The 116,027-nt window shown below is 45.0% G+C and overlaps 2 protein-coding genes across 2 annotated transcripts; both read right to left on the bottom strand.

Moving 5' to 3' along the window:
* Positions 1-15,566: 15,566 nt before the first annotated feature.
* Positions 15,567-77,580, bottom strand: LOC135898888 (DNA damage-binding protein 1-like). The gene is made up of 22 exons (XM_065428082.2): positions 77,422-77,580; positions 76,637-76,785; positions 74,669-74,785; positions 73,744-73,889; positions 72,296-72,611; positions 70,239-70,478; positions 63,384-63,697; positions 59,588-59,696; positions 58,770-58,948; positions 54,633-54,796; positions 52,256-52,386; positions 51,282-51,466; positions 49,825-49,920; positions 44,528-44,656; positions 43,283-43,395; positions 42,499-42,663; positions 36,864-37,129; positions 35,505-35,614; positions 29,401-29,570; positions 28,316-28,418; positions 22,802-22,925; positions 15,567-18,698 (listed from the first exon to the last, which is right to left on the bottom strand). Exons 1-22 carry the CDS (start codon positions 77,480-77,482, stop codon positions 18,615-18,617), a joined length of 3,471 nt encoding a protein of 1,156 aa, XP_065284154.1. The 5' UTR covers positions 77,483-77,580; the 3' UTR covers positions 15,567-18,614.
* Positions 77,581-88,871: 11,291 nt separating this feature from the next.
* On the bottom strand, positions 88,872-113,883 carry LOC139057713 (uncharacterized). Its single transcript, XM_070536460.1, has 4 exons — positions 113,606-113,883; positions 112,538-113,482; positions 96,950-97,193; positions 88,872-89,065 (listed from the first exon to the last, which is right to left on the bottom strand). Exons 1-4 carry the CDS (start codon positions 113,837-113,839, stop codon positions 88,872-88,874), a joined length of 1,617 nt encoding a protein of 538 aa, XP_070392561.1. The 5' UTR covers positions 113,840-113,883.
* Between the last annotated feature and the right edge of the window lie 2,144 nt (positions 113,884-116,027).

Genomic DNA, 116,027 nt, shown 5'->3' with positions numbered 1-116,027 from the left:
ACAAGCCACTTCGCCATGTGGCGTCGAAACGCAGTTGCACAAAGCCGCGCAAAGGCGGGCTGGAGGTCACTTCGGTTCGCAAAGTGTCGAGCGACACAGAACTGTGAGCTCCATTGTGTAGAAGGCAGTGCGAGCGCCGTTGTGTGCGCTGCATCTGCGCCATAAAAGGACAGTGCAGGCGTCCATTGCGTGCCGCGAAGATTACGACAGCCAACAGAATCTAACATTGTGGGAACGAGATGAGAAGATTGCTCTTTGGCGGACGCCTTTTTCATTTTTCTCAAGAAAGGAGCTACACTTTTTTTGCGATGACTGACGAAGAAAAACTGCATATAATATATACACACGTATGCTGCTGATGCCATTTAATATACCTATATATTATTTGGCTATTAACAAATAATTGCGCAGTAATTTTCTTCGCTTTCATTTTCTAATTTAAGACGTTACCGGCAGCAATGAACGAAACAGTGACAGACGGCTACATCTATCGGTCATTACAGGCCATCAAACTTCCCGTTTAGTTCCGCATTTCATGTTTAATTAATTCTGCGCTTATATCCCAGCGCCGATACGTCAGTCTGACGTCACAAATTGCGAGTGAATCTTTTTTCTCATTTGGCTACTTGTGGTTCCGCAAAAGTTCCTGATTCACGTTTAGTCTTCGGCTCTTTCAGAAATACAACGCAGTCGCCTTTTACCGATTAAGAAGATAACTAGGCCTGAGCAGACGCCATCGAAATCTATGACGTCACCGCAAGCAGGTGCGAGAACATTAGGGCGGCGCCGCCACCGGCGTCCATAATTTATTTGTTTCTTTTCTGGCTTACCATGCCTCCTCTTGCGGTAAAATTGACTTCACCTGTATAGTAGAAGATATATTTGCCACTTGTAATCAATTACATCTTCTGGATTTTTTGTAATTTAACGATTACTTTGTTTATTCGTTAACGCTCGCTGTAATTCAATTACCGTGTTTCCCTATCTATTTGCACGTAACCGGTTACCATAGTGACGAGACAGGCTTTAACAAGCGCTTTGAGAACCTGAATTTTATGAAAACTAGAGTAAAACGCCCGCAAGCATGCCATGCAGCAACCTCGTGAATGCGCATGTTCAGACAGGCAAACCCGGGGATTCAGTACGCTCCACCAGATGTTGGCCGATGAATTGAACAAGTGCCGGTACGGCTCGACAACGATGGCTGCTTAGGACGACAATGCCAGGAAAGCAGATACGGACGATCTTTTTCAGGTTTTCATTGGCCCTACCGGAAGCGTCAGCTCCAAGCCCAAGTAACAATGAAGCGCTGCGTTTCACAGAGGACCCAGTGCTGTGTAACCACAATAATGTGCGCAAGAACAGTATACGTTACAACGCCACCCAACCACTCGGCACGTACATCGACTTGCCCTCTCTTTTTCCTCCTCCAGCAAGTTTTCAGTGTCGCTGCTGACGTCTTCACAACAAAAACGATGGACGATGACCAACTAATTTTCTTTTTAAGCGGTTGTTGGTGCAGATGAGTAAGGTATGAAGGCCTGCAGAGAACGCACTAAAAGGGCCAGACCAGCTCGTTCTGTTTACTGTATCTTCACAAAAGTTCGGAGGGAACTAACGTAGAAGTAATCGATTGTTACTCAGTAATTATTCAGTTATTTTGATGGGTCAGTAACGGTAATCTATCACATCGATCAATTACATTTTTAATGAAGTAGTTGCAATTGTAATCGGTTACTTTTTTGTAACATATACAAGTCTCATTTAAATGTAAGTACACGAGTGTCTCTGCATCTCGTTGCCACCAACCGCTGCTGCGAATCGAACCCACGACCTTGTGCACAACAGTAGAACGTCGAGCCAATCGAGCCACCAGCGCCCTTCAAAGCTGCTTTCACCACTATAACATTCCTTGTAGGGAGAAGCCCACTTCTGTAATATAGTTGATGCGTGCGTGCGTGTGTGTGTGTTACCGCGGCAACTGTAAAAGTGGTAACACAGTACAAATAACTGTAGGGCGCATAACATGTTATCGAAGCTGGGATCTCTCGAACGAAGAAGCCCACGAATACACGCAAAGTGCCTCGAGGGGCCAGTCGCGCAACAATTTTGCGTGTATTCGTCACCTTCTCTCGTGCTTCGAAAAACATTTTTATGTAGCACGTACTGAGCAATACAAACTGTATCGGGAATTATTCATGTTGCTCTACGATTTTCCCATTAACAATTTTCATCTCATTATAATATTTGAGAAGTTAATTCAATAATTAAAACTAATTACGTAATTAGCCTCTATACAAAATTAATATAAGCACCTCCAAGCCACAGGAAACAACATTGCCCTTGTTTTGTCCAGCTACGTGGCATTTGCTCATTCTTAATGTTTGGCTCAAGCTACGTGGGACACCCTATATAATATATGTGTGAATCACTCAGAAAACAAAATAAAGCAACAACAAAAATCGAGAATAAGGCGGTAAGAGATGCAAAAGCGTGCATCGAAATCTCGGTGGTGACAACCGTCTATTGCCGAGTGCAATCACGGCACGATACTGCCCCGCTAACTAATCTTCGCATAGGATGAAGTCGGTAACATCTTCGAAAGAGACGACATGCCGCTATACGTGACAGAAGTTATCAGTAACGAATTCGGCAATAGCGAAAACGTAGTTCAGGAACAGACAGATTCAAGCAAAAGAGAGGCCGAATAATAAAACATTTAACGCAGAAAACTTCAAATGAAAAAAAGAGCACAAGAGAATGCCCCTAATAACACGGCATATGGAATTAATGAAATTCCAGTACAGCTGATAGAACGAACAGCTGGGTCCAAAGAGCAAGGTATAGCTGACTAGTGCCATCGAGCAAGTGATCGACTACAACAAATAGGATTCTAATTGAACGGCATGAAAACAGGAAGTATCTAATCTATAAAGGCAACAGCGACAAGCACAATACAAGCCTGTAGACGCCAGTTACAGTAACGTACGTTGGTTATATGTAGAACGGCAGTGCAAGGTATAAAATTAGGGCTATCAAAGGGGGTGGAGAGAAATGATGTATTGGTGAACTACACAATGGATTCAGGCCAGGCAGACGCTTAGAGAATATCTTTGTACTAGCTCAGTGCAGAGAAATTTCAATGGTTCCGAGTAGACCATTATGGATAGCGGTTCTAAATATTAAGAGTATACTTACGACAACGTGGGACAAGGAGTTGCTACGGGATATTCTCAAGCACGAAAACACCTCGATGCTGTCTGAGCAGACTTACCACGCCGAGTGATTTGTTTGTTTCACAACGTAGTCCCTTTTTATGTGTGAATTTTGTACTCAACTGAATTCTTTCTTATTATGTTTACGCCGCAGAGGACAAAACCCGGCCTTGCCAACTGCGCTCATCTAGTTTGACTGGCGCTGCTCTGCCTTTAAATATATCATGCGACATTGCTCTCTAGTTACATTTCAAAAAAGTACTGAAAAGTTGGTCAGACTTTAGCTTTGCACGTTTCCATGCAGTTCTCTTGAGGAATTTAAAATGGTAAAAATTGCAGCGGGAACGGCAGTTTATTGGCGTATATGCAGCAGAATTGCATCGACGGTACAGCGCCAACACGCGCTTTTATTAACCCGTGCGTTTGGCGACTTCATTTAGTGTACGCGTTTCCATCAATAAATTCGCAATTACTCTTCTTCAGGCGACTTTCACTGCACTTTTTCGGCGATGTGACATGTATTCATCGGCAGAAAGATCACAGCGGCATGTGCATACATCGCACCGTGCGAATTTGTTTGAGATATAAGTCTGCACTAACGACGGGTGCTTATTATTGAGGTACAGAAGCAGCATTACGTCAAGGGTAGAATTTAAAAAAACGACCGAGACATTGCATTACTCAACAAAATTTAGCGGCTAGTTAGCATGAGCTCCATTTCATTTAAATTGGGTTCACAAGTGGCATGCCGAATGGATCTACAAGGCAACATAACACAAGTCGCCCTTAAAATCATGGACGACGCATTGAAAGAAGATTATGTAATTTTATGTCCTGACCACGAGGGTATCTTGGAAAACGAACAGGCACAATCTCTAACCAAGTTGGAGATACGCACAACGATGAAAGAGATCCCCTACTGGTCCACGATATATTGGAGCACCAGCGAAGAACCCGACAACAGTACGCCCCACCACACAAACTACTCAATGTGGGGAGGCGCAGAAATATAGAATACAGACGCATAACTACCCACATTTTGGTAGATGCCATAAACTAAACCAAAAACTCTTGCCCGTGGTGCGGGTCCTGGCCTTCATTGCCTCACTTAACATGGGAGTGCGCCAAAATGCCTACTATAAATTCACCTTTAGTACTCCCCTTACTAAGGGAGCCCTGGGAGGCCATTCTCGCTCTTGCTGACCTCGAGACCCAGAAGGGCCTCCTGGATCAAGCTGGGCGGGTAGCGGTGGCCGCTGGAGTCTTGGTACAGGGACCCACCCTGCGCCGCTCCCTTCCCCCATTTTTTTCCTCATCAATACGATGTTTATTCCTCCTGCTCCTCATGGTGTTTGTCTGCGGGACGCACCTGGCACGTATGTGGACCAGGTTGTCCCAAACACCGGTATCACCATGTTCATACTCGCTCCCAAAGAGGCCAGCGTCTTCCCTACAGCTGTCACCGCAGGAGCAGTAGTCTGGCTGCTGTTGTGCCCGTAAAACCAGCCCAGATTCCGAATCTACAAGATGCAGAAATTATCCTGCGAACGCCCTTTGGACAAACCCGGGGCTGCGCCGAAAGGCACAGCGCCCTAACGCTCCCTTGACAAGTCAAGATGCTGCGCCGCCAGGCAGCGGTGTCCTGTGGATGAGCATCGGCGATCGACATGCCAAACGTGCAACAAAGTGCTAGCCAGCCCGGCGCCGTATTTCCTTTCCCCTGGAGGTCAACGCGCGCGGCAAATTTGAAGCGGGTGGCCAGCACGGTCGCTGGTTGGACCTCTCGGACGACCGTCGAGTGCAGGCTTTGCATTGGGCCGTTTAAATGACAGTTGTTTCTCGGGGCTTTATAAGCCCCGACGCCGCCGCCTGGAGAACCGGATCCACCGAACCACCGTGAGCCGAGTGCCGCTCTCGATTGGAGTGAGATGTGTTACGCGTTGGAGTCTCGCCGGACGTCACCGTGCAGGAACAGTCGCGTTTGCTGTGAGGTCTCGGCCTCCACGCCGATCCGATCATGTCCTGTACAATGACCTGTATATAGTGTATAAAGTCCCTTTTGTTATTCTCACCGACGCCTGACTCGTAGGTCTTCGCTACCAACTAGAGAGTCGGCAACGCTCTGTCACGAAACGGGTGACGAACGCTACGGGACCACCTCAAACTCGCAACACGAGCTGGCAACGCTCTGTCACGAAACGGGTGACGGGCGCTACGGGCCCACCTCAAAGTCGCAATACTGCCTCTGTCATCCGAACAAAGGAGAAACCGCAGCCGCGAACTTCAGCCATCTTTCCTGCAAAGGGTTGTCGTCTGCTACTGCCCACGAGTGTACTGTTGGAAGCGCCTGCTAGGTGGCTATCAGTGGCTCCTCTGTAGGCGGCGCACTAGGCGAATATTTATATTCTGGCATCCCCATGTTGTATGCTACAATACCAGGTGTAGATCCCAAGCGTAGCAGTCAGAATGTCATGATTACGCTCTGCCACAGGCAAATTTATTTCGTATTTTCCCGCGCCAAGGGTGGTCATGCTTACAAGCATGTACGAACCGATGGTGCCAAATGTCAACACATGTTCAGAAACAATTATATGACAAGGCAGGTACTTTGCCCGATCAATGCCGCCGATTAAGTATAGTTGTCAAGAACCGTGTTTCCTACGTCTGTCAAGTACATGAAAAAATTGGAGGACGCTTAAGCTTCGCCTTTAAGAGCGGAACACGAGCATTCAAATATCCCTTACAGCTTCTCACGCTTCCCGGCAACTGCAGCGTACGTTACCGTAATGTTTACCGGGAAACACTGGCGGCGAACGCTATGCACGAAGGCGGGCTTTATGGTAGGAACGCGGCCTTTTGCGTGGGCCGCGATGCAGAGGAGGCGAGCGCCATCTGGAAGTCTTGCAAGGAAGCGGGCGCGCCGCTTCGTGGCGCGCGTGCAAATGGCGGACGCCGCGGCCGGTTTATGAACTCTGGAAAAACCGTTTCTTTGAGTTTTCATGCAACACCATTATGTTTTCTCGTATAGTCGAATTACAATCAGACGCTACCATGTCTAGATTGTGTGCAAGTCGTACTTTACGATTTTTCTACGTATTTTAGGTTGAGAAATTCAATTAATTCAGTAACATCTCTGCGCCACATGGAGGGCCTAGGCATGGGTGGTTCGAAAATTTTGGCGAAACGACGTCCGACGCCGGACTTTCTGCGACGCGGGGCACTTAACACCATCGCGTTAAAAATACGCCGTCAGTTACCGAGATCACTATCTATTGGATGCTCAGCGACAAAACTTTCTGCTGGTATGTACGTTTCTGTGGACTCTTGAGACATTTAAGCGCTAACCACCGATGCATTTATGAGTTGAACGCGACAGAGGAAACTTGTGTGTGCAGTGTTTCGCTGCAGCAAAACATGAAGTTCGAGTGCCGTGAGTGAAGTAGCACTCTGGTAAGGCAATAATTAAAGAGGCATAAAAGAAAACAAGAACTGCGAGACTCGTTGAGGTTCCAGTCGCAAAGAAAGTCGGAAGTGGTGCCCTACGTTCACATGGTTGTTCACAACCTGAAGAATGTGGCAGAAAAGTATGACGTGCCTACTGTGTTTTCTGCGCCATGAATACTTGCTGGGTAGTGCCCACGCATTTCGGGACCTCAGGAAACTTGCCTGTGGAAAGGAGCATACATGCCCTACGTCACATGCGCCGTTGGCGTTGTGTACGTTGTGTATATATTGCACAAACCGGCCGGTGCATCAATGATCGGGCACGGGAACATGAGCGCTCTGTAGCTAACAAAGCTTCTTTTCATTTGCCTAAGCATTTTAAGTCCTGTCCCTGTGAGACAATTCTTTCCGGTACTCGAATTCTAGGCAGGAGTGGCAATGCTTTGGCCAAAGAAATGGTAGAGGCATATCATATTAGAAAAAAACTGCCTCTATTAGCGATACGTCGGTTGTTTTGAATAGCAATGAAAAGCAGTTTTTAGAAATGCTGCTGTATTTTATACGCTTCTTGATATGATGCATTGATTGGATTGATGGGCAGTGCGCTTAAGTGATCCTGGTCTGCTGTGTACTTAAGTAGGCGAAGTCTGCAGAATAAAATTTACAGATTGTCTACCAAGTTGACATTTCCAAATTCCCTGAGTTTTCCAGGTTTCCCTGAGTGATGCAGAACTGTTTTATGTCAAGACGGGCTGAAGCCATATCGCCCAATGCTATCACTCTCTAGTAAGTATATGAAAAAAAAATTAAAGAAAAACGACTTAATCCAATCTGAATATTAAGGAGTAGTGTTTATGTAATTCAAAAAGAGAACAAAAGGGTGGGGTTAACAAAAATGCACGGCGAATAAAACGTCTTCGAAAAAAAATTGCAAATCAAGTCGGACATTCTCAAATACGAATAAAAAGGAGATGCATACAGAAGCAAATATTTTCGAATATGAGCTATTTTTATCAACTGATAGCAAGCTTAGTGGTATGAGGCCACTCATTCGCCCCACGGACCGTTTGAAGCATCTTCTTGTTCAATTGCACAGTCCACGTCTAATTTTTCGAACTCCCTAGGCCGCGAAAACGACCGAAAAATCGGCCAGTTGGAAAAAATAAATGCATGTCATTTACTGCCCACAAGGGCTCAAACCGCCGCAGGCACATTCAAAAACACTCTGAAGGCCTGTCGGTACACATATTAGGCATATCGGTGCTCGTACTGTGACAGGAGATACCGGATACCGGGTGTCTGTATAATTAAGGAATACATACTGTGTCGCGTGGCAATAGCCCCTTCGCACGCTTATGCTTCACTGCAATACTTTTGCGTATGCTTCACCAAGTAACATATCTGTACAGAGGCGAAGCTGACTTTCACGAACCGGCACTATGCAACGCATTGTGCTTTCCAAGCATGTTTCCAAGCATCTAAGCCAATCGCGAGGACGACAAAGGCGGAGTCGGGGCCATTTCTGACAGCAGCGAATTCTTTCAATGAAAAATTACCGACGATTACGTTACTTCCTAATGCGAAATTTGAGCGCAGCAAATAAGCTGTTTCACCTTTTCGATAGATTGAGGCAAAGAAATCGAGCAACACATGTATGCGCTATCACAGAATTTTTTTTTTATTTTACCAGAGCCGATCACACACTGAACACAAACTTCCAAACGGATTGTCTGTAAACTGTCGCCGGAAAGCATTTGTTGCACCCTGACTGTTTGCGAGCCTTTGTTTGCGTTTGGCCTCGGCCTCGGCCGCGCGAACGGTAGAGTCTTCTCTGCGACGGCGATGAGCTTCTGCTTCAGCCTCGCTTACTGCTGGTTGCTCTCGACGGCGGCGATGAGCCTCCGCTTCGGCGGTGCGAACGGCAGGGTCTTCTCGGCGGCGGCGATGAGCTTCTGCTTCAGCCTCGCTTACTGCTGGTTGCTCTCGACGGCGGCGATGAGCCTCCGCTTCGGCGGCGCGAACGGCAGGGTCTTCTCGGCGGCGGCGCTTAGCCTCTGCTTCGGCGACGCGTACTCCTGGATCATCTCGACGGCGGCGACGGTAAGCTTCTGCTTCGGCGGCACGCACCTCTGGATTCTGACGGCGACGGCGCTGGGCCTCTGCTCTGGCAGCTCGTTTAGCAGCAGCAGCAGCAGCAGCAGCAGCAGCAGCAGCAGCAGCAGCAGCAGCAGCAGACGGAGGACTTCCATCGGTCGTCTCGCTCATGGCTCAGAAAGAACTGGCAGATAATTTCGCAGTGGCGAACGGCAGCGGCAATTTCGGCTCGGTCGGTGCACATATACAGATCCGCCGCCACCGATCTGGCTCTCTGATTGCCACCGCACAGGGCGAACGGCAGCGGCAATTTCGGCTCGGGCGGTGCACATATACAGATCCGCCGCCACCGATCTGGCTCTCTGATTGCCACCGCACAGGGGTTGCATTGGAGGAGGAGCGAAGAAAGGAATTAAGTTCGAGCCGGCGCTTTGACAACCGGAGACTCGCAGGAAGAGGGGGGAGGGGGCGGCGTGTACACCCAGCGGCAAACGATGGGGGCAGAAGCGCGCGCAGCAAGCGGACAACACGATAAAGGGAGGAGGGAAGAGATAGCAGCGACTGACTGATGCCGCTGACGCCGATAGTGAGTCAACCCCAGCTGCGGAGTTGGTTTCAGGGACAACGCCGCCGATGCCGACACAAACAATATGATACCCTCGCTTCCGCAGCGCTAAGAACCAGGTCTAGCCGTGGGAAGGTGGTCACGTATTCGTCGACGTGCCGGGGCCTACGTGAAATAACCGGCGCGTCGGCAACTGAAGAGCACCCTATCCGCCACACAAGAACAGAGGGGGGGGACCCTTTCCTCCTCTTTCTGCATGGCGGCGACGGTGTTCTATGCAGTCACGTTATCTTGACTCTCTAGCGGCGTCAGCGGCATCCAGCGGTATCAGTCGGTCGCTGCTAGCGCTGGGGGGATGAAAGGGGGGCGGAGCTGGTTACGAGGCCGACGACAACGCCGACGACGACGCGAAACCCAGGAACGGACGCCAAAGAGCTGCGCTCTAAAACACGGCACCCAACGGCAAGAAGCTTAATAGCGAACGTCGAAGGAGCTTAGTCTAGCGTTGCCGTTGTGGTGGCTACGGCTGCCAGCGGATCTGTGTGCGAGAGAGCGCCGATTCGAGGCGGCGATGTAACCAAAACGGCAGCGGTGGTGTATCTGATTAATGCCGTTTCGAACCTGCGGTCACGGCAAACGGTCCGGAAAATCGGACGGCGAAGGGTTCTTGCGTCCGAAATTTCAGACTTTGATACATTGACTCTATGGTGTACGTGGTGGTGCCGCGAAGCCGTCTAAATGACCGGGCATGCGGAAGGTCGGTCATTGACTATACACTGGCAACTCCTCCAGCCGACGACAGGGCGTCAAAGACGACTCATTACGATTCCGGTCTGTTACTCGAGCCAGCATTACCTCAACTTTCGACCCTTTCAATAAAATTACAGCAAATTTTCCCTGATAGAGGCACAACTTCCCTGAGTTTTTCCAGACTACTCAAAATTCCCGAGAATTCCCGGTTTCCCCGGTTGGTAGACACCCAGAATTTAGTTGCATGTTAGCGCTTGCCCTGTGCTTCCATGTCTATCTTATGTGCCCTCTTAGAATTGCGCTTACCAGTATTACTCAGTAGTACTCATGTCGTTTATAGTCAAGCTTATGTAATACAACGGCAAATCGTTGCACGAGACCGTGTACAAAGTGCAGTCAAACGTGAAAACTACGAGGGCCGTTTTTTTTTCAACCTCCGATCGCTCCGTGCAGGCGCTACGCGGGCAGCAGAAAGCGGACATGCGCTGTAGGCAACTGCGCAGCTCTCGCACTACACACTCCGCCATTGTTGACATTCAGGCGTCAGTTAACATTGTGCTACAGCCACGTAAACATGGCTGCCATTATTGTTGCTCCCGCCAAGTGTGAATTGCGAAGTGTTATTCGTTTTCTACAGGCTGAAGGCCATGGTGCTGCAGAAATCCATCGGAGAATGAGTCGAGTGTATGGGGTAAACTTCATAAGTGATGGTGTTGTGCGTGAATGGTGTCGAAATTTTAAAGATGGACGTAATGATGTGCATGATGAATGGGGCCAAGGACGCAAATCTGTCGTTTCAGATGACCTGGTTCAACGAGTTGACAGAATAGTTAAAGAAAACCGCAGTTTCACCATTACTGCTTTAGCTACGGAATTTCCAGAAGTTTCAAGGTCTGTTTTGTACTCTATTGTTACTGAACGGTTACGCTACAAAAAAACTTTGTGCACGTTGGGTCCCAAAAATGTTGACGGACGGCCACAAAGCTCGAGGAATGGCGTCAGCTTTGGTGTTCCTTGAGCGTTATCAGGATGAAGGAGACAACCTTTTGAAATCAATCGTGAATGGGGATGAAACCTGGATTCAATACGACACACCGGAAACAAAACGACAATCACAACAATGGATGCATTAAAATTCACCAAACAAACCAAAGAAATTCAAAAAAACCTTCAACAACAGAAAGACCATGGCTACTGTGTTTTGGGATCAACAAGGTGTGTTGCTTGTGGAGTTTATGGAGCCCGGAACCACAATCACTGCAGCTGTTTATTGTGAAACTTTACGACGTTTGCGTCGAGCCATTCAGAACAAACGAAGAGGAAAGCTGACCACTGGAGTTGTTCTGATCCATGACAATGCCCGTCCACACACTGCTGGAGCAACTCAACGGCTTCTCGAACAATTTGGATGGGACATTTTCGATCATCCGCCATACAGTCCAGACTTAGCACCCTGTGACTTTCATCTTTTTCCTGGACTGAAGACGTGTCTTGGTGGGAAGCGCTTTCAAACCAATGGCGACCTTCAAACCAACGTCAAGGACTACTTGAATTCATTGGCGGCAACTTTTTTTGAAGAGGGTATTGCAAAGCTTGTCCACAGATATGATAAATGCCTCAATCTCTTCGGTGATTATGTCGAAAAGTAACCGTAACTGTACTAATCTTTTGGTAATAAAATTATTGTTTTAGATGAACTTGTCTTTTATTTATAGCCTATCGGAGGTTGAAAAAAAATGGCCCTCGTATTAACATGTGTTAATTTGGATGTCATGATATTTACAGAAACACATACGTATGTGTGATGCGCAATAAGTGCTTACACAGCACAATACACGTGCAAGAAACAAGCTGCCGACCGTGAAACAAAACTAGACCTGATTGAGGCATTATGACTTGAATGCAGTATGTACCTTCTGGAAATGGACCATTGTTGGAGTCTTTAAAGTTTATGCCCCTTGGGTTGCGTTTTGTCCCCACATAATAATACTGTCTTGCTTGCGTCTCTTTCCTTGGAAAGTTTGCACTTGCTACTTTCCTGTTACGAATGCTGCTTCACGCCCTTGGCCTGCTTGGGGTATAGAGCTTCATACAAATATTACTAAAGGGAACTGTGGTGCTAGTGTATAGGGGAGATGCACGCAGAGCTGTTCAAAGTTAAAAAAAAAAAATCCTCTCAACCACGCGATAGCGGTTGTAGACCGCTCGGGTAGGTGCCTCGCGAGCGCCACGGTGACCACGGGACACACGGAAGCGGCCGAAGAAGCCGCGATAGCCCTAGCGCTCGTCGCGGTGCCGAACGCTGCGATCGTGATCAGCGACTCGCAGGCGGCAATCCGCGGCTTCGCGCGCGGTCGTGTCTCGCGGGAAGCGGCGCGCATACTCCAAATTTCTGACGACGGCGACTCGTCATCGCCCTCGCAACCCCAAAATTCTACGGTCTTCCTCCTCTGGACCCCGGCACACACCGATGTTCCGCTAGCGGGAAACGAGGCGGCCCACGCCACGGCTCGAGGTCTCACACGCCGAGCCGCCGCTGATTATGTGGCCGCCTCCGCCCCCGAGAGCGGGGCATCGGATCTGCCGGATCGGGACACTACAACAGAAACACAGCAACAAGAAACACACTGGGCGTGGGGCGATCGCCTAACCACGTTCAGAGACCTCACCCAACACTACAGACTCGAAAGACGCAGATTCCCGCCACCACACGATAAACTTAACAGGAACGAGGCCGTGACGTTACGCTTGCTACAGACACACACCTACCCTAGCCCCGCTATCTTACACCACTGCTATCCGCGTTTGTACCCAACAGACGCGTGTAAAACATGCGGACGCAGAGCAACGCTGCGACACATGCTCTGGGAGTGTACCGGCAACAACGGTAATCAAAGCAGCTCCGTTGGCGACGCGTCCATAATCGCGGCTGTTGCCAGAGTAGAAGGCTCGAGCTCCGTTCTTCCCGACGCCGCCCCGGATGCGGGAGCCGCCGGGGACCTTCTCCGTAGGCGTCGCCGCCGCTGGGAGGCGGCTATCAGAAGTTCAGAGCTGGCAGACCAGCTCTGGGCCGTCCGGCAAGCCGAAGATGCCGCTCGAGTCCAAGAACTTCGAGCCGTCACCTGAGGCCACCACATCAAGAACTGCCGGACTATTCTTTACTAAAGTTTCTTCTTCTTCTTCTTCTCAACCTTCCTTGGTTCAGCCAGAATGTGAATTATGGCTAGAACATGGATTTGGATAAACTTCGTCTTCACTTTAAATTGTTTCACAACTTTTCGATCTGATTACTTACGAACATTAAAATTGTTTGATGGTGGGTACAGGTGTTTGTGCGCCTTACCTCAACTACAGTGTACTGTACCTCGACTCTGGCTGGGAGCGGTGCTTCCTTGAGAGGGAGTACGAGCAGCGTTTGGTTTTAAATTTCAGCTGTTTTCGCAGCACACAGCGCTGCAATACTTTGCAGACACGACTGTCAGCACATCAAGTATGCGCTGCGCTGGTCTGTTTAAAATGGCGAACCCTGGTGAGCGGCACTTTAAATAGGTGAGGGCAGTACGTGCAAGTGCCAGAAACTTCACTCAGATTATCCATCTTTGTTAGCATTCCGAGATGTTAATGCCTACCACCTTGAAAAATACAATAGACAATTTTCGTTGAGGTCGTCTTCCATGTTTTAAAAAAATGCTTAAGTGTATCTCTGCTATAGGGTCTTTGTCTGCAAGATGGTCTTTGTACTGCAATACAGCTCGACTCCCCTAATGAGAATTTATGCGCAGACCAACAGTTGCCATAATAAAACTGTATATATGTTCGTAATAAATGACAATTTTTGCACTTGCTCACCCATTGAACGTGCTCTTTTCACTCTAAGTGATCCTACTGCTCCCCAGGTCGAGTGATACACACCCAGATTATTTTGAACTGTTTTTGAATTTCAGGCACTATATCTCACCTAATAAAAATAAATATAAATATAAATATATAATAAAAATAAATATAAATAAATAAATATAAATAAAAATAAATATATATATATATATATATATATATATATATATATTTATTTTACCTTCTTTGCATTCTGCTTTGTTGTCATTTGAGCCTGCCCTATCTTAGGTGAGATATAGTTAGGTGATATATATAATATAGTTAATATAGTTACATATATATAGTTATATATATAGTGATATAGTTAGATGAGATATATAAGGCATCACATGCCTTAGTAGTATATATATATATATATATATATATATATATATATATATATATATATATATATATATATATATACACACACACACACAGATAGATTCAACGCAGAAGTTGGATGGAATCTACGTGGAGCGAAGCTTTCATGAAGCGGTTAATAAAATGCTATAAAATTGTCCATTTCGATCCTTCGTCTTTGGTATGAAAGGAAGCCGACGTGCACACATGCTCTCACTTATCCGCGCTGCTCTATGTGACAAATCTTATATTGGCTTATATTTCCATATTTCTTATTTTAAATATACTGGCCCCTTCTTGGCTGATCACTCGTTGCGGTTATGTGGCATAGTATAAAAATTATCACCATAATGAACACTTGGACACGTTCCTTGGCCGTTTCCCTGTTGTGGGTATGGGCCATAATATGGAAATCGTCATCATAACCAACATCCTGACATGTTTCTTGGCTGATCATTCATTGTGGTTATTTGTCTATCAGTACGAAAATCATAATCATCAACTTGCACCTATTGTCTCGAAGATAGTTGGCATTGTCACAATATGTACCGTCCACTTCTTGGCCAATTTCCTCTCTTTGGCATGGGGCATTGTACCACCTGCTACTTAGATATGCCCTATTGTCAGGCAATCAGCATCACGATTATTATTAACATGCATTCACACTTCTTGACTGATCCCTTGTTGTGGCCACATGCCTTAGTAAGAAATCCCAATCATCAACAAGCAGCGATCACCTCAAAGAGCTATTGGGTGGCAAGGTTCCGTACTGCCCACTTCTTCACCAATTGTCGTCGTTGGTATGTGCCCATGGTGTGAAAATTGTCATTATAATCAGCACGTGATGACCATTTGAAAGAGCTAGTTCGCATTGGCACGAGAGAAACACGTGCATTTGTGGCCTAAATAAGGAAAAAGTTTGCGGACTAATGTTTAGAACATTGAGCTGCTGCGCTGGCAGCCCAACGTTCGAATCACGATAATGGAAGTTTTGCTTTAAAATAAATGGATGAAAACTGCAACCACATCCAGCTACATAAATGCAATTGCTTTGAAGGCAGTTTTGGTCACCCTGACATACTAAAACAAAAATTCAAGGGCTGCCAAAACAAGAATGCAAGGAGGAACATCTAATGCTGCACCTCCAACTGAATTAACAGCACAGTAAAAAGGATGTGTCAAGACAGCTGCAAGCTACCGTCCTCCTGCAACATGCAAGGCTACATAGTTATAAGCAATGGTGATGGGGCAGCACTCCGATGTGAATTATTTCAACATATAAACCTTTATTCTTTAACTCTCCACAAGTCTGTGCAAGCTGAAAGAGAACACAACACAAGCAGAAAGAATAAAAAGCACAGTAGGAAAACAAATCTGTACAAATGCTCTTGTTTACAAAGTGGGAAAACTGCAGCTCTGTGCCAATCTGCACCTTCACAAATAGCATGTGTGCATTCCAAACAAATGCCTTGTAATTTATTTTGATAGGCCATTACTTTGACTGGTAAGTGGGGCTCACTTAAACATCATTAAAAGCCGAGACCTTAAGCAATGATGCAACACCACCGTGCATACATTTGCCAAAGTGAAGCCTAACATGCCATAAATTATACACTGCACAGCGCAGGTCGATGGAGTATAGGATGTTAAAGAGAAACAAACGAAGTGCATGCCAAAATATAAAAATAAATGAGTGCAACATTAAGAACAGAAACTGATGTTAAACATAACTTGCTCCAGCTGCCACAGAAATGTAGTTTACTCATTTAAAATAATAACAGCATGAGAGACAGGGACAAACAAGGAAAGAGAGACACAGCGCTGCCCATGCGTCTTTCTTCGATTGTCCGTCTCTTGCTCTGTTCTTATTTTAACGTGAGCCACCAGCATGTCCAAGTCTCTACCCTTCGTTACTCATATTTGTTCTCAATGTCAAAATCAAACTTGTATACATTATTTCGGCAGTGATGGAACTGAACTATGACAGTGATACAGTGCATAATGACAAAGAATTTTCTACAGCATAGTTATACGAAATACAGGAGCTCCATGCTGATTCCCAGTTGCACAAAATTTGCATCTCTTAGTGCTTGTACTGCCAACAGGTCTAGCACTGGTACAGAATGCTTTGCAAGGCCAGACTTGCATGATAGTTCAAGAACCAAGCACAATTCTTGCGCTATTAACCTTATGTTAACCTATGAAATAGACACTGCAGCAGCTGCTACTGAAGTCTTGGACTTGGTGGATGAATCTGCAGATTTTATTTGCTGTCAAAACTGAGTGGTATAGCAAATAGGGGCAAACTTTTACCACGAGTGTTTTTATTAAGTAAATAATTTTCCTAAATGGTAAGGGAAATAAACATGTATAATGTTTACTGAAGCCAACGGAAACCTTTTTCACTGACAAAGGGAAGCAAATTTGACACAAGTCCACTAAGCTTCTCTTTGTGCTCAGCCCAGCTCAGCAGGTTTTCGTTATTGGTTTTAGGAAGTTTAGAAATACAATAACAATGACAAAACATTTAAGCAGGCTGCAACCATAACAACAAGAATTTAAATATAGCACAGCCTAATTTTCAAGCAGTGAGCTATCTTTCTCCAATTTGGCATCACCCCAAGTTGGAGTATGATCTTTCCTATACAAACTCGCAGAACTCGCCTACACAAGTTTCAAGGCAAGACATGTTAATTTAGTGTAATCACCTTGCCATAGCTTTGAAATAAAATCTTGCACATCTTGGGTGCATAGTGTATTGCTTCATTAAAAAATAGGCACCTAAATATAACCCCACATCCTCGCACTAATCATGTGGTGAGAGAGGAAATGATGTTGACAAAATAGAAAGCAGGGAGCAAGCAATTTTCATAGAGTGGCACAGGCCCCAACTGTGTTGTGTAGAGCATTCGAGTGCCGCATTGCTCTTCAGCAAAAAATTTGATAGCCGACAGTGGCTGCCAGGCTCGAGAGGCAAGGCTCGTGTCACGTGTGGCTGCAGTAGCACATGAGGCCATGTATACGCAAGGGCAATAGTACTTCAAGGCCAGTTAGCCACTGCTTCATATCGATTGCTCTGCTCTGCTATTCTAGTGTCCTATGCAAGGTCTTCATGCACTGTACATCCACGTTGCAAGACAAGAAGGCACACAACTTGCCTTCTGCTGAATCACAAGTACAACATGATGGCTTCCAAGCACTTCATAAAAGAAGACGACAATCTTCAACGAAACCCAATCGCCCCGGGATTCACCTGTAAGTGGACACTATGCACTGCGACACCCCCGACAGGTGGGGAGATGCACAAGTAGCCACATATAACATGCTTGAGTGAAGCTTGAGAGGTGTGCACACAGAAGTCAAAAATTGCGTCAGACATATACTTGGAGCAGAAGCTTTTTAGAATTAAGCAAACCGGCATGATACCAGTGGACTACAAAACTGGCAGCTGCTGCAGCTTCTTCAGTCAAATGCCCATTAAAAAGAGTGGCAAACTGTGCCAGTTTCCTCAAAAACTCCTTTTGTAACTGCTTTGACACATACTTCAGAAATTGTCAGCTTGGTGGCATCGGCTCTTCATCTTCCTCCAGTTATGTAGCAATGGCTGTCAACACCCTCCTTTCTTCCACAAATATTTTTCCGTACAGATTTCCTTACTGCATTTGAAAACTATCAAGCTACATGACCAACGCAAAGGGCCATGCAGGGATTGCAGGTGATCTGTTTTCTAGCTGATGCATACCACAAAGTACAGGGTTGCCCACTATTAGAGGAAACACCTAGTCAATACATAGCCCAATATAGCTTAAAAGTTTTACTGACTTATGAAAGACTAAACAGAAATTACAACAAATTGAATATTAATAAAAATATATATAACAAGAATTTATATTAATTAAAAATATAACAAGAAATCCAGCAGACAGATGTCTGGTGGCTTTCTTGTTATACCTGACATGCTATCATTATTAGTGGAATACCAACAATGTGTTCCTTGTAAAAGTGGACGAGCCTGTATTTGCGGTTCAGCACATGCATCATCAGGTGAACAAACTGGACGCAAAATGCTCCTACAGCAAACTAGCACTCTTATGCACTGAGCTGCTTGGGAGGAGATGGACTTCAAAAGAAGAAAGGCATAAATTATGCCTTCAAGGGAGAGGAAACCGAAGTGTGATCTAATGGTCGCAGATGTGTTTTAAGAATGATGAATGGTGATGATAGAAGTACCATGGCAGCTAGTGACGGCAAATGACGCAGTTCGTGGGAAAGCCCCGAAAAACAACATACACACACACACACAAGCACTCTCAATGAATACGGCTCAGCTCTTCAATGATTTTGATGAGGTCGTCCACACCAGCATCCCTCTTCATGCCACTGCCATCGTCCATCTGTGAGCAAGAAGAAGCCATCACTGAAGTCTCAAAATAAAGCAGCACTTCAGTACCAAAAAGGCACTTCAGGGACAGTCAAACATTCAGAAACAAGTAAGCTACTGAAATACATTAAGACACTGTAGAAATAACTATGTATGTACAGTAGAACCTCATTGATACATTTGCGACTGAGAACACAACAAATAATCCAATACAGTTATGCCTTCTTTGCCAGTTAATACACCCCCGACAAACATGTTCTTTTGGCACCAACGTTCAGTATGTCAACAAACTGCAATCGTATCATACACTTTCAGGCCACTAGATCCCATGTAAACAATAACAAGTGCGAGGCGCGCACAATCAAGATTAGCAGGCCCCTGTTGGGTTGGCTTCCCTGCAGTGCTTGCCTACCCGTGTGACATGAAAATGCTACCATGCACTCGCCTTTTTAATCTGGTACCAGCCAATTTCCTCACGAGCCCTCGCAAGCTGCCATTCCCAGCTATCGCTGCCAACCAATCACGATATGCAACTTCGCCTATTTCTTTCATAGCACACGTGGCATAGTGTCATTGTAAGCATACTGCATGCTTTCAATAGGCGATAACGCAAACACACCGCTGTCTTCTGCTGCAGGTGCCGCAAAAGCAATGTCAAGTTTTGCGCTGGCAGCATCTTGGCATCGTATCATGGCATTGCCAACCAGCTCGATTTCATTTCGGTTTTCCATCACCGCCTTAAAACGACAACATGCGTCTTGAGTCACTCAGGGCCCATGAGCTCAACATGCATCAGCATCTCGTGCCACAACAATTCTCGCCGAGCAGCCACATGAAAACTTCCTGCTAAAATGCTCCACCCGAAGAAGGTGCTGACCCAGGCCAAATTCATTCAAGGAGCGTGAACGTTAGCTTGCTGAAGCTGCAAAAACAACATATATCTAGAGTTGTTCAGGTCCCACCAGAAGGGCGCGTCTCGGCGCCATGTGCTGCAACAATTCGCGTAATGTTTCGCATTATGTAGATGTGAACTCTAGTTAAGTCTGTCAAATATTTTAGTGACTTTGGAACATATGTTTTCCCGGTTAGTATGTTCTTTTCTTGCATTTTTTTCCAAGATGTACAAATGAGGTTCTACTGCGCTGAACAAATTAAAAGGGATTTCAAATATGAAGATAGGAAACAGCCACTTTTTATGCATTTAATAATGTTTTCGGTGACAAAATTTATTCCAAAGCATCCATGCACCAAACAGCCAAATAATGGGAAATTGGGGGAGGCTGGCTGTCATTTTGAAAACATGCATAACTGACAACTACCAGAGTTTGGTTTAGTAATTGTTTCCTCGTAATGCTGTAAGAACACGTGTATTTATGGCAGCTATCTACAAATTTTATGCAAGTGTGCAGAGAAAGCAGAAACAAGATGGTATCAGACAGCATAGAGCCCACATCATCCTTAGTGTTCAGAGTTGACCAGACCTCTCTATCATCTTTGACCAGATGTCTTCGTCAAGCGAGTACAGTAGCAATGCTACACATGCACTGAGACGCAAGCACCCACAGTCCCAAATAAGAGGTACACAAGGTAGAACTGCCACACACTAAAGCAGTAGCAGTGCCTTTTATAGCAGCTTTCATATGACTAAGACTTGCAGCAGCATTTTGGAATGAAAATATTCAAGGACATCACTTTCAGTGCCTACTGACTGTGAGGTAGTGAAGACAAATGTGACAACAAACCTGCCATACTTGTTACAATTTCAACATTATCTTGTGGTTCCTTTAGTTGGCTTACAATTCACTAGCACATTTTTGAAGGTATATGCATATCACTCTATATGTACAAGGCTGAAACCCACTACATCGAGTATTCCTCTCACACTGCATGCAGGGTCAAAATTGCAATCCCCTCATAATGCACTTGACCAACACCCATGCTTGCAACTCTGACCATGCATCAGTTCCATCACCCCTTCTATTGTTTCCAACCTTCATCACACTACAATATTTGGTTCTTCAGATACGTGCACATTGGATCTTAGATGTCTTTGTTTAAGTCTCTCATTTACACACGTCTAATATGTAGGCACGCTCGCACTGCCTGCAATTGTATACAGCCGAACTCATTTATGCGAACTAGATGGTTCTGTAAGAAGTGGTCATTATATCAGCAGTTCGTTACATACGGCCTTGCCCATGAGGAGGCTCAAAAGCTAGGTGCACTGAAGCTGCCGTCAGTATTTACAATGCCGCAGCACTTTGGTGCAAAAACCCTATTTTCAGTGTCATTTTCTGTTCTCGGTGTACCCCCACACCGAGCTACAAACTTCTGTCAAGAATGTCCATCTAAAGAACAAAATGCAACATCATATGCAACTTTCAAAACGGCACTTGGTTCCAATTAGGCCATTTCAAAACTGCAAATGCAGCTGCCATTTTTTTTATTCAAGAGCTTGTGAGATATTTTGCTACCGGTGGGTCATGACTGTATTCTGCACAAGACATCAAAGCGTTCTAGTTGGCCGAAAGCGTAAACTTTCACAACTACTGTGGCATGCTGCCGTTCTGCAAACGTCTCTGACATTGTGGTCTCGGCACGACGACTGCACATCAGCCACACAAGAGCCGCAAAATTACACTATCTCTGTTGTTTTGGGAGAAGGAACTGCGATGTTTGAAAGGTAAAAGGTCACTGCGAACCCTTGTCAGCAATCAGCAATGCGTAAAGGAAGCACAGCCAAACCGTGCTCTCCTGATAACGGCATAGTAATTGCCAATTATTTGCAACACTGTGGTGGCAGCATGTTGCGCAGGGTTCTCGCCAACTCAGGCCACATCGACAGGAACACTTGAGCTGCCATTGTTTCCATGTTGGAAGGACATACCGCACATACTTGTGTAATGGCTGCAAGTTTTTTCCTACATTTGGGGTGAAAAATCAGGGTTGTGGCTATTACACGCAGAAAAAGGCACATCTTTTTTTTTTACATATTTTCAACGGTACTTGTTTTTGTTGAACTACAGTACTTGTTTCTACTGGCTCTGTCTATTCTTGGCTATTCCCGTAGGTGTCACCTGCTGGCTGGAATAAATGGTGATGCCCCAGAGACCAGCCACAACAGTGTCTCGGGGGCAGCCACTAAATCTGGGAGGCTGTGCTATCGTAACCTGGAGGCGCCGAAAACTTGGCACAGCTGCCTTGTGTCACCGCCAATTAAAAAAAAAAAAAAAAAGACCCCCCCCCCCGACCCCCTCCCCCGGAATTCTCACACTACAAAACAGATAACACTGCCTGCCTTCTAAAAAATCAAGGGTGCAGCTTATACACGGGTAATTTCTAAATGCATTTCTGGGGAATCTTTTTTGCAAAGTTCTAGCTGCGGTTGTTGCATGGGTGCAGCCATTACACGAGTATATACGGCAGCTGGTCGTTCCAAGTCGTTGAAATAGAAGTCATCTACATGGTGCCGCATGAACAATTGCGTAAGAATGAGAGTGACGCCATTGTGGCATCTGATATCGCACAGGAACCAGTGCACGCCCCTCACCATGGTGTCTATGCTGTACGCCTCCTCCTTGGAGGCGTGCTTTGAGAGCGTGTGACCTTCGCAGCTTCTGAAATGCGCGCAAGGCTGTCACTTGCTCATGTCGAAGGCCGTATCATCGTCGTGGTTGGACTGTAGCAGGATGTGTGCTACAGTGCGCCAAGTTTGGTGGCACTTCCATGCTTTGGTATTTCAGATGTGCCCTCTTTTTATCGTGACCTGATTCAAAGTGTTCATTGTAATAGAACGCCGATAAATGCACTGAAATGTGGTCGTTATAGCCGATAGATTGTTATATCTGGGTTTTTTAGAAGTGGATTCAACTTATTTCGCTATAAATGGACCAGTCGATAAGGATGCTCAGGTTGTTCCATGGGCCGAAAAGAAGTGTTCTCAAATTGCCTTTGACTCTCTCTGGACTCAAAACTTATTGCATTCACTCAAATGCTGAATACAGTGTGGCAAGATCAATTTGGGACAGCTGATGTTAAGAGAGCTTCCAGAGGTGGGATTTCACATCACAGCAGCACAGTGAACGTCATCGGCCTCATTCCAACCTACAAGCTCACCTGAATTCCTTGAACAACCTCCTGCATCTTGTCCCGACTGAGGTCAAGAAAGCTCTCGATGAGGTCGCCATCTATAAAACCTACTGCCTGTTCAGTCTTCCTCTCCGTTGAAAGCGACCGCCAGGTGCACAGAAAACTGTCAAGGAAGCTTTTCCAATGATGACGCAAGCACAAAAACTTACCTACCTTGACACAGGGCAAACTCACTCACATGCATCAATTTTTTAAAAGTGAAGCTTTTCTTCGTGACCCTCCCCGGGTTTGGTGACCTTGGGCACTCTGACCTGGCTGTTTCCTTGCCAAATAGGCCAACCAATCACAGAGGAGTATGAGCGCCGCACGTGCCACTGGGTTCTTTGCACCATCACAAGATGGGGCTTGCCTCCGCACATCCGCGGCACTGGTTGTGCAGGGGGAAAAAATTAAAAAAAAGAAACAAAGATTGCCTTCGTGCATCTGCAGCTGCAGGGTAATGCTTCTTGCAGATAGAATAGATTCGAACTGCGCAACATACGTATACGTACGCTGCCACTGAAACCATGATGCGTTCAAGGCATCCATCGGACTTGCTAGTAGTCAGTAACTCTGCTTAACAAAAACCTCGGTATAATTTGCATGTGCCTGTGCGTGTGCATGCGTACGTGTACTTGTGTTTCAACTCTTTATGCAATCACACAAAGCTCCGCTGAATGTAGACTGTTTTATCAGCAAGGAGGAACGCAGCCTAGAACCAGAGCGCCGTGCCGCTCTCCCCCTTGCACTGGTATGTGCATATGCAGTTTTCTCCCTGTGGCAGCTTAGAAAGGTAGTGGTTCAATTGCGAATTAGTGTGATTCTAACATGTTCGGTCTGGCATTTCTGCAATGTTAGATGACAAGGTTGACGGACTACAACTCTGCTGTATTTGGCTGTAAAAATAACTTTCGGAAGCCAGCGTGAAGTGCATCTTCAGCTGCAGCAACTTCGTGGACATTGCCGCTGCGATAGCAGAGAAGCATCTGCTGTGTATTGCCAGCATAAACAGAAAGGACTTGATGCCATCGTGTGTCTGTTTGGAAGGTTTTGTTCCCAATGAGCGCATGGCGACAAACTCGGAACTCGGCGCATATGACCAAACTGGATTATGAAAGAAAGGCGCGTATTCGAGTCGGTCAACTATTGCGAATGGAAGAAGTTAACTATTTCCTTGGGCGCGCACATTAAACTTCTGTTCAAACATGTTCTAAGATTATCAAGCTTGGCAAGCAACATTCTGGAGGAAGTTGACCAAGGACGCATTATGAAAACAGTACATGACTAAGAAATGAAGGTGTGTTCTTTTCCATTCTGTAACCAAAGCCATGCCTACTGTGCGCTGGCTGGCCATAGCTCACATGGGCTCTCCCGTGCTTCCGAATCTCGCCAGCAAGTTGTTGATGCCGCTCATTGCGCCTGTATTACTGCACCAAAGAAATCTGCTGCTACAAAGAGTAGTTGTTTGTTTTTCAGCTTTCTTGAGTTGGCGAGGTGCTCTTGCATGTACAGGCACCATTTGAGACCTAAGAGTGCACATAATCTTTCAACATGTCGCGCGCGTCTGGTTGATCATGGCATATTCACGGCCACTGTCACCAGCTCATTTTATCCATGTTAACAGCCCTTTCAATAGAGTTATTTTACACTTCTTTATTTTGTAAAGCTTGATGCCCGGGTTCCAGATAAACAATGTTTAGAAAATCGTACCACAGAAATTTTAGGAGCACGAAAGCTAGCAAAATGCGTTTCCTTGGAGCTTCGCAGTAATCTGGTTTGGGATGCACGCTTGTGCAGCACACCGCATGACACATGGAGACACCCCTGATTGTTGATGCCTGAGTGATACCTAAATAGAATTCAAGGCTAGACATACAATAATAACATGTTACATGTACACGTTATATATCGACAACATTCAGACTTGACTTGCCTCCTATTTCGATCGTGGGCAGAGCTGCGAGAGCGCCTCTAGGCCCATTGCGACTCGATATTGTGGCTATATCGAAGCTAGAATCTATGTGATGACACACTAAGAAGTTTCCCAACCCAAGAAACTTGTTGACACCTCTGGGGGAAGCGCAAAAACTTGTCACTCATCGTCAACAGCACGCTCGCCGTGCACCCTCCAGTGCAATCCCACATACCAGCATGGCGCTGGATGATAGATGGTGCTGTGATAGCAAAATGGCAACACCCTCAATAACACGGTCTATAGATTTCAACTTGTTGAATCTACTGCAATTTTTTAAAAGATAAGAAGTCTGGTGATCTTCAGCTGGCAAAACAAAGCAACATAGTAACAGTCAAGTGCCTCTACAACGAAATGACCTGTATAACAAAGGAATAATTCTGTCACAGTTCTACTGTGAGCTGTGCGGTGCGTAACTTTTATAATGAAATGACCTGTATAGTAAATGATTTCAGAAGCCCCAAACACTCCCTTATAAAAGTGTTGAACAGTACGAAGGTTGGTGTGAATCATTCTACACGTTTGAAAAGCTTGTGCTGCAAGATTAATAACAAGATAGAATTCAGTTCCTGTGACTCCCACAACTATACACATCATGCGTGAATGAACAAAGCACATGGGTGTGAGCAAGTGCCATTAAGACCATGATATGGTTGTCCGACTATTCTCAGTTCATCATTGCAACTGACAGAGGGCCCAATATGGCTATACACACACACACAAAAAAAAAACCTCGGCTCTCGCGCACATTTTAACTCAAAATTTCAATATGAAATAGTTGCCTCTAATTCCCTCCTACCGACAGTGACTGTTTGACACTGTGTGACATCAGAAAATAGGGGGCCACTACTGTGTCGTCTGCACTGAAACAGTGCAAGACCACATCAAACGTCTTGCTCCACATGCTCTGGCATCCAATGGCGCAGCAGCAAACTACCAGATGCGCAGGCAAAAACAAAACGATACACTGTGGCCACGACATATTTCTAGATACTGCAATCACTTCCAGTGCTCGCAGTACACACGAATCATGGCCTTCGAGACCAGCTTTTGTTGCCCAAAAATGCCGTTTCTGGGTGTGTCAATTCATTTTGTCACCACTCAGCGTAGCCAAACTGCTGTACAGTTCAACTAAAATTTAAATGCAACTTTTCTATCACACCGAATGAGCTCAAATTTTGCCAGCCTGCTGTGGGATGCGTACAGTTTAACATGAAATGCACAATTCAAGCTCAAAAGTTTCACGTCATGGCCACTTTAAACAAGATGAAGCATAGACACATTTAGCTACCATAGTGATCTAGAGAAACAGTTCTAGTGGGCGCCACGAAGTTGCAGCACCTTTAAGGCACTGGTCCATCCTTCCAACAGGGTAGACTGTTTCAAGTTGGCAGTCTGACCATTTGGGACGTACCATATTTACTCAAATCTAACGTGCACTTTTTTACCGGTAAAACAGGTCCAAAAATTGTGTATGCGTTAGAATCACGACCCTAAATCTGTGTTACCATATCGGCTGTGGCATTTCAAAATGTCCACCTTGAATGCGCTTAGAGCCTAGCTGCCCTAGCTTCCTCCATGTACTGTAGTACGTGCGTTTAGGCCACGGTGAAAGAACAGGCGCTTCGACGGAAGCGCGCAGTGCATCTCACTAATGTTGAGTCACCACTAGGAGGCACTCATGACTAGGGAGTTGTAGGGGGCTGGTGCGCCCGGGTCCAGACATTCCCTGGCCACAATGGTGGGAGCATGCTTTGCAGCCTGTGTTTTTTAGAGTGCCTGCTACTGTATTTAGCGACAAACCTTAAGCCACTGTCTGTGTTACAAAATTGTAAAATGTGATTTATGATTTCTGAGGCGCTTTGCTACCTTTTCTATACAAAAGCGTGCAGTACTTCTCTCAGTCAGCAGTCACAGTTCATCTCTTGCTGAAGCCACTAGTAACCCAATTCACTTTTGTTACTTCTGCTTCAACAAACCGTCGCTACTATTATTCACAATAAGCAGCATTCCCACTTTCATTTCATATGAAGCAGCGCTCGGAGGAGTGCTGCGTATGATTAGTTTCTGAATAAATAGAAGCACCTCCACCTAATAAAGTAAGTTAATGTTCATATATTTCACTGTTTATAGTCAAATAAAAATTATGCATCGCACGTTTCACATACGATTCTATGCAGAAGTTTCAAATTCTAGAAGACATGAATTGAGAGACGGCTAATTCTTTATAAACCATGCTGCCCTGGAATCCATGGTATCAACGTGCATACTCTTGAATGAATTATTCTAAACATAGAAAAAAATTAATTTGGGGAACTTGGTTAGAACTTGGAACACTGATTAGGATGTACACCGTAGCGGATGACTCCGGTATTATTTATGCCCATGTGGGCTTTTTTGACGTGCAACTTAGCCACATTTCTCAAATTTGCTCTTCTGGATGTGCTGACAATAACAAACTTATTGTGCACTGCTTCATTACAGGGAAACAGCAAAAAAAAAAAAAAGAACCAGACAAGAAAGACAAACAGGAAAACGCCTGTCCGTCTTGTCTAAACTTTTTAACGCTGTTTCCCAGTAATGAAGCGTTACCAACAAGCTCAGGGTCAGACCCTTTTAAATTTGATTGTGCACTCCTGTCAACGAACTTGTGACGTACGTCGAGTTGAAGTGCGCGCCTTTTTTGTTGTTGTTGTTGACCATAACTATTATAAAGCCTACACATAATAAAGGCTACTTTGGTTGCAGCTTTTTTTTTTTTTGTCTTGGAAGTGCAGAAAGTGATGAACGGAGTGAAACGGACCATCTGCTTAAGAATGTTTGGCGCGTGCAGACCACTTGGTTTGTCTTGAAGAGTCGTTCGCATAGCATTCGACAGATGGTAAGCGCAATCATTATTAGCTAGACTTGGCACACGACATATCGCTGCGCCAAGTTCGGGGTGCAATCATTATGGAGTGTGATCATTATGCGAGTAAATATAGTAACTAATTTGCTATCGCAATAATCGATGCTTTGCTTTCCAGCGAAACTGCGCCTTTCTTTATTGCAACTTTAGTGTATTGGGAGTAAATCATTGTTTTTCCAAATGAGAGAAAGTTGTATTTCTGTATGAAATAATGAGGTGCGCGGCACTGTAAAGGACTTTTTTTTTTTTATGTCATGGCAAACGGGTGCACATTACAATCGAGGGCGATTGTTTTTTTTGCCTTGTTTTGGTCATAGAATATGGGTGCGCGTTACAGTCGAGGGCACATTAGAATTGAGTAAATACAGTATCCCTGTCACAGTACTTGTACAGCAGTTTCTCTCAAGAGATAAACTGAGTTGTTCAAGTGACAGTCAAATGTGATCCAGGCAAGTGAGTGCTGAAAGTGACATTAGCAGAGGACTGCAAGCACATTCTTCCTACCTTGTGCAGTTTTTCAAGAAAAACAACTCGCTTATTCGCCTAAATGCAGCATGATTGTAATTACAGTAACCTGTTCCCATCTACAACAGGGAATAAATTTAGACAGGCAAAAGGATATAAGGCATGGTCAATTTTTCCCACACTCTTGATCACTTTTGTAAGATTTTCTTGGACCTCAAGGAGGAAGGTGTAGAAGTCTGACGGCAGCTGGGCCACAAGACCTGATGACGAAAAATAAAAAGCAGCAGCAGTTATGCAGTTTAGAGACAGCACCAAACAGCAACCAGAAACCTAAGCTCAGAATGTCAAGTAGGTGCAAGCTGATAATCTGCTTTTTCTGAGGTAACACGTAAACAGCTCCAGCCAGCGTCAAACAGGAAAATCAGCAAGGTTGACCCAATCTCAACACATCCCGTCAACTCTGCAGCAAAGCAGAGGACACTCATTCACTAAGTACCAATAGCACATTGATTGAGTGATGGTGTTTTGCATCCCTAAGCCACTTCTGGCTATGAGGGATGCTGTAGTGGGTGCCTCTGAATTAATTTTAACCACCAGGGGTTCTTTAACATCCCCTAAAATATAAGTATATGAGTGTTGTCAGCATGATCTACACTATGTTATGAATAAATCTGTTTAAAAAAATGTGCTTACAATGAGTAGGAAGCTTTCCAGCTTTAAGCGGGAGCACTAGTTTGATAAACAGCCACTCAACAAGCATGCAGAAGCATATTTAATCACAGTTGCTGTACTGCGTGGGTAACTGAACTCCACATATGTTGGAAGCTGTAGTATTTTGGCAGAGGATCCACAGTTTCACAGTCTGCCATTTAGCATTCATCTATGTCCTTTTGTGTCTTCCATCAGAAGCCTTGCCAGGGGGAGGGACACTGAGCAGCACAGCGAGCAAAGGCTCAGGCAGTGCAAGGAATGACAGAAATGACATCTGTCAGGCTCAATTGTTGTATGCCAAGACACAAGGTCAAGCACAGATTTAAAGAGATTTTCGCAACTAGCAAGGTAACCAGTCTGTGTTCGCACCTACAATTCATTCTTCAAACTTGACCATCCTCGTGTAACTCCTCATCCTCATGTAACTGCAGGCTTTTACTTCTCATAGCAGAGCAGTGTGCCACAATATATCACATTACATGACAGGAACAGAAGCAAGTGGGCAGGCAGAAAAATGTGACGTAGACTCACCAATAGCTCCATGGACGGTGCCAAAAAGCACAGAGCCTTGTGTGGGCGAGGACGTCTCGCCAGGATGCTGCATAACCAGCGAACCATGCCGGAAGATGTTGACGAACTCCCCAAGATGGAACTGCCCCACTTCTTGCAGGTGCTGCCGCTCTTCATCAGTTGTGGCCGCACTGATGACATGCACAGCGGAGGTGGGCACACTCGGACATCAAACAGCAGACAAAACATCCACAATACAGGTGAACCTAGACATAGTAACACCTAACACAAGAATACCTTGGTTATATCCGATACCCATTATAAACATATATTAATTGCGTGCTGATATTGGTAAGAAACACTTTAGATTTACTTCACTACATCAAGGTTTGACTGTACGATCCCCACGGCGCGCAGAAACTGAGAAATAGTGGTGCGCCACTGTGACAGCACTACTCTAAAAGCATACTTGTTAGCAAGCAAAGAATGTGCCCATTGTGGACATAGTGTAGGTGGTCTACATGACATTTACCTTTAAGCCATTTCGAAAAGGAACAAAGTGGTTCGTGGCATAGATAGCATTCATTACTGGGCAGCTTTGGCTGCTCTGGTTCAGCAGAAACATTAAACAGTAAATACTTTGTTTAGCGCAATACAACGGCAACAAGAAAGGTGACAGGACAAGCATCTTGTCCTGTCGCCTTTCTGGTGTCCATTGTATTGCGCTAAACAAAGTATTTATGGATCCGCACCAACTAGCCCGTCAATGCATTGAACTAAACAGTAGCACTGATGCAAATTTGCATGCACAAACAGATGCCCACATATGGAGCAAGTGAGTTCTGCAAAAATCAACAAAGTGGAGGAACATTTGAGAAAGAAATTTGGCTGGATGACGATTTTTCCATTTCCACACAATGCTATTGTTTCATGAATATAATTCAAGCTTCTTTTGGGCAATTATCAGTTACAGAAAATACTCTAACCTGTATTTGGAACTGCACTTCATCCACAACCTAAGATTTTTCATTTCCATTTTCAGCACTCAAAATGTGGCATGCTCAACTGCTAAATACTAAACCTTTCAGGAAAGGCAGCCCTTCAATGTTCTTAGGAAAATACAGATAAAACAGATTTTCTACCAATGGTGCCGGCTTTGGCAAGGGTGCGGTGCGGATTAGTGTTGGAAATGCATGGAAGTATGGTCGCCTCAGCAAACAACATAGCCATCAACAGGCGCACCTGCTTGACCTGTTGATGCCCCCCCTCCCCCCCCACAACCCTATCACGCTAGCCATCTATACCTATCTGCTCAACGGTGTATGTAGTGTCATGCCATTGGAAAAGCATTCAACACGTATTTAATGCACAATGACCACATTTCGCCCAAGAAATATTTAGGAGGTGCCTATTTTGGGACTTTGAGCGAGGTACACAAGTGACTAAGCTTCTCTTTTCCTTCCCATTACAACCATTACGCCATATTATAGTTTGTGAATTCAAGTATTTTTCATTTTGAATGCTTTAATGAAACTAACCCGAGCCAGCAATGGATCCTACCATGATCACAAAACTTCATCAGGACAAAAAATGCACAGCTCACCGCTCGAAAAATGCGTGCGGAACAAGTGCCTGTGATTCAAATCTGGATCAGCCAATAGGAGTGCTTCCTGTGTCCGCATGGCAGCAGTAACAAATCCCGACACATTTCTTAAATTTCTCTTTTGCTTTTTTTGCTCTATTTCTGCACTGCAAAATACGGTGCCATGGCTGTTCGAAGGTCAGATCTCTCCTCTTGATGATGGTTCCAAAATGGCAGCATTATGTTGATGGAAAGTCATGCTTCAAGGTGCAATGACACCTCCCGATGACTGATTTCCTACCCGATTTTTGTCAGCAGCACACTAAAAAAGTGTGATTTTCTCAACTTCTAGGTCACTTTTCACAATTTCACAATTTACTTATTTATTAGTAAAAATACAGATAATTGCATGTGCGTAGTATACATAAGGAGGTCCCAAAGTCAAAGACTCTATCGGGACCTCCTGCTAAAGACACTTATGATGTTATGCAAAGTTTAAAGCAACAGTAGTATAGATGAGAACTAAGAGTAATATCGAAACATGTTTATAGCATATGAGTAATAAGAACACTTGTTAACAGCAGGACAATATAAAAAAAAAAACGGAATACAAAAAAAATGAGGAGAGTTTCAGTACGTATTTATTATGAATGATTTTAGTTCTTTTTTAAATTGGTATAAATTATTTGCATTTTTGATGATAGGGGGTAAAGTGTTCCAAAGCGATATAGCGGAAAATTCCGCAGTCTGTTTACCATAGTTAGTTCGCACTTTAGGTAGAAGAAAATTATTATTGAGTGCAAATCTAGTGTGACTACGAGCTATTAGGTCACAAGGTGAGAAGCAGATTGATGGTAGTTCCTTAGTCATATATTTGTAGAATAAAATTCCTAGATTATATTTGGTCAGTTCTGAAATGGTTAGGATGTTGTTTTCATGTAGTAAGGATTTTCCATTAGCAAAGCGTGAACTGCTTGTAATTATTCTTATGGACTGGTTCTGGATTACCTGGAGGGATGCCAAGTGAGTGTTATAAGTGTTACCCCAGCATAGTATGCCGTAGTTAATATGAAAGTGAATGAATGAGTAGTATAGCGAGATTAATGTATTATGTGTAAAGTAGGGACGAGTTTTAATTAGAACGTGAATACCGTATGCTATTTTCTTTTTGATGTGAGAAATGTGATCTTTATATTTCAAGCTGCAGTCAAGAGAAATCCCAAGAAAAGATGAGCATGGACTGGGAGAGATGGAGTGTGAGCCGAAAGTTAAAGAAGGGGAGAATGCCGAATGTTGTTGATGTGAGGAAAATACAACAAATTTAGTCTTAGTGGCATTAATGGATAATAGGTTGGCATTACACTAACTTAAAACATTTTGTAGATCAGTATTTAGCTTGTTAATAAGAAGTGACATGTGTTTATCAGAGGAAAATATGGTAGTATCATCAGCGTACAGAATGCACTTAGTAGAGGACAAACAGTTAGGTAGGTCATTGATATAAATCAAAAACAGTAGTGGTCCTAGGATGGATCCTTGAGGGACGCCAATGTTAGTGGTTTGTTCTCTGGAGTAGACGTTAGATACAGACACAATTTGAACCCTATTTGATAAGTAACTTTTTAATGAGAGCGCAGGACCACGAACACCGATAGCCTCAAGTTTAGTAAAAAGGATAATGTGGTTTAAGCAGTCGAATGCCTTTGTTAGATCAATGAAAACTGAGCCTGCAAAATAGACCATCGTCAATTATTTTTTTTAATTGGTCAGTTAGATGTATGAGTGCCAAATCTGTGGAGTATCCATTACGAAAGCCAAATTGGCATGAAGAGAGAATGTTAAATTTAGTGAGATATTTGGTTAGACGCATTGCGATTAATTTCTCCAAAACTTTGCTGAAAAAGGGTAAAATACATATAGAGCAGTAGTTATGTATTCATGTACTGTCACCTTTCTTTAGAACTGGAATGACTTTACCGCGTTTAAGCTCGTTAGGAAACATGCCAGTCTTGAATATCGAATTAGTAATATGAGACATGATATCAGAAATTAGGTGGGCAATCATTTTAATGGTAGCAGGTAGAACTTCATCTATTCCAGCACTGGTGGGTTTTAGGTGACATATAACGTTATATATTTCTTCTGGCGTTGTGGGGAAAAGAAAAAATGTGTGAGGGAGACGATTAAGTTGAGTGACTTGTGAAGGAGAGGGTGTGTCATTATCAAAAAAGTAGGAGTATTCCAAACATTTGCTCACGTGGTAGAAAAATGCCCGGGATTGCAAAAAAAAGTCACCAACGATTACGATACTCCCTAATGCAAATTTTGAGCACAGCTGCCTAGGTTTGGAGTTCACAATATATGGCATCAAAGAATCTGATTCTGAATGACAGGGTCCTCTTGGCAGCAGCGCTGAGCCTCAGGCAGCTCGTTTAGCAGCACCAGGAGACGAAACAGTTCCATCGGTTGCGTCACTCACTGTTCGGAGAGAAAGCATGGCTCGCGCGGAGCACATTCTTTAGTGACGGCATCGCAAGCAACATAGCCCATGCTCAGTGGCTTATAAGCCCACGCCAGTGGTGGAGGCGCTCACCGCATGCCTGCTCACGGCCGTGGATCATGTATTGTGCGGCACTCCACTTTCCTCCTCACCCATTCACCATACTCTTCTCCACTTTCCTCTCCATTCTTGTGCTGTGCCCTCCTCTGTTGTCCTCTCTGTGCTCTCTTTGCTCTCGCTGTCTTTCACCCTTGTCGCGCTCCGCGCTCACTCTTTCATCCTTTATTGCGCTCACTCACTCAGTTACACCGATGCTCAATGTAGGAACACGCACCCCAGAGTTGCTCTCTGAAAGAATTAGAAATCTTGACCAGTCAACTGGAGCACCCGATGCAGTCAGCAGCCAAACAGAGCAATGGGGAGAACTCTGGCAATGACCCATATACACCGCTGTTCTCTGCTACCTCTGAGCGGGACGAGTCCAAGTGTGTACCACTTGAAGAAAATAGACCAGCATGCAGTCACCGTGTATACTCAACAAGCTACGTGCCACACTAGTGCACAATGTATACAGCCAGGAGTGGTGCAGGCACAAGGACAGCGCACGCAAGCAGCCCAGCACGAGGATGGTGTGCGCATGGCTGTAAGCGCAATTGAGCGCATACGCAGCTGTGCACCCTGCTTTAGAGGCAATCTGCTGCGTGTGCAAACAGTGGGCATGCCGAGACGGCGTGGCATCATGCAAGCTGTCTTACGGCGCGTCTAGTATTTAGTATTTAGCAGTTCAGTAGTTGCGTAATCTTAAGTTTCGGTGACCCATTAGAGTGAGAGGAAGACGAAACATTTGCTCCCCGCTGCTGGCGCTTATGATAGCATCGTCTCAGTTCGGGTGTCGCTATCAGCCGCAAAAACGAGTGCACGCAAATGCGTGGCTGACTATGCTTAATTCGTACTGCCGATGTGAAAATACTGTCGACGTGGCGTAAAACCATATCATTTGTTGCCGACACCCAAATTCATCCAAATAAATTGTTTTTTCATTCAAATTTCCCTTTTTTGATTGCTAGATAAATCTGAAAACTCTGCGGCCTCCTTCTGAGTAAGAAAAATCGATCAGCGACTGTACTTATTTTTATTTGCATGGCAGGTTGAATTTCAATTAAATGAAATTTCGATATAACGAAGAAAATTGCTGATTTTACCTATTTTGTTATATCGAAGTCCAACTGTACCAACACACTGCACATAAATCGCACAGGAAGACCGGTCCTACAAGACAGCAAGTTTTGATAAGCAGTACCAATTCTCAAGCAGTAGATTGTTATACAGACACACACACTCAAATTGGGGAAAGCTTGACGAGTTGATACACTGTCTGGTCTGCCACTGCACTTTGCTGTCTTTCAAAGTTTTGAAATGCTATTTGGCACTGCCCATGCTCTGTTGCACAGTTGTGTGAAAGAGGCAGAATTGTTTTTCACTGCTTTGGAAAAAGAAATCTCTTATTGGATATATTAGGTGACAATTACTATGGTGTTGCAGATGGGCATTTGCCAGTTAGTGCATGCTACGGTTTAGTACGTACTTATGCCATGTTCCTGAGGTACATATTAACGAAGTTTCTCAGTAATAATTAGCACCTTTGCTTTGTAGCAAACAGAGCCGCCCCAAAAGTAATATGCAAATTCCACTTTAGCAAGCACAAATCACAAATAAGATCACTTCATTGCAATCTACGGTTTATATATATATATATATATATATATATATATATATATATATATAGTGTGTGTGTGTGTTTGTGTGCGTGTGTGTGTGTGTGTGTGTGTGTGTTTGTTAAGCTTCACTAAGTCAGAAGCAAAAGCAGCCAAACAGCTTATGAGGCAGAAGACATTTCCTTCATGTAAAGAGTAGTACGGCTTTCGATACACAGAAGGAGCGTGAAAAATAGCCGTAACTGTATATAGACAATGATGAAATGCTAGGTTGAGCTACTACGTATAGACGATAAACTGAACTCCATTTCACATTCATGTATCCTACCTGTCCTTCTGGCAAACAAACAAATTTGTCGTAGATTCTACCCCGAGGAAAGTGTCATCATCCAAGATCTCCACAGAGGTCATCCAGTTGGTCTGGTAGTCTCTTGCAATCTGGAATTTAGTTTAGCCCATTAAGACACATATTATTACAGCTTACCCTTGGCAAAGAATTTCATACCTCACATATTTCATGTATAAGGGGTGAAGATGCATTTAAACAAGACACAGACGACTAGGCTAAGCCACACTGCAGTTTCTATCGATTACTAAGCGCAACTAAATCCTAATCTTGTGTACACGACAATGCTCAGCCACTCAGCGTGGGAGCCTGAGGTCCTTATTGATGTCGAATGCACACTGCAGTAAACATGTTCAGAGTACAGAAGGAACACCAAACAGCCAAGTTATTGCAAAACAGGGCACACATATATTTTCCAACATGACACATGTTCATTTCAAAACGATCTTCTAATAAATCCCTTTGCATCTTCTAATATTAAAATGACATGGCACTAGCTTCCACTTTTACAAAGAAGAAGCAGATTATAAACTGAAAACCTTCTAAAATGTATGTCTACCAACATTGCTAAAAAGATGTGTCATTATGTAAGAAGTTGAAAGATCTGGGCTGTATCAAGCAAGGATTCTTTTATAATGGTTCTCTTTAGCTCTTGTCACTCATCGCAGTGAGTGGCCAATACTGGTGATAAGGAAGGCGTGATGTCATGTCAGCCAAAGAATCTAAAATAAAAATAATCATAACAGTCAGAATACAGCCCTGGATTACAATCACAGGATAGAGAAGTGGCTCAGTCATGTGACACGCATCCCTTATCATACGGACAGGCAGGATATGATTTTCTCTGAAATGCTCCTTATACACAGTGCTACAGACACTAATGCAGCAGAGAGGTTATCACAAGCAGAAATATTTAAAAAATCAGATGACCTTTGAAATGCATAGAAGCAAAGAAAGCCAGCAGTAGTCTTAAAGGCATATAAGTCTTATAAGCCTGTAAGCAAGGGCTGTGTGCAATAAGTATCGGCATTCAAATGTACCCACTCACCTTCTAAATTATAATTACAGTTATAAGGGATGCTTTAGTTGGGGGTTTCAGATTAACTTGACCACCTGGGGTTCTTTGACATGCACCTAAATCTAAGTACACAAGCATTCTTGCCTCCTTTCTTCATGAAAATGAAGCCAGGAATCGAACCTTTAACCCCATGCACGCATTCACTTTGTAAAAAATGAACTAACGATTTCACTCGCACGCAAAATGCCACACGAACTAGGGCCAGAAGAGCTCACAGTGCAAGCCATGGCACCACAGACACCACAACAAAGCAGCAGTCGTACCTCCTCGAAGCTTCCCTCCAGGGGCTTGTACGCCAGCAAGCACATGGATCGCATGAGATCGCCGACGAGCACAAAGTCCCCCTTGGCACGCAAGTAGAGTGCTAGGATGTTGTTGAAGTGGCTGCACTCGTTCCGCAGCTCCCTCTCCGCATTCCATTCAAACAGCCGCACTGTGCTGTTGATAGAGGCCAGAAGCTTGCCATTGAACTCTAGCATGGAGTAAGGCGCTCCTTTGATCTCCTGCTCCGCTACCTGTTCCAGCTTGCCTGCACATTTATACAGGTATGAGCATCGAGATTCCTGAAAGGTATGTACAAATGCATACAAAACAAGCAAAAGCAATATTCCATGAATACTTTTAGCTAGGGGTGTGCGAATATTAGAATATTCAATTTAAAATAAAATAGCGAACGCTCCAGTAATTTGATTCAGGAATAAAATATCTAGTATTCTATTTCTCGATTACCTATTTATTCGAATCTAATGCGCACTTTATTTTCGATAAAAGGGGTCCATCAATTGTGTGTGCGTTAGAATAGAGTACGACCCTAAATCTTGGTTGGTTAGACAGTGCGGCCACACTGTCAAGCCATTTAGGCCGAATTGGAGCAGCGTCGTTGAGTGTAGGCGACTACAGTTAAGATTTTACACCAAATCAACGCAGATATATTCACAGTGGTTGCAGAACTCTCTGAAAACCAACAAACTAGTTCTTTAACAAAAGCGAGCATATGGGATGACCATGTTCATGGCTGCCATCTTTGTGAAACACTGCTCAGTGACCCCTCATTCCGAATATTGTCCATAGACTTTAGAGACCATTGTTTGCCTTTCAATGACATTCGAAGGGTGCAAACCCTGTTTACATGGACGGCAGATGGATGTGGACGAAAAGAAAAAGGGTGTGGAGAGGATGTCCCACGAACTTGCTGTGAGCCTCCCGATTTAAAGATTCTACAGTCAGTGCCAACCGCGTTGGATGTATGGGGCACTGATGACCATGCAAAGTGGTGCTATGTGACGTGATGCGCATAGCCCATTTTTGTCTGTCACGCAGATGTGCCTTAACAAGCTGATGATAACCCACGGACACCTGTCATAAAGATAGGAAAAAATCTTTTTTCTGGAAGAAAAATGGAAAGCAGAACCTCCTAGGCAGTAGAAGATTTGCATTAAGCATAGTATGACCTACTATTAAACTGAAAACCCCATTGGTATTTAGGACAACTTTGCTAGTTCTTCAGATTAGGACAGAAAGCAGTACTTGATTCTGTTTGACAGACATCGTATTGATAAAAAATATTTTCCAGATCTTTGTATGTGAACCGAGTTGTTACCAGATCTAGCATACTAATTTGGTGTTACCTTTAATAAGAGTAGAGCATACTATACATCTAGATTCCTAAGCATCTAAGTTATTGATAGCTAGCAATATTCTTGTTATGTAGTGCAAGTAGCCCCCTGAGCATGTGCAGCCCCGTGTTTTGATGTGAAAGCATCAGATGGCTCATTAAGCGAAAAAGTTGCTGTGCAGCATCAGTAGCAGCCTAAATTCCCATTGGCTGCGATGCCACATATTGAGCATGCCTCGACGAAGTTCCCATTGGCTGCGATGCCAAAGCACGTGGGTGCCTCGACGGAGCAGAGTGGGCAAAAGGCAACTCCTGTTGGTGCACTAGTGCTAGGTGTTGTATTAGGGGAACGAGCATCGCTACAATGCCATGTCACCCTCACTCTTGCTCTCGGATGCCTGTGATATTCACGCATTCCTTTTCCACACAAGCTCTCACCTGTGTTCTTCAAAATGTGCCAAGCATCTCAACGCGTTCGCTTGCCCGCGAGTTCACAACTCAGGACATTAATGCTTTCGCATTCACAACTCATAATAGGTGCTTAGGTGCCCTCAGATATTTTCTGCGCAAAATTTGTAATCATAAAAGCTTGTGCTAACATTTCTGATATTCAATATTCGATTCAAAATCTAGTAGTTGATATTCGCACACAAGCAGTGTGCCGATTCCTGCCACCATTAGATTTAAAGACTGCAGACGTTGACAGTGTGGCTTCATCGCGTGCCAAACTGAATAATGAAATAATTGAGCAAGTTCTCCCACCGTCAAACAGCGACTCTGACTCAGATGATGATGTGCTGTGTGCTCTGGAGCCTTCCACATGCGGATCTGACTCAAGCCTTTGCAGTCCTTGCATCGGTGTACAGCAAAACTCCAAACTGGCAGAAATACAGGCAGACTTGGTTGCAGTTACTTATGTTCCCCGTGGAGCCCGAATTATCGGTCGCCGACTGTATAACAAAGTGTGTTTGCATACGATTTCAATATACAGTCGAATCTCAATAATTCAAACTCGATGGGGAACGAAAATTTGTTATAAAAAGTTTGAATTAAAAGAAGGACTTGTTCCTGAAGTACTTGTGCATCATACTATGATTCATGAATGGTGCAAGTTGTGAAATATCGCGGCGTGCAAGCACACAGCGAGCGAGGACCACGAAACTGCCTGTGCCAGCCAATGCTTGCCTCCCGATAACGGCAGAAAACGAAACTTCAGGAAGCGGGCTAAGCTGGCGCTGGGCCGGTGCGGAGGCAGGCACGTGCGGAGACCACTGAAGGTGAAGGAGCTACAAGGGAGTTGAGAGGCAAGGCGAGGGGAGTGCAGTTGCAAGGAGGGGCAGGAGGGAAGTGGATTTGCTTTCCTGCCAGCTTGATGGACGGCGCTAATCACCTCTGCCACCTAAGCCCCCTTACTGCCTCCTAGGACTGCCACGGCAGAGTTGCCGAGGCCCGACTGGGCCTCCACCACTACTTCCCTCTGCGTGCTCCCATGCTTTTTCCTTCGTCTGCTGACAGATCAGCGCTGCATTCACGTTCTTTGTCTTGCGTTCTTAACACATCATGTCTTTTGAAGATGAAGTTGTTGCCACTGATCATATTCATGTTGGCGCGCTCTCTTCTGTTGCGGCGCCGCCGCATGCAAAAGATAAGGAGAATAAGGTACTGGGTGTCACCTTCGCGAACTTGTATTAAGGGCCTTTCTTGTTGTACAAAATCGGATGTGGCGCACTGTCTCTGACAATCTTACCATTGGGACGTCTCAGTTTAGACTCGTCATTGTAAAAAAAAGCTGCAGCTTCGCTCAAAAGGCAAAGCACCGATTGCGATAGCCAGTTAGCGGGCAGCTTTACGAAGCAAGGATAGCACTTTTATCAGCCATATAAGCTTGCAAACATAGGCACACTAAGTAAATTGATAAGCATGGTGTCACACGTGCACAAGCAAACGTGAACATGTCTCATTCGATGACCGCAGAAACACGCTGTCAAAACACTTGTATGCACGGCAGCAGTAGCGAGCAAAGTGACATTCATGCTGTCTATCGCTTCAACGTAAGGCGAGTGCCGAGAACACACAGCACACACAATGCCACGAGCCACCAACGCACCCCCAAAGCAGATCGCTCTCAGGATACGGCTGCATGCGCACAGCCACGACATGTGCACTTGCAGCCGGAGTACAATGCCGCCCTGCCCTCAGTGCTTCGCAACGTTGGGTGCCTCGCACACAACGAAAGATGGTGTGCTTCCTCCCCGCTCCGTCTCTTTCACACGGGCGAGATTGAGCCGCCAATCGTCGGCTCCTCTCAGATGCTTTCACTTGAACATACAGTGTAGGGCATGCAGCAATGGTGTTATCGCGCTTGTACTTTATACGGAGCGTCGCGCACGACGTCGTGGGGTCTCTCCTAAGCTTTTCCTCTATGGCGGGGTCAGAACAATGCTGGTCGGGGGTGCAGGCACATGATTTGGCAAGCAGCTGAAAGCATTGCCGGAGTGCGGTATGTTTGAATTAACTGTCACAAATGCTTGTGCATTCGAATTACTAAGCGTTTTCGCCCATTGGTATACACATAACTGATGAAACGGTCAAATGAATGAGCTACAAGCCGCTGCTTGCAAACGCACCTATCAAATCGTGCTCCATGCAACAAGAGCACGAGCTGAAGTGGAGCTGCACCGTGTTCCGTATAAAGTCCAAGTGCAATAAGATCCTGTCGCACCTCACGCATTGTGTGCTTTAAGTGCAAGTGAAGGTGCGCAAGGATGAGACGAGAAAGATGGCGGCTTCATGAGTGCCGCCTTCTCACGCTAGCAAGGATGGGTGGGGGGAGAGAGAGAGAGAAGGAGATTCTTGATGGGAAGGAAAGGTTGGGGTAAAGTGCAGCGCAGTAACTGTCTCTCAGCAGAGGACACCTCAACCGCGCTGCACAAGGGGAAGGGAATGAAAGTAGGGGGAGAGAAAGAGCACCAGAAACAGCACGCCGCGGAAATGTGAGGGAGCTAAAGGCGGTCGGCGGGGAGCTCGCAGTAACTCAATCCAGCACGTGAGAGAGGGTGGGTGCCGGGGTGGAGTTGGGGGGCAAGTGGGCGCTTGTCTCGATTTCTGGCGCACATCTCGTCTGTGGCTGTGCCAGGCTGTAAGTGCGGCTGAGCGCATATGCAGCCACGCACCCTGCTTCAGAGGTACTAATCTGCCACCTGTGCAAAGAGTGGCCGTGCTGAGATGGTGTGGCACCATGTAAGCTGTTTTCCCATGCGTTCAGTATTGGAGAATGAGTAATCTCAAGTTTCGCTGACCCGTTGGAGAGAGAGGTCGACGAAGCATACCCTACCTGCTACCAGAGCTTTCATGATAGCGTGATTCCAGTGTGAGTGACGCAGTCAGCCACGGGGGCGGAGTGCATGCGAAAGCATGGCTGGCTTCACTTAATTCGTACTGCAGTGTGAAGATATCGCCATGTACGTGGAATGAAACCGTATCATTCGACACTGACACCCAAATTTATCAAAATAGTTTTCTCATTCAAATTTGTTTTTTTGATGGCTTGATACGTAATTCAGAAAATTGTGCAGTCCCTTTTCGTGTAAGAAAACTAGGTCGGCGACTGTACTTATTTGCATAAAATGTCGAATTTCAATACAATAAAATTTCTATATAACGACGCAAATTGCAGATTTTTACCGACTTCATTGTATCGAGGTTTAACTGTACTACCAGCAAAGATCAAACGGTAAAGCGCCACATGGAACACAGGTTTTGGTTATGGTTCTCTCCGGCAGTTGGCAATTATTTCTGCTTTTCTTAGTTCTATTTTTAGTACTATAACTAAGCCCCACTATTTATGTCGCCTAACGATAAAAACAGTCTTTTCAAGATGCCTTTTCTGGCTACAACTACTATTGTTGTCTTGAGAGTTGCACCATTTTCGTAAGAGACTTTGAATGAGTGTTCATAAATTTCATCACACTAAGTTTGACAATGCATTTACTAGAATGATCTGCTCAGCTATGCTGTACCTTAACTGCAGAAAAATACAGAAGCAGACGAATTGTGCTTGTCGATCAACAGACCACTAATAATAAGCACAAAAAGACATTATTCGAAGCTCAAGGTTATTAGTTTAGATGACTTTAAGGAAGGGCGATTACGATGAGAGGAACTTCAGACCAGTGCTGATAATAGGCATGTAAAAAAATCAAAAACGAAAAAGAAATCAAAGCATACACGCATGTGCACAAACAATACCTCTGGCAGAGCATCCATACACAAGAACGACTTACCATCCACCCAGTGGAAGACTATTATGCGACCCTGCTTGGGGTCCGACTCGTCAGGCAGCACATTTGCCGTTCCAACTATGTAGTAGGTGTTGGGATCATTCCCCAGTCGAGTCGACACGATGCTCATTGCATACTCAGTCTGCATGAACTGGTGGGCATGTAACACTGCAATAAAAGCACGAGTTACTTAAATTATAACCACATACTTAAATATTTACGCAAATTTTATAGCCCACTGTCAAATTTTACAGATATACATGCCTGGATAAGCACACATTGCAGTAAAGAGTTGCCTATCGTGCCATTAGTACTACACACTCACGGTGATGAGCACTGTGCAAAGCAGCCAGATCATTTAGCACTGGGCTGGCCGCATTAACGCAGACAAAGCTGCACTGTCATGCACTGAAATAGTGGTATGGGTTGTTTTGCTCTGCAGCTACATATACACATTGGTGCACCTCTGATTTCAAGCAGATCTTCCCATTTGGGAGCATTTGTAATCGAAACTGTGGAGGGATTGGCTTTCATCATCAGTCTCCTAGTGCTTTAGCTTGCCATGTGACAAGTATGAATTCAGGGAGAAATACTTTGTGAATTATAGCTGAAATATGATGTAAAAAAATAATGAGAGATGCCATTTCAAGCTGGTAAGTTCACACAAAATCCTGCATTCCATTCCTGCAAGTATGGTAACAGAAGGGCTGCTTCTTTCAATGTCAGCTTTTTCGAAGGTAGACAACAAAAGAAAAATGAAAAACCTTGTACACATGAAACCACGTACCTTCGAAGGTGTGCTGGTCAATGATGAGGAGATTGTGAACTTCAACTTCTTGGCCAAGCTGGTCATTAGCTGTGCTCACTGCTCCAGGCTTGAACACAGAGCTCATGTTGGAGCTGCACAAGTATGCAAGAAGTACAGTCAAACCTTGATATAACGAACACGCATATAACGAATTATTGAATATATCGAACTCTTCCGAAATATTTTTGTCAAACACATGTATTTTTAACTTCCTATAGCGAACGCGGTTTGGCATAAAACGGATATAACGAACTTCGCGACGCCAAGCCCTACCTCACTTTAATAGCAGGCGGCAGGCTTCGTTGCACTACAAGTGTGTTGTGCGGCGCAGCAAACGTTCAGGACTACCTCGCAGGCGCTGACAGCACCAGAGATGCCACGTCATCATCGAGAGTAGACAGCCAAAGAAATCGTCCGCATCTCACAACCGCTGACAGCGCCGCATCAGCAGCGGCGGCAGCCGCGTGATGGAATGTTGCTTTTGCGTTTTAGTGTTGAGGCCTGGAACGATGAGGCCTGGAACGATTTTTCGCGTTTTGTTGCTGACATGCCCGCAACAATGACTGTAGAAGACTTCGTAGGTGGCGACGACATCTCAGCGACCACGGCTGTACTGACGGACGCCGAAATCGCTGTGGAAGTCTCTGAACATCCCGCAGACGAAGCTCAGGCTGACCCTGTAGACGATGAGAACATTCCGACTTCGCAAGAAGCACTTGCTGCGTTGGATTTACTGCGCCCCCACTGCAGTGCTATTGAGGGCAGTGGGTTTGCCCTTGCTGAGTGTTTGCAAACTGTGGAACAGGGCGTGATATGGAATGCGATCAACACCAAGAAGCAGGCCGCGATAACGCAGTTCTTTGTGCGTAAATAAATGAACGTGACCCAAGTAAGCATCGTTCGAGTTGCTGTGCCTTCTCTGATTGAATTTTGCTCCTCTTGCATGTATTTTTTACTAAATCTTATATTACGAATTATGGATATAGCGAACTAATTTCCGACTTTTTAACTGTTCGTTATAACGAGGTTTCACTGTATGTGCTCTCTATTCATTTCAAGCTAGCAAAAAGTGTAAGAGGGAACAGCAAACAGGATTTGCAAAAGTGCACATACACGCACACACACACGTGAAAAAGAACTAACATAAAACTGGACACAGAAAAAGGACTGAATAAAACTTTTGCCAACCCAATCATAACCGACACCTTGAAAAGAGGAACAGACCTGTATGTAACATTCTGTGCCTGTGTGCTTGCACTGGGCCTCACAGGTGTTAGGCCACTACTGCCCAAGATGTCGTTGCGAATGGTGATAATCCCAAACGTCTGCGTTGCTTCCTGGTAAGCAATCCTCCTGCGCACAAAAGCATCAGTACCATCAGTGACACAGGAAGTGCTAACTAAACATAGTTTCAAGCAGGGTGTCGAACAGAAACAAATATTGGGTTAATTCAGGTTCAACGCACTCCAATTTCATTCCCATTCAGTTCCTGTTAGGAGAAATAACAATTTTTAACTGTTTGCAACACTGAACTGGTTCGTAAACTGGTTTGGTGCAGTCCATTTTAACCTGCCCCATGGGTATTGCCAGGTAGTACTATCAACTTGTCCTCATGGCGTATGTGCGTTCTAAAGTGAGAGTTAGCAAGAATCCCTGCATCAGTGTAAGGTCTGCTTTGCTTCAACAATCCTTATTTTGACAGCAGAAGGGTCTGTTAATTTTAGTGCCGCTTGAGGTTTTTACTACAGGACTACTTTTTACTACAGGACCACATTAATTCCTACTGCATTACATAAATTACAACTTCGAACTTCTAGTCTGTAGCAAATAAAGAAATGAGCATTGGGCATTTTACTCAGTTTGCTGCTTTTTTACAAGTACGTGAGGACATTGGTGCTTCTGAACAATAAAGACTGGTTTGTGTCGAACCATACTCGATATTTTTTGTGCATTTGGGCATGGCACGTAGTCTTGTGCTAGTTAAGGGTGGACAAAAAAGTCGAAAGCACGCGTATTGTGCCCCATGAATTATTTCTACCACAGGGAAATGTACTCTGCATGGCTAAGCACCAAACATGCATTGAACCATGGCATGTAACAAAGGAATATTTCATGTGTTGTTTACAGCCGTGGTTACCACTCACTGAGAAGGTGACAATATTCATTAGCAACGACAGCGTTAAGATCACAACAAGTCATCCAACAGAAATCGTTGATATCAAGGACATTGTCTCTTCCGCTCTACGTGTTTATCTAGCTTCAGTAACATGTTGGGCTAATGACCTAATTGGGAGAGTTATCAGAAATGTTGATTCAGTGGAGCCCCTGAGACAACTTTGTGGCGGTGGAGCACAAGTGGCACGGCTGCAGGGGTGCAAGCGCCATTGTTACCAGCACGCACCCATTTGTCTACCCCCATTGTTGCACACACCGTAACTCACGAGTCACAGCAATATGCCCGTATTGTGCACTGATCGAAAAAGCTGGTATTTGAAGAATCGTGCAACTATTGAGTACCCGTTGCCGCCTCATACGCTTGAATCGTTTCATGTCGAACCAATAACCATTATTATTTTGTTCAGTTCAACTTCGGTTCGGTTTGGGATAAGGCACGATTCAAAAATACCTGTTTAGGATGGGTTCTGCCCAAATCTGCGGTTTGGGTATGGTATTTGGTTACAGTTTAGTTCCACACCCTGGTTTCAAGGTTATCACTGACACCATACACAGGAGTGGTGGTCTAATGCCTGACCAATAACAATGGGACTGCCACTACCACATCAGCTGGCATGCAGCAAAAATGAAATTTAAGTAGGAATGTGCAAGTATAAAATTTTCAATTTCGAAGTGAACTCAAATAATAAAATCTAAGTGCGATTCACATCAAATATTTACCAAATACATTTTTCAATACAAATGTTACCATTTTATAAAAAATGCAATTTCTTTCACCAACTGCAGGTAAGAAAAAAAATTTTAAAATAAGGTTTACTGCACAGTAAATAAAGTACAGTCGAACCACACTATAATGAACCAACTTACCTCGAATTATTCTGTATATTGAACAAGTTCTGAACATGGTATAGTTACAATGAGTATATATAGCAAAAATTACACTTACATTAACCCTTTCAGACGCTGTCCACACAATTGTGTACGGCAAGATAATGCATCAACAGCAAACCGCTGCTAATGCAATTATATTTAAAATGTGGTGCATACATCTGGAAACACTTATTATTAGAACAGTGCTGCAATTTTGAGTAGCGTTCATAATTTTTTTTAGGGAAATGAATGGGAAGGTAGACGGTTCGGTGTTTTTACTCTGTGTCAGTATGTTCAATGTAGCGGGTTCACTTCTTTCATTGTTGGTCACAATGTCATGCACCAGGCATGGTTTTCAAGTGGCTGGATAAGTACTTTTCAAGCTTTGCAAAACACGAAATAGTTTGTCCTCATATTTGATGTTCTTGTAGCGAGTTTTCGCATGGAGTCGAAATTTTTTAAGCTTGACAAAATTCATGAAAGAATTGAAAAGTCTTATTCTCTGCAGCTGTACACATTCTATGATTCTGAAGATGCAAGAGATATGGTGAAAGCAAGTTTTCAATCAACTTGATAAAGCGGCGTCTGAAAGGGTTAAAGAAATATAGTAGCGACTCCCGATATATGGAACGTTAAACAGTGCAAAAGTGCCCCTCCAAGTTCGCTTTCCCTCATGGCGGTGGGGAAACCCGGCGGCATGGCTCCATCCTATCCAACCGCTCTCCCTATCGTGACCATGCCATGACAGGTGAGCCGCCGACCCCCCCCCCCCCTTCAAAATGTTATCCTGGCCCGTGCGCAGCGCTTTCTCAGACAGCCAATCAGAGGCTCTTGTGCCCTTGTGCAAGATGGCGCAAGTGCGAGTTGTCTTGGTGCTTTTCTGGTTCCTTGTGTTTGCGCCTTGTAGGCCTTTTCCCGCAGTGTTGCAGTGATGAAGTGGCAGAATTTGCCTTTCACCGGGAAGCTCGAAATCATAAATCGGGTTGAACATGGTGCGAAATCGGATAATAAGGGGGAGATTAGGGCTAAAGCGGACAAACTTACGACCAGGTACAGCCGTGTACAAGTGTACAAGGCCGTGTACAAGTGATTCATCTGAACTTGCTTCAGATGTGCCGGCCTCCACGTGCCCAGTGATGACTGTAAATTCTGATGAGTGTGATGAAGTCGTTGCTGGTGCTGCCGAAGTTTGGAGCAAGCTGTCAGAATTTCCAGAAGCCATTGACAAATCAATGGCTGAAGAGTTTGTGAGTGCAGATGATGGTGTCGCGACCACGCGAGAGCCCGAAAACAAACACTACATTGCCGACATCGTAACGAGCACAAGTGAAAGCAGGCACAATGAGGAAAGCAATGACAGTCCTTTGCCCCCGTCCTCCAAGGTGATTGGTGCACTCACACTACTCCGGTGCTTCTGCGCAAATGTGGAAGGTTGTGGCCTCAACTGCTCCGACTCTTTAGATAATGTGGAGAAGTGCATGCTTCGCAGGCAGCACAATTGCCCAAGTAGGAGAAAATATGGGACTATTCGATGCGAAACTAAGCTTAGTTTCATCAATAAAGTGATTTTATAAATGGTATGTGCTTTTATGACGTCCAATTATTCAGCAGGCTTATATCGAATTATGCCCTATATCGAACTGATAGGCATTTTTTCCCCCCAAGTTCGATATAGCCGGGTTTGACTATATACAGAAAAAGTTATGCTTTGTGGTCAACAAAAATTCTCTAGTACACCACTTTTGTCTGACAGTATCGTAAATGCAATTATTTAATGCTGTCATGAAGGAAGGATAGCTGCTTGACATTTCGGGAAGCAGCAACACCCTCCTGCATGGTGCAATTCCTCCCGACACCGAAAACAGCTGCCTCAATGGACACACTGGCGTCCGGTATCGGCAGGTATCTCTTCGCAAGCCGAACCAACACTGGGAACTATGCTTACTTACACCACCACTCACATTGATCTTCTTTTTAGCCCAGAATTCCATCCTGCACATATCTTTCAACATGTGCTTGGGTAGTGAAAATTGCTGCCACAAGCAAGTGAAAATCGCTGCTGGTTGATAAGCTTATCAAAGTCTTTTAACAGGGCTAACGAGGAAGGAGCATTTTTCAGTAGTTTTCGTTGTTGAGGACATATCTGGGTTCCCTGGTGTTGAGATTTTCTTTGCTTATTTTAAAGCAAGGTTTTTAATCTAGTTTTGCATTGAAGCATCCTGGTAGTATTCAACTACTTTAGAACGAAGATCTAAAAACGTAGCCATGCTTGCTAATTGGTCAAATTTAAGTTTGGAAATCGTTTTTTTGAGCACATAGCTAGATTAGCAGCAGACATAGAGGTTTCCACCCGGAGACTGGTGTTGCCCAGATGCATGAAGAGGAAGCACAGTGTGGGTACTTAAGCTGATAGAGTTGGGCAGCTGTAAGCACCAGCAGGGGCCCTGTGAAAGTGTCCGCTTCTTTCATTTAATATGCTTCACCGCACGACAAATATGCTTCACCGCAATAGTACGTGTGCTTTGCCGCATAACAGGACTTTACTGCGGCGAAGCTGACCTAACGAACTGAAAACAGCATACCTGCCAACTTGAAGATTTGGAAATTCATAAAACTATCCCGACGGATGAAGGTGGGGGGGGGGGGGGAGGCGGCAGCACTATTTGGTTGTTAGAATAGAACCCTACCACCAACTGCAAAAGATATGGACACTTGAGGCACAGTCATCGAGTCGGAGCCGCTACCGCAATGTTGTCTTGGTATTGAAGAGGTCACATGTTCTTCTATGGATGCGAGAAGGCTGGTGCCTGGTTCGATAGGCATATTAAGTTTCCAGAGATGCAAGTCACACAGTCTGTCTCGCAGCAAAAATGACAAAGCTAAGTGGACACAATGAGACAGTCCCGTCGATCAGCTCAACAGCAGAGCCAGGGCAGTGTTCTGCCTTCCACTGCTGGCATGAGCATTGTGCTGAGCAGCTGGTCCAAGTGGAATAAACAGTAAACGTCAAGCTAAGTTATCTAATAGTTTCATTGGTTGCTGGCAAACATCAATAGCTTTCCACTGGTCTCATTTCATGCACCACTGATGCTTGATGCCGTGTGCCACGCCTTTGGCAACACTCGTCAGACCAGCATTATGAGATCCCTGATAGATCCCAGGCCAGTGTTTCTGCAGTGCAGTAGCAATAACCTCGTGTTGCATAGTGTGAAATATCACCCCTGCATTTTAACAGAACACAATTCAAGGAGCTCAAGTGCGATGCTAAATCTTGCCATTGCTGCTAATGCTTCGTGCAAAACTGCCAACAGTATTTGGTGCCATGTTCATGATTTAAAACCGTGGCTTCAAAACAAAGAGAACCCTGGCAACATGCCAAAGGTTTTGAAGTGACTGATATTTTCTCCAGTAAAAAACATAAAATAAAATGAAAATAAACTGAAGAAACGAGATGCGAAAAGGAAGGTGCAACTTGCCTTGGCAGCTCCCCAAGAGGCACAGTTCGAATGTGGAGCTTCTGAATCTCATCAATGGTACCAATGAGGAGGGTGTTGTCATTGGCAAGGGCAAGGCTGTGGATGAAAGCAGCAACAGGTCAAAAAACTATAAAACAGGATAAGGCTAAAAAGGCCACAACAATTTGTAGATCGCCTTAAGCAATCGCTGAAGGTGACTCTGTAAGTAAGCCGTCAATTGCATTAACAGATAAAGAACTTGTTTTCTTGAGGTAGCACATGTGCTCTCGTTCATTTTAAAATGGCAGTCATGGTTTGAATTTTGAAAGCATACTCATGTCGGTTTTATGCTTTGGGGGGGGGGAGGGGGCACTTTTGTCTCGGTGTCTCGGTATATATGCACATTACTCAAAATAAAAATCAGTTGGAAGTCAGCGCTTGTATTCGTCATTCCTTTGGTCCCTGTCTATGTACGCACTGAAAGTGATGTTTGCAATGCACCAATGCCTCTCTTGGGATCACTCAAACATTCTGCCGAGTCTCATCTTTCCTGCACAACAATTCACAATAGCTAAGAGTGGTTTGGCCTCAACATTATCACTTGCCAATTTGTCCATACTGCAATATTACATTCTGTCTACAATCATAGGCTGTGGCTTTCGAGGAGGCCACCAACTGTTATACCACAACATGATTTTCACTTTCAGAATGTAATATTGCAGGCATGGCTCCCTATCTTTCGCCTGCACCTTTAATCAAAGAAATCGGTGAGGTAATAAGCAACAATTGATGTAATGGAACACAAATGAGAAATGCTGTACTAGGCTTGAAATATAACAAGCAATACACCCAGTCATACCACCTGTCAGATCAGCAGTGTACTACATAAAGGCTTTATGATGCATATGTTCCACATGAAGTGCTTTTGCAGGTGCTTGGAAGAGTGTCAGATGATAGACGCACATGCTTCTGTGAGCTAACAATAGCAGTCATATTTGTGTATGTAGCCATCTGGCACATTTTTGTACTGGATGTGGCAGGTCTGCTATGTAAACAATATGCAATATAATGAACAGACTGTATCATCTGTTGGCAGCAAGAATTACTACAAAGCTCTGAATGTCAACCTAAGAATATTGCGTACTCTTAACGCATATCAAGGGGCTGCTAATTGCAACATGTAACAATCGAGTTTTGCTTCAAATGGTTTATAGCATTTGTCGGCATATTATCAGTCATTGCTTCCATAAAAAATTCAAGTCACAGACTGAACGCTTGACTAGCTTAGTTCACATCGAGACATCAGTTAGGTGCCTATTCAGAAACACCAACTGACAATCTTTGTATTCTTCTAAACTGAAATGGGCCCCACAAGCAAGCTTTTCCAAATACTATAAGCAGAGGGCCCAGATTATAGCCAAAAGCATGAAACACAAAGCCAAAGCAGAACAAAATCAAAGCCAGTAAACACCAGTCACCTGTCGGGATAACCCTCAGAGTTGAGAGGGCACATGTGATTGACCTCCTTGAGATTCACGTTGGAAAACACCAGCTTGTGATTGCTCGAATAAATTACTGTGGGTCGGTCAGAGCAGGCAAACACGTTGCTCGTTGAGAGCGACTTGAACGTCTTCAAGACTGTCGGCTGTGTGCCCAGGGTAACCTGCACGCGGCAACAGCATGACCGTAAAGAACATTGACTAGCATGTTGCTTGCAGGATACTGCATTAATGAAACATAATAATGTGCTGTGGCAGTACTAATAAGTGTCGTGGTAGTGCCCCATACTAGTGCGGTAAACATGTCATCAGCCAACCAGTGCTCACGGCCTGCATTGTGGCCAACATGGGTGTGCTTTTGTGGAAAGGTGCAGGGGCCAGGAAAACTTCCTTACTATTCTAACAAGGCAGCCTGCCAGATCATTACCACCTATGAATGCTCCGGAAGATGCTGACAGTCCTTGGCAGACTACTAAGTATCTTTTTTCTATACCTTAGGAAATTGCAAATACGTCCAACGAACAGTGTACAACAGGTAGGTAAAAAAATACTCTGAACTAATGTTCTGCCAATTTTCTAGTTGTGAGCCCTAGGCATCTAAAAGAATGCAAATTCCCTTCTGAAGATGATGGACTTACAGCATGCTTTCAAGTAAACCCTGCTGCACTGCAACCTGAAGAAATTCTTACTTGCATAAACCCAATGACTGCTAATAACAACACTCACTTGATCTTTGCAGTGTCATTCAGCAATTATTAATGAAATTATGTGATGTGCTACGACAAAGGGGTCTGGACAACTGCCAATACAAATGTTTAGGTTACTGTCTTTCCGTGAATTTTACTTGCAGTTGTGGGTCATGCAAAGACCGCACACTCAAGCGTTGTTACAAGCTGCTCTGAACTTTGCATGAGCTTTAGCAACATATTAAAAAAGAAATAACCTTTGCTCACCTTTTTCCTGTCCGTAAGGGCACCCTTTGTGGCCTCAAGTAGGAAGTAGAATAAAGAGCCATCTCCAAGGGCACACAGGAGATAGTGAATGCCTTCAAATGTTGTGATCAGTATCGACCTTGGGATTATCTCTGCACAGCCACAGATTAGACCAAAAATAGGAATTATGAAAGCAGTGCTGAAATCATATTGCGACTCACCTCAATGCGATTCCGAGGTAAATCACCAGTAGCAATCACAATCAAGTATGCATTTCTATATACAGTCGCCGACTGATATTACGGACTCCAAAAATTTGGACATGAACGATTATTCGGTTTGCTTCGCAGCACTGCCATTCTCCCCATAGACCATAATGTATAACAACTGCCGAAAGTTCGGACACTTTGCAACCTCTCGTCTGATTTTTCGGACACTCCTTAAGCCAAATCTATTGAGAGCACCATGCACCAATTCTGACCGGTGCATGGTTCGACTTGCTGAACGCCATTTTTGTTTTGAAAAGATCCTCCTTGATGCCTCACGAAGTGGCGCTACTGCAAATCCCCGCTCATCATCGTTTATGCCTGGTTCACAGCTACAGCAGTTCCGGTCTCAGCTTAGTAAGCCATGGCGCTGCGAGTAGGCCACCTTTTTTGTTTCTGCAACTAGTGTCAGCGTGACAGCGTGGTGATGTTTGCTCTGTGTGCTGTGTCGAGGTTGCAATGATGCAATGTGGCACACGGAAACATCGCGTCGAGTGTCTAATGGCGCCGACAGTGCCCGCGCAGACTGCGCTAGGGAATGCGGCAGGCGGGTGCTGGGAGGCCTAGGATTTGTCGCCTTCCAATGTGGTCCCTACTGATGCCTAAAATGTTCTGCTGAGACCTGCGCAGTGGTTTCATTGCAATTCTTGACACCGTCTCATTTGACAGTTTCACAGGTGCTGATACTGTTGTACTGACATGCGCAGTACTCGATGACAGAGAGATCATTCGTCAGGTTTCTGCTACGCCGCCGGACGATGACTCCGAGTCGGAAGATGACGCACCATGTGCTACGCTGCCGTCACATGCGGAGTGTGTACAAGCAGTGACTCTGCTTTCAGCCGCCTATAGTGACCATACGACCCTCCCCGAGATTCAGGCTTATCTGATTGCGCATAAACAGAACAGTATGCAACGGAACATTCACGATTTCTTCAAGCCCACTGCCGAGCTCGAATAAGTGCGTGGAAATAAAAGATTTCTTTCTTTCTTTTTGCTTAATCTGCTCTTTCGGACACCTGTTTATTCGGTCATTTCCGCAGTCCTCGTGAGGTCCGAATAAACGGTCGGCGACTGTAAAGTTGTACACTGTGATACCGTTCATGTAGCTTTATCATTCCTCACCAGATAGAAAAAGCGTGACAACAAAGCACAATTGCTATAAACATGTATATATTTTACTTTTTCAATTGCACAGTGATTTTAGGAAAGACCCAGAGACATATTTCAGTAACAGCAAGCAAGCAAAAAAAGAAGGTGTCAGGTGCAAAAATCGCTTTTTTTATCTGCATGCTCCCAAATGTAGCGCAGAGATTTCTGTTCTGAAAACTTTCTAATAACACAATGCACTTCGCAATTATAATTTCACTAAAGATGAACAGTGAGCAAGGCTGACATCACACCTGTGGAAGTCAAATATGGCTGCCATGGTGAGTGTCCGTATTAGGCAACTGCCTGCCCATATGGTTGTTCAAAGAATGCGAATTGCACATAACCCTTACATACACACAGCTGCTGCTTCCTCTTAAAATAATGAATTTTCATTTTTTTATGTGTAGAAACCAAGTACTATATATCAAAGCCCATATTAACAAAACATTTTTCATGTAGATGTTTCCCACATTTGGTTATTGCTGTGGCAATCTTCTTGTGCTAACTGCTATCACATGTGGGCAACGCCCAAACACCAGCCCACAAACAAACACTCTTTTGTGCTAGAGCAAGGTAAAGAAGCTCTGTCAATATAGGCACAAATGGCATAGCTGTGATGATCTGGACACAGGATAAAATTTCAGCAATGTCTAGAGTTACAGGAGATCTTTTCTTATTAGAGCACAATTTCAAATCATTGAGCACTTCTGTTGCTCCATATAACACTTTCATTATGGAATTGGTTACACACACTTGTGCTTCTATACCGTCACTGACTTGGTGGTCAGAATACAAATGTGTCATACTTTCATACAAGCTCTCCATGCTGCTAAAAGCAGCATCTGTAATTCGGATCAAATAGCACTATCCCTGCAATGAACCAGAAAAAATTGACAAACACTTCCCCTCATTTGCACTTCACATCACATGGCAAAACAGGAATAGAGAGTGAGCAAAGGAACTATTGCACATCCCCTCACCGCCTCCAATGTTCTCCTTCTGAAGTTGCTGAAGAGAGGGCAGACTGAGGATGCGAATGGAGATGTCCGTCCAGAGACCCACCGCACATAATGTTGACTTTTCAGCCCCTTCCGTAAGGGGTGTAATGTCCAGGCAGGCAACCTCATTTTCCAGCTCTGCGTTACTGTGGCAAAAGGACAGATTCTCCCCTTTACAAATTGTTCTGTCGTCCTCTACTGGCACACTGTGGCATATAATATGGGCCTCTTCAATTTTCCATCCCTGACAGTCCTGGACTGCTAGAGGCAATGCTTTCAACCAATGAACATTGTGTACCCAGCATCTTGGGTAGTCCTGGACAGGCCGGGAAGACAAATCAAAGAGGGCTAATGAGTGAAACTCATTTACGCCATGTAGCTTGAACCATGTTATGATACACACACGCAGGAAGTTGAGCAGAAAATTGAGCCACCAACTAAGTCAAAAAAGAATGTCTTGATATTTCGAGTTGTCTATGGAATCCTTGTCACTGTCTCTGATAGTGAACAGATAGATTGTAAACAATGGTTACACAGGAAACTCGAAACATTGCATACTTTTTCTCAAATGTGCTGCCGGAATACTAGTTGATTCATATCTGCAGGTATGACAACCACACACCTTACACAGGACACAAGAAGGTAGACACAAGACTGGTGCCAATCTCATGTCTATGTTCTTTTGTCCCGTCTAAGGTGCGTTCTTGTCAGATCTGCAAATTACCACTTTATTACTTGGTCAGTGATGCAATTTTCTGCTCAACATGCTTTTACCTGACCAGACGTAATTCTGTCATACTTGTGATCACACTCACCCAGGAAGCATAGTGAAATGTAATATGTTTTGTGACCTCACCCTATGTGTGGCACAGCAATTGGTGCAACCGGGAAGAAATAAAACATCACGGCACCGAGTAGATGGTCCCACCACAAATGCAGCCTTCTGCTTTCTACCTGAGAGCACTCTTAGCTTTAAAAGATTAAATGCATTTGAAATGGGCATCTCTAGCAACATTTCACTGCATACACACTGTCAGTGGATCTGCTGCTGGCATTCAATGAGTCAGTGCTGCATCCAGGATATTCTTAATTTCATCCTATTAGCGGCACTCATCCCTGCAAACACACCACCATTATGCTTGGTTCAAGCTATTTGCCCCAATTCAGTTTCAACAGCATATGATTATCCATCACACTCGTACCTGTAGGTCACATTGTCATGGAACAAACTAACACAGAGAGGAGTACCGTGAAACCTTGTCAACGACTAAGTCGAAATAGTGGTGCAGTTACCTCATTTCAGCCACTGTTCCATCACAACCACACACGACTTCAACCAAGCATACATCATTTAGTACCAGGCATCCAGCATTCACAGTGCCCAAAAAGAAAGATGCCCAAGAAAATAGCATGCACAATGACATTTTTATCCTGAAGTGAAGCATTGCCTCCTGAGCAGAAACTGCTACGTCAAGACAAGCCTTGGCGTTTTCAAGTGCACTGAAGTGATACCGAAGTTGGAAGCTCGAATGTCAAATGTGCAAGTTCACGCTTTCCGTCATCCTGAACTACATAAAGCCTGGATATAGCATGCATAATTTTATGGTGAATTATGCCTCCACAAGTAAGTTTTCTTTTTCTTTTTTTGCATAGGGGAAACTCATTGAGCTGGTCACACAAGGTGATAGCTCTCCCTCTCCACTGCAGAATGTACAATGGCACCACACCTTCATCAGAGACCAATACACCCTTTAAGAGTGCCACACGTTTAAGGCCTACAAAAGATTCCCACAGCCCGGGGGTGATTAGCTGCAGAGTCTCTGTGCGCGACCTTGCTAAATGCAATGTCTCAAAACCCTTTCCCTGATTTCCTGGAGAAGTAACCCATGTGAATAACCCTCACGGAATGCTGATCAAATGAAACAAGCTACAGTGTGATGATCTGCCAACTGCCCTACATGCTCTTAAAAAAGCATTGTGTATGGTTTATACACCACAAACCTTGGCAGTAAAATGTGGCACATTGTCATGGAGGCAGGCAACTTAACACCATTCCAGGCAGCTTGTGGCGGTGAACAGTAATAATCAAGAGACACTGTTTCAAATTGAACCATTACATGATGTGAAGTGGGCTGACACTTCTTGTTTTGGACAAAAATTGCTTGTTATATCCAATGACAGGATATTATCAAATATATTACACTGACATGATATCCTCTGACAAGAGATTAGCACTCTGTTAATATGAGAAACCAAACATTTTGCTCAAGAAGTTTCATGAGATATCAAGTTTATTAATACATATTACTTGAATAGAGAGTACCTCATTACAACAAAGTTTAGGTACAGTGAAAGATGTATGCAGCCCCAGAAGACACAAAGTCATTGAGGGAGACATTTATCACAGGGAAACTAGAGGGCAGGATGACGAAACGCCAAGGAGGAAGGCATATATGAGCACTTAATGCATTTTCTTTCTTCGTGTTTCATCATCCCGGTGCTCTAGTTTCCCCAATGATGACATACCAACTAGCCCAGCTACACATCCTCGGAGACAGTAGTTGACTTGCCCTTTTGTGTACATCTAAAGAAGAAGCCCTTGACTCCTAGGTCAACCATTTTGCACAGGAGGCAGTAAGCCTAGCAGTAGGCCGCAAGGAAACCTTTCCAGCAACTGCTACATATTAACGCTTTCACTGCCGCCAGTGAGGTGTCTTAAAAAAAAGTTTCACTTCAGGTGCTCCCACTTAAATAAGCGATAATGAAGAAATCGTCTTGTTCAGTCAATGTGGCGACATTTGCTGCTTTAAAAAGAAGTTTAGATACGCCAATTACAGGGAAAAGCTTTAATTTGGGTGATCAATTCTTTTACAAGACTTCCTAAAAATCAGATCTTTTAAAATATCAAGCATAAAGTTTAGACTTCTAATTCTGCAACAAAAACTGAGATCACAATTCTTTAAAATGCATCTATTGGGACACCTAAAGCAGGCAAAATTGATTATACACAACTCTGAACTGTACAACCATCCGTGAGCAGAACTTTTGCAGAACTTGCCTAAATATTGTAATAACTTCATGTAAGCCGTAATCTAATGCGTTCACTGTATTTTCTTTAGGTGATATAACAGGTAAAGCTTACAGAATCATACCTTTTTTTGTAAACTTGCATTACAGAGATCTCAATTGAATTCTGGGGTCTTACATACCAAAAAACAGACGTTTGGGCGAGTACGGTTTTCAGAACAGAACAGAACAGTACAGAACAGAACAGAACAGTACGGTTTTCACAGGAACAAGCAGGGAGAAGCGCTCGTCCGTGTCGTTTCTCCCCGCTTGTTCCCGTGAAAACCGCGCTGTTCTGTTTCAAATGCATACCAAAACCATGATTTGATTATGAGGCACACCGTAGTGGGGACTCTGGATTAATTTTTACCACTAGGGGATTTTCAACGTGCCCCCAATGCAAGGGGACACAGGCATTTTTGCGTTTCGCCTCCGTTGAAATGCGGCTGTGGTGGCTGAAATTTGATCCCACGACCTCGTGCTTAGCAGCCCAACACTTCAGCTGCTAAGCCATTGCGGCAGGTATTACAGAGATCTAAACTATGATTCAACCTTTTTAACCTATGTTTAGCAACTTTTGTAACAAACAAAAAAAGCCCCAGATAAAAATTCTACAAGTCAGTAGAATATAGCTCCAAAATCCTGTAGTTTTAATTCAATTCAGCTCAGTGGTCGCCTACAGAGAACATTTCAGCATTGCTTGAATGAAGAAATCTGAGCTGACCCCAATATCCCTCCCTCCCTCCCTCCCTCCCTTGTTGGGCTGCTGAGCACAAGGTCGCGGGATCGAATACTGGCCCCGGTGGCCGCATTTTTGATGGTGGCGAAATGCGTAAACACCCGTGTGCACTTAGGTGCACACGGGTGCACGTTAAAGATCCCCAGGTGGTCGAAATTCCTGGAGTCATCCACTACGGTGTGCCTCATGATCAGAAAGTGGTTTTGGCACGTAAAACCCCATAATTTAATTTTGTTCCCTCCCTCCCTCCTTCCTTCCCTCCCCGTATGTGAGCTGGGCTTTCTCCCTCCAAAGATACAGGCCACATAGAATACCTGATCTGATTCAGGACACCATCGCCAATTTCCAAGCAGAAGACTTCCTTCCGAACGGCGCACACTATTTGGCTCTGGTTGCACGTCACGACACTAATGTTACGTCCACCTGGTGGCTTCCACTCGTTCAGCAGCTGCTTGGTCTGGCTGTCCACAAGACGTACAGCTGCTGCAGTAACCTGCATCATTGAAGCAACCACAATAACTATATTGCTGGCATTGTCAGTACCACCATGAGTGACAGGAATAAGAAAATCCAAGGGGCCTGGCTTTTTGTTAGTTACAGAGAACCCCACTGATATGTCCCTTGTTGTTGCAGTCTCCCCGCTGCTACAACATGTTTCCATGGTCTCGACCTAAATCCAATTGGCTCCTAGCGTGTATTACGTTTTCATTTGATACAGCGCCATTCTGTAATGTTCCTGCATGATAAGTTGCATTTGAAAGTGGCTGCCACATAAATATGGACACATGAGGACAGGAAACCCTCATACGCTATGTCATAGCATCAAGGCTACCAATGTTGAGGCCCTTGCTATACAATGAGCAAGAATAAAGGAATCCGAGCAGCTCGATTTTGTTACCATAGAAATACAATGCACTGATTAAAGGGTTGCCACATGCATACATTTATTTTGGCACAGGTGGTCACGTTCGCGTAACAATATTATGTCTATTGCTCAGTCTGTTGGCTATCACTGAAAAACATTAGATGAAATTCCTGCCAGAGAAGCAGTGAGTTCCAATAAGGCTGTCTGCATGCAGCATGTCGTATTCAGTTCTGGATGGTGCCACAAGGAAGAGACAAACAGACAGACCTGAATAAGCTGCTTGTTGCGAACATTGCCACAGAAGAAAGTCTGTTGGGACGTGTCGAACCCAGCCAGCTCTGTCTCTTCCACTTCTTCGCCGCTCAGCATGAGAACCCTAAGAAAAGAAAGTCAAGAAAGTCAGTGGCACAACACCACTTTCGAGCCACCAGAAAGTAACGCATCTGCAATAATGTAACTCAAGTTGTATTTCTATAACTGTCGGCCTGAATGTGTGCATTGCAGCATGTTCATGACAGAATGTGTAAGCCCGACTGCACAAAGACCTAGAAAGAAACAGATGCACAGAGACAGCACTGTTCGGAACTGTTTGAAACCATGCTCCAAACTGTGCTGTGAAAACATCGTGCTTTTCCTTCACCCCACTTGCACGTGGATTGACCATTACACAAAAGAGCAATGAAAAAATCAAGTATTCTAATACGCAACAAAAAGGGGAACACTTCAGCACTGAGAGAAGAGGCCCAAACAGGGGCTACGCTTAGAGACCAGGTTTCTTGTCAAAGTAGCATTTAGATGCTGTGGCAACATTCAGGTCACATTCAACAACAGTCAAACCCGTTTATAATTAGCTTGATGGTTCTGCGAGAAGTGGTAATTGTATATCGTTATATGTAAACTCACCCTTCAAAAGTGAAGCTGGCGTCAGCAGTAAGATCTGACACCGGTTTGTGTCCAAAAATGAGATTTTCAGCATCTTAACTCTTGTTCTTGGCACTTTCCCACATCTAGCTGCAAACGTCACCTAAAGAGTGACATGCCGCATTGTAGCTCTTACAAAATAGCACCTTGCTGGTTTCTTTCACCTGCCATTTCGAAACTACCAGTGCAGCCACCACTACGTTTTCTTTGAGAGCTTGTAATTTACATCACAGGCTGCTCATAGCGAAAGTCACAAGACTAATGAATATGTGCACTATAAGTGGTACCTCAGCCTAACTTGAACAACATTTTTTAAAGACTGCACATGTGCAAACCATGTACATAAAGCAGCTGCATCTATCCAAGAATCGAAACATTTTGACCGGGATGTTTGCACCCATGTAATTTACAAACATTGAAAAGTTAACATTCAAGGACTTACATTCTTTGCATGAAGCAGGCAAAGTTAAAAAAAAGAAGAAAAAAAAAGAAAGATGCAGAAGCAGCACAGCCACCAAACCCACAGAACCAATGTAAAACGGTGACTGAATGGTGTCTTGTTCTATTTCTCTTTTGGCATATGAGTTTGTGTGGGGTCAAAAACATGGCAGAGCTGCTTGTGGCTTTCTAGCGCCACATTATTTTGCTGCGCAAGTCCAAGAACATCCAGCTAGGGCAAATCGGCAATGCTGACCAAATGCCAGTTTATCTGGGCATGCCATCGCCCCTCACTGTGCATGAAAAGGGCTCTAAACAAGTTTATGTCCGGTGCACTGGCAACGAGAAAATGCGAGTTACCGTCATGTTGTCGTACCCGGCAGACGGATGCAAGCTACCGCCCTACATCATCTTCAAGCGCAAGACAGTGCCTAAAAGAGAGGAGCTGCCAAAAAATGTGGTCATGAGATGCCATGAGAAAGGCTTGATGAATGAGAATCTTGTGCTCGACTGGATAAAGTCCGTCTGGTGTAGGTGGCCCGGCGCACTGTAGTCGTTCTCGTCCATCCTTGTGCTGGACGCATTTCATTGCCATTTGGCCGACTCAGTGAAGAGGCTGTTGCGCCAATCCAGCACTGAACTCGTCGTTGTCGTGGGTGGGATGACGTCTCAGCTGCAGCCTTTAGATGTTTGCGTGAACAAGCTATTCAAGGACGCGGTCAAGCGGTGTTACACAGATTGGATGCGTTCAGGTGAGCCTGCAGTGACACCGACCGGGCAGCTGAAGCGGGCTTCGCCAGCCATGCTATGCAAGTTGATTGCGGACACATGGGCCAGCATACCAGAGGACCTTGTGCGTCGCGCATTCAAGAAGTGCGGCATCCCGAACGTGCTCGATGGCACAGAGGATGAGTACCTCTGGGAAGATATGTTTGACAAGGAACTATACGAAGAGAGGGCAGCTGAGGAAGACAGCGATTGAAGTGAGGAGTGCAATTTAAATAAATGTTTGCCTCTAGTTTTCCTCATTCCTATTATATGCGGATAAAACTTTTTTTCCATTTCGCATCCCGAAAGTTTCACCTCTTACTATGAATATGTGAGTTCGTATTATACGCGGGTTTTTACAGTATGTTGCAACGTATTAGTCACACGTTGCGACGAATAGGTTGCTTGTTGAAATGTCTCAGCTGCTTGTTGCAACATAGCATTCGCCTGTTGCAACGTACCTGTCAGAGATGTACGGCTAGTCATTGCAGCGTATACATTTATCATCTTTGTAGAAATGTGTGAGAGCAAACATCCCTCTTCACCGCTGAATTTACGTGACTGCGGCATTCAAACGACACATAAGACGCAGGAACATTACAGAATGATGACGTATCAAAGGAGAACGTAACACATACATGGGAGTCAAGTGGATTAAGGTGTAGCAGACAGGAATCCAGCAGACAATGTAGCAGACAGGAAAATGAAAAAAGTAAGGAACGTATCAGCCGGGTTCCACTGTTGAAGACACTTTGGGTAGATGTTACATTGGTTGTTAAACAAAGTTTCCAAATTACTCTGTATAGAATGTAGTGTTATGGGTGAATTAAAACCAAAGAAACGATTGTACAGATGGCTCTAGCATTTCAATTTAGCACAAATACAATGAAACCACATTAAACCGTAGTTGGCCGGAGCTCGGAAAAAGTGCGTACTAAATGGTAGTCCTGCTTAACCTAAATAGCGTGAGATCGCCCACTTAACTGTAAAAAACGGAACTACGAGAGTGCGATGAAAGGGCAGAAAACAAGCAGTATTTACTCACTTCGCATGACGAAAGTATGTTATTTTCGTTTGATGCCGCAGTGGGCTAGCAGTGACGACGGCAGCCTCAAACTCGCTCACGCTGCAAGCCAGTTTTTCCGCCAGCCCCTTCGTTTTGGCAAACACTCGCATGAGGTTGACGTAACACGTAACATCTGCCACCGTCGGGCCTGAATCGCCCATGCTGTCACTTTCTGTGTCGTCCTCATCACTGTCATTAGGCGACACTTCCGCAATAAGAGGCAACGATGGCCAGAAGTCAAACCTCGTAGCCGACATATTGTCATGGTCGCAGCAGCATTGCCGATCAACTTCTTCACCTTTCAAATGCCACATACCGTAGTCAATGGCAGACCTCTCTCGCATGCCAGCACTGACTTCTTCGTGCCTCGTTCGACAGCATGAACGATGCCCAATTTTTCGTCTATGCTGAGCACCCGGTTTTTGTCCTAGCTTGCACGACACCATAAGACGGGCCACAACGCTCCGATTCTGGCATGGCGCCAAAATGATGCTGATGTTGATGTGGCTTCACCCTTCCAAGCGCACTCTGCATTTGCGCTTGGAAGCTGTTTCGATCTCTGGGGCTTGTTATTCTGCTGGGCCGACATACCGCCATGATTTCACGATGAAAAGTAGAAACACTGTGTTAACCGATACGTACACAATAAGCTGATACGGTTTATACGGATACAAAACCCATTACGTTCAATGGCTGCAGAGTCAGGAATTTGAATTGACCACTTTTAAAATGAAACTACTTTTTAAGCGGGTACAGTTTGACGAGGTTTTACTGTACAACGAGAAGAATGTTTGAATTTATGGCCTAAGGTTGAAGCGTTTGTGGACCAACACTGCATTCAACTACAAGGGCAGGCTCGGCACAACGTACCTGGTCTGGCGCACAAAGGAGAGCACAAGCGTGTTGTCACGTTCGGTGCTGTCCCCAGGGTCCTTGCCGTCGCCCCCTTGGGGTGCTGCGCGGGGCCCCACCCGCAGGGGCCACATGCCCTTGATGCCCGGCAGGTCAATGCTGGCATGCTCGTGGATGCCAATTCCATTGCGGATGATGCGCAGGGAGCCTTCCTTGAAGGCCCCTGAGCATGTCACCAGCTGGCCTTGCCCCTGTCGCTCCAGGTCCACCACGCACATGTCTACGATGGGACCCAAGTTGGTGAACACCTCCATGATCTCCACGTATGAGCCCTGTAGTATTGCCGAAAGGATGGAAAGTTGCAGTCAAATCCTTCTTACATCTCTTTCATTGAATGTGCTGAAAAAACCAGGAAAGTAGTGGCAGCAGCAACTAGTACTACAGTTGAACCTTTCTATAACAAAGTCGCACGAGAAATAAAAATACCAATGTTATACAGTAAAATTTTGTAATAATGAAAATGCATTTGGCACAAGAATACCGTCATTACAATGAATATTTGTTATTAGCATAGAAGCTGAAATACTGGCTGAAAAACAACAAACTCAGATTTACTTTGTTATATGTATTCAATAATTTGTTATATACATGTAATCAAACCCAGACATATGAAACTCGAAGGAGATTGCAAAATAGTCCATTATATTAATAATTTGCAGTATAAGATATGCCTGTCTGAAGCTTATTTGAGATCTCTGCACGTCTCTGACAGTTTTCTGAGATTGTGAAAAGCAGGGGCTCACTGATTTGCTTCTCCAAGATTGTGTCAAACACGTGAGAGTTGATTTATTTTTTTTCCCACAAACATTGCAAGTAGCTCACACTGCGGCATTGTCTTTGAGATACAGTCGAACTGGGATATATCGAAGTCATGTATAATGAATTATTGTATACATCGAACAGCTTTAAGATCACCTTAAAGATTTTTTAATAAATTTTTATTTTATATACAGTCAACAGCTGAATTTTCGGACGCCCAAATTTTCGGACATGCCTGATATTTCGGACGTCTTCACGGCACCGCCACAAGTTCCGTAGAATCAATGTATAAGGACATCTGAAGTTTCGGACGCTCAAACCCCCCACAGTCCAATTTTCCAGACTTTTTGATGCGACGGAAGGTCCTTTGGCTTCTGGCACAGCGCCCTTGCAAAGGAAATCGACTTGCAGCTGAAGCATATCACCGCTTTGAACCACAACTAAAGAATCTAGCCGTCACACACCGATTTGGTCTGGCCACGCTGGCTATGTTCATCGCCGCAAATGGCCGCACTTCCGCCTCCGGCGGAGTTTCCGGAGCGGTGCTATTTCGTTTGTTTGCGCAGGCTACGTTTTGGCTAGCGTGGTGTGTGCTTGTGCTGTTGTGTCAAGTGTGCTCTGCGACACTAGGTGCTTCGACGCTCGTCAGCGAACTCCACTGTTCGCAACTTGAGGATTTTGCTTGCCTTTGATGGCCCCCACTTAGTCTTCGTCATCCTCGCCGATGGCATCGAAGCGCGGAAAGCAGTACCGTACCCACAGAAATAACTTTTGAACAGTTTGTTGATGCTGACAATGAACTCAACTTCTGCGCAGAACTGACTGACGAGGGAATAGTCCGTCAGGTTGTGGGGGATTCAGAAGACTCCAATGCTGAAAATGAGGAGCCAATGCCTGCGCTGCCTACAAGCGCCGAGTTGACGCGAGCACTGTTGACTCTTTCATCGGTGTACAGTTCTGACATGAACCTTGCTCAGATCGAGGCAAATATGATCACATGCAACCGGAATGCCGTCCAAACAACAATAGGCAAGTTCTTCAAGCCACTGCAGCAATAACACTGGCTGCTCGACGATGCACGTGTACATAATAAACCGGCAGTCAGCTGCATACAGAGTTTTTGAACGCCTCTTTTTATAGCACGTTCATTGATGCATTGGCAGGGTTTTGGAAGCGTGGTACTTCGTCCTTTACTTCTATATCCGAGAAAAAAAGAAAAAACGTGCGTTTTTTTGCATGCATTCATTTTTTCGGACTGCCTGAATTTTCAGACGTTTTTACATTCCCTAGAGGGTCCGAAAAATCGGTCGTTGACTGTATTGAATTACCTATACTATATCTATACAGATCGTTTTCTGATCCCCTTGTGATTCAATACACAGTAGAACCTCGTTCATACGTTTTGGAAAAAATCGCAAGAAAAAACGCAATAACCGGAAAAAAAGATGTATGATCCGAACTAACTAAAAAATAGCCAGACTCAACTATTGTTGACAGCTAGCAATGCAAAGCATCGCGCGGGTCATTGCGACACGAGACGCCGACGTGCGTCAAGCTGGTGGTGCTTCGGCAGCCCGAGACCCATTTTGTGGCTTTCCTATTGCGTGGTGTTTTAAGAGGGCGATGGGAAAGCGAAAAGAAATCGAGCTGATGGGTGATGCCGGATGCCGCCGAAGCAAAACGTGGTGTCCGCATCACGCCACCTGCAGCAGTGAACGGCGGCGAATTGGATTAACGCCTACTAAATGTGTGCAGTACGCGATCAATGGTACTATGCACCACAAGCTGTAGAACAGTTCACTGAAGATGCTTATCGTAATAGGTTTGGCGAGAACAGCTATGAATGCGGCGTGCAACGAACCAGGTGGAGATTTGCTGGTACCGGAACAGGAACCTAGCGTGCTGTCGTTTTCACGTGAGATGAGCGGCTACATATACTGTTCTGGATTGTGCATGCCTCGCGCCTGTTCTTGCTCACATAGGATCTAGCGGCCAGAAAACGTACATGATCGCAGTCTGCAGCAAGGAACAGCGACGCATTTCGGTTATTGCCTATTAAAAGCATGCACTACGATTCTGACGGCGCCATGTGCTGTGAAATAGACAGGCGAAGATGCTTATTGCAACAGGATTGGTGGTGATAGTTATGAATGCCGTGTGCAACAATCCCAGAGAAGATTTCCTGGTACTGAAATGGGAAACCAAGTGCACGCCGGCGTTTGCACGTGAGATGGGCAAGCGAGTATTGCGGTGAAGCTGCCGCAGCAGGCAGGTTATACTGTTCTTGATCGCACGCTTCCCACATTCTCTTGTTTACATGGGATCTAGTGGCCGGAAAACGTACCATACGATCGCAGTTTGGCAACGTACTGAACATTAGTGCCGAAAAATCCATGTTTTCCGGGAACGAATGAACCGGTAAAAAATGAACATAACTCTATTGGGTCATTTTGTGCATTCTTGATTGCGAACGTTGGCGCCGGGAAAACGTACGTAATGAGACCTTATCAATAAGGTTCTACTATATACGAGTTCAAATGTACCAATCGCTATGCTAACCCTAAAAGCTGGCGCGTGTTGACCGAACACGAGACTGCAGTGTTCCTCACACACGTCAACGCGATTGTTGCACTTTTTTATTCAAGATAAGATAGGAATGGACACAAAGCATAAGCAAGCTAGCCAGTATGGATATGCACTGTGCAGCTATCAGTGCACTTGTACGGCGAATTGCACGTGAATGTGCCCGGCCACATGTCCGTTACAGTACCAAGAATGCGCTGCTTAAAACAGCTTATCATAATACATGGTCAACGAGCCAGATGCACTGTTTTGCTGGGTTTTACGACTGATCACAACAGACTTCCTGTTGTAACCAGTCGTACTTGGTTCTTGAACACCCGAAAATTCCGCGCGTCTAATCTTCCATGCAGCTAAGTGTTCTGGCACCTCGTGCCCAGTACATCCTTTCATTCTTGGCCCTTCCCTTCCGGCCCTTCCCCTCCAGCCCCTGCGCCAATGACTGCCATCACTATGCAAACATGGTTAGTTTCGAAAGTGGCTTTCAACTTGTGAAACATCCAAGCCCATCGCCACTCACGTGTAACCATGTGAGGATGAATGAAATGCGTTCAGCACGGACATGTGAATCGCATAGCAATGAGTCTTGCGCGTTGCTGCCACAATGGGGGTCTTTCCGCTAAGCGTGGATGTGGCATGTGGTGGTTTTGTCAAATTCAAACTGCAATGTAAAGATCCATCCAAGTGGAGAGTGGGGTAGCATTCGTTTTGGCCACTCACAAAATCCTAAAATTCTGTTTGCCAAAAGCCCTTGTCTACAAGAAAACAAACCCCGCAGTGCAGCATCTCCAGCTCGGCATCTTGTGCCGACCTAAATGAAAAGATTGAGCGTCATCCAAGCTTTCTTGTGGAACGCACATCGGACAGGGAGGGCTTTCGCATTCTTGAAGCAGAGTGGCGATCTGCTCTTGTCAATAATGAACGGCCGCAGTTTGCATGAGCCTTCCACATATGCAGGAAGCAAAACAGAGCACCTTGCCCAGTTTTCCTCCATGGCATGTACTGTCCTTCAGATTCAACCTCTTGTTTGACTGCATCTGCCAAAACAGCACCGTTTAAACTTCGTTGGCAGTAAATATTTCTGACGACGCAATTGAAGTGATCTTGTCACTGTTAGGAGAAGCGCACTTGCAGGAGCACAGCATTCGATATATCAACTGCGGCGGGGAACTTCAATGTACCTATAGTACATCACTATACATTTACGGGGTGCACTTTGGGGATCTTATAACTGCTATATATAGACTATAATTCGATATAAAGTTAAACAACTATGTAACTAAGCCGGTAAAATCTGCAAATTTGCTTCGTTATATTGAAACTTTGTTACGTCGAAATTTGATCCTTTATGCAAGTAAGTACAGTTGCCGATAGATTTTCCTTACACGGAAGGGGCTGCAAAATTTTCCGAGTTATCAGACAATCGGAAAAACCAAATTTGAATGAGAAATAAATTCATTTTGTTGAATTTGAGAGTCAGTGACGAAAGATACAGTTTTATGCTGTGTTTTTTATTTTCTCAGTATTCTTTTGTGGCCGCAGTGAAATTCTGTTGCAGTAAAACCTCGTTAAACCGTACCCGCTTAGACAGTAGTTTCGTATTAAAATAAGTAAGGTCAAATCCTTGATTCAAAGGCCATTGAACATAATGTCTTTTGTATCCACATAAACCGTACCAGCTTACTGCATACGTATCGGTTAACACATAGTGTTTCCACTTTTTGTCGTGCAAACACGGCGGTGCGTCACCTCTATTGGGCGGCCTGGCAGAACAACAAGCCTCAGAGATTGGAACAACGGCCTCCAAGTGCCCTGTGATCTGCGTAAAGCCACATCGACATCAACATCATTTCGGCGCCGTGTCAGAGAGCGTTATGTCATCGTGCAACCAAGGAATTGCATCTTGCCGAACCTCGGATAAAACAGACGCCGGGTGCTCAGCATAGAAGAAAAATTAGACATTGTTCATGCTATCGAATATGACACGAAGAAGTTGGCGCTGGCACGTGACAGGGATCTACTGTTGACTACAGTGTGTGGCATTTGGAATGCGAAGAAGTTGCTCGGCAGCGCTGCTGTGATAGCGAAGAGATGTCGGCTACGAGGTTAGACTTTTCGCCATCGTTGCCTCTGTTGTTGCCGAAGTGTCGATTAGCGACAGTGATGAGGACGACAGGGAAAGTGACAGCACAGGCGATTCAGGCCCGACAGTGGCAGAAGCTGTGCAATACGTAAGCCTCATGAATGCTATCGTCGTGACGAGAACAGCGCCCCACGATGAAAAAGGCGCCCCGTGACTTCTGCAACACTACCGCGCGCGTGCACGGAGAATACGTAACGCCAACGAGGAGTCTGCCATGCGAGTGTTTGCCGAGAAGTGGGGGCTGGCTGAAAAGCTAGCTCGCAGCTTCAGCAAGTTTGAGGCCGCTGTCGTCGCTGCTAGGCTGGCTCGGCATCAGACGAAAATAACACTTTTGTCGTGTGAAGTGAATAAATAGTGCATGTTTTTATTCCCTTTCATCGCACTCTCTTTGAGTCTCGTTTTTGACAGGCAAGTGGATGATCTCATGCTATTTCGGTTAACCAGTACTACCGTTTAGTATGTACTTTTTCCGAGCTCCGGCTAACTACGGTTTAACGAGGTTTCACTGTATACTGAAATCGTGTATAAACCCACTTTGTTATACTGAGGTTTAGATACATGGTGTTTAATGGACAATTAGTTATAAAATGATAAATACTGCCTTATTACTATGTCGAGAATTTGTTGCATCGAGATTATATCAAGTTATATTGAGGCTTAACTGTATCCGAGTGATATATCCAGGATCGACTGTAATTGTGTTTGTTATATTGAGGGTTCAACAGATCCAATATTCATTATAAGCATATATTCGTCACACGTTCACATTGGCATGATACATTTTGCATTTACTTGTTATATATGTGTGATATATCAAGGCTCGACTGTACTACTACACAGAGAGAGACCAGTTAATTTTATGCTAGATGCACTACACACAGATTGTTTTGTGGCATGCTTCACAAATCTTCAATACCCTGTATAAATTAGTTTGTGAAGCTTGTACTATATTATTGTAAACAACTACTTGCACAAGTGTATGACTGATGTTAAACTGGGCACACTTACCCAATCATTATCATCACCATCAGCCTATCTTTAAGCCCACTGCCGGACGAATGCCTCTGCCAGTGATGTCCAATTAATTCTGTCTTCAGCTAGCAGATCCCTACTTGTGCCTGCAAATTTCCTCATTTCATCACCCTCTCTAATTTTCTCCCGTTCTCGGCTGCGCTTTTCTTCCCTTGGCACTCATTCTGTAATTCTAATGGTCCACGAGTTAAATGCCCTACGCATTACATGGCCTGCCCAGCTCCATTTCTTTTAGCCGATTTCTTAGCTCCATTTTCCCAGCTCGCTGCCTAACCCCAACCATGCAGAGAACTAAATACCTGATCATTGCGCTCCGAGTTGAGCTTGATGAGTTGCGAGTCGCCAAGGCGGGATCCAACATACACGACGCCGTTGTCGAGGTAGGTGATGCACTCTGCGATGGTGATTTCCCCCAGGAACTCTAGCTTGAGATCCTTGACAGCCGTGGTGCCGTCCATCTTGTCCTCCCGCTCCAGCAGCAGCATGAACAGTCGACCCGCCATGTCGCCCAGCAGATACCGGGACCCATTTGCGTCCACCTTGACAGGTTCAGGAAATGGAAACTTAAGTTGCAGTTGGTTTAATGTCATCATCAGCCTGGTTACGCCCACTGCAGGGCAATGGCCTCTCCCATACTTCTACAACTACCCCGGTCATGTACTAATTGTGGCCATGTTGTCCCTGCAAACTTCTTAATCTCATCCGCCCACCTAACTTTCTGCCGCCCCCTGCAACGCTTCCCTTTTCTTGGAATCCAGTCCGCAATCATTAGTGACTATCGGTTATCTTCCCTCCTCATTACATGCCCTGCCCATGCCCATTTCTTTTTCTTGATTTCAACTAAGATGTCATTAACTCGCATTCGTTCCCTCACCCAATTTTCTCTCTTCTTATCCCCCTTAACGTTACACCCATCATTCTTCTTTCCATAGCTCGTTGCGTCGTTCTCAATTTAAGCAGAACCCTTCTCGTAAGCCTCCAGGTTTCTGCCCCATACGTGAGTACTGGTAAGACACAGCTGTTATATACTTTTCTCTTGAGGGGTAGTGGCAACCTGCTGGTCATGATTTGAGAATGCGTGCCAAACGCACTCCAGCCCATTCTTATTCTTCTGATTATTTCCGTCTCATGATCCGGATCCGTGGTCACTACCTGCCCTATGTAGATGTATTCCCTTAACACTTCCAGTGCCTCGCTACCTATCGTAAACTGCTGTTCTCTTCCGAGACTGTTAAACGTTACTTTAGTTTTCTGCAGATTAACTTTTAGACCCAGCCTTCTGCTTTGCCTCTCCAGGTCAGTGAGCATGCATTGCAATTGGTCCCCTGAGTTACTAAGCAAGGCAAGATCATCAGCAAATCGCAAGTTACTAAGGTATTCTCCATTAACTCTTATCCCCCAATTCTTCCCACTCCAGGTCTCTGAATATCTCCTGTAAACACGCTGTGAATAGCATCGGAGTCTCCCTGCCTGACGCCTTTCTTTATTGGGATTTTGTTGCTTTCTTTATGGAGGACTACGGTGGCTGTGGAGCCGCCATAGATATCTTTCAGTATTTTTACATACGGCTCGTCTACAACCTGATTCCGCAATGCCTCCATGACTGCTGAGGTTTCGACTGAATCAAACGCTGTGGAGCTGCTGTAGATATCTTTCACAAACTGCCTTTGCTGCTCATGCTTCTTTCATTAATGCGTCCTGGACACATTGGAACAGTGATGAGGACATCGTTTATCTGAGATAAGGAATCTTCCGCTCAATTCTGTACCTTTTTTATCACCCACGGCTCACGACAGGTCGATCCCAATGATAATGTAGGTGGGCCACTGATTAAGGAGATAAAGCAATAGCATTAAAATAGAATCACTACATTATTCCAGCCTTGTTTACATTATGCTGATGTGGCAAAGCTACTGCATGCTATTGTGATGACTGCAGCGATGCTTACAAGCTCGGCAGCGATCGGCAGCGATGCTTTACAAGCTGAATGCCAGTGCCATGAAAGCTGCCAATTGTGCTAAGAGAAATGCTGCTGTGACTTCGCAATTGTACTTTTCTTTTGCAAGCACAAGTTTGCTAAGTAAAGAGCAAACTGAAGTTTGTTTAGCAGCCTTCCTGCTGCTGCCCATCACTGAAACATGACAACATCGATATGCAACACCGTAGGTTTCTTAATGTAGCCCAACCTTGATTAGCTTTTGCTTCTTTCTCTCTCTTTCCTAGCGTAGCTTCCTTGTTTGACAGGCTAACCTTAGCGCCTACCACCATGGCTTCCCATGGAATGCAGCCATTTTGGAAAGACGCATCTTTCACAGCCTGTCTTGAAATGCCCACAACCATCGAAGCACTAGCCTACCTTTCCATAGCAGACAATGGTGCTCTGTCGGATGAGATGTGGTGTGATGACGACGTACTGGTCACCATTGTGATAAGTGATGGACTCCTGGCCAATGACAAGCGCACCGCAGAAGGGCTCTGGCACAGCAATCACCAGGGTGGCCTCGCTCTCCACATGGTCCTGCTTCCAGGGACCCCGCACAAACTCCTTGTCCTTGAGTGACACCTCATAGGTCTTCATGTGACGTGCCTGGCTGTCCTGATGCAGCAGCACGATGGTAGGCGTCTTGCAGCCATGCAAGAACTCCATGTCTTGCACCGTCAGCTCTTCCATCCTGCACAAGGTGCGCACAAACAGTGGCGCGGTTATTATAAAAAATTTCAGATGGCCATCAGGCTGAGGCATTACGGATGTTGACGAGCGCCTATGCCCATTAAATAAATGCCTGAGACTGAAGAAATGTCATGACATACATGCACAAGGAATCTAGCAAGCCTTTATTATTCAGATAAAGCCCATCATGTATCAGCATGGCAATTATTTTTCTGCAATGACAACTGCTTGTCAATAAGAGCCTGAGAAAACTGAGGGCACATTTACTTATTTACATTTGCAAGTAATTTACTTGAACAGGTAATTTTTAATTTTATGTAACAACCTCCCCCCTCCTCCACTTAAGTCTTGTAAAAATTAATATTAAATTCTTTGGTTTTTCGTGCAAAAGTCACGATATAATTATGAGACAAGCAGTAGTGGGGGACTGTGCATTAATTTTGACCACCTGGGGTTCGTTAGCGTGCACTCAATGCACAGTGCATGGGCATTTTTGCATTTTGTCCACATCGAAATGTATGTCGCTGCGGCCAGGACTCGATCCCTGCCCTTGGGCTTAGCAGCGCAATGTCAAAGCAACTACGTCCCCACGACAGGTGTCAGGTTTTGTGTCCAAAAAAAGAACACTCCTCAGGAAAGTTTTCATCGGCACCTGATGCCCTTAGCCCTGTAATGCCCAGAATATCAGACATGCTGTGCCACGTATAATACCCCAAAATCAGTTTTATGCACGAGAAACTGAACGCATAGCTTATGTAGTATTTTTGATACAATGGAGCAAGTTTTGATTTGTGGATGACTTAGCAAACCAATTATTAACAAATTACTATAGTAACTAAGCTTTAAATAAACACATTTTATTTGTTTTGTACAAATGTACGCTCCATGCCCAGAAATTAAGGTGAACAAGTTGTTCTAATTTTCTTTGATGTCGAATTACGTGAGGGCATTATTGGGTTAATTAGTTGTTTCAAATGTAGAGGAATAGAATGCACTTCAGTTTTTGTAATGTTTAACGTTACCACCAAATAGCCCCTTTAAAGCCGCAATCTGAAGTAACGAATTGTGTTTGCACAGATACGAAGTGAATGATGTGGGCATTTATCACGCTCTAAATTAATCACGAGACAAACCTGATGTTAAACGCTTTCAGTTCCCTATTGTCTCTGTCCAAAGGAATAACCTTGAAGAGCCCATCATACAGTCGAAGGCCAATAACTCGGCACTCAGGGTCTATGATGCCAATGTTGCCCGTCTCCGATGGCCTCGAGAATGTGTCCTAGAATGAGAACAGTCGAGTATGAGCAGCTGGCACAGCACAGAGTTCACAGGCCAACATGTACTGCAGTTATGTTGGTTTGTGAGGATGGTCCATGCCAGCACATCTTAAGAACAGGGCGTGAATTTGAGCGGGTTAGTAAGCGCCACGTTTGTTGTTCATGCCCGGTTCACGTCATTGCTGTCCATGGGGTGCTTTTTCACATTTTAACTTTAAGAATGGCTAAGGAATATTCGTTTTTATTCTAATTATGTGTAAGGGAAATATAGAAATAATAAGGCAAATGAAAATGAATAAAAAGACAACTTCCCGCAGGTATGCAGGAGCTGAACCCACATCTTCTGCATTACATGTGCAGTGCTTTCTTTACCAATAAATATTGCGGTTCCCATCCTCCGGTCCACTTTCTTGGGTATTTATGCATGTGCACAAGACTGGCCATGAGAGAGCTAGACCGCATCATTAAGGGCATCTTTTCAACTGTAGGCGTAACATAGTGTATCAGCTTTGAGAGCAGCCAACCGGCCAAGCAGCAAGCAAAAATTTCCTAGGGTTAATAAGCTCGCACTCATCAAGTGCTGACATAATTCAGTTGTGTTGATTTGTTGTTGCAACACACATGGTATTTAAAGAGTGAAGCTTTTGCTACGCATAAAATGTGAAAGCACGCACAAAGCCACTAAGCATATCATTGACACCAAATGTGTACAAAACTTTGTTATAAATTTAAAGCCCTGCCTGCTGTGCTACACAGAACAAGGATTCTGTAAGAAACTCACAGCAATGTTGCCATGGGCTTTGGTTATAATTTCGATGCTGTCCCCATATTGTACACACTCCAGTATTGCTGCATTGTACTTCGCCGTCAGAAAGAACAGTAGGTCTTTCTTCTCTCCCTGCAGAAAAGAAATAGAGAAACAAGCACAATTATTGCACCTGACTTTCGGTCAGCATGACGCTGTCATGCAACAAAAGAAAGGACATATGCTGCTTTGCATGCAAGTGCTCTAGGAAAGGTGTAAAACAGATGTATAAGAATGAGGCAGCTTTCATTTCAATCTTTCTTCACTTAAGAAAAAATTATAGCTGAAATGAACAAAACCGGGGTCAGAGATATGCACATATATCACTGCACCTGATATGTAATGCAGCTACTATGCTTCGAAGTGCCCGAAGCATCAAAAACTTCTTTATTACTTACTGTGAATTCAAATTTTATAATCGTTAATTCATGTGTACATACATATTTCTGCTGCTTGCACCCGAAAAGGGGTTAGTTCTTGCCTCAGCAAATATTATCAAACCTTGCACCATCCAAAGAAAAGGGAACACTTTCTTTCATTACATGTACCATTATATGACAGCTTTGTTGACTCACACCCTCGTAAAAAAAACTGACATAACGGCCCCAACTGCACCGTGGGTTATGAGGAATGCCATATAGTGGTAGGCTCTAGATTAATTTCGACTATCTGGGGTTCTTTAACGTGCACTTAAAGTATGGTACACAAGTGCACTACACACCAACTAGAATGCAGCCGTTACAGCCAGGCATAGAACCAGCAACATTGTGTTCAGCAGCACAAGGCCATACCCACTGAGCCAACGTGGTGGCTGCATACCCTAGTCACACAGACTACCTAAATGCACCTAGACTGGACTTTCGTTATGACCTACCATGGCTATATTCAGTTACTTGAAAACCTAACATATTTAAGGGTTCTACAAAGGTTCACCTGGTCAGATTACATGAAAAGTGATAACTGCTGTCAATTACCGTCTGAGAAGTTACAGCTTAAAAATTTTAATTCTGGGGTTTTACATGCCAAAAACATGATCTGATTATGAGGCATGCTGTAGTGGGGACCTTCAGATTAAGTTTGGCCATTTCTGGTTCTTTGATGTGCACCCAACGTATGGTTCCCGAGTGTTTTCAGCATTCTGCCCCCTTCAGAACGTGGCAGGAATGGAACCCATGACATTAGGCTCAGCAGCCCAATGCCACAGCCGATGTGCCACTGCAGTGGGTTACTTACAGCAGTTAATTCTTCACCTTCTGCCCCATAAACCTAACCACAACCACAACATAGTTATGCCACAATGGCATAACTGTGTTCAAGCTTTTTGGCCTAACTGATCAACTACGGTAGGCAACAATTAAGGCAAAGTCAGAGTGCCGTTAGCCTGCTCATGCAACTGAGGTAGTAGATGAGAGTTGCTGCTGGGCTAAATGGTGTGGCATGATTAATAAAATGCCAAGTTAGTTAAGAGAAGGACAAAGAATAGAGAGTGCATGATAGATCATGTTGTAAAGTGGCCATAAATTTTCACACAGCTGCTTGCATAACACTTGACTGCAGCCATCATCCCAGCAAGAACCAATTATGCCATAAGTGAGTAGATATGCTTATTGCATAGTTGAATAAATGCAGAAACCTTCATGTCTTTTGAAACAAATGTTTTTTAACATTTAATTCAATATTAAGATAGTTATGTTTAGCTTCTACATACCTAATGCCATTTATGTCTAAACATTTGTTTTCACAGGCCTTTTACCAATAAAATTTGTTTTTCTCAATAACACTTAGGAATAAGATATTCTCCAGTTGCAAAGAAAAAGCTCGCACGGCTAACTTGATTCAATTACGACTAAGTTTCGCTGCCTAGACAGCACACAACTACACGTTTGACACACGTGAAGCCCACAAGCTGTGCAGGTGGGCAATAGGAATGACAAGAGCGCTTACCGGCGGTCTGAAAAGCTTCATAATACTGATCCTCCCATAGATGCCGATCTCTTTGACAGGTCTGAGGCCCTCTGGGGAGACGACATATATCTCAAGGCGGGTGTTTTTGGCGAGGATAAGGTTGATGTCATCCGGTGACGTGAAGTTGCCTAGAACGAAACATTGACACTTGTTACGCCGGCGGTCCAAAAGGATGTCCCACTGATGTACGCAGCTAAAAGCAAGCACCACAACAAGTTTGTTCCATTTGGTCGCATTAACTATAGCCTGACAAATGTCCAACAGTCAATAAACACCATGTCATCGACCACCGCTCGTTTTCAGTGGCGTCGGAGGCGAAGAGCACAGGTAATATTAAACCGACGGCTAACTGTCTTGCATTCGATTGGTGCGCTGTAACAGAAAACCAAGCACAGGCACGAAATGATTCATCACTGCTTAACAACTGCTCATGTGAGGGCAACGGAGAAAAGAGAAAGAACGCCGAGCGAAGCGAAATACCGGTGGGTCGTATGCAGTAAACATCGCTAAACAGTGGTGCAGCGTGGTTTTCAACAGTGCAGTGGGCGTTGAATCAGCGCGTACCATTCTCACAAGGAGAATACTACGCTCACTATAAGTAACTGAGAGCCTCTGGAGCATAAATAATGTTCAACAGCGATTGAACGCGGTTATGTGGTGCCAAGACTCGAGGCATGTGCTCGAATCAAGTGAGGTCGCAACGGCGAGTATCACTGCAAAGTTGTTCAATCTGCCGCGAGGATATGGAGCGATTTTTAACTGACCTGTAGCGCAGGCAGACACGCCAGTCGGCTTGTGGGCCGTCACGACGTAGTTATATGACATTTTGGACCATATAAACTGTCGTACTTTGAAACAGAGAGCCCCAGAACACTTTTAGAAGTACGACCCCCCTGCCCTCTGGTATCCGCCCGAGGAACGTGTGCCAGTGTGGCTGACCTCAAGAAAAAATTGCGCGAGAAGAAGCGAAAACATTACGTAATTATAATAATAAAACTAATCAGCAAATATATTTAGACAATAACAAGTGTTCTGAATATAGAATTGACAATATTGCTTACCTAAAACTATAATATCTTTTTTTAAATTCATCAATAATGCTGTTTTGGTTGGCGCGCGATTTGAAACTTACTTATGGTGCGAAAAACGGACCTAATGCGAACACGTAAAGGTGACGAGAACATGCAAAAAAAATCGACTCAAGAAGGTCAGGTTATCTTTGTTGTTCATTGTCTCTTCCCTTACATGGTATGTACTCATATTTGAAGGCCATACAATGTATGCGTGTAAGCTGTAGTCAGGGTCGTGCAGGAAAGTGTGGACATCCTGGAACACCGCACGCGGCACAGTGTAAAAGTGATCGACCGTGCTCCACTTCCAGGTGCATATCTGGGCCTGTGTAAAGAAAACAAACTGACGCATAGTTGCACTGTGCCCCTCGCATTCTGAGGCAGACACACTGTATGTAAAACCTGCAAGTGCGCTTCTCCGCACAACTCCTCTGTACTAACCAAGGTAGCACACCTCGGGTTAGAATCGTAATTAAAGTGTGAAAATGCAGGTCGGTGACAACAGTTGTGCCGCCCTCAATGCCCCACGCCGTCCAAAAGAGAGAGAAAAAACATTTATTAGAACCATCGAGGTGGTTGCTCTTGAGGTCGAGTGGGTGGTGTCCTCATTCCAGGACTCCACTGGCCATGGCTGCTCGACGTACTTGCTGGACGAGAGCTTCTTGTCCCGCCAGGGTATCGCCGGTCAGCTGTACCTCCCACCGCTCAAATTGCGTGCTAGGCGTCTTTAAGTGTTGAGGTTTGCCCCCGCACCCCCACGAGATGTGGAAGAGTGTAGGGCGTGTGTCGCCGCACCAGGGGCAGATGCCGCGATATGTATGTGGGAACATTTTACTGTATTTGTGTAGGTTAGGAAATGTGTTTGTCTGAATAAGTCGGAGAGCTACGGCATCTTCAGTGCTGAGCTTTCTGTGAGGCGGAGGATAAATCCTGCGGTTGAGTCGCTGGATCTCGAGTCGGTCGCAGTAATTGGACGGCAGGGGCATGAAGGTAAATGGTGGGGATTGATGAGACGATTCGTCGTGCCCCGCTCGGTTGATTAGCGCTCGAGCTAGGGCGTTCGCCCTCTCGTTCCCCTTCAGACCCGCGTGGCCCGGCGTCCACGTGATTTGATGGTATTCTTGCAGCCTCGGGCCTAGAATCTGAGCCGCCAGAAGCGGTGTTCGTCCATTGGTAAAGTTACGGCAGGCCTGTTGCGAGTCGGTAACGACATGGACTTCCCTGCCTACCCTGTCTTCTTGCTTTATTACCAGTGCCGCGGCTATGGTCTCAGCCGCAGCTGGGGTCTCTGCCCTTACGGAGGCCGCGAGGGTCAAGGAGTTGTCTCTTCCGTTCACGGCGGCTACCGCAAAGAGGCCCCCTACAGGGTACGCCGCCACGTCCACGTACGTTACGTACGGGTCACCCTTGAATTGTCGGCGCTGTCTGTCGACGCGAGCCTTGCGTCGTCCTTCATGGAGTTCATGGCTCATGTGCTTCGGTATCGGGTTCGCCTTGATTTTGCTTCTGACCTCAGGCGGGAGTGATCGTTGCCCATCGAGGGCACGGAGCTCCGTTGCCGTTCCGGTCCGGTGGAGGATGGCTCTGCCCGCCGCCGTATTCTGCAGTCTGGTCTTTTGCGAAGCCATAACCGCGTCCGACAGCTCAGCGAAGGTATTGTGGATCCCGAGGGCCTCTAACTTCTCGTTTGAGGTGGTGACAGGGAGACCCAGGGCCGTTTTGTACGCGCCTCTGATGATGGCATCGACTTGTTCTTGGTCGCGTTTGTTTAGCGAGTGATAGTGATACGGCATGCTATACGTGATTCTGCTGATCACCAGAGCCTGGACGAGGCGAAGCGTGTCCTCTTCTCGCATGCCCTTGCGGCTTCTTGTAATTCGTTTTATAATCCGCGAGACCTGGTTGGTGGCAGACCTTAGGGTTTGGATGGTGTGGGAGGCTTTCAGGTTGCTCTGGATCCAAAAACCCAGAATCCTAGTCTTATTGCCCTCCGTGATCTTCTGGCCCTCAAGATAGAGGTCGATAGGGCCAGGAGACTTGTAGATTCCTCCTCCGTGCACCCGGATCACCTCGGACTTTTCTGGCGCACAACGCATCCCGCTCGCTGCCGCAAATCTCTCCACGGCCGTCGCGGCCTCTTGAAGGGTCGCCTCTTTTCGCGCTAGGGAGCCCTTGGTGGCCCAGAGCGTGATGTCGTCTGCGTACAGGGCGTAACCTAGGTCGGGGATCTTCCGCAGCTCTTTGGTCAGCGCTAGCATCGCGACGTTGAATAGAATCGGGGAGATTATCGCCCCTTGCGGTGTTCCTTTGTTCGGCACGTCGATCGTATCCGATCGAGTCTGGCCAATTCCGATGGTTGCCGTCCGGCCCGTCAAGAACGATTTAACGTAATTAAAGATGTGCTCCCCGCAGCTGATGTCGTTCAGTCCCTTGAGAATGGCCTCGTGAGAGATGTTATCGAAGGCCCCTTTTAGGTCGAGTGCGAGCAGGAGATGTTCTCCTCCCTTCGGGATGCCCTTAAGAACTTCTTCCCTTAGGATTAGGAACGCATCTTGCGCAGAAAGTCCCGGCCTGAAGCCAAGCATGGTGTGCGGGAAGAGGTCACCGTCCTCTATGTAATGTTGGAGGCGGGTTTCGATGACCCTCTCGTATAGCTTGCCGAGGCACGAAGTCAGCGAGATGGGACGCAGGGCGTCGATCGCGGGCTTCTTGCCGGGTTTGGGAATGGTCACGATTTCCGCGTGTTTCCACTCGTTCGGTACGTGGCCCTTGCTCCAGAGTTCCTCGTTTAGGTATTCGGTGAAGTCCTGGATGTGCATCGGGCTCAGGTTTCTAATCATGGCATTGGTGATTTTGTCAACTCCGGGAGCAGTGTTGCGCTGTGAGGCTCGTGCCGCGGCATACACCTCTTCCTCCGTGATGGGAGCGTCCAGTTCTGGTCTTGGTTCTCCTTCATATTTTAGGAGGCAGGGTTGTATGGCGTCGCTTCCAAGGTATCTGGTTATTAGGGTGTCAATCAGATCCTGGTCGTTTCCGGGGAACTTGTGAGCGATTTCTAGGAGCGTCCGACTGGTTGTCGATTTCGCCTTGTCGGGCTCAATCAGGCAACGTAGGACGGCCCACGTCTGCGCCGTACTCAGGGTACCCTTGAGCGAGGTGCAAAACTGTACCCAATTTTGATGCGTCAGCTCGTTTGCGTAATTTCTGGCTTCGTCTGTTATTTTCTCGATTCGTAGACGTAGCTTCCGGTTTAACCGCTGTCGCTTCCACCGTTTGAGGAGGCCCTCACGGGCTTCCCACAGGTGTAAGAGCCGGCGGTCGACTTCGGGCGTCTCGACCGTGCGCTGGATGGTTTTAGTGGATGGTTTTAGACGCCGTCCAAGATTTCCAAACGCGTGCCGCAACTTTAACAGTTCTGCTAGCAGGAACGCGGTCATCTTGCATGGTTAGGGCATTAGGCTTGTGGGAAAGTATGCTTACAGAATTTTGCATGCGTTACGGTCGTTTTTGATAGAAAAACTGAGGGAAAAAATACGCAGACATTTACCACTCTTCGGAAATTACCCAAAATCTCCGGCACAGCCTCCGAGATTTCATAGGCGTCCGCGGCACGCTGAAAACCTTAGAGATGATTAGTTGGACTTTCGTCACAACTTGGAGGCGTCGTCTGCTAAGGGCTGTTCAGGGAGTGTCATTGAGAGAATTAGACGATCATTATTCATGCAGCTATCCCGTACTCGTTTATAACCAATATACTAAAATTGAAATGTCGTTGCAATTGACATTTAAAGAAAAAAAAAACATACTCTGCCACAGGATAAAGATAGCGCAGACGAGAAACATGGGCTCCTTTTGCGTCGCCCTATCAATTTAGAACTTTAAATTTTAGAATGGTATATTTATTGCATAGCTGTACAACATATGCGTTGTTCCAGCGACGGCTCGTGCCAATCATTTTCGAAAATGAATTCGAGACCAAATTATATGTAGTCTTCACTGACCAAGGCTTGCAGCACTGGTTGATCTCACTTGATGGTATTGTGCGGTAATCGAGGATGCGGCAATAGCGCGATTGAAGCGAGTCAGTGTTCAAAACATGTTCACTTCGTGAAATCCTGAGACTGCCACGAGTTTCAGATATTAGTTTCGAAAATTAACGTTGAAATACGCTGGTATTCCGTACCATAAAGAAAGCCTTGCAGAGAAAAATGACACGGGGAACGCGAGCGCATTTTCGACGGAAGTTTTGCGACAGACATCCCTAAAGTGGTATCCTCAAGACTAAGATAAAGCTAGAATATAATAATAATAATAATAATAATAATAATAATAATAATAATAATAATAATAATAATAATAATAATAATAATAATAATAATAATAATAATAATAATAATAATAATAATAATAATAATAATAATAATAATAATAATCTTTTATTGCACATAACGTACACAGGGCAATGAAACGGGCCTGTCAAAGCCTCTAGTGGCTTGAGGGACTTGGCCCGGCAAAGTCGGCAGACAGACGTGCAGTAAAACATAAAATATGGACATAATATAAACACAATAAATCAACACATTACTAACATGAAATCAATAGTGACCAAGGTGCAAAAAGTTAGGAATAGTAACATCAACAAGAAATGAAAAATAAAGAGCAAGGAACAGTATTTTAACAATTCGTGCCTGATTTTTCAGGCATATAGGAACCGTGTTACAATGAGTGAACCATGATATTTAGCACTTTTTTTGATGTTGCGGAAAACATTTCCTCTGGTAAGTCATGAAAAATTTGGGACACATAAACACAGCGCCTGGCTTATAATAATAATAATAATAATAATAATAATAATAATAATAATAATAATAATAATAATAATAATAATAATAATAATAATAATAATAATAATAATAATAATAATAATAATGTAATGAAGAAAGGAGGAGAATGGCATACCGATCATCATCAAGAACAGAGGGCACGAGACGGGCGTTCGAAGACCACCATCTTGCTCTCCGCGCTCACTGTTCCGAGCTACCGCCCGTTTGTTGGACTCGCTCAATAAACATCTTTACATTTGGTGGAGGTGCTGGGTACGCACATCGTCGGCACCCTGGAACTCCGATCCCGCACGTTGCACTCGACCATGCAAGCTGACGCAGCCCAACAGCCGCCACCTCTCCCGGCCGCCGTTTGTCCCGGCCCCGTTCGCCAGCGAGACCCCCCGGTATTTTCGGGTACGGAAGACCAGGACGTCGAGGACTGGCTGTCGTCCTACGAAAAAGTTAGTGGACCCAACAAGTGGGATGACGCTACTAAGTTGAGTACCGCGAACTTTTACTTGGCTGGCGTGGCGAAGCTGTGGTATACGAACCACGAATCGGAATTTGAAAACTGGTCTGCTTTCAAGGAGGCAATATCTGCCGTTTTCGGTCGCCCTGCCGTGCGGAAGTTACGCGCCGAGCAACGGCTGCGCACACGGGCACAGGAACCGAATGAAACATTTACCGCCTATATTGAGGACGTACTCGATCTCTGCAGGCGCGCCGATGCCTCAATGAGCGAAAGTGCCAAAATACAGCACATCATGAAGGGCGTCGACGACGATGTCTTTCAGATGCTTCTTGCGAAGTCTCCTGGCACAGTGTCTGAAGTGGTAACTCTGTGCCACAGCTACGACGAGTTGAGAAGGCAGCGGGCTCTCACCCGACGTTCATCTCAGACGTACAATCAACCGCTCGCTGCACTGGACATCATGCCTGCCCAGCCATACCTTATCGCACAAATGAAAGAATTTGTGCGTGAGGAGGTGGCCCGTCAGTTGTCTCTCCTGCCGTTTGCTCAGCGTCAGGAGCTCCCACAACAGCAGCAACTGCAGCGACCAATCCCGTTGGCTCCCGTGCTTCGACACGTCATTCAAGAGCAGATTTCCGAGGCCATGCCGGTGCCCATTCAGCAGCAACCTGTCGCCGCGCCTCTTAGTTACGCTGAGGTAGTAAAGCGGCAGCAGCTTCAACAGCCCTCACCACCCCATGGTGTGTCGTATGCTGCAGCCCCGATTCAGCCGTCCGTGACATGGTCTGCTCCCATCCCTGCAAATCCCTGGCGAACGCGCGACAACCGGCCGATCTGTTTTGCGTGCGGTGGCCCTGGTCATATCGCCCGATTCTGCCGTCGTCGCGCGCCAGGATATTCAGACGCCCGTTCACCGAACTACATAGATCGTCCCCGCTCTCGTTATGAAGATCCGGGTCCCCAACCAAGCACGTCTTCACGTGACTATCCGCAACCCACGTCTCGTCGCTCACCTTCACCCCGTCGCCGCTCCTTGTCGCCCATGCGTCGTCGACCAGCCCCTGAAAATGAGGGAAACTAGCCTCCGCAGTTCGTGAGGCAAGAACTGCGCTGTCGAAATGCTCAAGTCCTCGAACTTTGCCGTCGAATATTGTCGAAGTTTTCGTAGAAGGCATCCGTGCATATGCTCTTGTCGATACCGGTGCTGCCGTTTCTGTTATAGACGCCACACTTTGCCGCAAGCTTCGGAAGGTGACCACGCCTCTTGAGATGATGCCCTTACGTACAGCGAATGGAGACCCTGTTCGGTCTATAGCTGCCTGCACTGCTCGACTTATTATAGCTAAAGAACACTACATTGTCGAGCTTATCGTCCTTTCCTCTTGCTCGCACGACATTATACTTGGCTGGGACTTTCTATCGTATAATCACGCCGTTATTGATTGTGCCAGATCTGAACTTGAGCTCTTCCCCTTGTGTGACGAGTCCTACTACCCCGCTCATCAAGCCGCACACAAAATAGTCGTCACAGAAGACACAGAAATTCCGCCGACAGCAGCTGTTTTGCTCCCCGTATTCTGCAACAGCATATGTGATGAAGCTGCATTCTTTGAACCATCATGCCTTCTTCTAAATCGGAAGCCACTTCTTTTGCCTTATTCGACCCTCTCTATTTCGAATGGAACAAGCGCTCTCTGCCTCACAAATTTTCTTCCATATCCCATCAGACTGCTTAAAGGTGAATCCCTTGGATGCGTGCAACCCATTGATGTCGGCCAAATTTTTTCCGTGCAGCAAGATTCAGCTCGACGCGACCTCGACGTCATCAGTGCTCTTACCCCTTCTGATGTTCCAGCTGCTGACCTATTCGATTCGTCCATCGCAGACGGACTGTCCCCATTTGAACGCACTGCTCTTCTCCAGCTGCTCTACCAGTTCCGCGACTCCTTCGATGTTGCCCAACGTGCCCTTGGCCGAACTTCTACCATTGTTCACAACATCGACACCGGCTGCAACTCGCCAGTGCGACAACGCCCTTACCGCGTCTCCACCGCGGAACGTAAAGTTATTACCGACCAGGTTGACGATATGCTTAAACGCGACGTTATTCGCCCTTCACAAAGCCCGTGGGCATCCCCTGTGGTTCTCGTTAAAAAAAAGGATGGATCGATTCGCTTCTGCGTGGATTACCGGCGCCTAAACAAGGTCACTCGAAAAGACGTGTACCCTTTACCCAGAATTGACGATGCCCTTGATTGCCTATAAGGTGCCGAGTTTTTTTCGTCGTTAGATTTGCGTTCCGGGTATTGGCAGGTACCTTTAGCAGAGGCCGACCGTTCAAAGACAGCATTCGTCACGCCTGACGGTCTATATGAATTCAATGTCATGCCCTTCGGCCTCTGCAATGCGCCTGCCACCTTCGAACGCATGATGGACTCGGTTCTGCGGGGTTTGAAGTGGCACATGTGTCTCTGCTATCTCGACGACATTGTTGTCTTTGCGCCAGATTTCGCAACCCATCTAGAACGCCTCAACCATGTCCTGACGTGTCTGAAAACCGCTCAGCTGCAACTAAATCTCAAGAAGTGCCGTTTTGCTGCGCGAAAACTTACAATTCTTGGTCACGTTGTATCAAAGGATGGTGTGCTTCCGGACCCAGCTAAATTACGTGCCGTGACTGACTTCCCCAAACCGACGACTCTAAAGCAGTTACGAAGCTTCATAGGGTTATGTTCCTACTTTCGTCGGTTTGTGCGCAACTTCGCCTCTATAATTGCGCCTTTGACCCAACTACTAAGCAGCGCCTCCAATATCTCGTCATGGTCTTCTGAGTGTGACCAAGCCTTCTCCACCCTTCGCCGTCTCCTGACGTCACCACCTATACTGCGCCACTACGATCCTACGGCCGCAACTGAGGTGCACACAGACGCCAGCGGTGTCGGCCTCGGTGCTGTTCTCGCGCAACGAAAGCCTGGGTTCGCAGAGTATGTCGTCGCATACGCCAGCAGAACGCTCACCAAGGCTGAATCAAACTATAGCGTCACCGAGAAAGAATGCTTGGCAATAGTCTGGGCACTTGCCAAGTTCCGCCCTTAATTATATGGCCGCACGTTTGATGTAGTTACGGACCATCATGCATTATGTTGGTTGTCTTCGTTGAAGGATCCGTCAGGTCGCCTTGCCCGCTGGGCTCTTCGACTTCAAGAGTTTGACATCCGCGTTATATATCGTTCCGGACGCAAGCATGCCGATGCTGATGCACTGTCGCGGTCACCACTATCCACCGAAACTGCGTCCATATCCACTATAGACCTTCCATTGTCAGCTCTTGACGTCGCCACCGTCTCCTCTGCACAGTAATAATAATAATAATAATAATAATAATAATAATAATAATAATAATAATAATAATAATAATAATAATAATAATAATAATAATAATAATAATAATAATAATAATAATAATAATAATAATAATAATAATAATAATAATAATAATAATCCTCGCTACGCCCACTGCAGGGCAAAAGCCTCTCCCATACTTCTCCAACTACCCCGGTCATGTGCTAATTGTGGCCATGTTGTCCCTGTAAACTTCTTAATATCATCCGCCCACCTAACTTTATGCCGCCGTCTGCTACGCTTCCCTTCCCTTGGAATCCAGTCCCTAACCCTTAATGACCATCGGTTATCTTCCTTCCTCATTGCATGTCCTGCCCATGCCCATTTCTTTTTCTTGATTTCAACTAAGATGTCATTAACTCGCATTCGTTCCCTCACCCAATTTTCTCTCTTCTTATCCCCCTTAACGTTACACCCATCATTCTTCTTTCCATAGCTCGTTGCGTCGTTCTCAATTTAAGCAGAACCCTTTTCGTAAGCCTCCAGGTTTCTGCCCCATACGTGAGTACTGGTAAGACACAGCTGTTATACACTTTTCTCTTGAGGGATAATGGCAACCTGCTGTTCATGATCTGAGAATGTCTGCCAAACGCACTCCAGCCTATGCTTATTTTTATGATTATTTCAGCCTCATGATCCGGATTCACGATCACTACCTGCCCTATGTAGATGTATTCCCTTACCACTTCCAGTGCCTCGCTACCTATTGTAAACTGCTGTTCTCTTACGAGTCTGTTAAACATTACTTTAGTTTTCTGCAGATTAATTTTTAGACCCACCTTTCTGCTTTGCCTGTCCAGGTCAGTGAGCATGCATTGCAATTGGTCCCCTGAGTTACTAAGCAAGGCAATATCATCAGCGAATCGCAAGTTACTAAGGCATTCTCCATTTACTCTTATCCCCAATTTTTCCAATCCAGGTCTCTAAATACTTCCTGTAAACAATCTGTGAATAGCATTGGAGAGATCGTATCTCCCTGCCTGACGCCCTTCTTTATTGGGATTTGGTTGCTTTCTTTACGGAGGACTACGGTGGCTGTGGAGCCGCTATAGATATCGTTCAGTATTTTTACATAAGGCTCTTTCACAAACTAGAATAACCAACTTCAATTCTCCAAGTGCACCATATGTGAACTGAAGTCATAAATTGATAAATTGAATTAGTTAATTAGGAAGCTCATCGGCTATTATCGCGCAATTTCTGATCTCCGGCGCGGCCACAAATAATGGCCAACAAGAATTACCATTTTAACGTGATTAGACCCGGCATATCGCAATAGCTCAAACAAAGCCAGTCAGATTTGCTCTAAAAAAGTAACATTTTCATTAAGTGCACATTTTCAGAATTTATAGCTGAACTGCATTCTTTACTTTAAGTAATTGTAAAGGCCACTGTAATTTCCATTATTTGGTAAGTTTTCGTTAGCACTGGAGGTATAGCGCCGACGTATTAGAATTTATACGTTCAACTTTAGTACTGAAACTAGGAGTCATGTTATATAGATGCAATAACGTAACACCTGGAGCCGTATTTATCTATGTTTCGCTCACATAAAATTTACACTGTGGCAGCTTTAGGCCTGACAGAAAAAAAGTAAGTACACTTTCAAGTACGAAGTTTCATTTCAATTCATTTATTTACCTTAAGGGCCCAGAATCGGTCATTACATAGGGGGGATAACAACAACAAGAAATTTCAAAGGTGGGTTATAAGCATGAGCATCAAAACACAAGATAAAGAACAGAATTGTTTTCAGTATTAAGGAGATACATTTCATACAGTAGTATGACGTAATTATTATGTAATGCAATAACACAAGATCGAACTACAACACTACTTGGAATAATACAACAAATACATGACAGTGATCAAAGAGTAGGGCGCTCAAGCAGGATAACATGGTAGTTTACAAAAGATCAGCTGGTATGACAGGTTTGCTCATTGAGGAAGTTTAGTAAAGCCGATTGGAAAGCAGATGATTCCTTAATGTTGACAATGAATTGCGGAAGGGGTTCCACTCATCTATTGATAAGACTAAAGGTGAGTGTAAATATTATTTAGTCCGTGCAAAGGGTGGGTATACCTTGAGTTCGTGGTCAATACGGGCGGAGATATGGGCTGCTGGGTGAATGAATTTGCGGGAAAAAGCACTGTCACGGTAATAAACACTGTGAAAAAAGGATCAGCAGCAGCAATCTTTTATTCCTTTCGGAACGGGGCAGCCTGCGGCTATTCAGGGAAAAAAATTCAGTTTTGTTCGGCATATTAATGCATCTTTAAAGCGTACACGTCACTTTGACGCGGTGAGTTTTCGCGGTTTTGTGACGTCGCGTGACAGGCAGGCGAAGTGGGTGCAACCCGAAAGCTTTTGACCAATAGCCAAGGGCTAATGGCGAAAAGGCGTCGAACCACCTTCGTTCGTGACGCGTCCATAACCGCGGCCGTTACCAGCGTAAAGGAAGCCTCGAGCTTCGCTTCTTCCCGACGCCACCCCAGCTTCGGGGGTCGCATGGGACCTTCTCCATCGGCGTCGGCGCCGCTGGGAGGCGGTTTTCAAAAGTTCGGAGCTGGAAGACCAGCTCTGGGCCGTCCGGCAAGCTGAAGATGCTGCCCGAGTCCAAGGACTTCGAGCCGCCACCTAAAGCAACCACAACAAAAACTGCCGGACCATTCTTCTTTAATAACGTTTCTTCTTCTATCTCGAGAAAGGGGCCGTATGCACTTAAGGATACTCTTGTTCCTGTTATATTTATTTCTCAACAATGAGGAAACGCAAAAAAAAGAGATGTAATATGAAAAGAATCTTTGCATAGTGCGGGCCTAGGTTTTCATAGCGGGATTTTTGGTAACTGGACTTGAATTCAGTATTGACTCGCACCGACTCATTTCAATTCCACGATTACAACGTATGTAAAAATACGGATAACTAATAAATTTTTTAATAAATATTTAGGCGCGCGTATTACTCAAATTCTAGTGACCGCGTTGCCACGATTATATATAGACGCCTAATAAAATAAAATGGTCAGTATAAAGCAAGACTTTGTTTCGTTCGATTGTATTAATTTGTTATCATCTACCGTTCATAACCAGCCTTTCCTGGTGATAACATAAAGGCAGAGCGCCGCCTGTTCCGCCGACGAAACGCAGAAATGAAAATAATTCAAACACAATTCTTACATCACCCTTGCCAATTCTAGTTTTTCGCAGATCTATGCGGAGAGAAAGGGAGAGAGAAGGAAGTTTAATGAGAAGACACAAAATTAGAGTGTACTTCTTATGGGACCCTCACAATAACATACTTATCGCTTCCCTGGAAGCTATTCAAAATCGTATAGTCGCTTTATTTTGTCCAACTATTCCCGCTATGCTAGAATTTCACGAATAAAAAAAAACAATATGGCAGGTGTCGCCACGCTGTGTCGCATCTCTCGCGTATGTACGTCACACAATATATATAACACTAACGACAATCTTTAAAAAAAGCTGCTGTTTATTACTACAGCGCATATTTTCAGAACATTAGCTTCCGATTACCTTCTTAAGGTTCACGTGTAATATATAAATATAACTTTTTCTCTTTCTTTTTTTCTTTCCTTCTTTTGTTTGTCTAATTTCTAAACCCATACTCTCTGTACGCCTGACCGGCCTTGAGAGTAATAAAATAAAATGAAAGTCGAAGCCGGAGCAGCATGCTAGGCTAACCGCGCCTGCTACAACAACAACGACGACGACGACAAGAACAAAAATTAAAGAAAAACGCGAATTTAGGATTTTGGGTGGCTGGTTCTGAAGTAGCCTGCATTCCTATGCTTCTACATGTAAATAATAATAATAATAATAATAATAATAATAATAATAATAATAATAATAATAATAATAATAATAATAATAATAATAATAATAATAATAATAATAATAATAATAATAATGAAATCAATCAAATGTGTTTATTGAAGTGCCCAAGAACAACCTCGAGGGTCTTGCTGTTGGTGCACTTGGCAAAACAATGCACAGGAAGAACAATGCAAACTCTCTCTCACACACACATATACACACGTGCGCACACTAAGAAAAGAATAATAATTTCGCGAATACAAACTTTAACAGGGCATAAAATGCGTACACGAAGAGAATACAAAGCAATGGTGGAGAAACAGAAAAAAGGATTACTGCAGAATTACGGAACACACAACAGAGATATTTCAGTTATCGAAATTCCTCGGCAACTCTTTTCAGGAAAATATTAAAATTAGGCATCAAGATATCCAGGTACTTTGAATGGGCGTTATACGTCGCCTGCACTCTAGATAGAGGGTAACAAAAATTTGAAGGCAGAAAGGCGCGCTGTTTCCTTGTCGCTTTCAGCGGAATATAAAAGCGCACATGAGAAAGCAAGTGCGAGCCGCAGATTTTTCCATGTATTAATTTGTGTAGAAACAGAACGTCCAGTTTGTTGCGTCTACAGGTGAGGGTAGGTAACGTGAGTCGCTGCGTTAGCTGTATGGAGATGGAAGGCTTTTGACAGAATCTCTGTTTAAATATAGATGTGAACTTTCTTTTTGCACATTTTCGATAAGTTTACAATTTGACCTACGAGTGCCGTCCCAAACCACGAAAGCGTACTCAAGAACTGGAAGGCATACGCTCCTACATAAAGTTACAAATGGTTAAGGCTGTTTGAAGTCTCTCGTCACCCTACGTACTGTGCCGAGCGTTCGAAGTGCACGCTGCCTCGTCTGTTGAGCATGGGGCGAGAAAATCAGATAGCTATCGAAGTACACTCCAAGGACCTTCGTTCCCTGAGCTCTTGGCAGGAGAGCATCTTTAATGCTACAGGGAAATAGAGTCGTGTTAGTCTTCCGCGTGAAGCTTACAACTTTCGTTTTTGATGCATTTATGAACAGCTTGTTCCCAACGCACCACGGCGCAAAAATTGCGATGTCCCTCTGAAGAGCGGCGCAATCATTAACATTTTTTACCGCTTTCAAAAGATTCGCGCCATCAGCATTTAAAGAAATTAAATAGTTTTGAGTGACTGCAGAAACGTTGTTATTAAACAGCGAGAAAAGAAGAGGGCCCAGGACAGACCTTTGAAAAACTGTACTTGTAACCGCATAAAGTTCCGACGACTGACCATTTACGCTAACGTAGCAGTACCAGTCGTGTGGTGCAGATCAAGTTCTGTCAACTTTTGAAGGAGTATTTTGTGGCACACGACATCAAACGCCTTACTGAGGTCAAAATAAATGACATCCAGCTGTCCTTTCTTATACACTGCTTGAGAGGCATGCAGGCCTCATGAAGCTAACGAAGTTGGTAGTCGTGGAGCGTCCCGATATAAATCTATGCTGCTGAGGAATGATAGTTTTTTCAATAGAGGATGAAATTATTGAGTGCAGAGTTGACTTGAATAATTTGAATGCTGCGCATAGGAGAGAAATAGGCCTGTAGTTATTCGCATACAGTTTTTACCTTGGATTTAAAGACGGGAACGACCCGTGTTGTTTTTTAAGCCATTGGGAATGTGTTCGTCTTTAAAGCAGAATTAAAAATACAAGTAAGCACTGGAACGAGCAAGGACCCGTACGTCTTAATCAGAGCAGGTGAAATGTCACCAGGACCACGCAAAAAAGACGGTTTTAGCGTTTGATGCTCTTAGAGACAAGCTTCTCTGAGACCGATAGACTTGAATCCAGGGAAAGGGTGCTTGGAAAACTCACTAACTCCTTCACTATACCATTCACCGTACACAGACCCGAAGCGTAGGGCGAAGGCGCCCGCGACATCTGGGGCAGGTTGGCTGTCGCCACTAAGTAGATATCTTGTTTCGTATTGTTGGATGACTGTTCACGAACGTGTCTCCATAAAGCACTTTGAGTTTTAGAAGTACTAGCTTCCACATGTGCTATATATATGTAATGATCATGCTTGTAAAGATGTTTAGAGAGTGCCCTGTACCTTTTAAAATCTATATGCCAGTGTTCCTGATTTGTACGCTGTGCCTTCCTGTGAGCACGGTCTTTTAGCTTCAAAGTTGTTTTCAGTTCAACAGAAAACCAGTGGGGAAATTTAGAGCGTTTAGTACCTTTTAAAGGTATAAAGTTCTTCATTCCGTCGTGAATAATATTCGTGAATGCTGTGGCTTGGTCATTAACATCTCTTAATTCTTCTACTGAAGACCAGTCGGCATAATTGGGATAGTGGTAAAGGCCCCCGTAATCTACGCTTGAGAAATTAAAAGACCGAGGTGTTGCTGTATCCTTTATACTCCTGCAACTAGGTATCGCGAATTGTAATGAAATATGAAGCGGGGGATGATATTTTCCTGGCTTAACAAGGGGAAAGTCGCCACAGGACACATTCACAGCTTCTGCATTACTAAGGCAGTATGTCTAGTACATTGCCACAAGAGTTCAGAATAATGTTAAATTAGCGTAGATATGTAACAGATATAATAGCAAGCAGCGAGTTGCACTTGGCAGATAAGTAAAAAGAACGGGTTGAAATTTCACCAATTATGCGTATTTTATGGTTAGCATGGGGCCGACATAACATTTTCAGTAGTGGCTAGAATAGTCATGTACACCTCAATAGTGATATCAGGCGCAACAAATTCCCTACTAATAGGTAGCCTATTATACCAGCACCAAAAATCTCCTCCCAGACACATTCTGTTGAACATTCTAAATCAGGGCGCCGAACGGATCTGAATGATTAGTTGATCGCGGTCATGGCCCCACCGCCCTTTGATTTCGGTGAAGAAGGATCGCGGTCTCGTCGGAAAACTTGATAAGTGGACAGTAAGTATGAACTAGATGGTATTTCAGGGCACAGTCAAGTCTCTGTTAAGACAATGATGGAGAAACAAGATGAAATGACGTTGGAGAAAAATTCATTCACTCTTGTGAGTAATCCACGAACATTCTGATAGAAAACTCTCACATCGTGATGCTTCTTTTCATCTTGCTGAACATTTTTCAATATCATAGTATCGTAAAGTTCACCTCTGAAGGGCTTGTATACGCAAGAGCGCGGCCACAGTGAAGGATCCCTTAGACACTGATAGCAGTCATTATCAGACGCATGAAATGACGCGTAGGAATCGTATTTGCTTTTCAGTCGAGTGCAGGACAGGGACCCTGCACCAACTGCTGATAGGTGGGCGGCGAGCTGTAAGGGATGTGCGTCAGGCGCAAGCTTTGTCACAAAGATAGCCCGATCGGGGGCGCACAGAGCGAAAAGCAGCAGCAGTCCTAGCGATGTCAGAGTAGCCAGCAATCAGTGTTGATTTTAGCTTCAACGTTGGCTGGTTGGCAGGTGACAGGTATACTGAGGCAGGTAGGCACGGCAACTGGTGAGCAGCAGGAGCCTTCGACAAAGCGGGCCGATCCAGTGCCGGAGGTACGTGCGGGAAATCGTCGGCGGTCTTCGGCGAAGCCGTCCGCACAGCAGGCACATACCCATGGGGGGGGGGGGGGGGGGGGTACGTGCGAAATCAAGTGGCATACCCCCCCCCCCCCCCCCTCCCCACCCACGCCACCACTCCTCACACATTCCTGAAGCGCCGCCAGATCAATGTTGAGACTTGGCAGCTGTTCATCGGTCAGCATTATGCTGCCTTTTTCACTCCTTTTAGATGGCAGTAGTTATCGGCATCTCTTGTAATGTGAAGGACAGTTTTCTCATAGATTCCGCACCCGCGCGATTAACTCGACATGCGTTCAGTTGTCACCATCTATTCAACCGTCACGCGCATAGCTGTTGCTTTTGTTAGTTCAACCTTCTTTGTTTAGGCTGATCCTGGGACCAGGAGAGGGATGGGGCTGTTACTCAGCTGGCCTGTACTCTCATGGAACGAGTTGCGGCCGCGGAGAAAACGCCAATTGCGTTTATCTTACCCTTTGGTTCATTATTTCCTTGAGTTACGGCTCGCCACGACGCTGGCAGGTGCCCGGAACCATATACACGTGATATGGGTTAGATAAGGTGGGAAATAAAATAATGTGAAAGAACGTCCGTCATGAAACCCTGCAATAACCCTTAAGCCCATAAGCAAGATGACTGTCGCCCGTTACCTCGTCTGTTTTTCCCTAATACTATAGCACTTTTCGTGCCAAATTGGAAACTGGAAACAAAAATCGCAAGGAGTTGAGAAATTAAGCGATCTACTAAGGTAGAGAGCCAAGGCAACAACCAAACTGCAAGCAAAAGCGAATAATAAAAAAGCTAACCATTGGAGAATATTTATGGATCAACATCTTTTTATTTAGAAAGGAAGTAGAGAAAACGCCGCCGGAAGTGGAGAACAATTACTTGTTTTGAATGACGCTTCTACAGTTATCGGTCGAACCGCCTCACGTAGCCACTTCTGAGCTGTGCTTATGTAGGTGTTTTTTAACCTTTCGCGGTGAGCGCAGTACGTCTAGAATCGCAGAGTCCTGCGCTCTACGCGGTTGTATGGGACTGGCGGCCGCACAGCGTTACGCAATTCGCGGAACTGTCAACACTGATCAACAAGGCGAAAATAACTGATACTCGAAACTATAACATGAGAAAGACTGAAGAAGCCGTAAAAAAATGAACGCAGCCTGAAATCAGTAAAAAAGAAACCTGGCATAGGAAAAACCATGATGTATGCACTAAAAGATAAGAAGAATAATATCATCAGCAATCTCGAAGATATAGTAAAAGCAGCGGAAAAATTCTAAGCTGACCTGTATATAGTACCCAGAGGAGTCACGATACCTCACTTAGAAACAGTAATGAAAAGGATACAGAAATTTTTCTATAACTAGCGATGAGGTCAGAAGGGCCCTGCAAGACATGAAGCGATGAAGAGTGGGAGGAGAAGGCGGAATAACTATCGATTTATTCAAAGATGGAGGCGACATAATGTTTGGAAAACTGGCGGCTCTTTATACGAAGTGTCTATCGACAGCAAGGGTCCCAGAAAACTGGAAGAATGCAGACATTATACTAATCCACAAAAAAGGAAACATTAAAGAATTGAAAAATTATAGGACCCTTAGCTTGCTCCCAGTATTATATAAAACATTTACCAAAATAATCTCCAATAGAATAAGGGCAACACTCGATTTTGTCAACCAAGGGAACAGGCTGGCTTCAGGAAGAGATACTTTACAATGATCACATCCATGTCATCAATTAGATTATCGCGAAACTTGCAGAGTACAATAAGCCTCTCTATGTGGCTTATATAGATTACGAAAATGCATTTGATTCAGTAGAGATATCAGCAGTCATAGAGGAACTACGTAATCAAGGAGTACAGAACGCTTACGTAAAAAGTTAGGAAAATATTGCTACATGCGTGTGGTATTTGTTTGAACGAGGCGCGTGGGCGCCATCACTCCAGAAAAGAGGAGGAAGAATGAACTGGGCTCGCGCTGTGAATCTGACCGGTCTTCGCTGCAACCATTGTTGTAAATATAATATGTAAATAGTTTCTCGTCTTACTGACTCATCCTTCGCGTAAGAATCCATACAGAGGTTCTACAGCTACCTTAAATCTACACAAGAAAAGCAGGGAGACACCTATAGAGAAAGGGGTCAGACAGGGAGACACAATTTCTCCAAAGCTATTCACTAGATGCTTAGAAGAATTCAAGCCAATAAACTGGGAAGGCTTAGGAGTAAAGATCGACGGCAAAACTCTCAGCAACCTTCGGTTTGTTGACGACATTGTTCTATTCAAGAACAATGCAGACGAGTTACAACAAATGATTGGAGACCTTAACGGAGAGAGTGTAAGAGTGGGGTTGAATATTAATATGCAGAAGATGAAGATAATGATAAATAGCCGGGCAAAGGAACAAGAGATCAGGATCGCCAGTCGGCCACTAGAGACTGTGAAGGAGTACGTTTACGTAGGTCAATTAATCACAGGGAACGCTGATGATGAGAAGGAAATTCACAGAAGAATAAAAATGAGTTGAATCGCATACGGCAGGCATTGCCAGCTCGTGACTGGAAGCTTACCATCATTATTGAAAAATAAGGTGTGCATGCAATCAGTGCATTTTGCCAGAGCTGACACATGGGGCAGAGACATGAGAGCAAGTTAAGGACCGCGCAAAGAGCGATCAAACTAAGATTGCTAGGCATAACGTTAAGAGAGAGAAAGAGAGCGGTTTGGATCAGAGAGCGAACTGGTATAGACGATATTCTAATTGACATGAAGAGGAAAAAATGTAGCTGGGCAGGTCATGTAATGCGGCGGTTAAATAACCGTTGGACCACTAGGATTGGACCACTAGTGGACCACGTTGGACCACTAGGACCAAGAGAAGGAAAACGCAATCGAGGACGACAAAACACTGGGTGGAGCGATGAAATTAGGAAATTCGCGGGCGCTAGTTGGAATCGGTCGGCGCAGGACAGGGGTAATTGGAGATCGCAGGGAGAGGCCTTCGTCCTGCAGTGGACATAAAACATGATGATGATGATGATGATGGAGGTGGTGCCGCCCCCCCCCCCCCCGAAAAAAAATCCTGGGTACGTGCCTGCCGCACAGCATACATCGTTGCCTTGGACGAGTGTGCCGGTGTCACAGCAGCAGAAGTGAGCGATGACGGCTTGCGCTCTTTGGCAAGCTTGTCTCGTAGAACCCGCACTTCGGCTCGAAGAGCGCCTATAGCTTCGGCGTGCTGTGCGGATGCCTGCTCGCTTTCCCTGTGCCACCATGTGTTATCATTCCGCAGCTGCACCACTGCATCGCTGAGGTAGGGTATTTCTTCAAGCACCTGAAGAAGAAGGCCGCGAAGGGTGGTCAGGTCAACGACCCCCTCGGAGCCGCAGAGGGTGGTCAGGTCAACGGTCGCATCGGAATTTGTCACGTCGGGAGACGCGGCCACAGATGGGGAGGCTAGCGTGTTGACACCGCTAAGCCTAACCGCAGAAATGTCGGCCTTCTAGCGCAAGTTACGAGTGAATGCCTGCTCACCCGACTTCAACGGCTCGAGGTCGTTGTCCAGCCACGCAACACACTTCGCGTGTGCACGTTTTCCACAAAAAACACAGCGAAAAAATTGCCGTTTGCCGAAAAAAAAAAGACCGGGAGCACAAAATACAGGTGTCCTTACTCCGCACCCATCTTGGGGAAAAAATATTAATAAAAGAACACCACCACCATCATACCTCTGACCTGCTACTCAAGCAACATGATTGCTGTTCGGCTCTTCTCGTCGAGAAGCGAGCATTGCCGGAAGGCGGGCATTCGCCGCAGAGCTGGGCGTCGCTCCCAGTATCGATCCTGCAACTGGGCGCTGCCATTGGTCGTCGCCACCATGCAGAGTGAAAGCGACAACGCTAGACGGTTTCCCATTTGATCGTGCTCAGAAAACAAATTCGCAGAGATTTTACTAATTGGTTGTCATTGGCCGGCCGTCTTCGCTGTTGTTATGTCCTCTACAACGAGTCGCTCGGCGCCCGTTCTTTAAAAACCGTTCGAGCCACTGATTTGCGAACACGGGCGCCGCATTCTTTCGAGCAAGCATCAGACGCGATTGGCAAGGCGACGGGCAAAACTCCCTTTCCTTTTCCATTTTCGCAAGCGAGTTCGCACCGAGCGGTTCGCTAGAAGAGACTCCGGCCAATCATAATGGGCCGCGCGTCATTAGCGGAGGCGGCCAGCCAATGACAGGCAGCTTCTCAAATCGAAAAAAGGTTGTGTGAATACGGCCCTACACCGAGCGCATGCTTCGCCTCTCGTACATCCCTGTCAACCTGACGATGCGGCTGCAAATGTGTCTGAACGTATGCAGCCGACGCCTGCAAGTCTGGTTTTTCCTCAATAAGATGCTTCTTGTGGAGAAGCTTGCTCCTGTAAGTTCCTTCTCTCCAAGAGGGGACGTACGTTGGAACTAGGAGTGCTTATGGTGAGCGTACGTAGAAGTATTGAGGACGTAGCATGGCAATAAGTACCTCATCTCTTGCGACACTGCTCGCATTAATCGCTCCGCATCCCGAGCGCTGATGGTGGCCGCAGCGTCAATGTCTATACGTAGTGAGGTTACAAATGGCCAGTATCGAAGATATGACGGGTGGAGCGATAACCTGTAAGCCCCGTATATAGGTAAACATGACATTTGTCTGAAGTATGGAGGTGATTCTCAGGGACGTCGAACATAATACTGATGTTGTCGAAGATGAGTCAAACGCAGTCTGGAGCAAGTAGGAGGCTGTTGAAAGCGTCGGAATGGAGCTCTACCACAGGAAGGGGGGCGGGTGGGTGTGTTAATAGTTCCAATCCTGGGTTTAACCCCCTAATTATTGAAGACGTCAGACATCGGCATGATATAATTTTAAGCTTGCTGTATGTGACACCCAGGAAAAACACTTCGTCTCTGTTCTCCTGCGCAAAAGTTTCACTGTATATTCCGAAGCATTGAGGCAAAGTGTGCTTGTAAGACAACAACGCTCCTAAAGAAACGACGAGGTGGTGCCCGCGCGTGCATGTTCAGAATTAACATGTGCTGACAACGAGGATGTCATTGTAGTAACTCCTGATAATAGTGATCTCTCGTTATAATAACCAAATGCGGCGCTTCCGATTTATTTATGATTTCTACGGACTATAATAAAATAAAATGTAAATACATTTGGATAATCGCAAAAAAAACGTGTTATAGTAACGCCGACGTCCTTAACGATCGTCTTAATCGTCAAAAATGCCACGTCCGAGCGATAATTCGGCTAAGATTTCAGCGTTACTTGTACTTGGAAAGCCTTTTAGCGCAGACAGACATGAACAAGAGGAAGGCGTAGACACCACGGTGCGCTAACTTCAACAGTTTATACTATGGATAATCAGACGTTTCTATATCAAGTGTTCATTCGCCCACCGCGTGTTCATTTTTAGCAGGAATGGTGTGTTCCTCCATCTGTTCATCTCTGGCAGGAGTGTTGGGCGAATGAACACAATATATAACTAGGATTTTCCAGAGAATAAATGGTTAAGGCTAGTGCATCGTGGTGCCTAAGCCTTCTTTCTTTCCCTTCTGCCAGCGCTAGAATACTTTCCGAGCATGGTAGTCAATGAAATGGATGATATCAATAAAATCCTTCTACAGTGGCAAACCAATGGACTTTCGAAGGGCGTGATGACTCCCTTACACAACTTTTCTGTCTCAGATAGACGAGTTGCTCGGATCTGCATACGTCGGCGAATATTTGTCTTTTTTCGGTAACAACAACAGATATATCAGCGTTACATATCAATTACAATTTACAAATTACATAAATTACAAATTACATATCTGTCAACGCTTGTCTCCGAATCAAACGATAGCTTCCCAGTAGAACTGCTGAGATAAGCTACTGGGGACACTTTTCGGATAGCTCTATTCATGAATGCCATGAGGCGTGTGGGTGCTATAGTGCGACGTTGCACGGCCTCTAGGATCGGCCCGCGTTACAGAACACGTTAAAACCCTTGAGAAGACGCATATCGGGCACACACTGGTATCAGAATCGGCTCACCAAGTCACCGCTTTTACAGCGAAGCTGTATATGCCTCGGATCCAGGGATTTCTTCGTCTCCGTGAACAAAACTGTTATACGAATCTAAGCGAAAAGTGCCTATCTCCATTGGAATCACGCATACAAGACACATTCCAGTATTCGTCTGGATAAAGAAAAAATTTAGGGAGTGACGTCAGTACACTTTCATGTGTAAAAGCAGAACCCGCCAAGCAACTGATTTCATTTGTGTTGTGACAGCACTACGGGAAGGCCATGCTTAGTTAGGGCTCCCAAAGAGCAGCGTTAACATTATGAGTGGCGAGGGGAACAGCAACGTCAATATGCACAACGGCGTCGTGCTCAGGCTAGACAGGACGCAGTGGTTCAAGCTCAAAGCAAGCCACGTAATGTAGGGCATGCATTGCTTAATCGTTCAGGGCTACGTAACATTGGTCTATCGGATCAGGTAGTACCACAACTTCGCTGGCCAACCATTTTCACAATGTTGATTGGAGCCCAATGTTTTTTTTTATTAGACAGTGTTCGGGACCGGCCCAACTGATGACACTGTCTTCGCGGATCGGTTCAGTTCAATCAATCAATCAGTCAATCAATCAATCAATCAATCAATCAATCAATCAATCAATCAATCAATCAATCAATCAATCATATAATGTGTACAAATACATGGATGTGTGAGTATACAGAAGGAGTGTGAGTATTGCATGCATATGTGAGTATACTCGGCTACACAGCTAGCCACCCGCGCGAAGTCTTTTTTCTGTGCAGCCATTAGCATTAAGTAAAACCATGAGCCATTTTATGGCTACCGGTCAAAGCGGTGGCACAACCAATCACGAGCCTATCAAGGTCACCGAGGTACTAGCCTATTCCCGGTGTTAAGCAACGTCGTTGCGAAGCCTGCACTTGTCGCAATCATCCAGCTCATTTCTTTTTTTCTTTCTTTTTTTCTTTCTTTCTTTCTTGCGTAGACTCTTAAGAGAGAAGGGCTTCTCCGAAATGCAGAAAAAGCCATCGTAAGTCGAAGTAAATGTAAATTGAAGCTGCGTCGCCATAACCGTTGTAATGCATGCATCAAGGTGATGGGAGAAAAGTGTTGCCAGAATGAATCGAAATGCCCATCATTACGTTTGCTTCTTAGCAACAGCAATGCCAGCACTAAGTAGCAATTGACCATCTGCTATAATATATGCTCTTCGTCTTCATTGTAAGCCATTGAAATCTTCTTCCTTGTCCTTACGTCCGTTCCTTAAAACTCACGAAGAGTGGCTCGAATGAACAATCTGCCCAAGGGTGACATCCCAGCGTTTACCGGAGAAAATGAAAAGGTGTAAATAATTTTTCTTTCCTGATCCCCATTCAGAATATCTACTATTGAGCGATTTATGAAGTGAGCGTTATGCACTGCTGGGCTCACCAGTCGCCATACTGTGTGCCAGCGATGACTCGAATCGTTGGAAGGTAGGCGATAACATGCTACACTTTTGCATACAAAAAAAAAAACCACCACGATGCTTCGATTCCTGTCACGAAGTTCTTTTGCACCATCTAACCAGACTAACGAAAGTCGTCAGCGGTATTCAAATCACGCAAACCGACGAAGGACTCATGTGGGCGAAGGCATGAGACAAGAAATAGAACCCATCCGACAGCTTCATGGAACGTTCTTGCAAAATTCCTCCGAATACATTCGCTTGATGCCTTCCAGTTCTTCGCGTGACCTTCGAAATCGCCGTTGTCGATTTCCTCGCGGGCATTTTCTTCGTCTTCTTCGCCACAAGCTGTGTGGCGATGACAGATTCGGCTGCTTCGGCTCGTCGCGACAATTTTGCGACTTGCTTTCGCAAAAGGAATTGGACGCCCAGCCGCTTTGAAAGCCTGTCTGGCCGGCGGCATGCCGCGTATTGGGCTCTTCGCAAATCACTATTTGCCAATTCTGATGCATAATTTCTCGAGGGGCTATTTCTCGAGAGAATGCGTCTGTCTTACGTGCGTTCAGACATCGACACAACGTCCGTTCTTTGTTTCCTCTTATTCCTGCATTTACGCCTATTCTTTGGGAGATGTTGCCTGATTTTGAGGTTTCCGTCCCGAAGCAGCACAGATGCAACCAGAGGCGCTGTAGTGGAAGGATCCAGTTTAGGTTTACTCTCCCCGGTTAATTCCACGGTTAATGCGCATACATGAGCGTTCTCGCGTTCGGCCTCCGTCGGAATGCGGCCGCTACTGGTAGTAATCGAACACGTGACCTTGCATTCAGAAGAATAAACATACATCACCACAGAACCAGTGCAGAAGCGTGTTCCACTTGGAAACCAATGTACCGACAAAAATACAGAAAAGTTAACTCCCATTAAGGCTCTTTTATTCTTCTTTTAGCCGGTGAAAATATTATTTAACACTGTAGGCAAATCCGATGCACTCAAGAAAATAAATAACCACTTCTAAATGAGCCGAATTGGCAATCGGGACGCTTGCGCAAAAACAAACAAACAAAATGCATCAGATTTCAGTGTGCCCTTATTATCTATGAATTCGTAAGCGCCGTTGAACACTAGCTGCTGCCTAGAGGAGGTACGCAGTGCCGATGCTACAGCCCTGGCACAAGAACAGGCTCGTGCAGCCGAGCGCAAGCAGCAACTGTTTACCGAGGATACGGCAGCCTACCAGGCCGTCGTTCAATGAACCCTCGGGATTAACCCAGTGATAAACATCAAGGCCACACGGTTCTGCTTCGCTGGTTAACCATCTGTACTGAACGCTTGGGTGGTGATTTTTTTCGTTATTTCCTTCATTTCGTACTGGCTAACTCCGAAGGAGCCTGTTCAAGGGCGCTGCTTTATGATGCGGGTGGGAGCGCAGACACGTGGTATTCGACATATTTCACAGGGTTTATTTATCAGTCGGACCGAATTAGTACACAGTACGTCGCTGAAAATACCGCAGTTAGATGTCCCTTGGCTGTGCCTACAAATTCTCATTGACACTTTGATAATTATGATAGTACGACCTCGAGCTAGATAATTATTTACGATTACCTAAATTAAATCTCAGTAACGAAAAAATTACTGGCAGCTACTCCACTCTACTAGAAACAACATGTATTAACTTTTCTTCAAGTAACGCATTGCCTTTGCTTTTTAAACCTTCGTGCATGATAGCTAATTGAGACTCCCTGTATATATTTATGCACGCACGCATGCGTGCGTGCATGCGTGCTTGGTTTTTTGTACTGGCTCACAGACACTTAACGCCAAATTGTCTGGTTTGGATGACAAACCCCTTTCGGAGCTGAAGGTCCAAGGTCATGGAACAGCAGTCCAAGTGCACCGAGATCAACAAGACCACTCCTGAGACTTCTTACGACGTGTGGCTTTACTTCAAGGCTCAGACGACTGCGCGTGGTGATGGTTGTTGAGGCGCGTGCGAAGAGCGCGTATGAATACCACGCATGGTGTTCTGATTGGGGGCTCAATCCCATCGCTCGTGATCTGTTGTCAAGATTGGAGTCGGGCATGAATTAGAAGGTAGCTGGCTCATGCCGTCGTCCAACTTATCCACGCTGAGAGCGTTGATGAAGGGAAGGACTGCTTCTCATCGAGAATGAGGAATAATGGTTTATTTACAGTATTTACATGCAGTTCCTGAGTCTAGCATGACTGCGAGAGAAAGTACGTCAGTCTAACACGACTGCTTGAGAGAGTGTGTCAGTCTAACATGACTGCTTAAACGTCTCTCGAGCATGTGCACGACAGCCGTTTATAAACACTCGGTCCTCCCCCGATTCCAAGGTGGCGGAAACGTTCGTCCAGTCATCGTAAACACGCCGCCTCTCCGCGGGACGGTTTACACACACACGCACACACACACACACACACACACACACACACACACATGTTTACGGTCCGAAACCGACATCACACGGATTTCGTAGAACTCGGAGCCGACCCTCGCAGTGCGCCCAGGTAGCCATTGTCTTGCGTCTTGGTCGGCGCGTGGGAAGGGGCTTCCGACGACGTTCCCGCGGCAACTCCCCCACTCATAGCAGATCAGGTCCGCGTTGGTGGGTTCGGTCACAATAGTTGGCCCACCGAACTCATTCAGTCACAACGGCGACGAGGCTAGAGCGTAATGGTGGCGGTTTCAGCACAAAGCCTGCTTCGTCAAACGCATCCGACACAAAGTCGACTTAGTCACGCCGTGGCTAGAGGTTGGCGGCGACGCTCCAGGAAAGTTGTGGCCACTGTTGCCACTGGCCGGCAAAACTTGCACTGCAGCTGGCCGTTCTTAACAGTGGACATAGTTCACTCTACGCTTTCCTCCTCATCCGCACTCATTCTCTCTCCTTCCCCTTCTCCCTTTCCCCTACGCAGAGTAGCAGGCAAAAGACAAAGCTCCTCCAGCCGACCTGACAGCTTTTCTCAGATTAAAATGTTTTCTCTCTCTGTCTCTCTCTCCTAAGTTTGAAAATTTCAAACATTAAACGTGTCCTGACAACGAGACCTCCACTCACAAAACTGCTGGCATAATAATTTTTAAGGTTTATTATGGCAACGACTTCATTGTGCTGTCATGTTATTAAAATAAGAACTGCCACTATATATATCGGTGTGCTAACATTGCCTGGAATGTAATCTCTGTTGTGATTGAAATTTCATAGTGTTTATATAAAATGCAGTTAGCGTAGCAAGCGATGGAAGTGCTGCCCTCGAGTAACATTAGGTGCTTTCTAAAAATATATATATGAAAGAACAGAGCACAAAATTACGTCTGGTGAGACAATGCTTTTGTTCACGTGACCATAGGGACATGAAATGCCACCGCCAAACCGTTGTCTGCTGTTGAAATACCCGTGAAAACAGGTGCAAAAAGAAATCTTGCTGATAACTAATTTGGAGAAGTGTTATACGTATCTCTTCTAGGAGATGAGTAGATGATTTCTTGTCAGTTCGGAGCAGTTAATTTTGTGCGAAAGGCTCGGGAATTAGTAGCCAAGGAGGACGCTGGAGTTCACAATGCAGATGACGACGATGCAAGTGGGGCATCAAGGGCTGTGTTCAGACTAGTGAAGTAGCTTGTCACAAAAGTAGATGATCGTCGTGTCATGTCGACAGTATGTTGGAGTGACGGCAGGTTTCTTGAATATGAAGAACGTCACCTGAAACATGAAACATTTCACGTGAAATAAATGTGAATACATCTTTTTGATTTCGCTAATAAGATTAGTTAGTGTTGTACGAGGCGAACCAGGACATATTTTTATGTGGACTGTTATTTTGATTCATCAGTAATTTTTTTTTCAATATATATTGTTACAGATAATGCATAACCAGCAACGAGTAAGTTACGACTTGACCAACAAGAAATCCGAAGTTTCAATCAGTTTCTTTCTTTGTTTACTGTCTTTGTTCCTTTATGTTAATTCTTTTAGGGGCTTGGGTTTATTTTAGTACACTTAAGGCCAAGTTCCGCGTAGTTTCCCCATTTTGTGCGCCTATACAATGCATTTCAAAACTTTACTGCTTGGTTTATAGTAAATTGAAAGCATCTTTAGCGCCAGCAAACAAGGACGGAACGGAGACGACAACACAATGCACCAGCGCATTGTGTTGTCGTCTCCCTTCCATCCTTGTTTGCTGGCGCGAAATATGCTTTCAATTTACCAACACGCCCAACAAATGGCAATGGTTAATAGTAGTAGTGGTAGTAGTAGTAGTAGTAGTAGTAGTAGTAGTAGTAGTAGTAGTAGTAGTAGTAGTAGCAGTAGTAGTAGTAGTAGGATAAGCGGCAGCTCCCGTGATTTTCGAAACACCTTTAACTATAAGTTTACACAGCAATGTCACTTCCGCTATAACACCTTTCACTCTGTAGTATGATATAAGCTTTGCTCTATGCTCGAGATTATGATGTACACGAGAGTTTGTTACCTTCACTATCAATATTTGCAGCTGTCTGTACTGTAAGAGCTGTAAAACTGACAGCAACTTGCGAATGATCGTTCGCGCAGCTCTTAGGCACCCGTTCCTGGGTTGACTAATCGATTGATTAATCGATTAATCGAATCAATATATCCCGCAAATTGATTAATCTTCACCGATGTCCACCTTTCGTTTGATCGACCTGATCGACTAGCCTTGTTCGATTAGTCGTTTTCGAGAGTTTCACAGGAGTGGCGCGAAAATTTTGAAATCACCCTGCAGTGGCGGCGCAAGAGCAGCGACTGTTGCTCGACTGTCGTAGAGCGCCTGTCGCGACTGTTTTTCGAGTTCCTATAGCGATTCCGAGCCGAGAGCTTCCCCTCTCCTCCCACACGCCACCCGAAGCCGGAGGCTTGAAATGCCCTCGCAATTCAAGGCACACCATAGCAACCCAGTTGTTGATAGCAGTGTCACTCCCAGTCCACTAAAGACGTGGCACAGCATGTGCGCCGGTTTGGAACATGTATGTTGACATAGCGATGGAGCTCATGTCGATATACCGGCAAATCTACAGCGTCCGAGCACCTATCCTCGCATGCTGGTTGTGTCGCCATTCAAAGAAGGTGTCGGTTTCACCCAAACATCCCTGCAAATAGGCACTCATTTGCTATGTAGAAAAGAGCATGTGCTTTAAAATCCTAAACCGGGGATTTTCTTTTCCCCTGTGCATACCGCATCTTTTTCACACTTCAGGTGGAATTCCCCTTTCACTTTTACCATTTTGATTATTTATTGTTTAACTGTACAGCACAGGGATTCACTAGTGCAGGATTATCAGTAACATGAACATGGAGTGACACTCTTGTTTTTGCGCTGCACTTCCGGTTCACCTCCTGAGACAACCGGGGATGAAATTCAAAATAATTCAGAAAAAAAAAACAGAAATATATCACAGTACAAAATTCATGCGATTCAGTATAGATGTAATATCAGTGCATAAGTTTAGTTACAAGCTCAATTACTGAGGTGTCTGCAATAATTATAGTTAATTAGGAATCACTGATTACCGCAAACTAAGGAACAGAATCGTAAACGTTAGCGACCCGCCACGTGAGCACTACTTCAGCGAAATTCTTGGGAACCCGGAAGTAGAAAGCGGATATACGACGTCGCTAATGATGTCACACAAAAAATGTGGCACGATATTTAACCGGCTAATTATGGGAAATCAGTTGCCTGGCATAGCAGGTGGATGTGACGCCACTCCATCCTCTCTCACTTCTCCTCTCCCGGCGCGCTCCTGCTCGCAACAGCTGCGCGCGCGCACGCTCTTTGCATGCTCTGTCGTCGGCACTTGAGAGGGTGCGTAAGGTGCGCTTCGTGCGCCGCTCGCTAGGGGGCTACGCCCCGCCAGGTGTCGCGCGCTGCGCTTCCTCCTCACCCTCCCTCGCTCCTCGCCCGCATATCGTGCAAGGGCACAGACGTTCGCTCGCTCGCTCCACCTAGGGGACACAAACGCAGAGGTGCGAGTGCCACTCAGAGACACCAAAGCCAAAGATTAAGATCGCCCACCATTTTTAATTCTGAACTCACGGCGATGTTATAACACATATTGCCTATCTTTTCAAAAGCCACTTGTCCCAACTATATTTAGTTTTTAGGAAGTTAAAGGTTATACTTCATCAAACGTTTATACACTTGTGCTTCAAACTTGGTGCCACCTCTCAAACGTTAAAATAGGATCCTACAAAAGTAGATAGCTGTGTTTCAGCCTTTTTCAAAGTACCGGGCAAAAACTTCGATTAATCAAATAATTGATGAAAGGCCCTGCATCGAAAGCGATAAATCAAAGTCTAAAATGATAAATGATCAATTGTTAATCGAATAAAAAAATTATTCGACCATTCCTACACGTTCGTCTTCTTCTTCCACAACTGGCACCGATGCCGCTCATCATGCGAGCATTTCCATGCTGCCCCTCCCTCTGCGAAGGCGCTGACGGCACTTGTCCACTGTCTGTCAGTGCGGTGATTTCGGTCTCAAATTATTTCCCACAATATATGGCGAAATGAAAACGCGCATTGACCTGCGCTCAAATTTCGCATTAGGGAGTATCATAATCATCGGACACTTTTTTTCCTGACCTCACACATCGTGTAAGCCTTAGCATGCTATAAAATACTTGTTGTTAGTTACCATCTTGACTTCGAGTCGCGTTTGACTTGCGGTGATGCTACTGATAATCGACCTCCAGTGACACGTATGAAGAGCAACTTTTCAAAGCTCACTAAAACGTTTGTTTGTGGCTTGAAAAATTTGATCCAAACACACATGGGCACTGGCGGCGTCGTTTCCTTTCCTCGTACCTTAAACGTTGGCGAGCATAAAGTTCTTATCGAGTGAATCGGCAGTATGCTTGAAACGGCCAAAGAAAGGAAGTTCTAGTTACATAACTCTCGCTCTTATAGAACATTTCAGTTTAACTTCAGTTTAACGGTATAACCACTTTAGTCGTCCACGGAAGTCTAAAAACTACACCTGCATAATTTTCTCGTGGGTGCAGTTTGTTGCTTCCCTTCGAATTTCCACAGCGTCTGTGGTTCACACTGATGCATATCACAAAAATAAAAATTTCAACACTGCTCTGTATGTTGCATTGTTCGCAGACTGGTCGGCGTAAAACACCCATTTCTTTGTTGTCTGAAATGTTTCATTGCAACAAGACAGACTTTCGTAATCTCCTTAAGTGCGCTCGTTGTTCTCTTTCCTATAGTATTTTCCTACAGCTTCCGCCTTTACATATGCCCCGGTTCCAACAAGACAGTTGTCTGCAAAACCGATCGCGACATTTTAAACATCAATCTAGTTTTGCAGAAGACTTATTTAACTTTATGTTAGTTCAGACATCGGCTAGCTTTTTCACTCTCTTGGTTAATTTTGTAACAAGAAGGCTTTCAAAGTTATTCACATTTTCTCCCACTGAAGTAGTGTCATCCGCATACATTGTAGTTGTTTATCTTTGTCCAACTAATTTTTATTCCTATGTTCCATATCTTATATCTCAGGATCAGGGAGCATATGTTTATGCGTAAGTCAACTATAGATTACGAAGAAAGCACGTGATCTTTGCCTTAACAACATTTTTGAACTGTCAACTAGTCTATATTGTCAACATGTATTCTAACTATCACTTTCCTCCCGTGGGGAGTACCTTTTATTTTATTTATTTATTTATTTACACATACTGCAGCCCCTGCTGGGGCTATAGCAGGAGTGGATAATACAATACATGAAAGAAATACAATAGGCAACAAAGAAAGTTTAGGCGCAGTGTTGAGGGAGTACAGACAAGAATTCATTTAATGGGAGAGAACAGTTGGTTCCTGGTAGCGAATTCCAGGCTTCAATTGTTTTAGGGAAAAAGCTATACTTAAAAGTATTAGTGCGTGCAAAAAATGGTGTAATGTTAAGCGCGTGATGTCTCCTACTAGAAGAGATTTTTGCAAAGGTGATATATTCATTACTGGAGAGGCGACAAGATGAGTGAATAATGCCATGAAAAAATTTTAAGGAATGAACGTGTCGCTGTTCGGCGAGAGATGTCAGGTTGAGTGAAGACATGACTGACGATGGCGAGAACTGGTGGTCATAACGTCGGTAGACAAATCTGATCGCTTTCCTTTGTATGGCCTCAACTCTGTCTATTTCGTACTGCTTGTAGGGATTCCAAACGATACTACCATACTCAAGTATAGGGTGAACAATAGTTTTATATAACAGTAATTTAGTGTCGCGCGGAGAATTAGACAGAGTACGACGTAAATAACCGAGTTTTTGTAGAGCTTTAGTCGTAATGGAATCAATGTGCTTTGACCAGGACAGGTTAGTGGTGAGCGTGAGACCAAGATATTTATATTCAGAAACCCGTTGAATTAAATTATCATTAAATCCGTAGCTGAAAAGGAACGGGTTAGCTTTATTAGAGAAGGACATAACGACAGTCTTACGGAAGTTAATATTCATTTGCCATGTTTCACACCATTTAGCAAATCTGAGGAATGATTCACTAAGGCGAACATGCTCAGAGGGAGATGAAATGATGTCATACAATACGCAGTCATCTGCATACATTCGAATTTTAGATGATATCTCGTGTGGCAAATCATTAATAAATAGTAAGAAAAGTAGAGGTCCTAGGACCGAGCCTTGCGGGACGCCCGATGACACATCCACCACCGAAGAATTAATGGAGTTAAAGCTTACGAATTGAGTGCGGTGAGACAAAAAACTTTCTATCCAGTTCACTAATTGAGGGTTGTTAAGAATGGCATTTAGTTTGGACAGTAGTTTTGAGTGAAGTACGGTATCGAAAGCTTTGGAAAAATCTATGAATATAGCGTCAATTTGAAATCCCTTATCCAGGTTAGAAGCTATGTCATGCGTGAACTCGACAAGTTGTGTTATGGTGCTAAAACCGCGTCTGAATCCATGTTGCACATTAGAGAGAATGTTATTTGATTCAAGGAATTCCATGATGTGTTTGTATATTATATGCTCTAGTATTTTGCATGAATATGGTGTTAAAGATATTGGCCGGTAGTTAGAAAGATGCTGCTTACTACCTGACTTATGTAACGGAAGCACCTTAGCCATCTTCCATGATGAAGGTACTATGCCGGAAGTTAGCGATTTATTGAAGATAAGAGTGAGGTATCGTGAAGTCCATAAGGCATACCGAACGAGAAACAAATTCGGGATTCCATCAGGCCCTTCACTTTTCTTTGTATCAAGATTTAGTATGAGGTTTAAGACACCTTCTGCGCTAACCAAGACATCATTAATGGGGCAAGTCGGATGAATGTTTGGAAAAGGAGGAACAACATGATTATCGCAAGTAAAAACGGACTTAAAGTATGCGTTGAAGGCGTTCGAGATTAATAGTGAATCACTAGTCATTTCGTTCTTCACACATAAGGATGTACAAGAGGTGTCACGAGGAAGAATGGATCCCCAGAATTTACGCGGGTTACTTTTCAACAGAAGCGGTAGCTGCACGCTATAAAAAAAATCTTTGGCTGATTTGGTTTTTGTACAAAGATCCTCCTTCGCCTTAGCTAACCTAGCAGTGTGTACGGGGTTATGGGAGTCCTTCAAGCGTCGAAGCCTGCGAACACGACGTGAAAGATGTAGTATATCTCGGTTCATCCAAGGGATTTTAGTATTTTTCTTTTTTGTTTTGATGGGAATGAAGTGTTCGATACATGACATGACAATATTTTCAAAATATGTCACGAGAACATTCACGTCACTTGATATGCTGAGTGTTTCAAAGGTGTCGAAGGCATCAGCCAATGTATCTAAAATAGAGGTGTCGTCAGCGTGATTGAAATCGCGAAATGTAGTAAGAACGAAGGATGGTTTAGGAACAATGCACGGAAGGGAAACAAAAACAGCCTTATGATCAGAAATGCCTTCTACCACTTCACAAGTGTAACCATACGCGGTGAGGTTCGAGCTAAGAAAGACCAAGTCCAAAAGAGCATTCTGTCTCGTAGGCTCGCAAACGATCTGAGTAAGCCCCAAATTCAGGCTAAAATTTAAAAGTTCTTTATCGAAAGAGCCATCATGACCGCATGTCGAAAGAGAGGGCCAATGAATGCCCGGTGCATTGAAATCGCCCAGACAAATGAAGTTGGAAGGACCTAGGTTGTGCATGTGCATGAACGTTTCGATTGCTTGAAGCGAGTCCACCGTTGTTCCCGGGGGGCGATATAAAGCGCCGATTACAAAATGCGTTTTTTCCAAGTGAAGTTTGCACCAGGCCGACTCCGTATCTAGAGGAGCTGGAAGAACGGAAAACCTGAGATCAGACCGAAGCAAAAGGGCGACGCCGCCCCCCTTACTGTTCTGTCTGTCCGTCCGAATTGCGATATAGTCCGGTGGAGTGAATTCCGAGTCAAAAATCCCATTGTGTAGCCACGTTTCCGTGATAGCAACAACGTGAGGACAGTACGAGTGAATAAGAGATAAGAAGGCAGGAAATTTATTGGTGATACTTCGTGCATTAAGATTGAGTAAACGAAGGCAATCAAGCGATGTGGGAGCTGGTCAAAGATGCGATGACGGTGATGCCGTATGGCTGCTCGCATCGGCACCGTTGCTAACTATAAAGGCACAGATGAGGAGCGAAAGGAATTACTGGAAGATTTCACCATTGAGTTAGACAAGTTATCCCAGTGATAGCGAATCTTGTTAATAAAGACATGATCATAGCGCATTTTCACAACAAAACCTTTGTCGCGAAATGAACCAGAGGCCTCCCAGAGCTTTTTGCGAACAGATCTCACGTTTGAAGACAGGTCATCGGTGAAGCGCAGATCGGAATTTACGAGTTTAGTGGCATTTTTGAAGATCTGAAGCTTTTCCTGGAAACTCAAGATTTTCATTATTACGGGGCGCCGGTGGCCTTCCCGTGGCCGACCAATCCTGTGACACCGTTCAATGGACGGACATTGCATCATTAATGTCTCAGAAAATAGCCGTGAAACATTAGCTAATAATGTTTCGCGAGTTTCGCCAGCCGGTTCATCAAGACCGTGTAGAATTATATTGTTGCGACGGGACCTGTTTTCTAGTTCATCATTCTTCGAAAATAGCCGTGTCACAGTTGTCGAAAGCAAAGTCACCTCTGCCTGTAGTTTGGTGCACAGGTCGCTGACCGCAGGGGTGTTAACTGCTGTGGTCATGCGATTGTCTAAGTCCTCGAGACGTGAAGAAACAGCCTTGAAGTTGTTTTGACTGAGACATGCTTCCAATTCATCATTCTGCGTGACAAGCCTGTTCACTGTGGCTGGTAATGCCAGAATTTTATTTTGCACGTCATCAGACACAGAGCCAGAGGCCGAGAATGAAGATTCAAGTGAAGCTAGACGGCTTTCAAAGGCCTTGAAACGGGAGTCAACGGAAGTTTTAAGGTTAGCAATATCTTGCGCAATTCGGTTCTGGCCAGCGAGGAGTTGAGCAAACATATCGCCAACGTTGTGAGTGTCAGCAACCGCTGCTGGCGACCTATCAAGGGTAGGGGCGCATCCGGATTGAGAGTTTAGCTCTGTGTTGGCTTGAGGGTTCCTTCTAGGAGGCCCTGGGTTCGTCTCAATATCACCACTCAACAAAAGGCTATTAACAAGATGCACAAGCTCTTTCGAAATGTACGCAAAACAGGAATTGCAGCATCGTGGGCAAGGCAGCAGCAACAAAAAGGGGTCGTCGGATCGAATGCAGTAAGCATTATTGAAGTGACATACCTGCACAAAGAGCAGAATTCGTCTAAGCATGGTTGCGGCGTTGCTGTCACCTTGCCCACTGAAGAAAGCGGCCAGTGGTGCTGCTCTTATAGTCGCAGGCGCTGACGTCACAGCGTTGGCTACCAGTAGGATTGGACAGTCCGTGATCACGTAGTCGAACGGAGATAAGTTGAAATCGGCGGCGGTCGGGCCAAGGCTATCTTCACCAAAGAAGACAGGGCAGGCCAGGTACGGGCGAGATGAATCCTGTATGCGTTGTTCCGGAATCGACGACGCATCCTGGACCGCCGGAGGGGGGCCCGCAGTAGCAAGGAACCCGAAGAGAAACTGCACAAAGAGCAGAATTCGTCTAAGCATGGTTGCGGCGTTGCTGTCACCTTGCCCACTGAAGAAAGCGGCCAGTGGTGCTGCTCTTATAGTCGCAGGCGCTGACGTCACAGCGTTGGCTACCAGTAGGATTGGACAGTCCGTGATCACGTAGTCGAACGGAGATAAGTTGAAATCGGCGGCGGTCGGGCCAAGGCTATCTTCACCAAAGAAGACAGGGCAGGCCAGGTACGGGCGAGATGAATCCTGTATGCGTTGTTCCGGAATCGACGACGCATCCTGGACCGCCGGAGGGGGGCCCGCAGTAGCAAGGAACCCGAAGAGAAACTGCACAAAGAGCAGAATTCGTCTAAGCATGGTTGCGGCGTTGCTGTCACCTTGCCCACAACCTTGCCACAACATCACCTTGCCCACCTTCAATAATAATTGCTCATATGTTATTTCTGGAACGTTTCTTCAAATAACCAGGTCGTGGCACGCGTAATAAAGGCAGTGGTTCGAAACCACAACGATTTAAATACAGAGTATCCATGGTTGGCATATTATAAAGCTTACGGCTGAGCCTCGAAGAAAGCACTGCGTGTCTCACATCATCAGTCTGCCAATTATATGGGTGGCTCAGTTAAAGGGATACTGAACAAAACTATTGTCGCCGAGTTTTGTTAGCCCAAATGAAAGCTTCGGTGTTGAAATTCGTTGACACAACCTTGTTCTCAGGCAGAAACTAGCGGAAAATAATTAATTTAATGCTTTTTTTTCAATATACCGGGTTTAGCGGTCGCGCCGTGAACTAGAGCAACCAATGCGACGTCTCTCTATAAGGAAAAGGTGCCGCCGTATCCGCGCCTCGTGACAGGGTTGCTCTAGGAATTGCGGTAGTCATCCAGACCCTGCGTGGCGGAAGTTTAACAAGGTGGCACAGCGACATTAACCTTGGCTAAACTGGCGTAAGATCTGATTTGGTCATCCTAAGTGTCGGCCACACCGCATCAAATCGCTCGATTGCGAAATGACGTTCTAAATTCCATAACGTCTTCCCCGGTATCAACAGCTTTTTTTTTTACTTTTTTATGTTTTTTGCACTACCTCTCGTGATAAGTTGCACCCGCACTGCAACACGCTCTTTAATTAATGAGGAACATTTCATCAATAATCTAACACTATAAGGCTAACTCCCAGTCCGCTGGGCAACGCTTTCTCTGCTCTGAGCTCAGCGCAAGTGTTGGGAAAATTTTGCCAATCGGAGCTGTCGAAGCGGGGCACTTGCTCTTGATGGAAGAGGTCATATCTATAGGTATACGAAGGCACCTTCCTCAATCGGCGCATTTTGCCCAATGACCTGAAAGCCTCTGAACATGTAAGAGTACACTACATACCCTCATCCCAACTCGCTCTCTTCTATGCCGTAGAGTTTGTCCAGCATTCAGTGATGTAAAAGATGGAGTAGAAGCCAAGACAGTGATCATTATCATCAATTATACCACTTTATGTATTCTGTACAGGCCTCCTATACAGGGCCTCCTTGCGCCTAGCGATAAGTTTAACAGTTGTTAGCAGGTGAAAAAGCGCTCATCGGATGAAGGATAAACAATGTACGCGTGTCGATACGGTCAACTTGAACCTCCTATGCGGAGAAGGATCGGCGCGAGACTCTGTTTTGCTTTGCCTCAATAGCCGCTAGCAAAACATGCGATCTTCCACCGAATCAGTGGAAGGAATCACGGCCGGCGTTTCTCACATGTACGCGGTCATCACTGCGACCGTTCTTGTCACTTCTGTATACATTTTTAGAAGCTCTCGTATTTATACGATCTCCGCTGGCGTCATGTAGCGCAACTTGTGCATCTAGAGGCTAGCGCTTTTTTAATGGCGTTATGATCCTCCGTATACGAGATCGTGGCTATAGTTCGTTTGTCTTCGCTCCACATCGTGTCGCTCCAGGGACGGAGATAACACTCAAGGAAGTTCGGAAGGCAGCTCTGCGGACACTACGAAGCAGATGTTGCTAGCAGCGCACAGACTTCAGTCCTTGATTTGGGAAGGACGTCGGCCGGAACCGCCCTTGACTGTGTAGGGGCACCTATATATATATATATATATATATATATACCTGCGGCCATCGCTCTGTATACGCGACTTCGTCGGCACCATGCAACATCAGACATTGACAAACTGGTAATTATAGCTGCGACGTTTCCTCTGTAGATTAAACCCGCCGCGGTATGCATACATACCTCAGTGTCTCGACAACGCGCTGCTACGCGCGAGGGCACAGGTTTGACTTCCAGTGGTACGTGGTGGCCGCGTTTCGGTTGGTGCGGAATGAAAACTCGCGCATCGAGGTTTGGGTGCTCATTAAAGGGATACTAAAGAGGAAAAATAAGCTGCATTAGCAACTTACCCTTTCATGATACCAGAAAAAAAAGTGACTCTTACTACGAGAAAAGGTTTGATAAGGCAGAAAATATACGCCAAACGACGAGTGACCCGACGCCGCCTTGAAGTTCTTACATTGCAGCTCGCCGTGACGTCATAGATTTTTACG

The sequence above is a fragment of the Dermacentor albipictus genome, chromosome 3 (assembly GCF_038994185.2).
Source record: "Dermacentor albipictus isolate Rhodes 1998 colony chromosome 3, USDA_Dalb.pri_finalv2, whole genome shotgun sequence".
In the NCBI taxonomy this organism is placed as follows: domain Eukaryota; kingdom Metazoa; phylum Arthropoda; class Arachnida; order Ixodida; family Ixodidae; genus Dermacentor; species Dermacentor albipictus.
Note: the sequence above shows the minus strand (reverse complement) of the source record. Positions and strands in the feature narration are given on the sequence as shown.

Excerpts from the sequence above, each read along its gene's own strand:
- LOC135898888 (XM_065428082.2), bottom strand. The coding sequence starts at position 77,482 with ATGTCATATAACTACGTCGTGACGGCCCACAAGCCGACTGGCGTGTCT. Across the intron at positions 54,797-58,769 it reads GGTGTCCTGAATCAGATCAG|TAACGCAGAGCTGGAAAATG; the intron begins GTATTCTATGTG and ends CTTTTGCCACAG. Across the intron at positions 28,419-29,400 it reads CACCGTCCATGGAGCTATTG|GTCTTGTGGCCCAGCTGCCG; the intron begins GTGAGTCTACGT and ends TTTCGTCATCAG.
- LOC139057713 (XM_070536460.1), bottom strand. The coding sequence starts at position 113,839 with ATGCTTAGACGAATTCTGCTCTTTGTGCAGTTTCTCTTCGGGTTCCTT. Across the intron at positions 97,194-112,537 it reads GCACCAAACTACAGGCAGAG|GTGCTTGAAGAAATACCCTA; the intron begins GTGACTTTGCTT and ends CTTCTTCTTCAG. Across the intron at positions 89,066-96,949 it reads GTATGCTGTGCGGCAGGCAC|GTGGCGGCTCGAAGTCCTTG; the intron begins GTACCCAGGATT and ends TGGTTGCTTTAG.